Source organism: Carcharhinus amblyrhynchos, chromosome 29, assembly GCF_965287045.1.
Source record: "Carcharhinus amblyrhynchos chromosome 29, sCarAmb.v2.hapA, whole genome shotgun sequence".
In the NCBI taxonomy this organism is placed as follows: domain Eukaryota; kingdom Metazoa; phylum Chordata; class Chondrichthyes; order Carcharhiniformes; family Carcharhinidae; genus Carcharhinus; species Carcharhinus amblyrhynchos.
The window spans coordinates 24,134,814-24,278,992 of NC_137352.1; the positions used below are offsets into that span (position 1 = coordinate 24,134,814).

At 43.7% G+C, this 144,179-nt stretch overlaps 1 protein-coding gene across 6 annotated transcripts; it reads right to left on the bottom strand.

The window, feature by feature from the left end:
- Nucleotides 1-25,761: 25,761 nt before the first annotated feature.
- LOC145359851 (uncharacterized) lies at nt 25,762-95,022 on the bottom strand. Of its 6 annotated transcripts, none has more exons than XM_080214650.1 (6): nt 94,700-95,022; nt 52,168-52,362; nt 47,500-47,592; nt 43,201-43,506; nt 31,865-31,912; nt 25,762-29,814 (listed from the first exon to the last, which is right to left on the bottom strand). In XM_080214650.1, the coding sequence occupies exons 3-6, from the start codon at nt 47,567-47,569 to the stop codon at nt 29,750-29,752; spliced, it is 489 nt and encodes a 162-aa protein (XP_080070776.1). In that variant the 5' UTR covers nt 47,570-47,592; nt 52,168-52,362; nt 94,700-95,022; the 3' UTR covers nt 25,762-29,749. The 6 variants fall into 6 exon arrangements, with proteins under 6 accessions (XP_080070776.1, XP_080070778.1, XP_080070777.1 ...); XM_080214652.1 differs by lacking the exon at nt 94,700-95,022 and adding an exon at nt 93,140-93,327; XM_080214651.1 differs by lacking the exon at nt 94,700-95,022 and adding an exon at nt 93,113-93,327.
- Between the last annotated feature and the right edge of the window lie 49,157 nt (nt 95,023-144,179).

The window sequence follows — 144,179 nt, forward strand, 5'->3', positions numbered from 1 at the left end:
CTATCAAAACCAATCTTCCAATGTCAACTCTATCAAGCTGTTTCTGAATCATGTGTTTCAGTGAGGTTGCCTCTCATTCCTCTGAACGCCAGGGAATGTAGGCCCAATTCACTCACTCAATCTCTCAACGTAGGGCAACCCTTCCATCCTCATGATTAATTTAGTGAATCTTCACTGCACTGTCCCCATTGCAAATATATTCTTCCATAAAGATGGAGGCTAAAACTGCACGCATATTCCAGATGTGATTTCACAGTCTTTCACAACCAAAACAGGATGCCTTTAATTTTGTGCTCCAATCCACTTGTAGTAAAGGCCAATGTGCCAATTGTCTTCCTAACTGCTTGTTGTGCATGCTTGCTAATTTTCTTGTTCCTTGTTATTTATTACAAATGGGCTTACATTAACACTGCAATGAAGTTACTGTGAAAATCCCCTAATTGCCACACTCCAGTGCCTGTTTGGGTACACTGAGGGAGAATTTAGCATAGCCACTGCACCTAACCAGCATGTCTTTTGGATTGTGGGAAGAAAGCGGAGCATCTGGAGGAAAGCCACGCAGACATGCGAAGAACAAGCAGAGTCTGCACAGTGTCAAATTTGGGAGTCAAACCCAGTGCCTGGTGCTGTGAGGTTGCAGTGCTAATCATTGTGTCACTTTGCTGTTCCATGGCCAATCCACCTAACCTGCGCATTTTTAGACTGTGGGAAGAAACTGGAGCATGCAGAGGAAGCCCACAGAGACACAAGGCAAATGTACAAATTCCACGCTGTCACCCGAGTCTCAGGCACTCTGCTCACCATCGTGCCACCCCAGGTTGGATTGATCAATAGAGTGTTCTACATTTGTGATAATTGAACCTCACTGGGAGATTGCACTCTTTATTACTGGATATATACATGTAGCTTCTTAGAAGGTGTCAGATTTAATCACAATTATTTCATTTATTTTACTTGTGTAAACATAATAGACATATAATTACCTGGAGGATATGGCTGTATAGTTGTATTGGCACTGGACTAATAATTCAGAGACCCAGGCCAAGATCTGAGGACACACCACGACAAATGGTGAAATTTGAATCCAATATAAATTAGAAGTCTAATGTGATCATGAAACAATTGTTGATTGGCATAAAAACCCATTTGGTTCACAGATGGCCTCTAGCAAAAGAAATCTGCCATTCTTATTTGATCAGGCCTCCCTATGACTCTAGAGCTGAGGCGATGTGGCTGAGTAAGCTACTCAGTTCAAGGGCAATTAGGGATGGGCAATAAATGCCAGCCCAGCCAGTGACACACACATTACAATAAGAAGCAATTTATGGAGAATAATTTAATTTAAAGTCTTGCAGAGAGATCCAACATAAAGGAATGAGATAAATGGGGAGAGGCAGAGCGGACACAAAATAATAGTTTCCCTTGGCAGAGAATTCTCAGACCAGCAGACAGACAGATTCAAGTTAAGTGGCAAAATGTGTAGAGGGGAAATGAGGAAGAATTTTTTTACGCAGCGGGTGGTGGGTGTCTGAAATTCGCTGTTGAGTTGGTATGGAGGCAGAGACCTTAAAGTGTTTGAAAAAGTGCATCTACACCTTACATGCTGTAAGCTACAGGGCTATGGGCCGTGTACTGTAAAGTGTGGTTAGAAAGGACACCTGGCTGTCCTCGGGCTGACATAGGGGTCAAATGGTCTCGTTCTGTGCCATAACCTTTTTACGGTTATATGGGTATATAATTTAAAATTGAGTGACAATTTTGAGGCACTGTACCAAAAAGTCCATCTTAAAGAGACAACAGCAATCCAGCAGTATCACTGCAGAATAAAGAGAATATAGATACAGATGACACATTGATTACAACTGGAATGATCCACAGCACAAAAAGAGATGAGGTATTGATTGCATCTGATAAATTTTGGGCTTAATGATGGGAAATCCCTAAATTCCAAATAAAAATATTGGGTGTCATGCAAAATTTGACATTTTAGTCAATAACCTCAATGAATAATTGAAATCCCATTCTCATCACTGAAGCTTTACTGTGACTTTACTACTCAATGGGTTAAATGATCTTCGATGATTGAGATACAGATGCTATCCTCTGAGTATCCCCTGTAAAATTTGTTGAAATTAAGTTTTGTCCTGCCTTGCTGGGGGATTTAATCTTCAAAATATCCTACAAATTAGAATATGTAACCATAGAATCTAATGCTAATTTTTAATTGGGCTTTAATGTACTTGGGGTAGCACAGTGGTTTGCACTGCAGCCTCATAGCACCAGGGATCCAAGTTCAATTCTGGCCATGGCTGACAATCTGAGTGGATATTTATGTGTTCTCCCCCTGTCTGCATGGATTTCCTCCAGGTGTTCTGGTTTCCTCCCACACTCCAAAGATGTGCAGGATAGGCAGTTTGTCCATGCTACATTGCCCCTTAGTGACCAAAGTTGTGTAGAAAAGGTGGATTTTCTATGATAAATGCATGGGATTACGAGGACAGAATGGGAGGTGAGCTTGGGTAAGATGTTCTTTCAGAGAGTTGGTGCGGACTCAATGGACCAAATGCTCACCTCCTACACCGTTGGTTGAGATTCTATGGTTACATATTCTAATTTGTAGGATTACAGGGGAAAAAGATGGTCTGAGGGATTTGGACAGCTCTTTGTGAGAAGTGGCACAGGCCTGATGGACCAAATGGCCTCCTTCTGTGCTGTAAGTCTCATAATACTTACAATTTTGTTAATGAGAATGATAAATCTGATCTATGCAATCCGTAGTGAATGTTTCAGATAACAAGAGATTCAGGTTAAAAAATAGGAAAATAGGGATTAAAAAAAAGTCAAGAACATTTTCAACTTCAGGGTTTACATTTATGTAATAAAATACAAGTATTATTTTTAACATAAATGATCCCAATAACCTTTTTCAAGACACATAGATTGAGAGAAATGTTGAGAAGGTAGATTTTCTGCCCTAAAAAAGGGATTTTGGTGCTTTTTCCTGACTGTAAAAAAATCTGGTCAAAAACTTACTAACTCCCTGGGTGACAGCCATAGGATGCTTCACATACTTTTGACCTCAACAACATGATCAGGAGTTATAGGTAAAATAATACCTCTGAGACCAGTTGTGACTCCAAAGTATAGCAGGTTTATTCAAAAGCTTTTAGGAGACACACCTGACACCAAACAATGGTTCCCCAGGCTTCTCTCCAAACACAAATTAAGAACACATATTTATAGCCTCCACCCCTGCCAGCACGTACGCACTTTCCCATACTCAGCAGGCGCCCAAGGCTGTGGGTTGTCCTCCATTGTGTGAACGTGGCTGCCTCGGCAGTTTCTTTATGGTTATCTCAAGGCCGCAGTTGTGCCACATCTCAACACTTGTGTGATTAGCTATTAGTTAACATACAGGCCAGCAAAAACAAGTTAACTGGCATACAAGGTAACGGGACGGGTATAACAATTTTACGTTCGTAGGTACCTGTATAGCATATAATACATCAGTATGTAATACATAAATAGTACATAAATATATATGAAGGCATGCATGTAAGCTCCACTATGTAAGACAGAAGTCCATAATATTAAAGACACAAAAATAGATATGAGCTGGGTCAGCTACATTCCTGAACACAATCAGCTGGGAAAATCATAAACTTGTGTACAACAGCAGGGACAGCTGCTTTCTTATCCGTCTGGAATACACAAAAACAAGTCTTACACTATCTTTCTCACAAATCTCCAAAGTTCATTAACCCAATCCCTACTTCAGCTCCACCAGAAGGAAAGGAGGGGAAGTTGGAGAAAGCCGGATTTTCATCCTTGAGGTGGAGTTTTGGGAGTCAAGAAAATTCCTGGCTTGGTCTGCCCTCCTATGGCAAAAGTGTCAACAAAGGCAGGATTTTCACATTGTAGGTCTCGGGGAGTGGGGGGTGGTGTTGGGCTAGCCGAGCTTGTGGGATCTTGGGGGCACCCACAGGGGCTGCCATGTGCAGAGATGGGCTGTTTAAATAACTTAATGCTGTTGTGGAAATGTTGGACTGGGGCAGGCACAGTAAGAAGTCTCACAACGCCAGGTTAAAGTCCAACAGGTTTATTTGGAATCATAAACTTGCGGAGTGCCACTTCTTTCTCAAGTGAGTCAAGTGGACTCCATATAAACCTGTTGGATTTTAACTGGTGTTGTGAGATTTCTTACTGTGGGAAATTGACACAGTTAAAAGAAAAGCAGGAAGGTTCCCCAGCCCTACCTCTCACACTTTAAAGGGTCTGGATGTTTAAAGCTTTTATTGCCTCACAGTAAAAGAAGATTTTTAAGAAAGTCAGATGAATGAATGTTCTTTGAAACTTATTTTACACATCCTGTGGTCACTAAGAGGTTAACTGCTCTATACAGTGTTTAGTGGGTGAATGGACATGGAAGTGTCATAGCTTGGACTGGGATACATGGGGGGGCCGTAAGGATTGATTGAGCTAGAACTCTTTGAAAACCTGGCTTGATTCCATGAAAATTCAAAGAATGAAGGGATCCTTAACCAATGGAGCCAGCCAGGCCAGTGGTGCAGGATGGGGACTTTTGAGGCAAACCAGCTCTTTTAAAGACCTTGAGGAAAAGCGGAACCCCCGAAAATGGAGTCGGAAGAACCCAGAATTGGGACCCAGCTGCCATTTTAAAAGGCCTCCCCAGTCTTCCTGGCTGGGTGAAAATCTAGGCCCAAGTCAATCTTTGTTATTCTTGCATATTTTCAGTTACTTGTTTGAAAGTATATCAAGTTGACAGTGGCTATTAGCCTCTCTTTATGTTAAGAATACACATCAAAGGAATGTGAATAAAATCCCATTCAACAACCAACCATCTCAAAAGTCTAATTAAGAAGAACAATTCTGCCAGTACTTCCTTTAAAAATAGTTTTGTGACCTTGAATAAATATTACAATGCAAGATATATATTCACACAGAAAGAATGTACCTTATAACTTTTAATTCTGGTCAGTCTTGTCAAGTCCAATTGAATCTGACTTTATGACTAATTACTCTCCATTTCCAGTGTCCCGATTCAGATGGTCCAAAACTTATCATACATTACAGGATTTCTGACTCAGGTGTGTTCCATCCACTGCTCAAAAACTTCATTTATGTTAAGTACCAGTCATTTCTTGAACTGAACTGTACAGCAGACAGTAACCCAGCATCCACCATTATCTGGTTGAAGAAATCTTGGACGCGGAATGGGTGCATACGATTGGTCACTGGAGTAAGCAATTCGATCCTTAAGAAAATAAGTGTTGATGATTCAGACAATGGTGACTACATCTGCTGAGCACACAATGAATATGATTTAAGGGAATCCACTGTAAAGATATACCTCGTATCTGATTTAAGAACTAAGTGTCAAAGGGAATTCTTTTTTCCTTTATGGATTATTGGTGCAGAACAAACTAAGGCAAGAGTAATTTATTATAAACATCAAGCATGAACTCTTTTACCTTTTAGCTTTCCAATTCCTCTTCATGTGTCAAACCAAGATGATTTAATTCCCTGCAATTCTGCTTGTGAAGTAAAATAAGCCAATGATCAATAAGCCTAGCAATGTATATTATCTAAGAAAAGTGAATTCTTCCCTTAATTCCACATCATAAAACTATCTAGTGATCTTTCCATCCATTTAGAGATCAGTAAATAGATTTTCCTCACTTGAGCCATCAAATGCTACTTTTTTTATTCATTCATAGGACATGGGCATCACTGGCTGGCAAGAATTTGTTGCCCCATCCCTAGTTGCCCTTGAAGGGCAGTTGAGAGTCAACTACGTTGTTGTGGCTCTGGAGTCATCACATGTAGGCCAGGTAAGGACGGCAGATTTCCTTCCCTAAAGGGCATTAGTGAACCAGATGGGTTTTTCTGACAATAGTTTCATAGTGACTAGCAGATTCTTAATTTTTTTTTATTATTGAGTTCAAATTCCGTCATCTCCCATGGCGGGATTCAAACCCGGGTCCCCAGAACATTAGCTGAGTTTCTGGATGAATAATCTAGCGATTATAGCACTAGGCCATCGCCTCCCCTCAGTCTGAAGAATATTAATATTAATGCAACCAACCATCTGTCAAAGGACCAGTAGACTTCTGAGAGATGGAATTAACTCCAAAGAAGAAGTCATGCAATCAAATCGTGAACTAAAGTTTCATAATGAGCATACATATAAGAATACAATTAGCAGCATTTTAAATATTAAATATTAAACATTTGAATTATACAAGGTTTTTGAGTAGATGTTATTAACTGACAATTAGCATCTGAGATTACTATAGCCATTTGAATGGATCACAGTAAAATGCTATAAGTTTTGTTCTACTTATTAGAAGTTGATATACTTCTGGTTAATTCTATGCATTGCTGAGAGGCTCAAGGTTTAATATCCTCTTATAATGTTTCTAGACCTTATACAATGCTGCTCTTGAAAATTAACATGGGCCAGACTTTGGGCCTCTCTCACTGGCTGGCCTTTAAAGCCAATGAGGGCATAAAATTGAAAGCATGGAATTCCCTCTGGGTTTCTGCCCACTCAGACCACACTGTAATTTTACACTGGGGTGGACAAGGATGGGAAGCTCACCCTTACTCCAACTGAAACCCTTGTTAGCTATTTAAGGCCTGTTTCCCAACCAGACTCAATTCATTGGCTGGTGGTAAGATTAAATGTCCATGGGTATAGCTCTAAAAAGAACAGAGTTAGATCCTGGGTGAGGAAGGGTTGGGTGGTGGAGGTGGGGCAGGGAAACTTCCATCAGAAGACCCTTTTCTGAAGTCTGATATATAGGTGCAGTAGCCTCTGGACCTCCCTCCCCCACCAGCATCTCTCACAAGACCACGATTGCCCCCTGTGCACTCCCCTTTGCCTTCAATGCCCTCCCTGTACTGAGACTCCTTGAACTTACCTTGGCCTCCAGTGCTTGGCCTGGGCTCCAATATCCTCCTGCATTTCTTTTTCTGTCCACTGCAGCGCTGTTGCAGCAGGAACTGAAGGGCTGCCAGTCAGTTCCACCCATAGCCACTCATTTAAATGTGAAGTGGCTGTGGGACACTTGGACCCAGGAGGGATGTGCCCCCCACCAACTCTTTGGATGGCAGGATGCGAGATACAACCATCTGTAAAATTCAGGCCATTGGGCTGGATAAAAGGAAAGGGAGGGGGTGGGCAAGCCCCCCACAATCCCAATGGCTGCCCTGCAGCAATTTAATCCCGAGGGCAAAATTAATTGCTTTAAGGTAAGACTTTTACCTCTTCCTGATCTGGAGTCCTACCTTAGAGGAATGCCACTGTTGGGTCTACAGGTGGTCCCTGATGCTAAGCAGCCCAGGTTAGTGTGTGATGGTGGATCTTGGTGATGTGTTGATGAAGTGGAGCGATTTGGACCAGTTTCAAGATGCTGGGAACAAGGTTAAAGACAGGGGATGATTTTCTTAGGGTTGGAGGTGTAAGTGCCCACAATGGGCCCAGGGACATTCATTAACCACTTGAGGGCCTCCCATAACATGTTCGATGAGGCCAAGGAAGATGGGGAGGGGACTGGAAGGGTCACTACTGGATTTTAGGTGCCTTCGTCCTTCAAACATGCACATGAGGGTACATAAATCCAGTTGATAGAGTGAGTGTCCTCACTTCTCTTTGTACTGCTTGTGCTGGTCTCACAGATATCAATATAATTAATCTCAGCCATTCATCACATTTCCACTCCTTTCTCAAGGGCATTATCCGGGCATTTGTTCTCAAAACTTAATTTAAGTACAAGTTAACTCTCAAGCTCAAAATCCCTGGCAAAGTGAGGGGCATCAGCTCATCTTGATGCATAGGTTGTGATCAGACTGCAAAACCCAGCAATGTCTGTTCGGAGTACAGATATTGTGGAGCCTTTTTTCATTTGTGGTTTAAAAAATATCCAGTTGCGTCTCAGGCTTTTGAAGCAGATTGAGGGATTTAGGCAAAGACAACTCTAGGTAAATTTAATTGTCATAACGTGAAACGTAATTTTTATTTTTTTAATTTCCGTATAACGTAACATTGGATGTCAGCGAAAATAGAGCAGATATAAATGTATTTTTAAAGTATTTTGAATTATTTGATTGGTTCTTAACACATTCTTAATGGCAAATTATTTATCTTTAGTTGAAGGGTCCTAGAGTCACAGGGGTCGAGTTTGAGCCTGTCCGTCCGCAGGATCAGCAGCTCAAGATCCAGTGAAACCCGGAAATCAAAAAACTCGTTGGTAAGATCGCGATTCCGGATTTTTCTACCCCTTCGCCACAACGTAATTATGTCCAACCCCAGAACCTGATTTTAATACATTTAAATAAATTTTAATATAATTATCATAGAATCACTACAGTGCAGATGATGGCCACTTGGCCCATCGAATTTGCACCAGCAACAATCCCACCCCGGCTCTCTCCCCATAACTCCAAGCATTTACCCTGTTAATCCCCCTGACACTAAGAGACAATTTAGCATGGCCAACCTAACCCACACATCTTTGGAAAGTGGGAGGAAACCACAGGAAACCCACACAGACATGGGGAGAATGTGCAACATTCCACACAGACAGTCACCTGAGACTGGAATAGAATCCGAGTTCCTGGCACTGTGAGGCAGCAGTGCTAACCAATTTGCCACCATGACGCCCCAAATTATGCATCTCCCTCACCATATGTACCGCCTTCACTAAATTTTCGTAACTTGCCGACGCGACGTGATGTCACAACTCATCCACTCAGATGTGAACCTGTCGTAAAGGTAAGTACAGCCCCTGGGGTAGAAGAACATAGTCGGATAGTGCCCTGAAATTGCCCCTGGCACAGGCTGGCACTACCAACTCAGCAATTCCAACCTGGCAGTGCCAACCTGGACCAGATGGCAGTGCCAGGAGGGCGTCCTATGGGGAGTCTCCTGCGCATTGATTCATTTATTTGTAGCGGTGAGGGAAGCAGGTGTGGGAGGTGCGGGGATTATGACATGCTGGCGATGGCTGTTTGGTGCGGGCAGGCTGGGGATGGGGAGAGGGTGGAGAATGGGGCCTATGTCTGTGACGTTTGGGTGGAAGTGAGGAGGATGCCGGCGGTGACTGTTGGGGGGAAGGAGTTCAATGCCGACAATGTTCGCGGGTGGGGAGGATGCCGGCGATGACTGTTTGGCGGGGGTGCAGCGGAAGCCCCAGAGACATTCGTGGTGGGGCAGAGGGGAGATTAACTCTTGGTCTGATTGGGTCACTGTTTTCAATCAGATCCTGACAGCCTGCCATTTTCTGGCATGATTCCACCCATAGAATTTCACAGCACTGGAAGAGCCTCTTTGGCCCATCATGTCCATACCAGCCATTAAGTACCTATCTATTCCAATCCCATTTTCCAACACATGGTCCAGGGTCTTAGAAATAGAAATACAGTGCAGAAAGTGGCCAATTGGCCCATTGAGTCTGCACCGACCACAATTCCACTCAGACCCCACCCCCATATCCCCACACATTTACCTGCTAACCCCTCTAATCTATGCATTTCAGGACACTAAGGGGCAATTTTAGCATGGCCAATCAACCTAATCTGCACATCTTTGGACTGTGGCAGGAAACCGGACCACCCAGAGGAAACCCAAGCAGACATAAGGAGAATGTGCAAACTCCACAGAGACAGTGACCCAAGCCGCGAATCGGACCCAGGTCCCAGGAGCTGTGAAGCAGCAGTGCTAACGACTGTGCTACCGTGCCGCCCCATTAATACAAAGCAACTTCACAACAGGTAGGTTAATAGTGTTGGTGAGGATATCTCAGCCCTGAATGCTGTGGAGCATCAAGTGGAAATCTAACTCATCTAAACTTTTGCCATTACACTTGTTGGCTTCCATTCTAAATACTTCCCATGGATTTTGAGGGTTAAATGCTGTTATTCAAAATGTGATTCAGTATCTCCACACATGACCCAAGATTCTGTAATGTGGATATAAGTATGCCATAAATCACCAGGCACACACATCACAAGGATTAAACTTAACATTTAACCTGATTAATCATTTCTGCTGAGAAATATATTGCTTAGTTTTATTTTTTTTTAAGTGTTACAAATAGGCTTACATTAACACTGCAATGAAATTACTGTGAAAATCCCCTTGTCACCACACTCCAGCCCATGTTCGGGTACACTGAGGGAGAATTTAATGTAGTTTGGAGGTGAAGAAGTGATATGTTTATTTTTAATTAAAGTGTTAAATTTCATCAGCACTGTAAAATCAAGTGATGACTTAGAAGGATGTGGTGACATTGAAATGTGATGCTCCAGTCACACAGGCCAGCGGACTTGTCCTTGTGTGCAGAGGTCCTGGTCTGGGTGATTACATATTTACTCAGGCCCCCTTGTGAATCATAGTCAGTAAGAATGGACAGGTGCTTGAGGTACTGAACCTGCAGCTCCTGTGATCCCAAGTACAAGAGCGAACTAAATAGCTCCAGTGAAATGATGCCTGCTTTCCGATTCTAAATCTGGAGGTACCATGGGAATTTCGAAAGGGAATTCCCATGGCTAACCATGCTAGCAGCAGCCAGCAGGAGTGTGGCGGGCAATGGATTCAGTAGCAATCGTGCTAAAAGCAATAAATGCATGGAGACATTGCAGAAGCAGATAGGCAGAAAGGAGAGCTTTCAACACAATATTAATCAAATAGAGCTTGAAGAAATAGCATTCCAAATGTCGCAGGAACAAAAGGAATGACTAGATAACCCCAATCACAGAGTATTCCTAATCGTGCACAGTTCCATTCATTTTACAGGTCAATGCTGCCCTTGCATGTGTTGGTAAGTCACAAGCTTGCCTCTCACTTACTGCAAATAAGTTGGAATAAACAGCGGTTTGAGATCATTTGCAGCAAATAGCGTGCACATTTACAATACTGGGCACAGGCATTAACCATTGCAGCATACCATTCAGGAAGTTCAAAACCTCAGACTCTGACACAGCAGAGTTTGGACGAGTTTAAGTTTCCAGAGGGTAAAGAATGGAATGCCAGCCAGGAGAGTGTGACAATGGTCAGTCAGTTTGCACACACACATTCACACGCAGTTTGAACGCATACACACACTCACACACATACATCAATGCACACACACATACATACATACGCATACTCTGAACACAGACACACATACACAGTTTGAATACCCACTTACTCAGTTAATGGTTGGGTGTTGGGGAGAGTCACAGAACAAAGAGATCTAGGGGTACATGTTCATAACTCCTTGAATGTGAAGTCACAGGTGGACACAGTGATGACAGCATGCTTGTTTTCATTGGTCAGAAAATTGAATACAGGAGTTGGGACGTCTTGTTGAAGTTGCACGGGACATTGGTAAGGCTATGCTTGGAATATTGTGTGCAATTCTGGTCACCCTATTATAAGAACATAAGAACATAAGAAATAGGAGCAGAAGTAGGCCATCTAGCCCTTCGAGTCTGCCCCGCCATTCAATAAGATCATGGCTGATCTGTCGCTGCTCAGTTCCACTTTCCCGCTTTCTCCCCATAACCCTTAATCCCCTCTCTTATCAAAAACCCATCAACCCGCGTCTATTATTAAACTAGAAAGACTGCAGAAAAGATTTACTAGGATGGTACTGGGGCTTGATGGATTGAGTTATAAGGAGAGGCTGAATAGACTGGGACTTTTTTGTCTGGAGCATAGGAGGCTGAGGGGTGATCTTATGGAGGTCTTTAAAATAATGAGGGATAATCAGCTAGATAGTCAATATCTTTTCCCAAAGGTATGGAAGTCTAAAACTAGAGGGCATAGGTTTAACGTGAGAGAGGAGAGATACAAAAGTTTCCAGACGGGCAATTTTTTTCACACAGAAGGTGGTGAGTGTCTGGAACAAGCTGCCAGAGGTAGTAGTTGAGACGAGTACAATTTTGTCTTTTAAAAAGCATTTAAATAGTTACGTGGGTATGATGGGTATAGAGGGATATGGGCCAAATGCGGGCAATTGGGATTGCTTAGGGGTTTACAAAAAAAAGGCAGCATGGACAAGTTGGGCCAAAGGGCCCATTTCTATGCTGTAACCTCTATGACTCGATAACATACACACACACACCGACACACACACATACAACTTTTGAACACACATACATGTATACCTACACAGTAAAAAGGTCAGTTGAGGTTATCAGATCGTTATTTGAAAAGGGAAAGAAAGATATTACAGGAGAAATAGTTTCGTCAGAAGATCACCATCGAGACAGCAGGCTGAATGGCCTCCTCTGTGTTTTAACTATTCTATAATTCTATGATTCTGTTCACAGCACCACGCACCGCCCCCCCGTGCCCCAACTCCCCTTTCCAACTGCTGAGCTCAGTTAAAATCCTGCCCAAAGGTGCAGCCCTGCTTGCCCTGGAGGCAGAGCTCTGACAACACTGAGGCAATGGAGGGGTCAAGACAGATAGTGGGGAGATAGAAAGGTGCATCATCAGTGTACTTGAGGAAGTTGAATACATGTCTTCAATGAGGTGATATTAGGAAGAAGATGTGGTAAAGGATAGGTTCTTGAATGTTTCTGGAAGAGTTTAAGGGGCTGGGAGGAAGCTGGAGATGCTTTGTCTAAGATTGGGCAGGGAAGAGTGGGAGCGAGCAAGGACAGTCTCATGGAGCTAAATAACATAGTAGAGACATCAGAAGAGGATAAGATGATTAGTCATGACAGAGGTGCCAGAGAAATTAAAGGCTTGAAATGTAGTCATGCACCATGGTAACAGATGCCCTTTTATGTTGATTGGGGCTGTTTCTGTGCTATGGCAGTATTAGAAACTGTTTAGACCAGACTGAAACAGAAAGTTAGCGGAAAGCTAGACATTGACTTGGCAGATGGAAACGTTTTCAAAGAGATTGGCAGGAAAGGGAAGGTTGGATTTCAGGAAGAACTTTGTGAGGATAGAGAAAAAAATGTCATTTTGTTTTTGAGGAGAGGCTAATGGCACCAATTTTAAATCAGAGAGAGCATGGACTTGGGAAGATGAAGCTACTTACAATGTCAGCAAACTAGGGGATCAAGCAAGAAATTGGACGGTGGATAATTTAGCGTAATCAGTGTCAAAGTAGAAAATGTAGGTCTCATTTATTATTATTATTGTCACAAGTAGGCTTACATTAACACTGCAATGAAGTTACTGTGAAAATCCCCTTGTCGCCACACTTTGATGCCTGTTTGGGTACACTGAGGCAGAACTTAGCATTGCCAATACACCAAACCAGCAGGTCTTTTGGACTGTGGGAGGAAACTGGAGCACCAGGAGGAAACCCACACAGACACAGGAAGAACATGGAGACTCTGTGCAGACAGTGACTCAAACCGGGAATCAAACCCAGGTCCCTGGTGCTGTGAGGCAGCAATGCTAACCACTGTGTCACCATGCCACTCTATGGATGAGATGAACTTAATGTAGATATAATGGCAGGAGTTGGCTATAAACGGACGGTGCTTTATTACAAAATAAAGTAAAACCATCAGCCTGTAGTGAACACAGCATGAGCAAAATGAAAAGAATAATAGACCCACTCAGGGCTCTGCTTTATACAAGGCTTGGTGTACAGATTAGTTAATTATCAGTCCGCAGGGAGCTCGTATTCAATGAGTACCACAGGGAAGTCAATCAGTGATTCCCCATGCGTCTTGGAGCTTATCACAGTAGAGATGACAGAAGATTGGGAGAGAAACTGGAAAAATGTGGGGGATTGAGAGCAGAGTTAGCCTGGGATCTTTAGCTGGTAAGCAAGGGGAAGCGAAGTAGCAAAAGCAGCTAAATGAGTGATCTCAAAATTTGTGACAAAGAAGTCCATGAGGCCCTTACACTTGGAAGGTAATGGTAAATGTCCAACAGGAGATACAGATTGAAGAATTTTTTGGAAATAGAGAAGGGAAGAGTGAAATGGATATCAGGACTATGGACTGAAACAGTGAATACAAGATTGTACCTAGCACGCATAAATAAAAAATTTGGAATGTGACTCCTTACAGTAGTAAAGAACTTCACACTAATAAAGCAAAATGCAAAGTGAAAGGAAGAACTGAATGACAGTATCACTGTCGCATGAGGCACAAAAATTTCAAGCCATTATCTCCTCTCAAATACACCACCGCAAATAACATTCATTGGGTTTGACTCTGAGCATAGTTCAGTTTCATTTATAGTGCAGAAGTCAGCACCATAGCTTCAGAAGCGATAAGTCTTTCTCTAATCTACCAGACTTCTGTGGTGATTTAATAATGGAAGCACAGGACAATAACTTGACTGAATAGTTACAATGGCTTTTTTTCAGCTCATCTCAATCCTTTTTTTAATCAAAATGTGGACAATTCAAAAAGGTAATTAATCATCTTCTGACACAAAAGCTTGAGTTACCTCCTGAAGAGTATGAGTAGCTAATCATGGCTTATCATGACCTCAGTAATAATTCAATGGATCAAGTGGAATCAATGGTAGAGTATGTTATGCCATGTCTATGAAGGAAGCTGGTTTTTATGAATGAGCAGCATGGTGGCACGATGGTTAGCACTGCTGCCTCACAGTGCCAGGGGCCCGTGTTCAATTCCGGCCTCGGGTGACTGTCTGTGCGGAATTTGCACATTCTCTCTGTCTCTGCGGAATTTGCACATTCTCTCTGTCTCTGCGTGTGTTTCCTCTGGCTTTTCTCTCACAGTTCAAAGATGTGCGGGTTCAGTGAATTGGCCATGATAAATTGACCATTAGTGGCAGGGGGATTAGCAGGGTAAAGAAGTGGGGTTATACAGATAGATCCTGGGTGGGATTGTTGCTGGTGCAGACTCGATGGGCCAAATGGCCTCTTTCTGCACTATAGGGATGCTATGATTTGATAGAATAGATTATCTAGCAGATTCTATGCTTTATTTTCTTCGGGAAATCTTAAATGAGATTCATGCATTAACATTTTTTTCTCATTCGGAATTCAAAACAACATGATCAGCGAGGAAGTTTGGGTGAACATGACACAGCCAAAGATGCTGATGTCCAGAAGGAAACAACAACATCCAAATTATGAATGTCTGGGGGTCCTGATCCTCAATCACTTAATCTATTTTTTTTAAAACAACATATCACTTCATCTGGAGGTTTGTTCATTTTGAATCTTTTTTGCTGACTCATGGCCCATATGAAACTTATCTTTCCTGAAGTAAACAATATTTATCTAAGCGGCAAGAAGCAGAGGTTGTTTTAAGCGGTATATGTTTGTAATATTGGAAGTTGGAAACAAGGTGTAGATGTTACAGCATATTTCATATCATGTTTCTGTACAAGGAAGTGGAACTGTCCAGTCAGATTCACGTTAAAGGTAATTGCTTGTATGAATATTTCTGGCTTCAGTTCAAACCGTGCTGAGAGAGTTTATGGTGTGTAAATAAAAGCTCAGAAAAAGAATGAGATGATGCTGTGCAACCAAGGACCACTTTTAGGGGAAGAGACCTTGTTGCAATTTTAGTTTAACTGAACCATAGCAGAAGGAGTTTAGCAATGAGAGGGAAAACATCTCTCATAGTTTTTTCTAGAAGAAAAGCCATACAATGGAGTAAGGGGCAAGGAAGCCAGTGTCAGAAATCTAAAGAACAGCTAATCAAGTAGACTCGAATGAAGATAAGTCTGGAAACCTGATATTATCTGATACTAGGAAGTCTGATGTTAAAGGGTTGGGAGAAACTGGAACAGGGTACTACTGTTCATTGAGGTTACAGACAAAGCTGAGTTGGCTGGTGAGAAACTAGGAGAGATATCTGAAGTAAATCTAAGATTTGTGATAACTTACTGCAGCCTGTGAAGTGATAGTTGAAGCAATCGTGAAGCAATTAGCAGCTGCATCTCTGAGATTGTTTTGAACGTTTTCAAGCTTTCACACAAAGGAATATTGAAAGGAGAGTTGTAAAATCTGAAAGCGGATCTGGGAACAACTGAGGGGAAGCATTGTTTGACAGAAGATTCTAAGGTGTGTTTTCTTGAGAGTTTGGAAGCTGGAATCCAGTGATATAAATTAGGTCATGTTGTAACAATCAGCTGGGAGGATCTAAGGGGAAATCCACAGAAGGTTACTTGGGTAACATCTGGCACTTGGTTTCAGAGTGGAGTGTGGCTGACTACAGCCAACCTGTGGGTTTAAGGGGATTGTGTGTTTGCGGAGATGATTATAGCTTAAGATATATTTTGTAACCTGTATTACATTTGCAACCAGTGTACATTTGTGCAGATAAGTTGGAGTGAAGGAGTATTGGAGTACAATCAAACTTTTCTGCTTTGGTAATTTTTTTTTGTTGTTAAAAGCCAACTGGTAGCCCTGTGACTCTGTTCATTCATGTTCTCCAAAAACAAAGTAAAGGTTAAGATATTTTGAGCCAAGATTCCATTCTGGGATTTTCCAGTCCAGTGGTAACATCAGCTGGGATCATAACAATAAGGAACAAGAGCATTTTGTTTTCTGGTACAGTCTAACTTATTGCATTCAATATTTCGAAAAGATGAACTTTCCCCCAACAGCTGCAGTTATTCTTCTGCATGAAAGTAACATCCCCAATGATAAGCAACGGTTCTTCCTGGCAATTTGGTTAGCTTTATTTTCGCTTATTTCCAATGCCAAAATATTGATTGATTTTGAGAGAGGTTAATATATTTAAGAGACCCTAAACCAACTTCAAATGTCCCTGAAGAGTTGCTCCACCCAATACAGGGTCAGATATTAGCATCTGAAATTGATTTTATTCCACACTTCCTTAGTTTTCAGGCAAGATGCCAAGTGGATATTAAGAGAAATTCCTCTTCCATGTTAAGATTTAAAAAGAAACACAAGAAATAGAAGCAGGAGTAGAATAAACAGGGATTTTCTCCCTGGAAAGATGGAGGCTGATCTGATAGAAATTTATAAAATTATGAGAGGTATAGATAGGGTTGACAGTTGGAAGCTTTATCCCAGGGCAGAAATGACAAGTACAAGGGAGAATAAGTTCAAGGAGCGGAACGCTTCCATGGAGATGTGCAGGGGAAGGTTTTACACAGAGGGTGGTAAGGGCCTGGAATGCACTCCAAATGAGGTGGTTTAGGTACTTACATTCACCACATTTAAAACTTACCTTGATAGGCAAATGAAGAAACAAGGAATAGAGGGATAAAAGTGATTGGTCAAGATAGGACATTGTGATCGGCACAGGCTCGGAGGGCTGAAAGGCCCATTGCTGTGCTGTACCGTTTTTTGTTCTTTATAAGACCCATAAGATGGGCCTGCTCCACCATTCAATACAATCATGTCTGATCCAGAGCTTCACTTCACTGCACTTCTCCACTCCCTCTCCACATCCCTTGATTTCCTGAGAAACCAAAAGTGGGCTTATGTTGAAGGGGAGGGGAGGGAGGTAAGCACAATGATGGGTGTGGGGAGGGGGTACTTATGCAGGGAGAGTTTTGCAAGAATGGGTCAACAGCTGAGGGGGTGGGGGCACATGCAAAGGGGGAGTTATGCAAGGGTCTGATCAGGAGGGTCCTGATGTCCAATTCCAATGACCAGTGTTGGTGTGGGGGGTGGATAATGTGGGCAAAATTTGGGGCAGGAATGGTTGGGCGGAGGGGGGCAGTGTTCAATGTCCATGAAGGGGGCGGGGAGGTGTTGGGAGAAGATCACCCAGTTCTGTAGGAGATCAGGCTGGCCTACTCAATGGCACCTCAGTGCTCTGCAGCCACCACCCCCATCCCTGTGCCCACGCCCCCCCCCGCCATCCTTCCACCACCACCCCCCCACACCCCCCACACTTACCAGTGCAAAGCTCCCAGCTGTGAGAAAAACTGACAGTGTCGAAAAATTACCCAAAAGACCAGCACGGAGGTCTCCAGTATTCACGTTTCAATGACACTTTTTAGAATTTTTAATGAGTAATAATTAGAATGAAGTCATTCATTGTCATAAGCAGAATAAGCAACAAATACAACATAGGATTGATTGGCATTCATGAAACTCCTCCACAACACTACTAAAGTACAATCATTTTAGCACATTGTCTGAAGAGGCAATGTGGGGCACGGTTGTTCAAGATCCCTTGAAACAAACTCCAGGAATACGCTCCATTAGAGTGGCAACCCCTAGCTGCAACCAAACGTGGAAAAGTTTAGAGACACAAGCATGGGCCTAGCAGGTCAATGAGGCCCTTCTGTTGGATTTAAAAAAGCCAAATGAACTTGGGTTCGAAAAACTTTCTATATTGCTCTAACTTCCTCTAAGTCATTCTTTATAACACACCGAGTTACTGTAAACCACAGAATCCCAGGAGGCCAAAAATACACTTCCTACCAAAAATGACCCTCATTCCTAGAATTGCAGAGAATCCTCATGCATGAAGTTAGTTAAAGTTATGAGGCGGATGGGGAGGGGGGGTGTTCATAGCCTCAGATAGAATGCCAGGTAAAATCAGGATAGAAAACTTGTCACATTTGTGTGAAAAAAAGCACAATTATTTTATCTAACTTTATCCTGAACAGATGGTGCAAATTTCCAAGCAGCTGTCAGTCTACAGACTAACTTTGTCAGCAGCTGTTACCTCATTGGCCTTGTCTTTACTTAGGCTTTACTGACATTTTCAAACAGGCTTTGTGAAGTTACAACTTTACTTACATGTTGTGGCCTTCACGAAGCTGTGAATGGTGCTGCATAGACGCTAAATTTTAATTTTCTTTCACCCTCAGCCAGCTTGTCTCTATACATATCACACAAGACCATCTGAGGAGACTTTAACTCGTAGAGAAGATGTTTGGTGACGGTGGTGGGGAAATGATATCTTTTGAGTTTACAAAGCAATACTGGATCAATTAAAACAATGCGGATACTTATTTTAACTGCAATATATTGTCATGGACCTGGCTGATGTTATCTGCAAGAGTATCCCATCTGTGGTGGTCTATAGTTTTGTTTACAGCAATGGTATTAGGAGCACATGCAAGTCCCAGTGACAGCAGTAACCAGCCCAGTCATACTATAACACTTATGGGCGGGTTTTTCCGGCCCTGTTCACTCTAAAACCCGTAAATCCCACCCAAGGTCAACGGACCTTTCCACGGTCTGCCCTCGCCCACTACGATTCCCGCGGTGGGCGGAACAGGAAAATTTGCTCCCATTTAATACAATATGAACAAACAGGACTATAATGAACCAAGATAGTTACATATAAGAACTTCTAAACACACCCACACAGTTTCAGTAGAAATTACCCTTTTGACACAAAGTACATTTACAAGATCTGAACTATTTCAGGACTTCCCTCTTCTCAAACAACTTCCAATTCAATAAGACCAGCTTATAGTCAGCACACTGTACAGAAGTGAATAGTTATTCTGGGAAAGGTCTCTTCCTGGTTCACCAAAGATATGGTTTTAACTGCCTCAACAAAAGTTTCTGCACTCTTGCTTCTGGTCTACTCGCTGGAACTGGTTTACGGACTGCTAAGTGGAATCTGCCCCTCAAACTGCTGGATGAAAACTGCCTCTTCGCTTCCATGAAAAGGATGCCAATTATTCTATTATTTCCCTTTGATGTTTCTCTCTGTGTCTGTGCCATCTTGTCCCTCAATTGCTGTAGTTCTGAGCAATTAACATATGTTTGCCTTCCCTGGATAGTGCGATTGTCTACCTGTTAGCGAGACAATGTATTCTTCGGGTCTGTCTACAACTGCTAATCTTATTACTGGGATTCACGTTGTGTGAAATACCTTTTGAAATGCTGGTGGCTTTTAACCTGCAAGCACATTTATCACAATATAAATGAAGGGAATCCAACAGTACGAATCATAAATAAAAGATTGTTCACAACAAAGAGGAAGAACTATTTATTCGAAAGAGCATTAAAATGTGGAACTTGATGTCACAAGGCATGACTGCGTTGAATAAGATGGATAGTTTTGAGGGGAAGCTAACTACAAGGGGGAATAAATAGAAAATATGTTGAAGGGATGAGTTGAAATAGCGTTAAGAGATGGAGCCTTGTAAAGGGCAAAAATGGCCTAGTCCGGTAGGCTGTGACTTGTTTCTGAGATCTCAATTTTACGTAATGTTAAACAAACTTTTGTTTTGACTTAATCCCAACCAATGTGAAATCAAAGGCCACACTAGGAATACTGTGCACAATTGTGGTCATCCGATTATAGAAAGGACATTATTAAACTAGAAAAAGCGCAAAAAAGATTTACTAGGATGCTACCGGGCCTTGATAGTTTGCGTTATAAGGAGAGGCTGGATAGATTGGGACTTATTTCCCTGGAGTGTTGGAGGCTTATAGGTGATCTTATAGAGGTCTATAAAATAATGAGAGGCATAGATCAGCTCAATAGTCAATATCTTTTTCCAAAGGTAGGGGAGCCTAAAACTAAAGGGTTTAAAGTGAGAAAGGAAAGATACAAAAGGGTCCAGAGGGGTAATTTTTTTTACACAAGTGTCTGGGACATGCTGCCAGAGGTAGTAGTAGAGACGGGTACAATTCTGTCATTGAAAAAGAGTTTAAACAGTTACATGGTTAAGATGGGTATAGAGAGATATGGGCCAAACGCGAACAATTGGGGCTAGCTTAGGCGTTTAAAAAAGGGGCGGCATGGACAAGTTAGGCCAAAGGGCCTTTTCCATGCTGTAAAACTCTATGACTCTAAAGTAACTGCTGTTGACATCTTGTTCATTCTGAAAGAATGAAAATTATTCCAGAATTAACTAGATTCCAGTTCATATCATAGCAGTTGTTTAGCTCTTGGTGCAACATAACCAGACGAGCAACACTGCATTTAAAAAAATCTTTCAAAATTTATGGGCATCACAGGCTCAGCCAGTATTGATTGCCCATTCCTAATTACCCTAGCAAGGTGGTAGTAAGCTGCCATTTTAAACCACTGCTGGTCATATGATGCAAGGCCATACCTAGGGGGAGTTTTATGACCTCATTGTGCCCATTTAGGGGTGGGAAATATAATTATGGAGACCAGAACTGCACATGATGCTCCAAGACTGGACAAACTGAGGTTCAATACAATTTTAATGGAATTCAAAAGCAGGGAAGTGATTTTTTTCATTAGAAATGAACCCCATTTCTCTTTTTATGCAATCATTTGCTTACTTGTATTGATTTGTATATCTGTATCCCATCTCACTTTCTCATCCACCCCATCCAGACTCATGTGTTCCAAGCAGTATGTGGCTTCCTTGTTCCCTCTACCATGTAAATTTATCTTTAGTGGAAGTAATTTGGCAATTAGCATGGTCTACTTTTCCTTATTACTTACGTTTATTGAATACTTTACTGTTTTAATACTTTCTCTTCTTTTCCTATCTTCTTCATGTTCCATTTATGATCCCTTCCTTTCTTCATGCAGTTATTTCAACAAACAAAGAACTAAAGTAAAACGTAATCTTACTTGTCATCCACAGTACAATTACTGTTGGATGATGGAGAAAGCTTATAACGGGATATCTAATGGGATGTCTATTATATCCAATCATTTGATGGCCCTCTCAGGTGTCAAGTAGAGAATTCTGTCCCACAACAGAACTTCATGGAAGGGTTCATGTGAGATGCTCCCAATTGTGTTTCAAGTCAACCTCATCTTCCACTTATGGAGCAATTGGCCACAACATCTGTGATCTGTGCAAAATCAGTTGAATGTTGTCCGCTGTCTTCAAGCGAAGTCAATCAGAGACCTCTACCATTGGGTATTGGATCAGTAATGAGGTATTGGTTCTTGGCCCACAGGTCCTTCTTTTGGACAATGGGTCAATGCCAGTAGCAGACATATTAGCTGCTTATCCAGAATGGCTGGCATGATTTCAAATCCTTGTTGGATTTTTAAAATCTTGGTGAATGGGTTGAATGATATTATTCATAACTATTTTCATCTCACAAGTCATGATGTGATTGTGGTATTTGACAGGTAGGGCAATGTGGGGCAGCAATGAGAACCACTTGAGCATCCCTGACACAGTCTTTGTGGCAGTGTTTAATGCACTTCCATGATCTTTGTGTGACAGCTACAAGACCATGAAGTAGTGCCCAGATGAGTGTGGCTAAAACAATACTAAAGAAAATTATCATCCAGGACAAAGCAACCTGCAATGTTGGCACCTTAAACATTCTCTCCCTCCACCACCAATGCACATTACTAGCAGCATATATATAACATGCATAACACAGACAAAATACACTATAGCAACTTATCAAGGCTCCTTCAACAGCACCTTCCAAACATCAACCCCTATCCATTTATAAGGACAAGCGTGGCAGAAGTGGGGGATGACCACCACACACCTCCCAAACCACACCCACACACCATCCTGATTTGCCACCATATCACTATTCCTGCACTGTTGTGAGGTTAAATTCCTGGATAGCACTGTGGATGTGCCTGCACTAGATGGACTGCAACGATTCAAAGAGGTAGCTCACTGCCACCTTCTCAAAGGCAACTAGGGACAGGCAGTAAGTGCTGGCCACGAATGAATAAAAGGCAGAACAGTGTTCAGCAGCAGAGGAGACTAGGGCCACAGTGTAGTGTGTTCTGGCAGTGCTTTCCCACGATATTCCAATGAATTTCTGGACAATGTTTACTTTGACTTTACTTGTTTGGCTAGTCTTGATAAGATGAGGTGAATAGGCAAGAATGCTATCCAGGCTGATTTTGTGTAAGAGTCATGAATAAATCACTTTCCACAGCAAGGCATCTTAAAAGTTGATTTATTAGTGGCACAAGTAGGCTTATGTTAAAATCCCCCAGTGGCCACACTCCAGCGCCTGTTCAGGTACATAGAGGGAGAATTTAGCATGGACAATGCACCTAACCAGCACATCTTTTGGACTTAATTAATTTCCTGGTTAGACTTTTTCTCAGATGGGATAGTGACTCAACTGTCTTCTGGTAAATTGGGATAGATGTATCATAGCTAAAAGTTGCTCCAGTATTGATATTTCTGGTAACACTATTTCTCAGATGGGATATTGACTCAACTGTCTTCTGGTAGTTTGGGATAGATGTGTCAAAACTGAAAGTAGCTATGTGTCACAGCTGAGGAACTCAGTATGAAATGGCAGTGGGCTTGGTGGGAGGCAGGAATGGCAGGAATGAATTACATGCCAATTCTCAGAATGGCCTTGCCATTCTGTAAAATTTTGCCCATTGAAACTTAGGAAATAGGAGCAGGCCACTCAGCCCATCGAGTCTGCTCCCCCATTCAATGCGATCATAGCTGATCCTCTGTCTCAATGCCATACTCCCACTCTCTTCCCATACCTCTTGAGGCCTTTAGTGTGTAGAAATCTGTCTATTTCCTTCTTTATTTCCTGTCCCATACCCTGACCATGTGACCTCTTGTTGTAGACCCTCCTTTCATACATCCAATCTGTCCAGCCCTGTTAGGATTTTATCATTTCAATCACATCACCTCTCATTCTTCTAAACTCCATTGAATACAGGCCTTATCCATCCAATCTCTTCTACATGACAATCCTGCCTTCCCAGGAATCAGTCTGGTTATCCTTTGCTGCACTCCCTCCATGCCAAGTATATCTTTTACAGAGGGCAGCATTTTATGGGCCCTCTCGGGCGAGGCCGGAAATTCCCACCCAAAGTCAACAGAGATTTCCATTGTCAGACCCTTGCCCGCTCCGATTCCATGGCAGGAATTCCGGCCAGAATGTCTACATTGCAAAAGGAGGCTATTCAGCCCCTCGGGTCTGTACCAACTCTCTGAAACAGCAACCTTCTCAGGCTCACCCCCCCCACCTTATACCTGCAACCTTGTGCATTAACCCTGTTAATCCCCCGAACTTACACATCTTGGGACACTAAGGGGCAATTTAGCAATCCATCTCATGCATCTTTGGACTGTGGGAGGACACCAGAGCACCCAAACTCCACACAGACAAGGGGAGAATTTGCAAACTGCACACAGTCACCCAAGGCCAGAATCAAACCGTGGGACTTCATCACATGCTTTCTAAAAGTTTAAATTAGTGGAGTTACATTTGCCACCCTCCAATCTGCTGTGATTATGCTAGAATCCACAAAATTTTGGAAGATGACGCCAGATGCATCCATTACTTCCACAGCCGATTCCTTTAGTGACCAATCCAATTAATTTCTCCAGCCCTATCTTTTTTACTAATACTAATTTCCTTCAATTTTCCTTCTTGCTCGACCCTTGGTTCCTTAGCATTTCTGAGAAGTTATTTGTGTCTTCTTCTGTAAAGACAGAATGAGTTGTTTAATTGCTTCACCTTTTCTTGCCCGCACTGTTTCAGACATTCAAACACGGTCTTATTTCACAGCCTGGTCAAGCATTTTTTTAATAGAATGAATCAAATTAAGAATGTTACTTCATGAAATAGTCATTGAATATTACTAGAACATTAGTACTACCTTCCCACAAGTCCTCCATTACAGGGCGATTATTACCAAAGATACATGCAGACACAGTTAAAAATAACATCTTTCAGCCCTTTCACCTTGCTGTTGTTAATCTTGTATCCGGAGATGTTACCATGTCAACATCACAATCATGTTCTCCCTGTTCATTTTATCTCTTGTGGTGCCATTATTTCAGTTTTCCTATGATAACAACTGGGACCAGGAAGAGAGTGAGAGAAAGCTATTTTCTGCACATGTACATATTGTTGTGACATCACTATAGTTCTCCAGGGGCGTTGGCGCAGCGATCCAGAGAACCAGGGTAATCCTCTGGTGACTTGGGTTCAAATCTCACCATGGCAGTTTGTGAAATTTTAATTCAAGTCTGTAATTAAATGTCTAATTATCACTGTGATATATGTATGTTGGGAATTTGGGGTGTGTGCTCCTCCTTTAAGTGTGCAGACAATGTTTCGGTTTAGCTTACTTATTATTGTCGCAAGTATGCTTGCAATCACACAGCGATGAAGTTAGTGAAAATTCTCCAGCCGCCACACTCCAGCACCTGTTTGGATACAATGAGGGAGAATTTAGCATGGCCAATGCACCTAACTAGCATGTCTTTGAGACCCTATGGCCCATGGGGTTAGCTCCCGGCACTGTGGAGCCTGCTTAAGCAATCTAGGATTTGACTGTGGACAGTGCACACCCGTAATAAAGGGCAGAACTTTCCTCTCCTGCCTGTCATGGGAATCATAGCGAGAGGGGGACAGACCAGGCAAACGTCTGTTGACCTCGGGTGGGATCTTGGGGCGAGCGTGGCCAGAAAATCCCACCCAAAGAGATCCCAGTCTTTAAGTCATGAGGCCTACTTCATAGTTCTTCTTGCAGAACCCTTGGCGAAAGACATTCATAACAAGGACCATTGCAGATTGTTGTAAATTACATCTGGTTCACTAATGTCCTTTAAGGAAGGAAATCTGCCATCTTTACCTGGTCTGGTCTGCATATGATTCTCCACCCACAGCAATGTGGTCTACTGTCAAACGCCCTCTGAAATGGCCTACCAATCCACTCAGTTCAAGGGTGGTAAATGAGCAATAAATGCTGGGCCGGCCATTGATGACCACTTACCATGCAAATTTTTTTAAAAAACTGAAGCTTTTGATTGGACAAAACACAAAAGTTGTGGTCACTTAAGAGGACCAGAAACCAAGCCAACACGTGCTTTCAAACAGCTTCTTCTGAAGCAGCTAGAATCAGGCCCTTTGTGAATATTATGGACATTGGGAGAAACGACTAATGCCATCTTCTATAGTCATTTAATGTAAAAACACCTTTTCTTGTACAAAGCCTTTGAAACTCAACTTTTTATTCTCTGTAATGTTATTTCAATAATTATGTCCCTTGGGAAAAATTATTAATGAACATCTACCGAGTTGGAACATTCGTTGGCCAACGTACTCTGAACAGATACCAAAAGGAGTCAGAAATCCCAAGGTTAATCAGATAATAGAGTTTCCAAAACAGCTGAAGAATAACATGTCACACATGGAATTTTTCATACATTAAGTAAGGCACAATTTAAATCTTGATCATCGCAAAATGCTCAGGCAGCATGCAGATGTACAAAATGATTCACAAAATAGAACTGTTTCAAGAAGATCTTTAGAGTAAGACAGATGGATTATTTTCCGTTCCTTGCAAGCACCGCCCAGTCTTTGGTTAGATAATGCTGTCTGATAATTTCTTCATATTATTTCCTGTTCAAATGTAGTGTGTATAAATAGCTGCTGGCATTGTCTTTGAAGGGAAAGTAATGGAACTATGCAAAAGAATGAATCCGATGGGAAGTGCAGTTGCCTCAAACGTCACAGTTCAACAGGATGTTGGAAAAGAACATAAATGGCTACTTGTATCGTAGAATATGTAGCACTCGCACGAGCTTATTCGATTAAACTGGAGCCAGCAGCTCAGTATTATAATTCCATCTGTTGACATTAAACCACAGACAGCTGGCAGATGTGACTGCCTGAACAATTTTCACAGCTGTTGACTAACATCACCCCACCTTATGTCAACGAATGCGAGAGACGTGACCATCACACTTGCATTGATCATTAAACCTCGCTGATATAGTCAGTACAGATCACAACAGCAAAGAGTAGAAGTCATGAAGCCCAGTTTAAAAATGCAATTTCATTATTATATTCAGATGCTTTTCTCGGTAACATCTAATCTGACAGGAAGATGATTCAACGGAAGCCATTTTGGTCTGTTCTTTTCCTCACTATTCTTTAAATAATCAATGGGAAACTAATAACCTGATGGGGAGGTGGTAGCACAGTGGTGTTGTCGCTAGACTAACAATCCAAAGATCCAGGGTAATGTTCCGCTGACTCGAGTTTGAATCCGACTGTGTGTGGCAGATGGTGAATTTTAATTCAATAAAAGTCTAATAATGACCATGTCGATTCTTGCAAAAACTCATCTTACCAGGTCTGGCCTACAAGTGACTTCAAACCAACAGCAACGTGGTTGACTCTTAAAATGCCCTCTGAAATGGCCTAGCAAACAACTCAGTTCAAAGGCAATTAGATATACAATAAATGTTGGCCTTGCCAGGAATACCCAGATCCCACGAGTAGAACAAAGAAAAGTGCAGCGCAGGAACAGGCCCTTTGCCTGTACAGATCATGATGCCCTAATTAAATTAAAAAGAAACCTTCTGCCCTTACTCGGTCTGTATCTCTCTATTCCCTCCCTATTCATGTACCCATTCAGCTGCCTCTTAAATGTTACTAATGTGCCTGCTTCCATCACCTCCCTCTGGCAGCACGTTTCAGGCACCCACCGCTCACTGTGTGAAAAACATCCCCCGCACATCTCCCTTAAACTTTTCCCCCTCTCACCTTGAACCTGTGCCCCCTTGTAATTGACATTTCCACCCTGGGAAAAAGCCTCTGTATATCCACCCTCTCTATGCCTCTCATAATTTTGTAGACCTCCATTGGGTCTCCCCTCAACCTCTGTCTTTCCGGTGAAAGCAATCCTAGTTTATTCAATCATTCCTCATAGCCAAAAAAAACCCCTCATCCATTATACTCTCCCGTTCCTCCCTTCTACCACAACATAACTCTCGTCTTCACTCCCTTTCTCCAGTTCACTTAGCCTGTTGATTTGGATAGGTTCAATTTACCCTTCAATCTAATACACACTCCAATTGTGAATCTGATCGTATCATAAATCTAATGCAGTTCCCATCCTCCACAAACCAACCTGTCGATGTGATTGATTCTCAGTGGCATCTTCAAGCTTTTCCTTCTGTGTGTTTCTTAATTAAAAGGAGATAGCCTTTTCCAGCAATAATGCACCGACTGCTTTTAGATCAGAAGTTGTAAAATGAATAAATCTTTTCCATTAGAGGGAACTGACTAGAAAAGAACGGCAGAGCCCAAAGAGAGATAAAAGGAAACAAAATACACATTGCATTCCATGGAAACCATTCCACTTTCTCTTCAAATCATTCAGAAACCTTACAAGAAATTCAGTCTCCAAAATCGTAATTTCACATTTCAACACAGAGGCAACACAAAGAAATCATTAGATTTACATAACGCTCTTCACAACCTCAGGGAATCACCACTTTAAAGCCAATTATTTAAAGCTGTTTGAATCAGAAGTATTTTCAGTGGGTGTCTCACTTGTTGCTTGAACCAGCTGTGAGTCAACTACGCTGACACTTAGGAGGGGGTACCACTGCATCTTCTGTCCATCGGGCAGTTAAGTGGACAGCAGCAAGCCTTCATCCAGGCCAAGGGCCTTGGAAGGTGACTTCCTGCCCGCCAAGAGCTGCCAGCCACTCCGACTCAGCGGTGCTACACAAGAAGCCACGGCTGCAGCCGGAACAAAATCCCCTGGACTCCCAGAATTGTGCAGTCCACATGGAAAGGTAGGTGCCTTTGGGGGTGGGAGCAAGGGTAGTCTTGCGGGTGAGAGGATGACAGCAGGGGCGGGGGAGTGGCTGCCATGATCATGCTCGATCGGGCAGATATTAATGCAGATCGAGGAACACACATTCAGTTGTGCAGGTCACATGTTGGCAGAGCTGAGAGGATTGTAAAAGCGTGCAGGTGAGGTTGACTGGACATGCTAAATTGACCCTTAGTGTCAGAAGGACTAGCAGGGTAAATATGTGGGCTTATGGGGATAGGGCCTGGGTGGGATTGTTGTTGGTTCAGGCTCAAAGGGCTAAATGGCCTCTTTCTGCACTGTAGGAATTCTATGATTGCAGCAGAGGCAGGAAGAGGGCCTTAAGCTGTCATAATTGACCACTTAATGGACTTCAGTGGGCAGGGGAAGTTCAACCATTGGCTTTCATGCCCAGGACTCACTTCCAGTGGAGTTGGGAAGGCATCAGATTTGAGTCCTGAAGCCAATCCACAAATTCTCAGCTATATCTGCCCCTTCCTTCACTTCATAGAATTCCTTGGTGCAGAAGGCGGCCATTCCGCTCATCGAGCCTACACTGACTCTGTCAGAGTACCTTACTCCCATTCTATCACTGTAATCCTCCACATGGCTAATCCATCCAACCTACACATCTTGGGACACTAAGGGGGGAATTTTGCATGGTGAACCCACCTAACCTGCTATCGTTGAAACTGCATGCCCAGTCTCCAGAGCACCCAGAGATAATCCACGCAGACACGGGAGAATGTGCAAACAAGGTCGGAATTGAATCTGGGTCCTTGGCACTGTGAGGCAGCAGTGCTAACCACTGTGCCTCCCTAACTGCAGAAGCAGAATGTTCTGGTCCTACTTACTTTTATGCAGGAAACATTTCAAAGATATTAATGTGTGAAAACATCTCAGGGCACTTCACAGGAATGGAATCAGATAAAAGCTTCAACATACAAAGCTAAGTAGAATTTCTCGTCATGGTGTTTAAGTTCGGAAACAGAACCATTGCATATCTCAATTCACAATATTGTTGGAATACACTAAATTCAGCAGGTTAAATAGATGATAAGATTCCCTTTCAAGTCCAATATATGCGCCAATGCATCCTGTTTTCAATATTTAACGTGTGACACTTCAACCAGACAGTAGGTAGCAGAAATAAATGCCAGTCTTCCCAAGCCTCTTTTGGTTTATTTGAATTTATATTAAATCTCCTGCTCAGTTTCTAAATATTGTATCCTGAATGTCATTTGAAACTACTGAAATTTCTCTCAATGAATTGTATATTTTCAATGCTCTCTCAGAAAAAAAAATTCAGGCAACTCTTGCTGTCCTATAATGAAATGAATTGAAAATTCCAAACGGCCACAGCAAGCAGATTTAACAGAAATGTCGAACCTAAAACAAAAAAAAGAATAAATACTAAACATTAAAATATAAATGGTTTGTTTTTTTAAAAAATGGAAACTACGTAACCAACAGATGTGATAATTAGTACTGCAATTCTGTGTGGGTTTCCTCCGGGTGCTCCTGGTTTAAAGATGTGCGGGTTTAGGTGGATTGGCCATGCTAAATTGTCAGGGGGACTCGCTGGAGTGAGTGCATGGGGTAATGGGGATAGGACCTGGGTAGGATTGTGATCAGTGCAGACTCAATGGGCTGAATGGCCTCCATCTGCACTGTATGATTCTCTGATCCTAATTCTTTACAAACCTTTCCTAGTCCTAACTGAGATATCAGATCAAGTTGACATAAAAGTCTTTCCAGAGATTGGGTTGACAAATCAACCGAGTTTATTCTCAGGCCGATTAAGTGATCAATTGGCAAAGGGGATCTTTTTTAAAAAAGTTTATTTATTATTGTCACAAATCGGGTTACATTAACACTGCAACGGAGGTACTGTGAAAACCCCCTGATCATTACACTCTGGCATCTGTTCGGGGTACACTGAGGGAGAATTCAGCATGGCCAATGCACCTAACCAGGATGTCTTTCGAACTGTGGGAGGAAACCGGAGCACCCGAAGGAAACCAATACAGACACGGGAGAACGTGCAGACTCCTCACAGACAGTGACCCCCAAGCCGGAAATCAAACCTGGGTCCCTGACATGGTGAGGCAGCGGTGCCACCCCTCAATAAGGGAACAACACAAGTGAGAGAGGATCACTTTGAAAAGGTTAAACATCAATGGAAAATATGTGCAAATGGATTAACATACTAACTGTGTAATAAATAACCATTTTTGGTTTGACATCATCTACTGGAGCGTATTTCGAACTTTCTAACCCAAGATTCTGCATTCTGTCACCATAATGAGAGACAAGCTCAGGGTGGGACTTACCATCCTTCCCGTGGTGGGCTTTATAGCAGCGGAGGTGGCTCAACACTGGCAAGAGGTGGGACCTTCCAGTCCCACCAACATAAATGACGGTTTGCGTTGTTTGCTGGCCATGCTATGGGGGTTGGGGGGTGGGGTTGGTGCACAATTGGGACTGGATCATCCCGCCTGCGGAAAAGACCGGAAAATTCAGTCCTCCGATTCTAGGGCTGCATGATATTTCTGTCAAAATTCCATGGTTCTTCAATGGAGCAAAATAGTTTACCTGGTGGGTACATGAAATTGGAACTCGCAAAAGGGGCCCTTCAGACCTGAGTAAGTGGTGTATTGTTGAGCACAAATCAAACACTGATCACTCGCGGTCGGAGCGACCAAACTGTAATTTCAGGTTGTTCAATTGTAAATCAACAATGTGGAAATCATCGACTGTTAGTACTGACCAATGAAAAAAAAAACAAAAAAGGTATAAAAGTGAAATGTTAAGGCTGTTGGAAACGGGGAATCCTCAGCGTACCAAGCAGCAAAGTGCAGAGACAGAAACAAAATTTACATTACCCCCCAAATGGCCAACTGTCAACACTGTTGGCCTGAAACATTGGCTGGAATTCTTCAGCCAATCGTGCCAGCGGGAATCTCCGGTCCTGCCAGCCGCCCACCCCCGTTTGCCGGTTTCATGGCAGCCTGGGGTGACATCAGTGGGAAATCCCATTGATTGCAATGGGTCCAGAAAATCCAACCACTAGCAAACCGGACATTGCCTTCCACAGGTGGGAAACAGAAGGCTGGGGGAGGTCGGGGTGGCAGAGAATCTCTCCCATTAACTGTCTTTCCCTTCCCACAAATTCTGTCTGATCAGAGGGATGGCTACTTCCTCAATTTGGGATCATGAGGGGAATATCTGGGGAAGCATGAGGAACTTTGGATCCGCCCATATTTCAGGCTCCCTGCTTCAGTATTCTGAACATCCCATCATGCCACCAAATTGGACTATCCTCTGCTTAGATATTCTTATGTTTCAAGGCCTGTGGTTACAAATTAAGCAGTTGCTCAGTTACTGAAGACTGCATATTTCCTATGTGAAAAAATCCTACTCCGGCTGATATGCTTACCTGCGTTTAACTTAATTGCATTTGACAGCGTCCTTACTTTCTTATAATCTGGAATAAAGAGAATGAGCACGTTAGGAAGGATTAATCAGAAAAAATCTATCTGAATTGCTCAAATAGCAGCTCAAGCTTTATAAAGGAACTCTTAAAATGAAGTACAATATCAACACAGAAATAGTCTGCATTAACGAATGAATGAACTTTTCCAAAAAGCTTCCATTTGTTTAAACAACATGTGCCGGATATTTCTGAGGAATATTTCCCCTTGGATGATCTGGGGGGCAACTGTGACTAATACTGCAGCAATTTTGACATCATCTTCTTTCCTTTAAGTCTCTCAAGGGCAAACTAATTTGCCAGTGTAAAATCAGGTGATGTTTAGAAGTTTGTTTTTTCAATTTTGTTATTGGCTTGATAGATTTAAGAGTCCGAACTTGGTACCATTTGCTTAATAGAGCTAAAAAAGGACTTATCGCGGAAAATAAACATTTTAATACAGGTGGCACAGTGGTTAGCACTGCTGCCTCACAGCACCAGGGACCCAGGTTCAATTCTGCCCTTGAGTGACTGCGTGAGGTTTGCACGTTCTTTCTGTGACTGCATGGGTTTCCTCCGGGTGCTCCACTTTCCTCCCACAATCCAAAGATGTGCGGGTTAGGTTGATTGGCCATGTTAAATTTCCCCTTAGTGTCGGGCGATTAGTAAGGAAAATACATGGGGTTAAGGGCATAGGGCCTGGGTGGCATCGTTGTCAGTGCAGATTCGATGGGCTGAATGGTCTCCTTCTGCATTGTAGGGATTCTATGGTTATCAGAGGATCACGCAAAGGACTTCGGGTGGGATTTCCCGTCTTGGGGTGAGCTGGAAAATTCCAACCAGAGTGTTCAATGCAGCAGTGCCTGTAACCAGATATTCAAATGTCTGAATATGACTGAAAATTATGCAGAACCATTGCTAATTGCATTAGTGTACAGTAATCAGTTGAGTAAATTTAAGAAAAAAGGTGTTCAAAAGCTTTCAAAATGTGCCTATTAGTGAGGAAGATGAGAGCAATACACCCACCTCCTAAAATTCAGCTCTGTGCGACTGTTTTACAGAACCTATACCCATCGCCAAGTCTGAGTTGGTTAATATCAAAATATAAGCCTATCCCTACATAAAAGGAACAGCACTATTTGAGTTTGTACACTACCAAACGCTTGGCCCCACACCCCCTCCCCAGCACTTCCAACCCTTGAGCAGGCTCCCCCCCACCACTGATGGCCAGCCCCGATCGCTGGCATCCCTTCCTCTGTCACTCAACCCCAGAGTTTGAGTGGCAGAGAGATGCCCCCCACAGATCGCTCCCACCCCCCCTGCCAGAGACCCTCCCTCATTAGGTCATGCCCCCTTGGCACTGCCCCATGCCTGAGCATTGGCACTCTGCTCTTTGGGCTGTGCCTGGGGCACAGGCTGGCACTGCAAAGGCGCCAATGCCCAGGTGGCATCCACCCCCAACGCCCGAATCTCTGGAGGGCCCCAATTTCCTCCCCTTCAACACAGCGGGGTCAGGCTCCCCAAAAGTGGGGAGCCACTGCAAAACCGCTGGAGTGAAATACTCATGGCGGGGATGGGGGGAGCGGGCCTGGAGATTTTAGTCCCGGCCTCACTAATAGCACTTAAATCAGATTTAAATTGTCATTAACATAAATTAAGAAGCTCTGCTCCGATTTCTGGTGTAGAGCTGATGGTGCCAGAAATCCGGCACTGGGAGACGCACTCGGGGCCAGGCACCCAGCGCGGATCCCGTACGGCCTAAACCTCCCAGCCCACCGCACTAAAAAATTAACCCCCCTCCCACCTTTCCATCTTTTCCCGCCTCTTGATTAATCCTATTAAATCTCAAACTTTATGCCGTTCTGATGATAGGCCATCAACTTCAGCGTACTGGAAAAGCACTGACCTCGTCTGCAGCTGGGATTCTCCGGTACCACAGCAGTGAGCGGAGTTTTGTCTAAGTGCCAAATTCTCCATTCTCACTGGCAGCGGGGCAGGATCAGAGAATCCTGCTTTTATCTTGGTGGCTCCCCTGCCTCCCAGAGTTGCTGCCTGACCTGCTGAATAGTTACTACGTTTTCTGCTTTCTGTTTTGGAAACTTATCTTGGGGGTGGCACGGTGACACTGTGGTTAGCACTGCTGCCTCACAGCGCCAGGGACCTGGGTTCGATCCCCGGCTCGGGTCACTGTCTGTGTCGAGTTTGCACGTTCTCCCCGTGTCTGCGCGAGTTTCCTCCGGGTGCTCTGGTTTCCTCCACTCTCCAAAAATGCGCGGGTTCGGTGGATCGGCTATGCTAAATTGCCCCTTAGTGGTGGGGGGAACTAGCTAAGGTAAATGCACTGAGTTGTGGGGATAGGCCCTGGTGGGATTGTAGTCGATGCTGAATTGATGGGCCGAATGGCCTTCTTCTGCACTGCAGGATTCTATGATTCTAGCTGGTGCTTAGGTAGCTGAATTTTATTTTTAAAAAAACGTGGGGTTCATCCATTGTAAGTTAAACCCATTAAACTGTGCTGCTTTGATGAGGCAAGATTTTTATCCCATTCTGCAGCACATTTCACGGCAGGAGGAGGCACTGTGCACTTCCTCGAGCCCGGATTTTATGATTCCGACGTTGTCAACAGGGTTTCCCACCGAATGCATCCACTGAAGTAAGGAAACTTGTCACCGTCAGCGAGGGCGAAATATCCCGCTGGCGTGAACGGTAGTAAAATTTTGCCAATGGCTTCTGCCTTAAACAGCCATTGCACCACCTCAAGCTGCTTTTGAAAGGAGGATGTGCCATTGTGGGAACAGGTCTCTGTTGAAGGAACTAACTTGTGATCCATGGGAAATAAATATGAAAATAAGTAAAAATGATCACATGGAGCGTTTAGTCATCTGGGTTCACATGAATAGCAGCTGATTCCCATAGAAAGAAATTGCTGACAGCTTTATGCAAACCAGAGTTCTATTCCTCACATTTAACCCTTCAACGATGAGAGGACTTTAATGTTGGTGGACAATAAACATTGAGCGAATACAACTGTGATCAGATACACACATGCGCACGCGCAAACTCACTCAATGGGACCCTTTGACAACATTTGAAGAGCACCAGATTCAAAGAAAGTTTCATACAGACAACATGAGGGGTCAGGTTTACTTATTCTCACCCCACGGGGGCGATTGTCCCAAAAAAAGTTCTAAGTGCTGGATTCGGGGAAAAACTGATGTAAATAAACCATGATTGTTCCTTTTCAGTGGGAGTTCAGACTCAAATCTCGCACACTCTGTGCAATGCGGGGTTAGAATCATGAAAATCATTAAAAGCTCGGGGGGGCGGGGCCTATTCTTGTCAGAGTCTGACAGTTCCAGAATTCTGCGCACGCGCAGAGGCCCCACTCGGTCAGCCTGCACTTTGTTGGCCAGTTCGATCGCTGGCCAACCCGAGGCCCTCACAGTGCTGCACCCCCGCCCCCAGTGGCCCAATCGTGGCTCCCAGGAGCATTCCCAGCCCAGCCCCGAGTGTCCCTCCCCCCACCCGATCTCCAGTTCCCTTTCTCCCCCCCAGCAGTGAAAATCCCCCCACTAACTCCCCACCCCGGCAGACTCCCCTCCCCACAGGAGGCAGACCCCGCATCCCGCCCCGATGATGGATTCTCACCAGCCCCGCTCGGTCCCCGAGCAGAGTGGCAGTGAGACACCCCACCCTCACCGATCGCCCCCCAAGCTCACTAGGCTCCTCCCCCTGGGCCCCACCTCCTTGGCACTGCCCAGTGGACAGTGTCAAGGTGCCCCCCGGGCATGAGCAGTCTGCCATGATGCCCACGCCCCTGATTGTCTCCTCCTCCACTCCAGTGGGGTCTCCCACTCATTCCTCAGAAGTGGGGAGCTACGATATACCCCGCCAGCGTGAAATTGTATTGGCGGGGGTGAGAGATGCTATCAAGCCCGGAGTATTCAGTCCTGAGCCCGATAATGACATTCAAATAACATCAAAATAAAATTAAAATGACTTAACTACTGGTCCCACCAGTTTCCAGTCGGATCCCGACTGTGCCGATATCCGGTGCTCAGAGATGTGTGCGTGTCAGGAATGCATGTGCGAATCCTGCAAATCAGTCCACAGGCGATTCTCCCAGCCCAACGCGCTAATTCTTTGGGATGGGAGAATCACACCCATCCCTCCCACATTCCTGTTGTTTTCCAGCACCCATTGGGCTGCTTTGTTTTTTTCCACGGCTAGCTGATTTCCCCTTAAATGTCACAACTATTTCACCCGGCACATACTTGCAACAATATGTTTCACATCCTAATAGCTATTGTGAAAACAGCTGTCATGGGCACCTACGTTAATGTTAAAATGCTGACGTTAAGTAAGTTAACGATGGGAATATTCTTTCACAAGTGACTGTCAAACCTTCTCCTGCCCCAAACTACAACGGGTCGTGAATGTAGCGCAGTTCATCACACAAACCAGCCTCCCATCCATTGACTCTTACACACTTGGTGCTGTCTCAGCAAAGCAGCCAACATAATTAAGGACCCCCCGCACCCCGACATTCTGGGCTCTATTTTACTGTTTTGATTTTAAGTGCAGGGCGGACTTGAAACTGGGAGTGTTTCAGGTTCAACTTTTAGACCGTTTTCAGACACTCTGCCTGAAAAAAATATCAGTGATTCCTAATCATGCTGCACAAGTCTGTGGACGCACCCAAAATCCTGCAGCTCTGATCAGTGTCTCAAACTGCGCATTCGCAAGAAAACAATTAATAGAATGCGGTTCCCCTGACACATCGCTCCCGGGCCGAATAATGCCTCCTCCTGGCCTCCACAGATATTGCCCCATTCCCCCAAAGATATTGTCCCCACCCCTCCAACATTATTGACCCCTTTATCTTCCCACCCCCTCTGCCATCCAGACAGACTGCGGGCCCCTCCCCCTCCTTCCCCTTCCCCCTGATCTCGGGCAGAGTGGCAGCGGAGCCCCCCTTCCCCTCACTGATCACAAGCAGAGACCCTTCGGACCCCACCCCTCCCCAATCTCAAGCAGAGCGCCATCAGACGTTCGATACTTACCTCCTCACTAGAGCTACCGAACCGGACTTCTGTAGAGCATGCCTGTTTGGAATCTGGATGGGCGAATGGGTGGTAAAGGGGGAAGTGCCAGTAAGATTGGGTGTGCATCCCATTAAGTCAACTTAAATGCATGCAAATGCATTTAAATGGCCGTCGCGCCCATTTCGGGTGCCCTCCCGATTGCAGCCATTCTCGGGCCTTGGTAAAAGGAGAGCTGGCATGGAAGCAGGTGCGGATTGCTCTACTTGCCTCACACCCAACTTTACCAAGTTCTTGATGATAAAATCAGGCCCATTCTCTTCCATCTTCTTCCGTTGGGATACAGATACACAAGTCTGAGATCATGTACCAACCGACTTAAGAACAGCTTCTTCCCTGCTGCCATCAGACTTTTGAACTGACCAACCTTGCATTAAGTTGATCTTTCTCTACACCCTAGCTGTGACTGGAACACTACATCCTGCACCTTCTCCTTCCCTTCTCCATGAACGGTGTGCTTTGTCAGTGTAGCGCGCAACAAACAATACTAATATGTGACAATAATAAATCAAATCAAACCTCGTCAGGTTTAATTGATCAAAAGAAGACTTTTAATAAGTATACAGTATCATTTGCAAGTCATATTGAGGTAGTCAGTTTCTTAGTGAAATTAAACATAGGTGCTACCCCCAAGCTGTTAAAAGTTCACTTATTAGGGTCGTTGAATTTGAATGATCCAACTTAATTTTAAAGCCACTCTGGAGGACTGCAAACAATTTGTAAAAACTTCGAATGGTGATTAATCCCATCAGGGAGTGGCCAGCTTTTTGCGAAGGGAGGGTTGGCTAATGCAAAGAAATTACAGACACCAATTTGATGATAAAAGTTTATCCAATCTCTTGCACTGGTAATTCTGATATCATGCAAATTTTGGTGAATAAATCTGTGCAGCAGGGAAAAAAACGCTGGGCACTCATTAAAGAGTGAAATTGGAAAACTATTGTCATGGGAAACCAGTTCAGGATGAAGCATCAGCAGATAGGTAAGGACCCATCTTCGTACACAGAAATGAATAAACGCATTTTCAGAGAAAAAGGTAGCAGGAATCAAAAATTCTCGTCACCAAAAGCCCATGAATGTCGGATTATCCTTTGTTCAAATACTCATGACTGGAAAGGTCCAGGTTGACAAAAGCAGGTCAGATACAGATAAGCCCTGGTTGTTGTTCCCTGAGATTCCACACCGATATTTCACTCAGCCATGGTGTAGTGATTTTATCATTGGACTGCACACAATTGGTTCAAATCCTACCACAGCAGTTGGTGGAATTCAAGCTCAGCTAATAAATTTGAATATGAAGTTAAACTCGGTAACTGAGACCATCATAATCATCATCGAATGTTGTAAAAACCCATCTGATTCACTGATGTGCTTTGGGGAGGAAATCTGCCGTCCTTACCCGATCAGGCCTCCATGTGATTCCAGGCCCACAGTAAGGTGGTTGCCTCAAAGTAAAGTAAAAGTAAAATTTATTTATTAGTCACAAATAGTCTTACATTAACACTGCAATGTAGTTACTGTGAAAATCCTCTAGTTGCCACACTCTGGCGCCTGTTCGGATAAACCGAGGGAGAATTTTGCATGGCCAATCCACCTAACCTCCACATCTTTCGGACTGTGGGAGAAAACCAGAGTACCCGGAGGAAACCCACGAAGACATGGGAAGAATGTGCAGCCTCCACACAGACAGTGACCCAATTCCGGAATCGAACTCGGGTCCCTGGCGCTGTGAGGCAGCAGTGCTAACCACTCTGCCAGCGTGCCGGCTCTTCAATGCCTTTAGAAATGGCCGAACAAACAGCTAAGTAATTCAATATGGGTAGCAATTGCTGGCTTTGCCAGCTCCCATGAAATTTGAGGTCCTTTTTCACCTTGAGTCAAACCCAGACTGCCGAAAATAAATTGAACAATAAGAGATAAAGTCTTTATGATTTACGTAGGAATTAAATGAAACCAGAGCACCCTGTGGACATTATAAAGCACTGTCCCATTGTTCTCTGGTTAGAACAGGTTTAATAAAATTGCAGTATTATATTATTAGCCATAATGATGCTACGAACTCCAGGCATCAGGTACAATGAAGAGAAACAAATCTTAATCGGCAGTAAAGCCTCTTTCAGTCAATCACAGTGACACCAGAAATCAAATTAACCACGAACAGAACACAGCAGACACAATACCAGTTCACACCCCATTTCAATATCGTTGAAGTGTTGTCAAATTTTAAGTTTTACACTTTGTAGTTTCATAAGCAGGCTTACATTAACACAGCAATGAAGTTACTGTGAACATCCCCTAGTCGCCACACTCCGGTGCCTGTTCCAGTAGACTGAGGGAGACTTTGCACAGCCAATCCATCAACCAGTACAGCTTTCGGACTGAGGAGAAGAAAGCGAAGCACCCAGAGGAAACCCATGCAGGCACAGGGAGAACGTGCAGACTCCACACAGTCAGTGATCCAAGCCACGAACTGATCCCAGATCCCTGGAGATGTGAGGCGGCAGTGCTAACCACTGTGCCACCATACCACCCCTTTTCATCTGGTCCCAATTCATGGTTTTAAAAACTGTAATTTCTGGAACGATGTCCAACTTCATTCTGTTGTGTAATAAGTCTAACAGCTTCTGGAGAGCAATGAATGCCATCATTTGAAGGAGAACAAAGAAAAGATTTTTTAGGACTCGAACATTATAAAGAGACATTTAAAAAATTAAAGTGACTTCCACCGCAGAAAAAATGATTTAGAACAGAAGTGGTTCAGTTTAAACATTGCATAATCTAAAGCAAACAAAAGAAAAATGGATAGCCTAATTTTATTGGACTGCAAGCAGAAGATTAAGTGCTGAGTTCAAGTGGTAGATACTTGGAAAAGGATCTCAAATGACACAAGTAATTCCAAATTAACATATGGACGTACAAATTCAGAGCAGGCCTCCTCAGGCCTCCTCCACAGTTCGGTTAAATATTGTCTGATCTGATCGTAACTTCAACCACACATTCAAAGAACAAAGAAAATTACAGCACAGGAACAGGCCCTTCGGCCCTCCAAGCTTGCACCCACCATGCTGCCCGACTGAATTAAAACCTCTACCCTTCCAGGGACCATATCCCTCTATTCCCATCCTATTCATGCATTTGTCAAGACACCCCTTAAAAGTCACAATTGTACCTGCCCCCACCACCTCCCCCGGCAGCGAGTTCCGGGCACCCACCACCCTCTATATAAAAAAACTTGCCTCGTACATCCCCTTTAAACCTTGCCCCTCACACCGTAAACTTGTACCTCCTAGTAATTGACTCTTCCACCCCGAGAAAAAGCTTCTGACTATCCACTCTGTCCATGCCACTCATAATCTTGTAAACTTCTATCAGGTCGCCCCTCAACCTTCATCGTTCTAGTGAGAACAAACTAAGATTCTCCCGCTGCTCCTCATAGTTAATGCCCTCCATACCAGGAAACATCCTGGTAAATCTTTTCTGTACCCTGGTTAAAGCCTCCGCATCCTTATGGTAGTGTGGCAACCAGAATTGAACACTATATTCCAAGTGCGGCCAAACTAATGTTCTATAAAGCTGCAACATGACTTGCCAATTTTTAAACTCAATGCCCTGGCCTATGAAGGCAAGCATGTCATATGGCTTCTTGACTATCTCCTCCACCTGCGTTGTACTTTCAGTGACCTGTGTCCCTGTACACCCAGATCCCTCTGCCTATCAATACTCTTAAGTGTTCTGCCATTCAATGTATATTTCCAACCTGTATTAGACCTTCATAATTGTCCGGATTAAACTCCATCTGCCATCTCTTTGCCCAAGTTTCCAACCGATCTATATCTTGCTGTATCCTCTGATGGTCCTCATCACTACCCGCAAATCTACCAATCTTTGCATCATCCGCAAACTTACTAATCAAACCAGTTATATTTTCCTTAACAGCAAAGATCCCAGCATTGACCTTTGAGGAACATCACTTGTCACAGCCCTCCATTCAGAAGTGCTGAAATTCCTGCCTACGCTGATAAGCTTTCATCCCCTTGTTAACCAAAAAGCTATCTAACTCTGTCTTAACACTGCTTCCACCACTTCTTGGAGAAGATTTTGAGAGACTCACAACCCTCTGAGGGAAAATATTGCTCCTCATCTCGTTCTTAAATGAGTGACCCCTTATATTTATACAGTGGCTCCTCATTCTAGATTCTCCCGCATCCTCTCTAATCCAGAAGCAAAGACCTCTTATGCTTTTAAAGGTTTCGATCAAGTCACTTCTCACTCTTCTAAACTCCAGTAGATATAAGCTTAACCTGTCTGACCTTTCCTCATAAGCCCATTCCTGGTATTATATTCCTGAGAAAAAAAATTCTGCTGAGCAAATATTTGGAAAATGGGATTGACAGTCACAATGAAGTCCAAACATTGGTGCTAAAGTGCTGCATACTGCAAAAGAGAAGGTTTCTAAATCTCGGTAGTTGAGAAGTGTCAAGGCAGCAGTAGACCAAGATTACAAACTGCAGGATCAAATCTAACTTTTTTTGTTCAATCATGGGATATGGGTGTTGCTAGAAAGGCCAGCATTTAATTATATTTATTCTCCATCCCTACTTGCCATCAAGGTATAACATACTCCACAGCCTGTGCACACCCTAATGACATCACCACCAAATCATGTGATCAGCTCTTACAGCAATCTGCAACCACTTAAATATATACAATCAAAGTACACTTAGAATAGAATGGACTAAAAACAATTATTACAATTAGAAACTTCTAATATGTTACATACTCTCAATTGCTAAGTACATCTTAACTGATAGAGAAAAATAATACAAGTTGCAAATATAAATATATGGAGGTATTTGCTTTACAACGTTAATGAAAATAGTTATTGACCACAGAGAACCTGGGTTAAATGGGATTAGTTGCTTTCTTTTGAGATTCTCCTGATCACTCAATAGGTGTGATCTTACCTGCCGTTCACGCTGCACTCCTGCTGCAGCAAGTTTGGAGAATTTGGTGGCCAGTCAAATCTCCATTCACTGCGTCGGGATGGGAAAGTCCCGGCAGTGTGAACAGTGGTAAGATTTCAGCCAATCAGTAAATGCACTACCCGATTGTGCTAGTGGGCCAGGAAAAAAAATAAAATCCTTGTACTGGTAATAGAATAAGAAGTCCCTGTATTTGACCTAGGTCCATGCAGTATTAGTCAACTGAACCTGGGCAGAATATGAAACATTTGGTGACAGTGTTTGGGGTTAGAAGGAGAAAGTTGGTGACAGTTGAATACTCAAAGCAGGAACTGAGCTGTGCTATAGAACCCAACATGGATTGATGTCCAGAAGAACATGGTAGAAGTCGTCAAGAGCTTCAAGTTTCTAGGTGTCCAGATCACCAACAAGCTATCCACGCCAACACTATAGTTAAGAAAGCCCACCAACCCCTCTACTTTCTCATAAGACTAAGGAAATTTGGCATGTCCGCTACGACTCTCACCAACTTTTACAGGTGCGCCATAGAAAACATTCTTTCTGGTTATATCACAGCTTGGTATGGCTCCTGCTCTGCCCAAGACTGCAAGGAACTACAAAAGGTCATGAACGTAGCCCAATCCACCGAGCAAACTAGCCTCTCATCCATTGATACTGTCTACACTTCCTGCTGCCCCCGAAAAACAGCCAGCAAAATCAAAGACTCCACGCACCCCCGATATACTCCCACCTTCTTCCGTCAGGAAAAAGACAAAAATTCTGAGATCACATCCCAACTGACTCAAGAACAGCTTCTTCCCTGCTGTCATCAGACTTTTGAATGGACTTACCTTGCATTAAGTTGATCTTTTTCTATACCCTAGTAACACAACATACTGCACTCTCTTCTTTCCTTCTCTATGAACAGTACACTTTGTCTGTATAGCGCACAAGAATCAATATTTTTCACTGTATGCTAATACATGTGACAATGATAAATCAAATCAAACAGTATTGCTAAATATTCAAGAGGTCACCATGCAAGACAGCAAGAAAATCCCAGAATTGTGTTATTTAAAAGCCAAACAATTTTAACATCCGGTATTGGAACGATACTGTTCCAATATTCATTAATCCATTAAATGGAGTCCTGGCTTGAATTGAGCTGCCATATGAGCCAAATTGCCTGAAATATATACCTTCAGACTATAATACAATATATATTAAAAAAAGAACCTACCAGCATGCACAAGCAGATCAATGGCGCATTCATGGGTCGTGTTTTCAGTGAACCCGCTGTAAGTGTATCGTCCACTAGCTGATGAATTTACTTTTAGGATAGTTAAAATACTTTGTCCATCAAAGACATCAATTTGATATCCCTGGCAATTGGGTGCTTCGCAATTTGGCATAAAGCAAACATAGCAAATAAGTTTGTTGTCCTTTTTCCAATACCCAACCACTTTCTCCTTACTGATGACTGGCTGGTCACACGTCAGCACTTTGTTATGGCCAGCTGTAGCATTCTGTCTTACAGGGTGAATATCTGTTTAAAATGAAAATAAATAAAGAGTACGTTAAGTGCTTGAAAACAATCCCACTTCATTCGGATTGTTCTGGTCTTATCAAGATGTGCATGAAGACGAAGGTATCAGAATTACCTCTGTTATTACATCTCAATAATTTGGAAGTGGGAACTGAATGCATTATCTCTGGATTTGCAGATGATACAAAGTTGGATGAGAGGGTGAGCTGTGAGGAGGACATAGAGATGCTTCAGCGTGATTTGGACAGGCTGAGTGAGTGGGCACATGCAGCATAATATGGACAAATGTGAGGTTATCCACTTTTGTAGCAAAAATAGGAAACCAAACTGTTATTTGAATGGATGTAAATTGAGAAAGGTGGATACTCAACGAGACATTGGTATCCTCGTGCATCATTCGCAGAAGGTAAGTGCGTAGGTACAGCAGGCAGTAACAAAGGTAAATAGTATGTTGGCCTTCATAGCAAGAGAATTGGCCTTCATAACAAGAGGGATAGGAGATTGTGTGGGACATTGGTGAGGTCACACCTGGAATATTGTATGCCGGTTTGGTGTCTTTACCTGAGGAAGGATGTCCTTGCTATCGGGGAAATGCAGTGAAGGTTTGCTGATTCCTGGGACGACAGCTCTGTCATCTGAGGAGGGCTAAGTCGGTCAGAATTATATTAATTGGAATTTAGATAAGCGAGAGGGGATCTCGTAGAAACTTATAAAATTCTAACAGCATTAAACAGAGTAGATTCAGAAAGAAAGTTTCCGATGGTGGGGGAGTCCTGAACAAGGCGGTGGGGGGGGTGGGGGGGGGTCATAGTTTAAGGGTAGTTTTAGGACAGAGGTGAGGGGAAATTTCTACACCCAGAGGGTGGTGAATTTGTGGAATTGACTACCACAGAAAGTAGTGAGGCCAAGAAGAAATTAGATCTAGCCAATTGCGGAGCAAGCTCGAAGGGACAAATGTCCTACTCCTGCTTCTATTTTCTATGTTTCTATTTTTCTATTACTCATAGCGTATGTATATTAGGGAAGTTGAGTTAGATGAGTGTCTAATGGCAAATCTTACAACATGTGCTAACCCAGAGAATCCAAAGCTGGTTCTGAGCATGAGTGACTCCGCTGATGCATGTTCAGCACAAGTGCACACACACTCTAACAAGTTAACTCAACATTCCCCAAATGAATTTGGTTCTGCAGCTCTCTTCTTGCTTTGTATCGCCTCTTAATGATTTCCTATTACTAACTTAAAAGCTACTTGCTGTAATGACATCATGTCTCCTGTATGTTATATCACTGGATGGAACATAGCTAGATAGATAGAATCACTACATTGCAGAAGGAAACAAGTCAGCCCATCATAGGAAATATCTATTACGAGGGAGGAAGTGCTAGGGCTTTTAGGTAGCGTAAGGACGGATAAAGCTCCGGGGCCTGATGGTATTTATCCCAGGCTGCTTAGGGAGGTGAAAGATGAAATTGCTGGGCCTCTGGCGCAAATCTTTGTCTCTTCTTTGGACACAGGTGAGGTCCCAGAGGACTGGAGGGTAGCAAATGTGGTACCGCTGTTCAAAAAAGGTAGTAGGGATAACCCTGGAAATTACAGACTGGTGAGTTTGACATCGGTGGTAGGGAAATTAATGGAAAAAATACTTAGGGGTAGGATGTATGAGCATTTGGAGCGTTGCGATCTGATTAGGGATACGCAACATGGCTTTGTTAGAGGGAGGTCTTGCCTTACGAATCTGGTGGAATTCTTTGAGGACGTGACAAAAACGGTTGACGATGGGAGAGCCGTTGATGTCATCTATATGGATTTCAGTAAGGCGTTTGACAAAGTCCCTCATGGTAGGCTGGTAGAAGAGGTTAAGGCGCATGGGATACGAGGTCAGGTAGCTAGGTGGATTGAGAACTGGCTGGGTAATAGGAGACAGAGGGTAGTTGTGGAGGGGACCTTGTCGGGCTGGAGGCCAGTGACCAGTGGTGTGCCGCAGGGCTCAGTACTGGGACCTCTCCTCTTTGTAGTATACATAAATGACTTGGAAGAGAGCGTAGGTGGTGTGATCAGCAAGTTTGCTGATGACACCAAGATGGCAGGGTTGGCGGGTACTGAACTGGATTGTCAGGTGATACAACAGGATATAGATAGGTTGGTGCATTGGGCAGATAGGTGGCAGATGGAATTTAATCCTGACAAATGCGAGGTGATGCATTTTGGAAGGAATAATGCAGAGAGGAGCTATGTGATAAAAGGTAGACAGATTAGGAGTATAGAAATACAGAGGGACCTGGGAGTGCAGGTTCACAAATCCATGAAGGTTGCGTCACAAGTGGAGAAGGTTGTTAGGAAGGCTTATGGAATGTTAGCCTTTATAGGAAGGGGTATAGAGTATAAAAGCTGCCGTCTAGTGCTTCAGTTGTATAGAACGTTGGTTAGACCGCATTTGGAGTACTGCGTCCAGTTCTGGTCACCTTACTACCGGAAGGACGTGGAATCTCTGGAAAGGGTGCAGAGGATGTTTACCAGGATGTTGCCTGGCATGGAGGGGCTGGGTTACGAGGAAAGGTTGGAGAAACTGGGACTATTCTCCTTGGAAAGACGGAGATTGAGGGGGGAAATGATAGAGGTATATAAGATACTGAAGGGAATAGATAAGAGTTAGTAGTGAGAGACTGCTCCCTAGACTGGGTACAAATACGAGAGGTCATGATTTAAGGGTGAGGGGGGAGAGGTATAATTTGGAAGTGAGAGGAAGGTTCTTTACGCAGAGAGTTGTAGGGGTATGGAACGCGCTACCGAGTAGGGTGGTGGAGGCAGGAACGTTGGACTCGTTTAAGGTTCAGTTAGATAGACATATGAGTGAAACGAGGATGGAGGGTTATGGTAGGGGCTATTAAATAAGGTTAGAACCTCGGGAGACACCGGAAAAGCAGACTTGTAAGATTAACGTTTTTGTCTTTTTATTCCGCAGGTGGAGGTCCACCTCGTGTCAAACGAGGGGCATGCACACGGTGGGTCGCGCGTGGGCTGCTCTTGGAGGTTCCGGGAGTGGCCTAGTACTTTGTGTCGGTGTGTGTGCTTGATCCTGGACCGGTAGACGAGCGCCGCAACAGCTCGGTGACTAGCACTGCTGGCTGTGCAGATACATGGATTTGGGCCTGTGTCTGTGGGAGTTTGTGCATTCTCCCTGTGGTTGTGTGGGTTTCCTCCGGGCGCTCCGGTTTCCTCCCACACCCCAAAGATGTGCTCTTAGGCTGATTGGTTTTACCAAGTTGACACTATTCTCCCCTGAATCTGGCTAAGTTAGGGGTTCCATTCGTAGCCACGCAGGGTAGAATAGGTGTAGGGTGATGCGGCGGCGCGGGCTCGTTGGTTCGAAGGGCCTGTTTCCCGTGCTGGGTTGTTCTTTGTATCAACCTGCACTGACAGCAATCCCTCCCAGACCCTACTCACGTGACCCCATTTATCTTCCCTGCTAATCCCCCTGACGCTAAGGGGCAACTTAGCGTGGCCAACCCACCTAACCTGCACATCTTTGGACTGTAGGAGGCAACCGGAGCACCCGGAGGAAACCCCCAAGCAGACATAGGGAGAGTGTGCAAACTTCACACAAACAGTGACCTAAGGCTGGAATCAAACCTGGGTCCCTGGCGCTGTAAGGCAGCAGTGCTAACTACTGTGCCACCGTGCCAACTGTGATGAGTTCTAGCTCCTAAGATTTTTTTACGAAATTCCAATCTATCTTGACTTCTCCTCAGGGAACATTCTAAATTTATTCTGCACTTTAAAAGAAAAGACTTCAGGAAGGATGTGAATATTTTTGACTTGGTATTGAAGAGATTTACCAGAATGTTTCTACAAATGAGGGATTTTAGCTCTAACGCATGGTAAGGGAAACTCTTTTGGAGAAAATGAGTTTGAAAAAAGGTTAGGTAGCATTTGAAAAGCTTATTGTTTCTTCACCCATCATGATGCAGCAGTTGCATCAAGTCAATACTTACTTTCAGTATTTCCTTTCAACCCAAGTGTTAAGAAAATCACCACGTAAATGATGCCAGTAGTTGTAACCATGGTTGCAGATCGGGTAGTAAATTCTGTAAAGAAGGGCATATTTAAACGTGGATCAGAGAGACTTAGATTTCCATTCTATGTTTTTGCAGTAACAGCGATCTCTCTTCCACCTCCTTCCATCGGGAGAAAGATTCTGAAGTCTGAGGTCACGTTCCAGCCGACTCAAGAACAGCTTCTTTCCCTGCTATCATCAGACTTTTGAATGGACCTATCTTGCATTGCTTTGATCTTTCTCTACCCTCTAACAATGATTATAACACTGCATTCTGTGCTCCCTCGTTTCCTTCTCTATGAATGGTATGGTCTGTCTGTATAGCATTCAAGAAACAATACTTTTCACTGTATGCTAATACATGTGACAATAATAAATCAATTTTAAAAATACCACAAAGGTTTCACCGACTTTACAGCATGAGGTTTGCTCCAATCTGGTGTCTGATCTAGAATTCCGACAGTGCAGAAGGAGGCCATTTGGCCCACTGAGTCTGCACCAATTCTCTGACAGAGCATCTTAGTTATCCCCTAACCGTGCACACTGCACCTTCTATCTGTGAACTAAACAAGAAACAGCGCCACTCTTCAACCAACCAGATTGCTCAATGAGACATTGAGGGCTGGATTTCCAGCCATTACCTGTGCTGCGATCGAAGGCAGTCACCAGCTAAAAGCAGCCCTTCCGCTAGTTTCACATCTACCTCGTTCCAGATCATGCTCGGCCATTTTTGATTTGGGTAATCAATCAGAATCATACACACCATAATTGAGGCCAACTAAAGGAGACCAAATGGAATTTTCTAATTGGTTTCCATGCTCGCTCAGAGGCTCAGTTTTGCTGCCTGGAGCCAGGTTTCTGGTGACAGGTGTGGGACATGGGGTGGGTGGGGGGCAATGGTTCTGGCAGGCCTATAGCCTCTCCTTGCCTGTCTTAGTGCGGGCAGTCATGGGTTACCCTGTTTGGAGATTATTCCCTATTCCCTCGCAGGTCTCAATTCCCTTTCTCTCTTTACAACTATCACTCCCCCTACTCCCCACCTCGTTCTCTGTTGGGGTTTCAGCATGATGTCCCTCGGAACTAATGAACAAATTAAAGCTTATCGCATGTACATAGATAATAACCACAGAGGAATGGGAGTTGGCCATTTAGCCCCTCAAATCAGTTCACCATTGATGGGATCATGGCTAATCTGTCTTTTCCTTTTGTATTCTTTCATCAGATGTGGGTGTTGCTGTCTGGACCAGCATTTATTGCCCATCCCTAATTGCCTTGGAACAGAGCGGATTGCTAGGCCATTTCAGAGGGCATGTAAGAGATAATAACCACATCGTTGTGCAAATATGGCAGACTTCCTTCCCTAAAGGACATCAGTGACCCAGGTGGGTTTTTACAACAATCCATGACCCCTGCTTACCTTCTAAGAAATGAAACTCCACAAATGAGACTCCACATTCATTAATGCCTGAATGTACAAGCCCAAACATTTTTTGTCTTGTTTAGGGGTTAAGCACCCCAACCTCATGCCATTGCAGGTCTTTCAATGGCAAGGCTGTCGCCATAGTTCTGTTATAGTGCAACCTGTGGAGGAACATGGTTAACTTAAACTGTTGATCGATGAGTTCCGACGCGCCACAGCGAAAAACCGCACTAATCTCTTCAGAAGACAAACACGGGACATGGTGGACAGAGTACCCTTCATCATCCAGTACCTCCCCAGAGCGGAGAAGCTATGACATCATTTTCGGAGCCTTCAACATGTCATCGATGAAGACAAACATCTCGCCAAGGCCATCCCCATGCCCCCGCTTCTTGCCTTCAAACAACCGCACAGCCTCAAACAGACCACTGTCCACACCAAATTACTCAGCCTTCAGGAGAACAGTGACCACGACACCACACAACCCTGCCACAGTAACCTCTGCAAGACGTGCCAGATAATCAACACGGATGCCATCATTTCACATCAGAGCACCACCCAATACGTACACGGTACATACTCTTGCAACTCGGCCAACATTATCTCCCTGATACCCAACAGGGAAGGATGTCCCAAGGCATGGTACATTGGGGAGACCATGCAGACACTATGACAATGGATGAATGAACACCACTCGACAATCACCAGGCAAGAATGTTCTCTTCCTGTTGGGGAACACTTCAGCGGTCACGGGCATTCGGCCTTTGACCTTTGTGTAAGTGTTCTCCAAGATGGCCTTCACGACATACGACAGCACAGAGGTCGCTGAACAGAGGCTGATAGCCAAGTTCCGCACACATGAGGATGGCCTCAACTGGGATTTTGGGTTCATATCACACTATCTGTAACTCCCATGACTTGCCAAATCTCACTAACTGTCCTGGCTGGAGATTGTACACATTTCTTTAACCTGTGGTTAACCCTCTCGCCACTCACATTGCCTGTACCTTTAAAACTTGATTATCTGTAAAGACTCGCATTCCAACCATTATTTTGCAAATTTAGTTTGTGTCTTTATATGCCCTGTTTGCCAACAGAACTCCCATTTACCTGACAAAGGAGCAGCACTCCGAAAGCAAGTGGCTTTTGCTACCAAATAAACCTGTTGAACTTTAACCTGGTGTTGTGAGGCTTCTTACAACATTTATTACCCATCCCTTGTTGCCTTTGGGGGCAGTTGAGAGTCAACCACACTGCTGTGGCTCTGGAGTCACATGTAAGCCAGGTCGGGTAAGGACAGCAGATTTCCTTCCCTAAAGGACATCAGTGAACCAGATATTATTTTTTCCGACAATCGACAATGGTTTCATGGTCATCACTGGACAGTTAATTCCTGGTATTTTTTATTGAATTCAAATTCCACCATCTGTCGTGGCAGGATTTGAACCCGTGTCCCTAGGACATTAGCTGAGTTTTTGAATTAATAATCTGGTGATAATAACACTAAGCCATCACCCCCCCCCTACAAGCCAGAACCAATCTCTGAGCTCAGCTTCACAGTTTGACCAGACAGGAAGGTAATACCGCCATTTCTGTCAGCTCCCTGCATACACACCTGCCTCCCAGGTTCACCACTCCTGCCCCCTGCCTACATCCCCAACCACCTCCTCACTCCATGTTTGAAAGTAGGTTAAGTAGTGTGGATACTATGACATTTATAGTTTGTTCAATGGACACCTGTGGTGAGATTCCTATGATAATCAAATAACTGTAAGGGAAACATACATACCAGGAATTTAACACCTGCCAGCTGCTACTTTACATATAAAGATAATGCACAAAGGGCTTAAATCAGGTGCCAGCTAGGATAATGGATAAAAAATGAACATGAGAATTACAGGTGCCAGAAACCAGGTAATGAGGAAAAACTTTATAGGCAACCAGTTAGTGTACCAGAGGCTAAAAGTGCGTGCTCTAGACTGCACTAGAATGTTCTGCAGTGTACTTTAAATCCTTCTGCAAGGAAAGCGAGATGTAGTCTCTGTCCTCCATGCATTGGTGCATATGTTGGGGTGAAAATTCATCTCGTGAGGTGGCACAGATTCAAGGTGGTACCAGGGCTTGGCAACCTCTTGCGAGCTGTCCCCAGCAAACCCTTCAATTCTACGTTTTGATATTCTGTACCCTCTCCTATCCTTCTCCCAAATGTATCCTATCAATGGTATGCTTTGGCTGTATAGCGCACAAGAAACAATGCTTTTCACTGTATCCCAATACATGTGACAGTAAGAAATTAAACGAAACAAAAATTATTACTGGAGCCAACAACTATGTGTAAATTATGAGAATCTCTGAATAAAGCAGAACAGAAAGACAAAACGCAGGCTGTGAGGAGGAAAAGGAAAACTCGGGAAATGGTTACCTCGTTCAGGAACGCAAGCTCATAAATTCATTCTCTGTGAGAAGTACAGTTGAGGTTCGAGGTAGGGAGGGCAGAAAAAGCAACAGAGCGTTAAACAGGATCCAAGTTGGTTTAGCAGGGAAGAAAAGCATCAACTTGGATTCAAAAGAGGGATGAAACTTAATATGTGATCAATGGCAGCTTTGTTTTCATAAAGAAGCACCATTTGTGGTGTAAAATTGGCACTAATCATAGAACCCTACAGTGCAGAAAGAGGCCCTTCGGCCCCTCGAGTCTGCACCAAACACAACCCCACCCAGGCCCTACCCCCATATCCCTACATATTATACCCACTAATCCCTCTAACCTACACATCCCTGGACACTAAAGGCAATTTTAGCACAGCCAATCAACCTAACCCGCACATCTTTGGACTGTGGGAGGAAACCGGAGCACCCGGAGGAAACCCACGCAGACACGAGGAGAATGTGCAAACTCCACACAGAATCCACACTAAATCAATCTTCACTCGGTAACCAAAAAGCAAACCTACATAAAAGTGGGCAAAATATGAACACTCAACACATAGTGAAGGTGATAAATAGTTTTAAAAAAAAATTAAAAACAAACTGATTACTCCCTCACGTTTTGGAAGAGGATAACTGAGACTTTATCTCTATTTTATATACAAGCCACATCATCACGCATGTTTTCTCTACTCAATGGAGTATACAACTTGTAGGCATTTGGGTTAAGAATCAGTACATGCTAAGATAACAACTTACTCAGAGGAGCAATCTAAAGGTTGAGCTTATGGCAGCACAGATAGAAATGGGAGCCTCAAGTCAGGAAACGATTCATCAGCTGGTTGGATCTAATATATCAATAACGTAGTGCAGCTCACAACTGAAATTCTGTTCTCAGCAGACATCCTTCACTTCCCACAATCACCAATGGGCTCCAGATGAGACCAGCAACACCTAGGGAAAGAAAGTTGGACATTTGTTTGACTCCATCAAAAAAGTTTATTTATTAGTCACAAGTAAGGCTTACATTAACACTGCAATGAATTCCCCCAGTCATCATAGTCCGGCACCTGTTCAGCTCAATGCACCCTAACCAGCATGTCTTTCAGAATGGGGTGGCACGCTAGCACAGTGGTTAGCACTGTTTCTTCACAGCTTCAGGGACCTGGTTTTGATTCCCAGCTAGGGTCACTGTCTGTGTGGAGTTTGCACATTCTCCTCGTGTTTGCGTGGGTTTCCTCCGAGGGTTCCGGTTTCCTCCCACAGTCCAAAGATGTACAGGTTGGGTTGATTGGCCATGCTAAAAATTACCCTTAGTGTCCTGAGATGCGTAGGTTAGCGGGATTAGTGGGTAAATATGTAGGGATATGGGGATAAGGCCCAGATGGGATTGTGGTCAGTGCAGACTTGATGGGCAAATGGCCTCTTTCTGTACTGTAGAGATTCTATGATTCTATGTAGGAGGAAACCGAAGCACCTTGAGGAAGCCCATGCAGGCACGGGGAGAATGTGCAAGCTCCACACAGACAGTGAGCCAAGCCAGGAATCGAACCTGGGTCCCTATCACTGTGAAGCATTAGTGCGAATCACTGTGTTACCTTGCCGCCCATCACATCATTCTTTGACTAACATATTTCTTCTCTGGTGCAAGAGCTCAAATCCAATCTTCTCAGTACTAAGTAGAAGGGCTTGGGGTTTTGCCTATGAGTGCAACTTCAAATTTACATCCAAAATATTGTGCCCATTTTGTCAATGTATAGTGACAGCCAAATATCCTCTGATCTTCACTAGGTTATTCCTAAATGTAGAATGGAAGTAAATCAACAAACACAATTTGGCACCCATGGAAGACACTGAACCCTCATTAAGGACGCCATGCACACCGGACATTCTCTCTTCCGCCTTCTTCCTTTGGGAAGAAGATACAAAAGTCTGAAGTCACGTACCAACCAACTCAAAGAACAGCTTCTCCCTTGCTGCCATCAGGGCTTTGAATGTACTTACCTTGCATTAAGTTGATCTTTCTCTATACCCTAGCTATTGACTGTAACACTACATTCTGCACTCTCTCGTTTCCATCTCTATGTACAATTTGCTTTGTCTGTACAGTGCTCAAGATACAATACTTTTTATGTGACAATAATAAATCAAATCAAAAGATTTCTTCTTAAACTCTGGTATTTAACTCTGATAAGTTGCTAACTGTGAGGTAATGCATTTTGGAAGAAGAAACGAGATGAGGGAGTGTTTAATGAATAGCAGGACATTGGGTAGCTCAGAAGAACAGAGGGATCTTGGAGTAATTACTCACAGATCCCTGAAGGCAGCAGAACATGCAAATAGGATAGTTAAGGCGGCATATGGGACACTTGCTTTCATTAGTCGTGGTATAGAGTATAAGAGTAAGGAGGTAATGTTGGAATTGTACAGAGCATTGGTTAGGCCACAGCCAGAGTATTGTGTGCAGTTCTAGTCACAGCACCATAGGAAAGATGTGACGTTACGAGAGAGGCTATAGAGGAGGTTCACAAGGATGTTGCCTGGGATGGAGCATTTGAGCTATGAGAGGCTGGATAGGCTTGTATTGTTTACTTCAAAACAGAGAAGGCTAAGAGGGGGACATTATGGTGGCGTATAAGATTATGAGGGCTATGGTCAGAGCGGGTAGGGAGCAGCTGTTCTCCTTGGTTGAGAGGTCAATCACAAGGGGGCATAGCTTTAGGCTCAGGGTCAGGAGATTCAGAGGATCATAGAGTCAGAGAGGTTTACAGCATGGAACCAGGCCTTTTGGTCCAACTTGTCCATGCCGCCCCCTTTTTTAACCCCTAAACTAGTCCCAACTGCCTGTGTGGGCCCATATCCATGTGTCTGTCTAAACGCTTTTTAAAAGACAAAATTGTACCAGCCTCTACTATGACCTCTGACAGCTTGTTCCAGACACTCACCACCCTCTGTGTGAAAAATTGCCCCTTTGGACTCTTTTGTAGCTCTCCCTTCTCACCTTAAACCTATGCCCTCTAGTTTTAGACTCCCCTACCTTTGGGAAAAAGTATTGATTATCTATCACCCCAAAGCCTTCTAGATTTCAGAGAAAGAAGTCCCAGCCTATCCAGCCTCTCTTTAGAACTAAAAGTCCTGGTAGCATTCTAGTAAATCTTTTCTGTTTATTAATATCCTTTCTACAATAGGGTGACCAGAACAGTACACATTATTCTAAGTGTGACCTTACCAATGTCTTGAACAACCTCAACAAGACGTGCCAACTTCTGTATTCAATTTGACTAGGTGATTTGAGAAAAAGCTTTTTCACCCAGAGGGTAGTGGGAATGTGGAATGAACTGCCTGAGAAGGTGATGGAGGCCGGAAACATTACAACCTTTTAAAAGTATTTGGATAAGCGCTTGAAATACAATAAATATTCATCAATATGAGACAAGTGCAGGACAATGGGATTAGCACACCTTTAGTGGTAGTTATTGTCGGTGCAGACTCGATGGGCTGAAGGGCCTTTCCTGTGCTATATGACTGTATATAGAAAATGTAATTTTCAACTCAATGAAACAGAATTCTTTGAACAGCATGCATAAGAGCCTAAAGTTGGGGTGGCTTTCAATGTTTAATGAGATATTGCACAGTTACACTCCCACAGTCCAAAGATGTGCGGGTTAGGTTGATTGGCCATGCTAAATTAACCCTAGTGTCAGGGGGTTAGCAGGGTAAATATGTGGGGTCGTGGGAATAAGGCCTGGGTGGGATTGTGGTCAGAGATGAACAGAGCGCTGGTTGGGCCACAGCCAGAGTATTGTGTGCAGTTCTGACACCTCACTATAGGGAGGATGTGATAGTACTAAAGGGGATACAGAGGAGGTTCACCAGGATGTTGCCTGGGATGGACCAACTGAGCTAGAAGGAGAGACTGGATAGGCTTGGATTGTTTTCTTCAAAGCAGAGAAGGCTAAGGTGGGGGGTGGTGGGGGGAGAGAACAAATGGCCTGTTTCTGCACTGTAGGGTTTCTATATTCTTTATATGCATGAAACAACATTCAGAGCAAATCTGAGAGGATAATTAAACAAAAACATTCAAGAATTGTAATGAAGAATAAGCATTGCTTCCACTCAATGTTCTGTATTATTTGAAGGCTGGCAGCTGGTTTTCCCTGAGAAATGGAGGAAGCTGCACATCATCGCATTTATAATAATGGCTGACCCAGGCAACAGCATGACAAGTTTCAAGATCATCAATACATGTTGGTGTAACTATTTACTCACTATGTTTGCACAAAACCTAGCATCAGGAAAGAGAAGTCACGCAGAGTTTGTTCTCCGTGTTCATAAAATGCTCTTAAACATTTTGTAGACTTCTGCACTGAAACTGCGTCACATTAAATATCTGTTCCAAAGCGTACAATTTCAAATGCTAAATGTCAATATTAGGTAAGTTTACGCTGTCAGATTGCAATTTTGATGCTACTAATTTTTTGGATTCTGTATCATTTTGAAGTCACATGTTAGGGTTTTTGCCTTCGCTCTCAAATAGTCAGGATTGAATTTCTGTCCGTTAAATAAGAAAGTTAAATATCTAAAAACAGGTCACAGACCGTTACAGCAGCTGTTCAGCTGTCTGCCTGGTTCAAAACAAGCCCTCTGTATACACAGGTTCTGCTCAGATGAGGAGGATCACGCAGACACCTCCAGACGCTGAAAGATGCCCTCATAAGAACATGATACGGCGCTCGACTCATCGATCAACAGTTCTGACGTGCCACAGCAAAAAACCGCACCGACCTCCTCAAAACACAAACACGGGACACGGCAGACAGAATACCCTTCATCGTCCAGTACTTCCCCAGAGCAGAGAAGCTACGCCATCTTTTCCGGAGCCTTCAACATGTCATCAATGAAGACGAACATCTTGCCAAGGCCATTCTCCCACACCCACTTCTTGCCTTCAAACAACCGCACAACCTCAAACAGACCACTGTCCACAGCAAACTACCCAGCCTTCAGGAGAACAGTGTCCACGACACACCACAGTAACCTCTGCAAGACATGCCAGATCATTGACACAGATGCCATCATCTCAGGTGAGAACACCATCCACCAGGTGCACAGTACATACTCTTGCAACTCGGCCAACAATGTCTACCTGATATGCTGCAAGAAAAGATGTCCCGAGGCAGGGTACACTGGGGAGACCATGCTACGACAACAGATGGATGAACACCACTCAACAATCACCAGGTAGTAGTGTTCTCTCCCTGTTGGACAACACTTCAGCAGTCACGAACATTCAGCCTCTGATTTTCGGGTAAGCGTTCTCCAAGGCGGCCTTCATGACAATGCAGAATTGCTGAGCAGAACCTGATAGCCAAGTTCTGCACACATGGAGATGGCCTCAACCTGGATTGTGGGTTCATGTCACACTATCTGTAACCCTCACAACTTGCCTGGGCTTATAAAATCTCACTAAATGTCCTGGCTGGAAACAATACACATCTCTTTAACCTGTGCGCTTAACCCTCTCTCCACTCACATTGTCTGTACCTTTAAGACTTGATTGCCTGTAAAGACTCGCATTTTAACTATTATTTTGTAAATTGAGTCTGTGTCTGTATATGCCCTGTTTGTGAACACATCTCCCACTCACCTGATGAAGGGGCAGTGTTCCGAAAGCTTCTGGCTTGTGCTACCAAATAAACCTGTTGGACTTTAATGTGGTGTTGTGAGATTTCCTACTGATTCAAAACAGCCAGAACTTTCCTTTTCATTACAAATTCCAAGTATATCAGCTTTAAAGAAAGGTCTGAACTCAGCAGTGTGACTTTAGTATTACAATTGAGAAGAGGCATCAGAATAATATTTGCTAATGCCACGTTAGGTCGAGCAAAATATCCATATTTTAAAAATAAATTCTCTCCTGAGATGCCAGGAATGACTACTAACATCTGTTCTTAATTGTTTTAGTATCCATAGTTTAGCATGTCTACACAAATTGTTTATTTACAAGTGAGATGAGGAGAAATGTCTTCTCACAAAGGGTGCTGAACTTGTGGAATTCTCTACCATGTAAGACTCTCAAGACCAAATCACTGAAGATAGTTAAGAAGGAAGTAGCGTTTTTTAATTCATTCGAGGGACATGGGCATGCTGGCTGGCCAGCATTTATTGCCCTTCCTTAGTTGCCTTTGAGAAGGTGGTGGTGAGCCTTCTTGACACTAAAGATGTTCAGAGGTATGGGTTGAATGCTGGAGTATTTTGTTGAGATAGAGGATTAGCCATGGTCATATTGAAAGATAGGGCAGGCTCGAAGAGCCAAACAGCCTATTCCTGCTCTGATTATCTATGTTCCTATGTTTGCAATAGGTTATATTATTGATAGAATGATGCAACATTATTTGAAGCTTTTCTGTATCCACAAGTATGTGTCATTGTTCAAAATGATATTTACAAGGATGTATCATTTATTCATAATATCTATAAGAATGCGTCATTTGTTCACAATGATATCTACAAGGATGTATCATTTGTTCACAATGATCTGTACAAGGATGTATCATTTGTTCACAATGGTATGTAACTCCTGGAACTGAAAGGAAGTAAGCAAAGAACATTCATCTCAGTTTACATGGCTCTAGTTACAGAGGTGGGGTGACACTAGCCCCATCTATAGCCAGTGAAAAAGTTTAACTCAGTCTATCCTGTAATAAGGAATGAGACAGTCAGAATTTGGAATAAAAGTTGATATAGTTTCATCATCGTTTCTGTGATATAATTCTTCTGCGACAGGATGCAAGATTACTTCAGAAGGAGAAGAAGAAAGACACTGGGGGTGATCTTACCGGCTCGTCACGCTGGTAGAATGGCGTGGTGAGCCAGTAAGATCGCGGGAAGGGTGAAAAATCGGGTTCGTGCTCAGTTTCACACTTCTCACGAAATTACAGGCCCCAATCTGCTGGTATAATTATGATTTAAATATGTATAACCTGATTTTAATATTATTAGTGAATCCTCGATGTTACCATTCTGGCTCATTTGCCTTAATTGCCTTGCTGGTGAAGGTCCTCGCCGGTGAGGATCACATATGGTCACCAGCAAAGGGGACAAGACACAATGACATCGCCGGTGGAACGAGAAGCCATTGAGGCTCCCCAGTTGGTCTGGAGTAGGGGCAGGCAGTGTTCCTTTGGGCGGTGCCAGCCTGCCATCCTGGCACTGCAAACCTGGCACCCTAGCACTATGAAATTGGGAGCCTTTGGTTGATTGCTGCAAGTATACTTTAAGTGCCCTCAGCACTATGCAAAATTAGGGGCAGTAAATGGGGGGGGGGGGGGGGGGGGGAGGGGGACAGTGGGGGGAGTTGATCAGGGGTCGGGGGGGGGGGTGCTGCGATTAGTAGATGATTGGGTAGGGTGTTGGATGTGATGTTTGTGGGGGAGTGAATGTTAATCTCCCAATTCACTATGTACTCTTGACACAGTACACTGGGAGATCAAAACACATGCACAGTCCAGCAGTCTTGAGCCGTCTTGCCAGTGTGAATTGATCCCGCCCACTCCCCCTACTGGCGAGAATCACTCATTGCCTCTTTTTTTCCCAAAGCATCATAACATTTTTTTTCCTCACCAAAAATGAGTCTGAAACTCTTATGTTCAACACTTGCTGGTAAGATCGCAACCATTACCTTAGCTGACAGCATTCAAGTAATCCTAAGGTTTTGAGGAATTAGAAAAAAACTATTGGACAGCCTTCAATGCTTTTGATAAGCTATAACATCTTGCTTTGAAGATTCTACTTGATTCACATGTACTGGTTGTTTGTATTTTCTTAGGTTAAGCACAATTAGGATCGCTTGTCATGAATTAAGATTAAAAAGGTTTTATATCTCAACCCCTAAAGCCCACAAGGTGAGCTTTGTCCTGTGAGTCATTGATTGCTGCAGGTATATTTGATTCAAGTGGCTCCAGCACGATGCGAAAGTCAGCAATCTTCCTGTTTTAACTCAAACATCAAGTTTCAGCAAGTTCTTTAACCATCATATATGCTGAATCACGCCCTTACCCTATGCATATACACATACCAGATAATAATCAGAAGCACGAGGAGCCCTGGCTAATTTATCCTACAATCACAAAGGCGACTACAACATGTCTGGTCAAGGCCAGCTAACTCAGCACAGACTGCAGAACAAACTGGAAAACACTGTGCCCCATACAGCTCAGTTCCCCAGTTCATTTAACAATCAGAAGGTGCCCTTGTCTGAGCAAGCTCAGCATTCAACTTAGTGCCAACTCACTGCAGACATCATTTTCTCCGGAGCTCCTGGCTCTGCAGGAGTGTTACAATTTGCCTGCTTGGGGGCATTGGATTAACCAACCAATATCTGCAGTGCAAAATTTGATCAGGCCATGACAGCCTACTTGAAAAAGTTGAGTCACAAACGATTTAGTTCAAATACTTAAAGCAATTTATTGAGAAACAACAGTTTAAAAAAAAACAGAATAAGAATAATTACAGTAGACATAAGACAGACATGATGGACTGGGGTCATAGTGCCTATCATGCTCAAAAATAGTAAATGCTGGAAAATTTCAACATAGAATCATAGAAGTTTACAGCAAGGAAACAGGCCCGTCAGCCCAACTTGTCCATGCCACCACTTTTTTAACAACTAAGCCAGTCCCAATTGCCTGGATTTGGCCCAGATATCTCGATAGTTATTTTACCCATGCAATTGTCTAAATTATTTTTAAAATAAAAAATTGTACCCGCCTCTACTACTACCTCTGGCACTTGTTCCAGACACTCACTACCTTCTGTGTGAAGAAATTGTCTGTCTGAACCCTTCTGCATCTCTTTCCTCTCAACTTAAACCTATGCCCTCTAGTTTTAGGCTCCCCTATCTTTGGGAAAAGATGTTAACTATCTCGCTGATTTATGCACCGCATTATTTTATAGACCTCTATAAGATCACCCCGAAGGCTCCTACACTCCAGAGAAAAAAGTCCCAGTCTATCTAGCCTCTCCTTACAACTCAAACCATCAAGTCCCAGTAGCATCCCAGTAAATCTTTTCTGCACTCTTTCTAGTTTGGTAATAGCCTTTCTATAATAGGGTGATCAGAATTCCAAGTATGGCCTTACCAATGTCTTGTACAACTTCAACAAGACATCCCAAGTCCTGTATTCAATGTTCTGACCAATGATACCAAGCATGCCAAATGCCTTCCTCACCACTCTGTCCACTCATGACTCCACTTTCAAGAAGATATGAACTTGTACCCCTAAATTTCTTTTGGGGTTCTATAATTCTCCCCAATGCTCTACCATTAACTGAGTAAGTCCTGGTTCAATCTATCAAAATGCATCAGCTAACATTTATTTAAATTAAACTCCATCTGCCATTCGTCAACCCACTGGCCCAATTGATCAAGATCCCATTACAATCCTAGATAACCTTCTTCACTGTCCACTATGCCACCAATCTTGATGTTATCTGCAAACTTATTAACCATGTCTCCTATATTCTCATCCAAATCATTAATACAAATGACAAATAACAGTGGAACCAGCACTGATACCTGAGGCACTCAGCTGGTTCCAGGCCTCCAGTTTGAAAACCAACCCTTTACAACCACCCCTTACAACCACCCTCTGGCTTCTGCTATCAAGCCAGTTTTGTATCCATTTGGCTACTTTAATCCGGATCCCATGAGATTCAACCTTCTGCAACAACCGACTGTGCGGTACTTGTCAAAGGCCTTGCTAAAGTCCATGTAGGCAACATCAACTGCACTGCCCTTACCTACCTTATGGGTTACTCCGTCAGAATGCTCAATCAAATTTGCAAGAGATGATTTTCCACTCACAAAGCCATGCTGACTGTCCCTAATCACATTTTGAGTCTGGATGCCCCTTCACTGAGCTCTGACGAACAGTCATCCAGACTTGAAACATTGAGGAGAGAATAGAGCCACAGATGCTGTCAAATCTGCTGGGACTCTCCAGCATTTTCTGTTTTTGGTTCAGATGCCAGCATTGGCAGTAATTTGCTTTTATGGATATCATGCTTGCCCATTACGGCTGTTGGAGCTGGGGACAGGCTGGTGCTTGGGAGAAAAACATTTTTATTTACCCTTCCAATAACTAACTATGTGGACATTTTCTGGTTGCCATCAATTGAAAGTAATATTGAACTTGCAGTAATTCATTAACAGAGTGTCGACATAAAATTCTAGTCACTTTCGTCATCTGCCCTGACGTACGTGATTTTGCCACATCGTATTATTATCTTAGCCATAGACCATTGATTCGCTACAAAGCAGAGAAGGCCGTTTGGCCCATCAGGTCTGCACAGACTCTCCAATAGATCACACCTAGGCCCTTTTCCGTAACTCCAAATATTTACGTCGCTAATCCCCCTAACCTCCACTTCTTAGGATAGTAAGGGGCAATTTAGTGTGGCCAATCCACCTAACCGGCACATCTTTGGACTGTACTTTGGAGTAAACTGGAGCACCTAGAGGAAACCCACGCAGACCCGAGAAGAATGTCTTTAAGGCTATTTATTAGTGTCACAAGTAGGCTCACATTAACACTGCATGAAGTTACTGTGAAAATCCCACGCCCTGGCACTTGTTTGGATACACTGAGGGAAAATTTAGCATGGCCAATGTACCTAACCAGCATGTCTTACAGGTTGCGAGAGGAAACTGGAGCACCTGGAGGAAACCCACACAGACATGGGGAGAATGTGCAGACTTCACACAGACAGTCACCCAAGGCTGGAATCAATCCTAAGTCCCTGGCACAGTGCTAACCACTGTGTCACTTTGCTGCCCTTGATATCTTTAAATATTCATTATTTTCTGAGATCTTCTTTAAATTTGCTGCTTTAATTAAGTGTAAAATTGTGTCGCATTTGCAACTGTAGCTCAAGCATTGTTTTAGCTGGTGTTGTGACCAGTGGAGCACAGAAACCAGATTGATGGTAACTCCATAGGCAATGGTGCAAGAGTTGAATAGGAATTGAGTACCGACAATGGTGCTGAGAATCTTACAGAAAAAAGGAGACTGAAGAGGATAGAAGAGACAAGGTAAGGGTTTCTAAAGGAGCAAGGCACAAAGGTCGGGAAAGAAGGAAATAAAGGTTAGGAAGTAATTAATGTGTTTGAGCATCAGGCTGAGACAAGAATGGTTTGGAATTGGGAAGTGGGTGATGACTTACAGAGGAGATAGGCCTGAATGGGCTGATATGGAGATGAGGGATGGAGTGGCTACAAATACTGGGATGGAGTGGTGAGTACAGAGAAAGCCTGAGGTGGCCAAATGCAAACTTATGCCGGCAAAAGATTGTAAACTCTTTGAACTCCGTGTTAGAGGTGAGACTAGAATGAGCCAAATGGGGCAAGGGAGGTCCTATCTTTACTGTGCAGAGTGGCCAGAGAATGATATGGTTTTGACACAGAAAAGGAAGTGGCATTGTTTAGCAGCTGCTCTGTATGTCACCATATGTTAAACCTAAAGTACTAAAGGCACTAAGGGACTTCCTTAAATCTTGAAGGAGCTGTGAGAGGAAATGAACACATCTTTCTTGCACTGTCCAGACAAGAAACACATGGGAACACATCTGTTGGGCCATCCAGTTTCCAGCTACTCTTAGAAAGTCTACAAACGTTTCTAGGGTAAAGCTGTAAATAGCAAGAACCCCTATTTGCAAATGAACTAAGATTTTGTTAGGTGACTTGAGTTGTCATAACATGGCCAGCTAGAGCTTCAATAATGGAGGTAAAATTGGAAAGTGAGTCGGGAATGTGATTTGTGGAATTTACCCCGCTGGAGAGAATGGTATGTCCACTAGAGAAGGAGAACGAAGTATCTTCCTGCAGTCTTTATGACAGAGTGACCAAACTCGAAAGTTCCCCGCACACCACAGCTTTCGTAAGTGTATGCACTGTTGCTACATCACATCATCCTGAATTCATTGTGACAGGATGAACCATGGTGTGGAGGGAGATAATACAGTATCACAGAATGATGGAATCCCTACAGCACAGAAGGAGGCCACTCGGCCCATTGAGCCTATTCAGTAATCCCAGATCCCCAAGTCCGTAACCCCATGTATTTACCCTGCTAGCTCCCTGACACAAAATGGACAATTTTGCAAGCCCAATCAACCTGACTTGCACATGTTTGGACTGTGGGAGGAAACTGGAGCACCCGGGGAGAACCCACACAGACACGGGGAGAATGTGCAAACTCTACACAGACAGTTGCCTGAGGCCAGTAATAAACTCAGGTCCCTAGCACTGTGAGGCAGCAATGCTAACCACTGTGCCACCATGCCACCCTAAAAAGCAGATGCATTCCACCAGTTAGAGAAAGAAACAAAAGAGAACCAGGCAGAGTGACTCAACCGAAAGAGCGACCACAGCAAAAAAAAGTCCATATTTAGCTTACCAAGAACTACCAAGTAAATTGCAGGAACTCTTACTTTTACTTTTAAGTTGGAATCTCACGCAGATACAAGAGTGCCAGCTACAATCGAGAATAAGAACCCAAAGCAGCAGTAGATTTCAGGGAAGGAGGAGTCAAAAAGAACATGGATGACTAAATGGTTTATCTGAAATAACCGTCTCAGATCTTTCCTATTCATTCCATGACACTGGTGAGATGACGGAGTTAAACTTTCATCTTTAGCAACCAGACAACAGAACTCTGCACATTGGAAAGCTGTAGCTTGAATACAAGCTCAGTTACTGCCAGTTTAAAGTGCTCAAATCACAGCACTTAGTTACCAATGCAATCATGAAGCACAAAATTCTGCACTGAAAGCACTGGAATCAGTAAATCTGACCCTTACTGCGATAACCGGCACATCTATAAGCAAGTTTTGGAAATTCTCTACTTCTTTCTGACCTGGCAATTAAACTATGATTAACAGCTACAGAATAACAATAACCCAGGCAGACACTACACCCATTCTAACATGTTGCAATCTTCACTTTATTAACTAAACTTCATTACAAGCATCACACAAACTATTAGAGCTACATAGATCTATGGTGAAGAGGAAAATCAGAAGTTGTGCTGTTTTGTTAGCAATATTCAATTTGGATGAAGGAATTTAGAAACAAACAGCATGTTGGGTTAGTTTATTCGAACTATTTGTAATTACGTTAAACTACTTTCTCATATAACTCTCTGGATTTGTATAAAAAGTTGCACTTAGAATCACACAATACCTACAGTGCAGGAGGAGGCATTCTGCCCATCGGACCTGCACTGACTCAGCATCTTACCCTAGCCCACACACTTTCACCCCATCAGATTTTCGCAACGCCCTAATCCCCCTCACCTACTCATCTTTGGACACGGAGGGGCAATTTAGCATGTCCACTCCTTCGAACCTGCACATCTTTGGCATGTGGGAGGAAGCCTGAGCACCCAGAGGTAACACATGCAGACGTGGAGAATATGCAAACTCCACACAGACAGTCACCCAAGGCCGGAATTGAACCTGGGTTCGTGATGCTGTGAGGCAGCAGTGCTAACCACTGTGCCACCGCTCCGCCAGTTGTTATGAGAGTTTGAGGAAATATTTCATGTTTTAATTGATATGCCTATTAAAAATAGCTTCAGGAAGCTACATTTTGTGCAAATAATGCCAAAAGTTTATGTTTAACCTCAAGATTGCTACCGATGCAGACACCACAACCTAAATACAAGGCTAAATATGCCTTGGTTAGGCCACAGCGTAACTGACATTAATTCAGATGCAGCTGCTTTCATCATTTAGATACAGACAAAAAAAGAGTTTTGCTTTTTATCCACCCACCTGTGCACTTCTTGTGACTTATAGTAGTACTGCAATTTGCTGTTTTTAAAGTGACATTTTGTACATATTAATTGCAAGGTCCAAGTTAACAAGATGGACAGCTGATTAATCTCTATTGTTGAGGAACAATGTTGGCCAAGGGAATATGATTCCCACTTCTGCAAATAGTGATTTGAATTACATTCCAACCAGGCACATACCTGGGCAGAACTGGCCCTCCTGTCCAATTAAGACTCCAGCTCAGGCAGAAATCCTGTCCCCAAGTGGACACAGCTACAAGATAGAGTCAGTCATTTAAAACCGAGGGGCGTAGAAATTTCTTTTCCAACAGGATGGTGAACCTCTGGAATTCTCTGCCCGAAGGGAGGCTGGATCGTTATAAGTATTTAAAGTGGAGGTGGATAAATATTTGATAGATCGAGGAACAGAGGGCTATGGGGAAATGCCACAGAAAAAGAGCAGAGGCCGGCACAAATCAGCCATGGTCGTAGTGAAGAGTGGAGCCGGCTTAAAGAGTCTGATGGCCATCTCCTACTTCTATTTCTTGTGTTCTTGTGTTGAGAGCTGTTGTCCAATCAGAGGCTGGCAGCTCTCCAATGACAGCAGCGCCACCAGGCGTGGTGGCCATTGCTTGTTACGGCATCACATTGACCAGGGATCGCTGATGGATCCCTGTAGAGAGGCAGGTAGGGTTGCCAACTCTCCAGGTTGGCCTGGAGTCCATCGGTGGCAATTTTGAGGTTAAACGTAAGCTTTTGACATCATTTGCACAAAATGTAGAAGCTATTTTTAATAGGCATATCAATTAGAAGATGAAATATTTCCTCAAGTTCTCATAACAACTGGCGGAACGGTGGCACAGTGGTTAGCACTGCTGTCTCACAGCACTGGGGACCCAGGTTTACTTCCGGCCTTGGGTGACTGTCTGTGTGGAGTTTGCACATTCTCCCCGTGTCTGCGTGGAGTCCAGAGGAATTGAAAGTCAATCTCCAGGGAACTACCGCGTGCAACCCTGCTGACAAATCATCTGCGAATTGAAAACTTGTTTATTTTTTCTGGTCATTTCCTTGAAAATTTTTCTTTATCAGATAAAAGAATATTGAAAATAGAGGGGAAAAATACTCTTTGGCTTCCAGTCAAGCATCATTCAATTCGGTACTGAGTCTTATGGTTTTCTGACTGTTGTAGGAAGACAATGGATCACAAAGGTTGATGAGACAGCTGACTAAATACAAGACTATGAGGGCAAGTCATGTGATGAAATGTCCAGGTAATAATTCAATCACAGTTGGCAACCCTAAAGGTGAGTGCAGATGGGCTTCAGGTTGTTTATGAGAGAGGAGAGGGTGGATGAGGGTAGGGGAGTGGTTTTCTACTGGGTCCTGCCTCTCACAATGCTGGGTATCTCAATCGGGCACAAAGATCCCCCGAATGAGGGGCTCTCCCCGTGACAAACATGGACAAGGTTTGATGGGCAATTTCCCTAGAGTCACTTACCTGCCCCTGGATGAATGCCAGTGACGTTACGATGAGTTGGCCTCCATGCGGGAAGGCCGCCCACGAGCTTTCCTGCCCCAGATTTGATCGGAGGGACATGAAAGAGTGGCAACAGCTGCGTCCATTCCCATGAGATCACACACCTTCATACCCGCTTTCAAGCTCACTCATGTGGGTCACGTCTAATGAGCAATGCAACAGTCCCACAGCTTCAACTGGTGAAGCTTATTTAGGTTGAGTAATCAAATCATAGAGTACTACTGAAACTCACAACTTGCTGTGACTGCGTAACCAACTGACCCAAACCTACAAGGATGTACTCAAAATTAGATTTCTAAAGTAGGTTTTCCAAAGCATTGGAGAGTGCATGAAGAAAGCCCCATGACAATTCACGAACACGTATAGCTGTGAATGCTCGCACGACCATTCTGTAATTTCCAAATCTGTAACTGCCGAGAAATCCATGCTTCTATTTGTTTTTGTCATCCTAGTGACTTACAATACAGTTCAAGTCATGACACATCTCTGACTTGTTTCACTTTCACTACTACTTTTCGCATGTTAACACATATTCAGGGCTGGATTTCAATCTGCCCACTTTTCTGGGAATTCTGTCAGCTCTCGCTAGTTTTCGAATGAGACATCTGTGGAAGGAAAGCAATGGGTCAAGGACAGGGAAATGGGAAGTGAATGGATACAAAAGGACAATAGAGTTCAATTCAAGAGCACACCAAAATGTGCACATAATGGCATAAGGAAGTCTCAAACAAACAGGGACCCAAGTTATTAAGTAGCCAGGAAGGAGACAGCCATGGTCTGCGTAAGGTCGGAAGCCTTCTTTGATACACCTGCAGGCACTGGTCCAGTTAGCTTCAGATTAGCTTAGTTTAGGTTTTTTAGGGTGGTATGGTGGCACAGCGGTTAGCGCTGCTGCCTCACAGTGCCAGGGACCCGGGTTCAATTCTGGCCTCGGGTCATCATTGCCTGTGTGGAGTTTGTACACTCTTCATGTATCTCCATGGGTTTCCTCTGGGTGCTCCGGTTTCCTCCCACAGTTCAAAGATGTGTGGGTTAGGTTGATTGGCCATGCTAAAATGACCCTAGTGTAGGGGGATTAGCTGGGTAAACATGTGGGGTTATATGGATAGGGCCTGGATGGGATTATGGTTGGTGAAGACTCAATGGATCGAATGGCCTCCTTCTGCACTGTAAGAATTCTATGATTCTAGATTGATGGTGGCAGAACAAAAGGGAAAATGTATAATTATAATAACTCTCGGAAGCAGCTGTAACAGTGCTTTATTAAGAAGAAAGTAAACCAAAACCACAATCTGCTGGTGAACACAAACAGACCCCAACCTGGACAATACAATAATGGACCAACTCAGGAGCCTGCTTTATGCAGGGTTCTCACAACACCAGGTTAAAGTCCAACAGGTTTATTTCATAATAAACACCACTAGCTTTCACAGCGCTGCTCCTTCATCAGGTGAATGGGGAGCTCTGATCACAAACAGGGCATAGCAAGGCACACACTCAGTTTACAGAATACTGATTAGAACGCGAGTCTTTACAGCTAGTCAAGTCTTAAAGGTGCAGACAATGTGAGTGGAGATAGCATTAAGCACTCACATTGTCTGTATCTTTGAGACTTTACTAGCTGTAAAGACTCACAATCTAGTATTCTGTAAACTGGGTGTATGCCTTTATGTGCACTGTTTGTGATCAAAACTCCTCACTCACCTGAAGAAGGAGCAGCACTCTGAAAGTTAGTGGTGTTTGTTACCAAATAAACCAGTTGGATTTTAACCTGGCGTCGTGAGACTTCTTACTGTGTTTACTCCAGTCCAACGCTGGCATCTCCACATCATGCAGGGTTCCACAGGGTAAAGTCATTACCAATCATCAGGGAGCTTGTCTTCTTCATGGAGGTCAATCAGCAATTCCCCATGCAAGTCCTGGCAGTTGTCACAATAATAGATCTGAAATACTTCCTTTATTTTGCATTCAGACAGTAGCTTTCCACAATTCATCAAGGTACATCTTGCGTTCCTTCACTTGTCCCAGTGCCACTCCCTTTGGCCTTGCAACATCACTTCTTCTTTCATTTAATGCCTTCCACCCAATCTCAGATCCTCCCCTTTCTTCTTCTCCTTCACACGTTATTTCCTCCTTTGACTGATTGGAAAACCTATTACATTTCGAACCTTTCACTCCAGGCTCGGATGGAGGGCCCCAGAACTGGAACATCAACTCCTTCTCTCTGCAGTTGTTGCCAGACCCACTGAGGTGGTATCCCCAACATTGTGTGTGTTTATTTCAGAGTTCCAACATCCGCAGAGATCCCAAGGACAAGGATCGATTTCGGCAGGACTGAAAAGTCTTTTAGAATCCCTATAGTGCAGAAGGAGGTCATTTGGCCAATTAAGTCTGCACCGACTCTCTGACAGAATATTTTACATTTTACCCAGATACACCACACCCACCACTGTTAATCCAATTAATCTATATATCTTGGGACAGTAAGAGGAAATTTAGTATGGCCAATCTGCCTAACCCACACATCTTTGGACTGTGGGAGGAAACCAGAGCACCCACAGGAAACCCGCACAGACATGGGGAGAATGTGCAAACTCTACATGGACAAACACCCATAGCTGGGATTGAACCTGGGTCCCTGGCGCTGAGAGGCAGCTGTGCTAACCACTGTGCCACTACTGATGGGAAAGGCTGGATATTCCACCCCAAGTCTTACTCTCTGACTTGCATCAGCTCCCTACTAGCTCATGAAAGGTCGACTGAATCTGCGTCAACCACCTACAGGTAATACATCCTAATTCAATGCAAGAAAATGTTGATCCTCAAGTCACCTCTTCTTTGGACAATTACCTTAAAGCTACGTTCTCTAGTTATTAACTTATAAGGCAATGAATAGGTTCTCTCCTTGTTTATCCATGCACTCTTTGAGTTTGGCTCTGGCTGGAGCAGAGTCAAAAAATATGTTCCCAACAACTTTAGCACAGACATTTTATTGATTCAGCAACATTGCACTTTTTTTTTAGATGAGTTATTGTTCTATTTTTTTCACTTTATGCGAGTTAACCCTTTGCATGGGCATTGTTTCAATTGCACAGAATAAATCCAATTCAACAGGATGACATGGTGACACAGTGGATAGAATCACAATGCCAGGGACCCGAGTTTGATTCCAGCCTTGGGTACCTGTGTGGAGTTTGCATACTCTCTCTGCGTGTATGTTTCCTTTGGGGGCTCCGGTTTCTTCCCACAGTCCAAAGATGTGCGGGTTGGGTGGATTGACCAAGCTAGATTCCTCCTTAGGGTCCAAAGGTATGTAGGTTAGGTGATTGGCAAAGTAAATATGTGGGGTTACGGAGATAGGGCTGGGAAGGGGGCCACGTAAGATGCTCTGTCAGAGTGTTGGTGCAGAGTCAATGGGTTTCATGACCTTCAGCAGGTAGGGATTCTATGATTCAAAAACTGAGGTTGAAGTGCTATTCTGCTAATGTAGTAGTTACTTTGAGTACTGAGTATATACCACTCATTTCATCCTACCATCTTCTGATTAATATGTCCCTGCGGGCGAGTAGGACATACAGATAAACAGACAGAAGGTTTAACTGGAAGTCACCCTGTGAGTCATCTCAGATGGATAAAGTTCACCATAAAAATACCTGCAGAATGTCCACAAACTGCAAATGGCTGAGTGGATTTCCATAAGCAGACGTTGGTAAAGAAAATTTGAAAAAAAAGAATGCAATCTATGTAACAGTGCCAAAAGCAAAACATAATAATTGAGGGTGACTTCAAGTGGGCGGCACAGCGGTTAGCACTGCTGCTTCACAGCTCCAGGGACCTGGGTTCGATTCCCGGCTTGGGTCACTGTCTGTGTGGAGTTCGCGCATTCTCCTCGTGTGTGCATGGGTTTCCTCCAGGTGCTCCAATTTCTTCCCACAGCCCAAAGATGCATGGGTTAGGTTGATTGGCCATGCTAAAAATTGCCCCTTAGAGTTGTGAGATGTGTAAGTTAGAAGGATTAGCGGGTAAATATGTAGGGACACGGAGGTAGAGCCTGGGAGGGTTTATGGTCGGTGCAGACTCGATGGGCCGAATGGCCTCCTTCTGCACTGTAGGGTTTCTATGCTTTCTCAGTTAAGAAGGGTTTATTACTAACGATAATGTATAAATATATTTAAGCAATGGTCAAACAGAACTAAAGACATGAATACACTCTCCGTTCCCCAGCTCCAACTGAGATTTCGCCGGGGTCCTGGACGAACAGCCAATTGGCTCAGCTTCCTGCACTCACTCTTCGTATTGTTTGGCCCAATGACGTGGTCCTCAGGGTCGCTCCCTAAAAGGGGCCATGCTACCACAGTCAACTAGATTATTTTAACCACAATTCTGCCATAATTTAAGAAGGTGCTAAAATATAATGCTTAAGCGTGTGAAGATTAGGTTTCACTCTTATTACGAACACATGAAAATATTAAGTAATGGAATACTCTCCATTTGTCTGGATGACTACAGCTGCAACAGCATTCAAGATGCTTGACAACATCCAGGACAAAGCAGTCTTCTTGATTGCTATCCCTTCCGCAAACATACAATCACCTCCACCATCGACAAACAGTGGCAGCCACCTGTACCATCTACAAGACGCAATGCAAGGACTCACCAGAATTCCTTAAGCAGCAACTTCTGACTTCCGCTGAGGACAAGAGCAGCAGCAGATCGCTCTCTGCTTGGTGGGGAGGGAGGAGGGAGGCCCGATCATTCTCTTGCGGGGGCGAGGCCCGATCATTCTCTGGTGGGGGTGGGGGAGGAGGAGACCAGATAGATCTCTGGTCGGGGGTGGGGAAAATCGCTGCCACTCTGCGGGTGATCGGTGGGGGGGGGGGGGATGTGGGGCAGAGGGTCACAATCGTTCTGGGTAGCGGTGGGGGGGGGATAGGGGGGACAGTTAGGTTGTGGGGACAGGGCGATGTCTGTCGGGGCCATCGCTCCCACTGCTCACTCCCGGGCCGCTTAATCTGCTTATTGCGGGCTGGGAGCCATGTGATAGGGGCACATTTTTCAAACTTTTTTTCTCACTGCGCATGCACAATTGAAGGCTCCAATCAGAACTGCAGCATTTCGGGTGCGATACCCGCAGCACGATTCAGACTCACGATTTTTTATCCAGGCTGAGAGTGTATTGGGGGGTTGGGGAGTTGAGGGGGGGGGGGTTGGTGGGCACCTGAGAACAGATTTCCAAGTCGGATCTGAATTGCGCTCAGATTCAGCGCTTAGAATTAAAATGGTAAAATCAGGCCCAAAGTGTGGTGGCAACAGGGGCTGTGGCAGCACCTTTCCTGGTGGCCAGAATGAGATTCCACCACGCCAGATTCTGAGCTTGGAACCTTATTAATTGGGCACAGGAGTGTTCCCCTCGGACTCTCCTTGTGGACTGGCAACCTATTTGTTGTCAGCCATAAGCTGGTGGGTTACATGGTCCCAGCGCCATATCTAGACACCAGTGCAGCACACCTGCATCACTCTCTCCAGCTCACCTGCCTTCAGGACATCAACAATCTGGAGGGGAAAGGCTAGCAGTCTCAAGAAAGAATGCTGTTCCTTTATTCAAATTCCCTCAATCGAAGCCTTTCGCCTGTCAAGCGTCCAAGCCCCACATGGACCTCTACTCACTGCACCCATGCATCCCGTGTAGCTGATCATTCAACAACATCAAAGCCAGGAATAAAACTGGGAATTTTCTGTTCAATGATCTGCATTTTTTAAATGAACGGGAGAATATTGTTTGCACTTTTAAAGGCAGCAGATGCCTATGGGTAAGCCAGAGGGAGAGACCAGTATAATTAAGCTATAATCTAGAGTACTCAATGGAGTTGCCACTGCTCTAATAACTTAATATCCTTGGCTGTGGGTCGAATCAGAACAGAATCAGATAAAACAGCTTTCTAAAAATCCTGGCATGCATTATGTAATAGGGTTAAGGCAAACATGTCCTTTCAGATGAGGCGACATTGGGATAAGGAAATTCAGTCATCCATCTCTCTGGGAGATGCTAAACTGATTGTGTTTATAATAACACAACAATGGGAAGAGTTTGTGAAATCAATATGACCATTGCAAAAGAGATTGAAAGGAGTTAAGTATTTTTTACTGACTCCGTGTTGATGTTCTGCCCTCACTGCTGTTTATTTAATACTCACTGGCAATAGCATCTCTGAATCCCCCATTATCAGTATCCACTGACCAGAAACTGAACCGGACCGGCATTATAAATACTATGGATAAAAGAGCAAGTGGGATATTAGGAGGAGCTTACCTCCTGAGTCTCCAAAGGCTGTCCACCATCTACAAGACATAAGTCAGGAATCTGAACCACTTGCCAGGATGAGTGCAACACATGAACGCCAACAGTTTAAGAAGGCAGCATACCATGACCTTCTCAATGGCAAAGAGAGATGGGCAATAAATGCTGGTCTGACCAGTGATACCAACAATCCACAAATGAATAAATAAAAGAAGTAGTGTGCACGAAAGGCAGAGATCAAAGGTAGAATTCAAAGAACAAAGAATTCGTAGAAATGCCACATGTACCACTATTATGTAATGCCTATACTGGGTTCATGGGGTGACAACATAAGACAGTACCCGGAGAAATTCCTGCACCTCCAACAACCATAATCATCTTACTTCATGCTCTGTACGGTTCCAACTGGTGCAGTGTTCCCCCGATTCTTGCTTTAAGAAGCTGCAAAAAACTTACCTCTTCCATCAAACGTTTGATGATCATTCCCAAAATCTCCTTACGTGACTCATAGATACATTTGGTCTGAAAATGTTGGTGTCGAGTGCCTTGGGCTGTTTTAATACATTAAATATTCTATGTAAATATATTTCATCATTGCTATGTTTTGGACTGATGATTTTCAAAATCACCTCAACAAATATGGCTAGTGTATAAATACGGGTTGACTCTATATGGAGAAAAACTTGCTGTGTTTCTGAGCGTGGAAAATGTTTGATTGTTGTAGTATAGGACCCCAGTCATTATTTGAAATATCACAGTGTGGGTGTTTGAAGCAATTCCACTGCAGTTTTATCTGTTCCATCTATACCTGTGGGCATAGACTTAAGTTTCATTGACTTTAATTTCACTCGGGCTCCCTGTGCCACACTTGGCATCATGCAGACCAGTGAACACACACACGCACACGTGCACTTGCACATCTTTCATAAGGCACCCCACAGGTATAGATGAAACAGATAAAACTGCAGTGGAATTGCTTCAAACACCCACACTGTGATATTTCAAATAATGACTGGGGTCCTATACTGCAACAATCAAACATTTTCCACGCTCAGAAACACAGGAAGTTTTTCTCCATATAGAGTCAACCTGTATTTATACACTGGCCATATTTGTTGAGATGATTTTGAAAATCATCAGTCCAAAACATAGCAACGATGAAACATACATACATAGAGTCTTGAACGTATTAAAACAGCCCAAGGAACTCGACAACAACATTTTCAAACCAAATGTATCCATGAGTCACAGAAGGAGATTGTGAGAATGATCAAGCGTTTGATGGAAGAGGTAAGTTTTAAGCAGCTTCTTAAAGAAAGAATAAAGAAAAAGAAGATGATTAAGTGCACCCAAAGCTTAGAACCTGGATAGTTGAAACTGGGGACAGACATGACGCCAGAGTTAGAGGAACGGAGATATCTCAGCAAGTTGCAGTGCTCGAGGAGGCTGTTGCGATACGGAGGGGAGAGGTCATAGAGGGATGTAAAAAAACAAGGGTGAGAACTTAAAAATCAAGGTGTTGTTTAACCAGGAGTCACTGTAGCTCAGCAAGCATAGGGGTGACTGATGAATGGGAAATGAGCAGCAGGGTGTTAGGTACACTCACATTTCTGGAAACGGAAGACTGTCAGAACAATCCCAAAGGAATGGGCGAAGGTTTCAACAACAGATTAAATAAAATTGAGGTGGAGTAAGGTGATATATGGTGGAAGAAATAAATGGCTCAAGTATAAAAGTGACAGTTGAGTTGTTATTACAATGCAGTATATATATCAATAAACTTGGGGTAGTGTAACAAATCCACGGAGGTGAAGGTCCCGTCACCAAAAGTTCCTTTATTTACAAGATATACTACACAAGAAAGTGCTCCTGTGTGCTCCCTGCTTCAGCAGGCAGAGAGACTGACGCACTTGCTTTAAATAGGGAACATGAGGCTCCCTGATTGAGTCCCACTTCACGGCCCAATCAGGGAACTCTTTTTGTCCAAACAAATAAAGGACTCAATCAGGGAGTTCATACTCCAGCAGGCCAATCTCATTTGTCTGACTGAAGTCATCACAGGTAGATGCAAGGGACATAATGGGAAACTTGTCCATCTCCAGAACCCTCATGGTCAACAGTGGTTGTTCACAGCCTGTGTAAACATGGCAGAGGTAAAGGAAATGCAATTCCTGGTAGGGCAGGGAGGTGATGTGCTGTTGAGCTCACTGATCAAATCAAAGAGGTGATGTGTGTATTACAATAATAAGTCATTAGTGGCTATTTATCAAGACCTGGCAATTTTAGCAGCTGTTAATGAGATCTATCAGTAATATCTTCGAATCACAGAATCCCTACAGTGCAGAAAGCCATTTGGCCCATTGAGCCTGCACCATCAACAATCTCACCCAGGCCCTATCCCCATAATCTCACGTATTTACCGTGCTAATCCCCTTGACACTAAAGGTCAATTTAGCATGGCCAATCAAACTAACCCACACATTCTTGGAAGTAAGAATCATAAATAGCTGTTGCAAACTGAAAAATTAAGGAATCCCATTTGGAAGGCCAGGCACGCTCAAATATTATTATTTTTTACTGACTTGAACCTCTTAGATTGCAATACAACACTAGTGAAGGAATCAAAGGTCAGACATTAACCTCAAAATCAGATACGACAATAAGGTTACAAACAGTCTGGTTTAGCATCTCCAGGTCGGTATGAGGAGTAAAGGAGTTCATGGTTAGGACACACGGAGAGCGGCAAGGATAGAAGACAACGGCTTTGGCTTTCCCACTATCTATGCTCATCCAGCTGTGAACGTCAGACAAGCAGTTGGAAAACTGGGGAGACTGGGGAAGAGATGGTGGTCAGTTAAAAACTGCTGTCGCCAGTGTACAGACGAAATCTGATTTTGCGTTCTTAGATGATGTTGTTGCTGATGGGCAGGAGGTAGATAAGAAATAGGAGTAGTAAAGGATAGGCCATTGAGAGATTCTACGTGGAAGGACGCAGGAGAGATTAGAATAGACATTACCAGGGATTCCCTCCTATGGCCGGGAAGCTAGGAATTGAACCAAATATGAGAATCCCACTCGCCTGGATTAGAGGGGAGGCCTTTGAGGAGAGTAGTGTGGTCAACTGGGCCAAAGGCTGCAAACAGGTAGAGAAGGTCAAGTAAGGATAGTCCACCACAGTCAGTCAGATAGGATTTAATTTCTGACCAATGATAGGAGCCATTCTGGCTTCTGCAGCAGAGGTGGAAAGCAGATTGGAGCGATTCGATCATGGATTCCTGAAAAATACGCAGGCATCTTGGAGGGGACAACACACCCAAGGACTTTGAAGTGGAACAGGAAGTAAGAGATGACACAGCAGTTGCAAGGACAAATGAGTCAAGCTCGTTATTTTGCACAGACTTTACGATGGCAGGTCTGAATTGAAAAAGGATAGTGCCAACGAGGAGAACAAGAGAAACAAAATGGTGGTCAGGGAGGATCATAGAATCCCGACAGCACAGAAGGAAGCCATTCATCCCACTGAGTCTGCACTGAATGTCTCTGACAGACACAGTAAGAAGTCTGACAACACCAGGTTAAAGCCCAACACATTTATTTGCAATCACAAACTTTTGGAGCGCTGCCACTCATCTGATGAAGGAGCAGCACTCTGAGAGCCGTGATTCCAAATAATTGGACTTTAACCTGATATTGTGAGACTTCTTACTGCGCATCTCCACATCACGGCTGCCATTTCTCTGTTGAGTAAATTACGCAGGCCCTTTCCCCCATCCTATCCCCATAACCCCACACATTTACCATGGCTCATCCATCTAGCCTACACAGTTTGGGACACTAAGGGAAAATGTAGCATGGTCAATCCGCCTAACCGGCACATCTTTGGAGTGTGGGAGGGAAACCGGAGCACCCGGAGGAAACCCACAGAGACACGGAGAGAATGTGCAGTCTCCACAGAGGCAGTCACCGGCATTGATTCTGGGTCCCTGGTGCTGTGAGGCAACAGTGCAAAACACTGTGCCACCGTGCCATTGACGTGTCAGCGGTTTGCAGAATATGTGACAAATTCATACAGAAATCACGGTCACCACACATTAGAAGCTAAAGACTTTGGAGATGGTGCATTGGAGATTTATTTGAATAATAGTACTACGGGAATGAGAGACCTCAGTTGTGTATCGTGTCTAAAGCAGCTGAGAATGTGTGATTCAATCCACGGATTAATGAATGAGCAGTGCAGTTTGTTTTAAATAATCTGGACTACTGTTGGAGTTGCTTTCACTCTCTTGCTCGTACTAATGAAGTGATCCCATTGATCAGGGCTTCCACGGACTGTTTTTTGGATGCAAGATCAATTGTCTTCATTACCGTGATTCAGAAATTTCTAAGTAAAAATTATAATTCTTCCAAACTTCCTTCAGGAAAAGAAAAGCTCTATCTCGAAAGTTGGAAATAGTTCAAAACAGGAAGGCGGCTAAACTAAATGCACACAGTTGCCCGATAGTGTGGAAAGTCCCTTCACATGCTCATTTCCACCCACCAAACATCACAGTCAGCATCTATTTTTAGCTGAAATGGAGACCCCGTTACCTTATCTGCCTTTTAAAGAGTAATCACTGAACTGGATGAGGCATTGAAAGCTTCACTTTCAAACCGACAGAGCATATTTGTTTGGAACAAATTACGCAGATTACAATTGCGGCATTTTTCCGTGGGTACACTGCTTACCCAAGTGGTTTCTGACACTTCACACAATCAATCATTGAAACCTGATGCCTCACGTCAACGAACCCAAAGGTCCACGCAGAACCCAAATGTGCGGTGTCACTCACCTTGCACTGCTTCGGGGACAATGCAGAACTGACTGTCTCCACTTCCCGCTGCCTCGGCAAAGCGCCAGCATGCACCCCAGGTACACTGGCGGGAATTCTACCACCACGCCCACCACAGAGCCAGAGTGGGCGAGGAACCATCAACGGAAATGTCCATTGACCTCGGGTGGGAATTTCCAGTCTCACTCAAGCAAGGCCACTCTCTTCCACCTTCTTCTGTCATGAAAAAGATACTGAGGACACGTACCAACCAACACAAGAACAGCTTCTTCCCCGCTACCATCAGACTTTTGAATGGACCGACCTTATATTAAGTTGATTTTTCTTGACATCCTAGCTATCACTGTAGCACTACACCCTCTCCTTTCCTTCTCTAGGAACAGTATGCTTTTTCTGTATTGCGCGCTAAAAACAATACTTTTCACTGCACACTAATACGTGACAATAATAAATCAGAAAATAATGAAAACATACAATGTTATACAGTAGACAAATGAAAATATAATTGCTTCCAAATGCCAATTCTTGTCATCAGTTTATAAGAGTTAAAAAGAATAATGGCAAAAAAAATTGAATGGGTTGGTTTTCAATCACAATTGCCCCACAGTTGAGACATGCAACATGCAAAGTTTGTGCTCTCTCCTCATCCAAATGATTTCAGGGTGCAGGAAAGCACAGCTGGCATGCCAGATAATGACAGCTTAATCCTCTCAAAGGAAAGCAGCATTTGTGCAGCAGGAACGGCTGAAACTATTGCTTCCAGTTCATGTCTAGAAGGGAAAGCACAGCAAAGGGTGGCACGATGGCACAGTGGTTAGCACTGCTGCCTCAGGGTGCCAAGGACCTGGGTTCGATTCCAGCTTTGGCTGCAGAGTGTGCATGCTCTCCCTGTGCCTGTGTGGGTTTCCTCCGCATGCTTTGGTTTCCTCCCACAGTCTAACGATATGCACGTTAGCCATGATAAATTGCCTCTTAGCATCCAAAAGATCTGTAGATTAGATGGATTAGCTATGGGAAGTGTGTGGAATTACAGGGGTAGGTTTGGGGAGAAGGTCTGGGTCAGATAATCAGTGCAGATTCAATGAAATAAATCAACACGGAAGGGAGAGAGCCTCCAGCCTTTTCCGAGGTGATGTTGGAATCTTTAGCAATGGAAGTGGGGATGAAAAAAGATGCTGTGTTCTTGTAGGCGGCTGGAGGTCCACTTAATACACGCTGAGAAGGCAAAGGGATAGGTGGTCACAGACTTGGTTCCCAGAGACTGACTCAATACGACTGGACTGCAGCATTGGTAAACGCTCAATGTGGGTGGTCAAGGCCAATTAATTGGTACTTATCTGACATTCCAATACTCTTCCACCTTAGCACCCCACCCTCCCCTACACACATCATGGTATCAGATTTACACCCAACTCTCATTGCTTCCATACAGGGTGTACATCGCTAAACACATTACAGTACACCCACTGATATTTTGTCCTCCGTCTTACAAGATAACTCATCCCACAACCATAGAGAGCAGCAGAGAACCAGCAGGGAACAACTGGACCTACATCTCAGCCTATTTGTTGGAGACTGAACTGTGTACCATTAAGCTGGCTGGGACTGAGACCCTTGCATTCAGCATCGCTGAGAAATTCAGTGTGCTGGTACGTTACGCATTTTCTCAAACCTCACCACATCCCAATCCTGCTATTCATAATATGCAAGCGGCAGATGGTGTGATAGCGGATCTCTTCTTTCCAATCAGTTCCTTTCCTTTCCTCACCTCAAATGTCTCCCTCTGCACTACATCTTCTGAACTTTGGGATAGGCAGTGGCATTTTGATATTGTCACTGGACTCATAACCCAGAGGTCCAGGCTAATATTCCGGGGACACCATTTGAACGGCCATTACCTGGCACTTGCGTGGTGTGAATGTTACTTGCTCAGGCCTAAGTGTTGTCCCGGTCTTGCTGCCTTTTGAGACGGAATGCTTCACGACCTGAAGAGTCACGAATGGTGCTAAACATTGTACAATCATCAACAATCATCCCCAATTCTGACCTCGTGATGGCGGGACGGTCATTGGTAAAGTATCTCAAGATATTTAGTATTAGGATTGGGCCTAGGACACTACTCTGAGAAACTCCTGCAGCAATCTCCAGAGTTTGAGATGATTGACCTCCAACAATTACAACAATCTTCTTTTGTGCTCCGTATAATTCCAGCCAGTGGAAGAGTTTTCCCTCTGATTCCCATTGAATTCAGTTTGCCCGAGCAAACTCCTTGGTACCAAACTCAGTCAAATGTTGTCAAGTGCAGTCAAGTCATTCTCAACTCATGTCTTGAGTTCAGCTCTTTTGTCCATGTTTGGACCAAGGCTGGAGTGAGGTCAGGAGCTGAGGAGTGGTCCTGGAGGAAACCAAACTGAGCATCAGTGAGCAGGTTGTTTGACTAATTGACTTTATTGGTGGCACTGTCGTCAACAGCTTCCACCCTTTTGCTGCTGACCGAGACTAAACTGACGATTGACCCAACATCAATTGGTATTTGCAGAAAAGAGCTTCAAAGTTCTACCCTGTCCAGGTAGAAAGAGTCCTAATTTCATTCCTGACAGTTCTGCCTCTTATTTTTAAACAATACTCTCTCATTTTAGACTCCCCAAGCAACGAGAATTTATTTCTATCAGTCCCAATATGTTCTCCGTAACATCTTGCAAACTCAAACAAAAAAACCCTTCAACTTTGAAAATTCCAACAAAAATAAGTCCAAGTGTTTTTTTTGGTTAATCTTGGCTGCATTCCCTCCAATAGTGGCAAACCTCCAAAACACTAAATCCAGAGTCAAGACAGGAGTGAATCCCATATGGAAGTTGGTGGCTAACCATCTGAGGCAGCAATGCCAACACGATATGCATTGCTTTATTTGCCCTGGGCTACCCAACCTGGCTCAGGAGCTGCCACACAAACATGGCAGTTGTCCACCTCTGGAGAGTCATGAGAATTACTTCTGAAATATTGAGACCAACACAGCTTGAGTGGGTTCCAGTGAACCTACCGAAACTCCGAAAAGAACACCGAGTGACAGTAAATAATGCAATCCCATTGACACATGACCTCAGAAAAATCCCCATGCGTTTGTCTGAGATGTTATAGCCCCGACAGAACCACACTCCATTCTCCGCAAATCGATGGCAGCCCAACTTCTTGATGGCTAACTTACTACCGTGTGGACTGCAAACATCACCAACCCCACCCTAGCAACTGACCGAGTGGTGTGGTCCCAGATTTCTATGTCCCACAGAACAAAGTGGACAACCCTCAACCGCTTGAGGTCATAGAATCATAGTATTCTGATGGTATAGGAGGAGGCCATTTGGCCCATTGAGTTTGCACCAATCCTCTCCCCCACTCTGTCCCATAACCCCACATATTTTACCATAATTAATCCATCTAACCTACACATCTTTGGACACTAAGGGGCAATTTAGCATGGCCAATCCACCTAACCCCTACATCTTTGGACTGGGAGGAAACTGGAGCATCCGGAGAAAACCAATGACAGAACTTGCAAACACCGCACAGGCAGTCACCCAAGGCCGGAACTGAACCCATGTCCCTGGCTCTGTGAGACAGCAGTGCTAACCACTAGACCACTCTGCCACTCAGGGAAGGTCTGGCCACCTGTACCACAAATGAAACGAGGAATTTCTCTGACTATCGCTCATATGCTGAACATTCGCCCTCAGAGTCATGGGCCAGAATTTTACCGTCCCACCCATCACAGGAATCGGAGCGGGCAAAGGACGAACCACGGAAAGGTCCGATGACCTCAGGCAGGATTTTATGATTTCGGGATGAGCGAGGTTGTAAAATCCTGCCCCTGGTGTCATCACAACCATTTCCAATGTGGCGGCTGAAGCCATTGAATTGATTGTTAATCCTGACATTGAACAACTACTGCTCGCGCAGCCTTACAAATTAGATATATACTCCCTCCAAGACCAAAGTGTCTTTCCTCATGTGTGATGTTAAGAACTGTCCAGAGCATTTCAGGTCTTGCCAAGGCTTTGTAAAGTTTCTATCTCTTTCTATTCTAGTTCACTAGATATAAAGATGAGAATGTGTTTTGGACTATTTTGTGTGTCTGCGCATGGCCTTTCAACAATCAGTGTGCCTGGACACTCCCAGATTTCTTTGGAACGCCACAGTTTTTAGGTTTTTATTTAGAATGTATTCTGCTCTTTTCACTAAGCTGGATGGTTGGTTCATGATACAGAACGACATCGACAGAACTGTTGCTTTTAGAGTGATCTGCCCATTATCCTACTCTCTGTCCCCTGCCAATCAACTAATTTCCTCACCAGTTCAATAAGTTACCTTCAGTTCCATGAGCAGTAACTTTATCTCATAATTGCTCAACAGGTACTTGATCAAGTTCTTTCCGGGAGTCCATTTCAACACTCCCCTACTGCTCAGCACAACTATTTCAATCACCTCTTCAAAAAATTCAGTCAGATTTGTCAGGCGTCATCTGCCCTTTGCAAATCCACCCTGGCTCTCTGATCCTCTGAAAATGTCAAAGTTTTCAAGTTAATTGTAGACTCGAATCATTTCCCTGACAACAGGTATTGGGCTAACTGATCCATAATCATTGAAATAGAGTCATAGAAACTCAACAGTGCAGAAGGAGGCCATTTGACCCATCAAGTCTGCACCGACAACAATCTCACCCAGGCCCTATCCCCGCTATGTTATTCTGCTAATTCCTCCAACCTATCACATCCTGGAACGTAAAGAGTTAATTTAGCATGAACAATCAACCTAACCTGCACATCTTTGGAGCGTGGGAGGAAACCGGAGCACTCGGAAGAAACCCACGCAGACATGGGGAGAACACGCAGACTCCACACAGACAGTGCTCCAAATCGAGAATCAAACCCAGATCCCTGGAGCTGCGAGGCTGCAGTGCTAACCACCATGCTACCCCTGTACCACCATGCCTTGTTCTAGTTTCACCATGTTCTAATTTTAGCAGTCAGTTAGATTGCTGCTATTTGCCTCAAGCCAATGTCGTCCAAAGCCAAGACCAAAGCTTTTTGAGGTTTTCCTGCAAAGCCAACTACAACTCACAGCCAGGCCGCTGAACGTCAACCAGTTCTCCCAGACACTGTGGTAGCACCAAATTAGTGCACCAGTGTTGTTGAAGACACCTGATTTTGTTTGACTTATTATTGTCACATATATTGGTAGGCAGTGTAAAGTATTGTTTCTTGTGCACTATACCCTAGATAAAACATGCCGTTCATGAAGTACATAGGGGAGAAGGAAAAGGATAGTATTGCAGCTAGAATAAGGTGAAGAGAAAGATCAGCTTAATATGTGATCTGACCATTCAAAAGTCTGATGACAACAGAGAAGAAGCTGTTCTTGAGTCAGTTGGTACCTGTAGGATTGGCAACAAAATAGTGCAAATGTTGTTGGATGAAGGACTAATGGAACTTTTTCTCTCAACAGATTTTTACTCCAGCATTTTGACCAAAAGAACTCTGTGATGGTCCATATTGCAGATGGATTGAATTGAATTGAACTGAGGAGCAACTGTGATGTGGGGGTGGCATTTCAGAGGAACTGGAGCGTGGGTATCTGCTTGCGGACAACTCTTATGAAATGAAGGATTTTTGGATGCTTCTCAGTTCCTTCCAAGGCAGCCTCAGCATATCTCTGGTGGCAAGGATTGTGCTTCCTTGAGAGCAAGGTTACAGATTGCACAACAGAACACCACAAGCTTGGAAAGGTACTCCAGAAAAGATGGGAAAAACCGCCCACCCCAGGCAGTCTAAGCAGTGGTATCATTGCTTCAGCAGACCAATGACTTGCAACACAACATTCCTGATTGTTACTGTGGCTCTAATTATAGGTGCGCTGCTCTTGTGTGGAGGAGGAGAGTTATTAGCCAGGTGTGGATGGTGTATATCACGTTACCCAACCTCTGATAACTACTGATTGGGCAAAGATCGTGGGTGTAACTGACTGGCACAGGATGAAATCGTCAGTTGCTGCTGTGAAGGTAGGATCATAGAATCCCGACTATACACAAGGAGGCCACTCAGCCTATCGAGCCTGCATGGACAACAATCCCTTCTGGCCCCTTCCCTGCTAATCCCCCTGACATGGCCAATCAAACTAACCCACATATCTTTGCTCTGTAGGAGGAAACCCATGCAGACACCGGGGGAATGCGAAAATTCCACACAGTCACCCGAGGTGGGAATTGAACCCGGATACCCTGGCACTGTGAGGCAGCAGTGCTAACCACCGTGCCACCCTAGATTTTAAGAAAGTATTTGACAAAGCACCACATAAGGTACTAGTTAACAAACTTGAGGCTCATGGGTAGGAGGGTCGCTGTTAGTTTTGGTAAAATATCGGTTTAGGAACAGTAGTGGTTAATGGTTTCTTTACAGAGAGGAAGATAATAGGCAGTGGTATTCCCCAAGATTCAGTGCAATGATCACTGCTCCTTGGTGACATGTATATAAATGATCTGGATGTTGAAATAGAGTAAATCCACAAAATTTGCCGAGGATATCAAAACAGATAACATTTGCCTACAATATCAAAATGGACATATGGCAAACAACAAGTCTGATACAAAGGAATTTAACAGGATATAGATCAGCTAAAAGGATGGGAAAACATGTGGCAAATAGCAAGTTTAATTCGGGGAAGTATGAGGTAATGTATTTTGACAGAAGAGATAGGAAGAGGTTACACAGACTTAACAACGCGGTTGCCTGTGAAGGTCAGAAAATGAGTTAAAGATGTTTATATCATTATATTGGCTGTCTGATGACACTGCTGCCTCACAGCGCCAGGGATCCAGGTTCAATTCTGGCCTTGGGTGACCGTGTGGAGGTTTCAAGTTCTCCTCCTGTCTGCGTGGGTTTCCTCTGGGTGCTCTGATTTCCTCCCACAGTCTAAAGATTTGCAGATTAGGCTGATTGACCATGCTAAATTGCCCCTTAGTCATCAGGGAGATTAGCAGAGTTAATACATGGTTTTACAGGGAAATGGCCTGGTTGGGATTGTTGTTGATGCAGACTCGACGGGCTGAATGGCCTCATTCTGCACTGTAATTTAAATTTTATTGATTAGTGTCACAAGTAGGCTTACACTGCAATGAAGTTACTGTGAAAATTCCTCAGTTGCCACACTCCGGCGCCTGTTCAAGTACACTGAGGGAGAATTTAGCATGGCCAATGTACCTCACCAGCACACCTTACGGACTGTGAGAGGAAACCCACGCAGACACAGGGAGAACATGCAGATTCCACACAGACCGTGACCCAAGCCGGGAATTAAACCTGGGTTCTTGGCGCTGTGAGGCAGCAGCGCTAACCACTGTGTCACCGTGCCACCCCACTGGGATTTTATATCCTATCCTAGATTAGTGGTTTAAGCTCAAGAAAACATGTAAGGCTGAGCTATTTGCAATCAGCACATAAATGTTTAAGTCCAGATGCTGAATGAATAACTTCATCTTTCTCAATGAGAAAAAACCCTGTTACAAACAAATCGAGGAATGGAACAATTGCAGCATGCTGCTGTGCAGAGGGACCTGGGTGTCCTTGTGCAAGGATCACAAGGAGTTGGTTTGCAGGTGCAGCGGGTAATTAAAAAGGCAAATGGAATTTTGTCCTTCATTGCTAGAGGGATGGAGTTTAAAAACAGCGAGGTTATGTTGCAGCTGTATAAGGTGCTGATGAGGCCATACCTGGAGTGCTGTTTACAGTTCTGGTCTCCTTACTTGAGAAAGGATATACTGTCTCTGGAGAGGGTGCAGAGGAGGTTCACTAGGTTGATTCCGGAGTTGAGATGGTTGATTTATGAGGAGAGACTGAGTAGACTAGGGGCTATACTCACTGGAATTCAGAAGAACAAGGGGAGATCTTATAGAAACATATAAGATTATGAAGGGAATACATAAGATAGAAGCAGGGAAATTGTTTCCACCGGTGGGTGAAACTAGAACTAGGGGGCATGGCCTCAAAATAAGGGGGAGCAGATTTGGGACTGAGTTGAGGAGGAACTTCTTCACACAAAGGGTTGTGAATCTGTGGAATTCCCTGTCCAGTGAGGCAGTTGAGGCTACCTCATTGAATGTTTTTAAGGCAAGGACAGATACATTTTTGAACAGTAAAGGAATTAAGGGTGATGGTGAGTGGGTGGGTAAGTGGAGTTGAGGCAACGAAAAGATCAGCCATGATCTTATTGAATGGCGGAGCAAACTTGAGGGGCCTATTTCTGTTCCTCATTCTTATGAAAGAAAGGTCAAGTCCTGAAATGTTTCCTCACCAGTTATAATAGCAGGGACAGAGGGACCTGGGAGTATTTTTGCGTAAGTCTTTGAAATTGGGAGAACATTTGATAGATCAGCCACTAAAGCACTGCATATACTTCTTCAAGGGCAATTAGGTATCGGCAATAAATGCTGGTCTAACCAGTGTCGGCCACATCTCAGGAATGAAAAAAAAATCTTGTGCTTCATAAGTAGAAATTTTGAGCAAAAAAATCAGAGATGTTATGTGGAACCTATAAAAGCTCTCATTAAACCACAATTAGAGTATTGCAGTCCATTCGGGTCATCATACTTCAGCAACAAGGTGAGATTTCTTGAGTGCGTGTTGCGGAAATTTACCAGCATGGTTCTGGCAACGAGGGAAACACAGCCACGATGTTAGATCGGTGAAGTCAGTGCTGTTCTCCTTGGAGTTTGAGGGGAGAATTGATAGATTTATTTATGATAGTAACGCAACTCACCAGCCATAAGGCTGGTGGAAGTGAAGACGATCAATGTTTTCAAAAGGAAATTGGTTGGGCACTTGTGGTGAATAAATGTGCAGCACTATGAAATTAAAGTGGGATTGACTGGATTACTCCACAGAGAGCCAGCAGGGACTTAATGGGCTGAATGGCTTCCTCCTATTCCCTGATGACTAAACATGCTGATCCACAGGTCAGTACTGGAGAGGGATACACGGCTTGGATGGGGAGGAGGAGGGTGAGATTCACACCAGTACACTTGGAAATGAACAGATTCTGTAGGGGAAACTGAAAGGAATAAGGTGATCAGGAGAGACAAGGTTTTGATTTAGCATTGGGCCTAGCGCACCAGAAGGTTGTGGCAAGCAAACGGAGACATAGCCACCAACAGTGGAGAAGAAGGGATCAACTTAACTCTATCCTTCTGATGTTTGGACTGGTAAAATCTGGCTAAAACCCTGAGAAAAGATTCGATATTTTGTACAAAAACAGAGATTTCTGGAAAATCTCAGAAGTCTGACAGAATCTTTGGGGGGAGAATAGAGCCAACGTTTCAAGTCTGGATGTCTCTTCGTTTTGTTTCAGATTCCAGCATTTGCAGTATTCTTCGTTTAGTCTTGCAAGATACTTCCCTACTTGGCTATAGCTGTGGTACAATCCTTATAAAGACATAACTTTCACAAACAGACCCAAAATCTCACCATCCAAGGGGAGGGAATAGAGCCAATGTTTCGAGTCAACATGAGCAGTAACTGGCAATAAGCCAATTCTCCCTAGTTTGACGAGTCCTTTTGCTGAAGTGCTGACTCTGACTCCATCTGACACAGCAAAGCCAATGTTTCTCACAAACAGGAGATGACACGCTGAAATGTGGGCCACGATTCCCCCAAAAGTGCTGAATTGATGGGAAAACTATTCTAGATCCTGACTGTTTCATCAGTTGAGCTTCTCACCCTAATCTCCGCACTGTGTGCACTGCAGAGGTCCAAATAATGAATATCATTAAAAACCCGGGGGGGGGCAGCCTATTTGCGCCAGAGTCTGACAGTTCTGGAACTCTGCGCGTGTGCAGTGGCCCCGATCTGTCAGTCTCCCAGTTTGATGGCCAACCCAATCAGTGGCCTGACTGGGACCCCCACAGTGTTGCCCTTTCAGCCTACGCTACCCCCGCCCCCCCCACCCACCTCCATGGCCCGATCACAGCCCCCATAACAATTCCCGGGCCAGCCTTGACCTGCCCTCCGTCCCAGAGCTCCCCAACGTCCAGCCCCCCGTACCCAGCAGTGGTGATTCCACCCCCCACCTCACCCCAGCAAACCATCTCTGCTGAACCCCCCACCCCCCGGGGTCAGACACCCCTCCTTGGAGGCAGGCTTTCTCCCCCACTGGCAGGCCATCCCTTAAGCTCAGCCAGAATAGGTCCTGCTCCCTTGGCACTGGTTGATGCCCAATGTACAGTGACAAAGTGCTGCCTGGGCATGGGCACTTTGCCCCTTGGGCAGTGCAGGGTAGCACAGGCTGGCACTGCCAGGGTACCCATGCCCAGGAGGCACCACCCTCCACCGTCTGACCCCCTGGGATGCCTCAATTGCCCCCCCCCCTTCATTCTGGAGAGGTCTCCTGCTATTCCCCAAATATAGAGAGCTCTTGTATACCCCACCAGAATTAAGTACCCCTGGTGGGGTGGAAGATTCAATTGGGACCTGAAAATTCCTGATCATTAGATTTTAAATACATTTAAAATACATTTAAAAAAGATTTGAATGACTTATCTGCCTCCTGCCAGTTTCCAGTGTGGTCTGACTGGTGACTGTTCTGAGAGACGCGCATGCGTCCCAGTGCATTCCCAAATCCCAGAGCAAGGCCAGCAATGCGCATCTCCCAATGTGACCTGCCAGAAAAGCTGCGGATCGTAATGGAAGAATCACAGCCGTGGTTTCACAGCTCCCTCGTCTAAAATAGTCTCTCTGCATATAAAAGGCTCAACAGCAAATGCTGGTGGGCTGCACAACTACAAGACTTGGCAATGGAGCCAGGGTGCTCTATTGCCAACGATCCACACGTGGCCAAGTCCTGATAGCAGTCAATGGACAATGGCCAAACCCTGGCTGGTTTGCACAACACCCACCCCAATTCAGGCCCCAAAAACATCAACAGCACGACCAGTGCCCGACTGAATGTATTCAAGGCAAGAAATAAAACACGGCACCATTCTGGTTATATCACAGAATGTCACATCAGTTAAGAACTTCTCACTTCAATGACTGTTAACAAAACTATAGCACCTTGCACTTATCAGGGCCTTGCTAAAAGTACATCAGGCACTGGATTAGAAACGCAGCATGGGAATATGTGAAATACAATTCCGCTGGTCAGCCCCAGAAATATGAACGTGAAAACTCTTTGATTGTTAGGAAAACCCACTGGTTCTGCAATGTCCCTTCCAGAAACATGTCACATCTACACAACCTGACCTACAAGTGACACTTTTACTACAGCCTACAGCTGACTCTTAATGGCCGCACATGGCTGCTGCTTGTAGCTACACCCCAGGAAATATGCTGTCGAGCTAAGTCACACTTCTCTGTCTTGTGCAATCCTCACACATCCATAACCGCTCTGTGACCTCTACCATCCAAGTACGCTTAGGCCAGCCCCTCTTTCTAATGCCCTCCATTTTGCCCTCCCAAAAGAGATCCCTGTAGCTTTTCAGCTCTGACCAAATGGTGGAAATACTGACATTCTCTTTTCTGAATGTCACTGTTCAGGGTTTGTTTTTGCCATTGCAAATTCAAGGACCTTTTTATTTATTTTAGTCTGTATGAAATTTTTAGTTTACATCTTGGCATTCACATTTCAACAAAAAAAACCCACATGTATGGGCAAGTTACTCTTATCGGCATTTTCAATTTAACTGCAAAGCTGAGGCCTCAGGGCATGTCAATGACATCAGAAGGAGACTGATGTGTGAACTGTGCCTGAGCCAATTTAAGGACTTGCTAACCCGCCTTTCTGAGGCGCCATTTGTTAAGAGCTTGAATTGAAAGGCATACCTTGCCAAAAGCCAATCTGTGAGAAGCAATCAGACAAACATCCTTTACAAATTGAAAATGTGACCAAAATTTACAAAGAAAACTGTCTGGCAGTGCCAATTTAGTAAGAAGTCTCACAACACCAGGTTTAAGTCCAACCGATTTATTTGATGGTAAACCCGCAAGCTCACTGAGTTTACCATCAAATAAATCGGTTGGACTTAAACCTGGTGTTGTGAGACTTCTTACTGTGTTTACCCCAGTCCAACATCAGCATCTCCACATCAGTGCCAATTTAAACAGGTATCAACAAAACAGTATATTAATATACAACATTGGCTGCAGGCCGTCAGCATGCTACTGATATACCCAAAAACAAGTCTGTCCACAGACTCCAAGATGGCGCCGGAGGTGACAACTTCTTGTAAGCTGTATCCAGCATACCCTCCAATGCTATTTTGTTCTACGGTACTAAAACTACATTCTAACTCTTTTAAACTCCCTAACAATGATCTTCCTCTACATCCTTCCTATGACTACATTTCGTACTCTCTCCTTTCCTTCTCTACGCACGGTATGCTTTGTCTGTATAGGGTGCAAGAAATAATACTTTCCACTGTCTATTAATATATGTGACAACAATGAATCAAATCAAATCAAGACTCCTTTGCAATGTAGGTCTAGAATAAGACGCATTATTTTATGTTGAACCTTATCCTGTGTAGCTCTGTAATACAGTACATTCTCTGTTGTCTAGAGAATGCAAGCCTATGTCAACTGCTGCTGACAAATCATTAATTCGGTAAAAGAAACTGAAACCTGCTGGCCTTTCAATGCGGAGTAATTCTGAGAACTGCAGACTGGAACATTTCAAGTTGTAGGGCTCCATGCTCCGGGATGCTCTAAAACTTGGGGCAGGCACTGCATAAAAAAAGCTCAACGGGGGAAGTGTCTCCCATGAAAGTACGCAGAGTGGTTGGAACCCTTTTTTTTGCAAAACTATAACTCTACTTTTTGGCAAAAATATAAAAGAACATTTCAAAATGCCCTTCACAGAAAGTGCAATGAAATACAAATTTGCTACACAGTTCATGCAGCAGTTTAAGACGTTCCATCACAATTGTGACATGCAGTATTCGCTGTATACATTCGGTGTGAGTCAAGCAGCCTGAAGGATTCCATACAATTTCCAGATCCTTGCTCGATTGCTGCACGTTTGGTGGAAGGTTTTAGACAGCAACCTTTCCCCATTGCACCTCTGTGGCGGCAGTCCCAAGCTTGAGCGCGTCCCTCAGCACATAGTCCTGGACCTTGGATTGGGGCAGTCTGCAACACCTGATCGGGGACAATTCTTTGTACTGGAAGACCTGGACCCAGGGGCAGAAACTGGGTGAAAATCCTGCAGGATGCATGTTCGACACAGCTGGAACATTCCAGCCAGAATCCATAATGATATTAATGAGCCTAGAGAGGGACATCAGAGTGCCACGTAGGAGACTGCAAACTTGAACTGCCGTGTAACCTTGACAAATTTGATTAATGAGGTATATACCCGGGGTGGGGGGGAGCAAAGGGAGAAGTGGAGGGGGGGAAAGGGCAGGGGGGGAAAAGGGCAGGGGGGAAAAGGAGAGAGGGGAGAATGGGAAAGGGGAGGAGGGGGAAAATGGGAGAAGGGAGGAGGGGGAAAATGGGAGAAGGGAGGAGGGGGAAATGGGAGGAGGGAGAGAGTGGGAGGGGAGGAAAAGAGGGGGAGGGGAGGAGGAGAAGGGGGGAGGGGAGGAGGAGAAGGGGGGAGGGGAGAAGGGGAAGGAAAAAGGGGAGAAGGGGATTGGGCAAGGGAACAGGGAGGAGATCAGAGAGGAGAGGGGGAGAAGGGGAGAAGAAGGAGGAGAGTAAGAGTGAGAGTGAGAGGGGTTCCCTCCCCCAAGCGATTTCACCGGGGGTTCCACCTGTCAGTTTCACATACTCTGCTTTGTGCAGTCATCAACAGGGAAACGGCTAAAAGGGAGGACGAAAGGGGTTCATAATTTAATATGAAGAATGGAGAGAGAAAATTAACCGGAGGGCGGAGAGGGGGGAGGGTAGCACTCACCGATCTCCAACCGCTTGCAAAACGAGTCAGCAGCAGCTTTTCGAGGTCCCCATTCAAAACTTGCAGCAACTTTTCGGGCTTGTCATCAGTGTACCCAGGCTTATTGAAGAAACGCATTGAGAAACATTTTCACCCCTTGGTATTTCAATCCCTTTTCTGACTCACTCCGAATGGTCGGAACAATGCGAGTGATTGAGCGAAAGGAAAAGAGGCGGTTTCAGTCCAGTCTCAAACTGTCCCTTCTCCGCACAGATTCTGCTCCACGTTTTGTTCCCAAATCAGTGTAAACACAGCCGTGCTATCAAATGACCAACTTCCTCCGCACGCCCACTGGCTAAGTGAACGACTGCAAAAAATTGCATTGTAAACTGTGGTCTCATTTTAATTCGGGGTGGATGTTGAGTTAGTTATAATCTCGCCCAGAATGGATTTTTCAAAGGTGAAGGGGGCTTGTTCCTTGGATCAGCTGGTCACAAGCTGAAACCCTTTCTTTTTTCATTGAGACACCCCATAATATTCCCAGCAACTGAATTTTTTATTTGTGTTCTGCAAAAGTAGGTAGCCATGGACACGCTTGAGTGGGATTTTCCGGCCACGCTCACCCCAGTCTGGAAAATCCTTCCCGAGGTCAACTGATCTTTGCATAGTCCATATCCCGCCCGCCACAATTCCTGTGGCAGGCAGGATGGGAAAATTCTGCCCAAGGAATTTATATATATATATATGCACAAGATGTGTAGGTTAGATGGATTAGCCATGGCAGATATGTGAGGTTACGGGGATAGGGTAGAGGAAAGTGTATGGGTAAAATATTCTATCAGAGAGAGTCGCTGTAGGTTCAATGGACTGAGTGCTGTTACCATCTCTGAATCCCCCACTGGCAACAACCTTGGAATTACCTTTGACCAGAAACTCAACTGGACTCACTATATAAACACAGTGGCTACAACAGCAGGTCAAATACTGTGACAAGTAACTCACCACCTCACTCCCCACCTACAAGGCACAAGTTAGGAGCGTGATGGAATACCTCCCATTTGCCGGGATGGGTGCAGCTCCAACAACACCCAAGAAGCTTGACACCATCCAGGACAAAGCAGCCTGCTTGATTGGCACCACATCTACAAACATCCACTCCTTCCATCATTGCCACTCAGTGACAGCAGTGTGGACTATCCACAAGATGCATTGCAGCAATTCACCAAAGATCCTTCCAAACCCATGACAACTTCCATCTAGAAGGACAAGAGCAATAGATATATGGAAACACCATTACCTGCAGGTTCCCGTCCAAGCCACTCACCATCCTGATTTGGAAATAGTTTGCTATTTCTTTGCAATCACTGGGTAAACATCCTGGAATCACCTTCCGAAAGGCATTGTGGGTCAACCCACAGCACGTGGACTGCAGCATTTCAAGAAGGCAGCTCACCACTATCTTCTCAAGGGCAGCTAGGGGTGGGCAATAAAGGCTGGCCAACCAGTGACACCCATATTCCAAGAATGAATATTTGCCTTCCCAATTATTTGCTATACCTGCTTGCTGACTTTTTGTGATTCATCTACTAGATTTCCCTATACCGCAATATTTTGCAATCTCTCCATTTAAATATTATCCTGACATTTTGCCATATTATAGTCCTGCTGCCAATTTTCTATGCATTCACTTCACCTAGCCTGGATATTCCTTTGTATCCTCCTATGTCTCTTCATATCATCTTTAAATTTGACTACAGTACAATCTGTTCCTTCATTCATGTAGATTATAAATAATTAATACCCCATTAGTTATGGTTTGCCAACCTGAAAATGACCCACTTATCCAAATTCCCTGTTACCTGTTGTTCTCTATCCTCGCTGTTCTGTTACCCCCAACACCATGAGCTCTTACCGCCTATGGTGCACCTTATTTGAATACCTTTTGAAATTCCAAATATTACATCTACTGGCTTCCCTTTATCCATCCTGCTTACAACATCTTCAAATAAATCTAATAAATTCTCCTTTCATAAAGTAATGTTGACTCTGCTGGACTGCATTGTGATTTTCTAAATGTCCTGTTTTTATTACCTCCTAAATAATTGATTCCAGCATTTTCCCAATGACAAATGTTCTGTTAACTTGTTTGGTAATAGTTTGCTGCTTCCTGTCCCCCTCCAAATCTGAATGGTGAATTGACGCTGGACAGGAGATTTTCAGATGCTACAGACATTGCAGCAATCCTGCTCCTATTTCTTATGTTCTTAATTTTCCTGTAGGTCTACTGAAAATAGTGTCAGGTTCTGTCCTGTGAAGCATCAAGTACGCATCAAGCTATGGTAATTTTATCATTGCCAGTACAAGTGAGGTATTGTTTTACTGTATGCTTCTGCTCACATTAAGGAGCAAATTACAATCTATGTGTTAATCCCATCTAATGATGCAATGCTGCTTTGGAAGGGCTATATTCCACGTTGCAACACGCAACGTTGTTTTTTTTCTATTTTGCAGACAATCCATTCTGAGCCTGTAATTAGGGTCTTTGGTGTCTTGGCATTCCCCCTGCAACTCATGATTGATTTTCAAAGCAGAGTCTCAAATTATGAAAACTGGCTGAAACCACATCTGGAATCAGCATGCAGTGGGTGTGACTGTGACGTAGGGAAAAGCTGAATGCATTTTGTACCTGAAGGGAAAGGGTTAATGGATTTTGCACCTAGGATATGTTACAAACATAACCCTTCATCATCACTGATCTTCTCAAGCTTATACTGCTCCTGGCAGTAATATAAATTGTTTGTTCATGTTTCACATACTTTAACTCTTGTTTTGTAAAGCTGATAGTTAAATGTGACTATTATTTTGTAGACTTTGCAAATCTTACCCGTTTTAGTAGGACATCGTTACACAGATGGTAGTTTACGACACCGGCGTTTAACAGCTGCTGACGGCAGATCACGATACTGGCTTTTAACAGGAAAAATCCTGCTGGGACACCCACGATCACACAAGTAACTTCAAGGAAAGGATGCCGGTACTGTGGCAGAAGAGATTTCTTGTGTCCTGACGGCAGGACTGTAATTCCTGATTAACTCTGGGCCTGCATCACAACCCAGGAAGGAAGAACTGAAGGTCTGGCAGGAATTGGAGCTTTTGAATCGTGATTCCTGCTGGAGCTCATAATGTGTAAACGCCCATTTGTGTTTGTGTTCTAGGAGAAGTCTGGTAAGCCTTAATTGGAGCCAGTTTCTCCCCAAAGCTTTGGAATAAAAACCACTGTATTTTGACTCTCTAACAGTCTTCAAGGTATTATTTTACCTACAACAACTGTTCCAGAGCTATGAGTTAAAATTTCACCACGGTAGCTGGGCGAATTTACATTCAATTAATAGATAAGCCAAGAAAAAAATTGGTAGTTCCATTACTAATGATCACAAAAATAGTGCTTTGCCATTAAAAAACAATCTTTTTTTTATTCATTCACGGGACATGGACATTGCTGGCTGGACCAGCATTTATTGCTAATCCCTAGTTACCCTTGTTCAGAGGACAGTTGGGAGTCAACCACATTGCTGTGGCTCTACAGTGACATGTAGGCCAGATCAGCTAAGGACAGCAGATTTCCTTCCCTGAAGGACATTAGTGAGCCAGCTAGGTTTTTCTGACAATTGACAATGTTTAAAGTTTAATTATTTATTAGTCACAAGTGAGGCTTACATTAACATTACAACGAAGTTACTGTGAAATTCCCCTAGTCGCCACACTCTGGCATCTGTTCGGGTCAATTCACCTAACCCGCACCTCTTTCAGACAGTGGGAGAAAACCAGAGCACCCGGAGGAAACCCACGCAGACACGGTGAGAACATGCAAATTCCCCAGAGGCAGTGACCCAAGCCAGGAATCAAACTTGGCTCCCTGGCACTGTGAGGTAGCAGTGCTCACCACTGTGCCACCATGCCGCCCACATAACTCAAATCAATTCTGGCAGTGGTGGGATTCAAACCCACACCTCTGCAACAACCGGAGTGTTAACCCAGTGCCTTAGACTGTTCAGCTACGCTACCACATTCTTGGTTTCATGGTCATCAGTAGATCCTTAATTTCAGATATTTTTTATTGATCATCTGCTATTACCATCTGCTGTGGTAGGATTGAACTGGGTCCGAAGAACATTAGTTGAGTTTATGGATTAATAGTCTAATGAGAATACCATTAGGCCATCACCTCCCTTCCTGGCTCACTAATGTCCTCCATGGGAGGAAGACACTAGATGTTGCAAAGGCTCAGGGTCGGACAACATCCTGGCTGCAGTAATGAAGACTTCTGCTCTTGAACTATCTGTGCCATAGCTAAGCCTGGTCCAGCGCAGCGACAACACTAGTATTTACCTGATAATGTGGAACATTGTCCCAATATGTCCTGTCCTGTAAACCAAAAATGTACAATCACACGAGTCTATCTTCAATTAAAAGTAAAACAATTAGAGACGTACTTAACGGTGACTCAGGGAAAACCTGTTCACTGATGCTAAGTTTAAGTTTTGGCAGGTCCACTCAGCTCTTCTTGACAACCTTAATTCAAAATGGGCAAAAGAGCTGAATTTCAGAGGGAAGGTGAAACTGTCCGTCCTGGACATCAAGACAGAATTTGACCTCAACAAACTTGAGAAAAATTGAAGTGAGTGGGAAACGGGGAAAACTCTCCACTAGAGTTGAAGTCATACCGAGCGCAAAGGAAGATGGTTATGGTTGCTGGAGGTCAAGAAGGACATCACTGCAGAAGGTCCTCAGGGTAATGCCTGAGGAGCAACCATCTTCAGCTGCTTCATCATTGACCTTCCCTCCACCACAAGGTCAGAAGTGAGGATGTTTGTTGATGATTGTACAATGTTCGACACTATTCATCTCTCCTCAGATACTGAAGCAGTCCATGTCTGCATTCAGACCTCAGCTGAGAAGTGGAAAGTTAACATTCGCATCACACAAGTGCCAGGCAATGACCATTTCCAACATAGATTGCCCCTTCAAATCCAATGTGGATCTCTCTCCTACCCACTGCGCTAATTTCCTAGCACAGCGTGGTGGGAGAATCTCACATCCAGGCATGGATGGGGGGCTGCGATCGGGCCATGGGGAGAGGGAGGGGGTTGTGGGGGGCAGCACTGTGGGGACCCTGGGTTGGCCAGCGATTAAGCTGGCCAGCAAACAAGAGGCTGACAACATTCGGGGCCACTGCACATGTGCAGAAGCCTGCTGGCTTCAGCTTCCCTTAAATCTAATGATATTCAGACTGGTGGCCTTTGCAATACACAGAGTGTGAGAGATCCTAGTGTGAATTCCTACTGAAAAAACAGCATAAATTACTCCAGTTTTCATGCGATTTTTGGCACTTAGAACTTTTTTGGGAGAATTCCACCCAATTCTGTTACCTTTGCTGAATTCTCCACCATGAACATCCTGAGATGTTCCTATTGACCAGAACTAAACTGGATAAACAATATAATTACTATGGCTACAACGGCAGGTTTGAGGCTGGATATTCTGCAACAAATAACCTACCCCCTGTCTCCCCAAAACCATTTACAAGGCAAAAGTCAGACATGTGATGGAATGCCCTCCATTTGCCTGGATGAGCAATTCTAACAATACCCACATGCTCAGCACAATCCAGAACAAAGCTAGCTGCTTGATCAATGTCCATCCATCACCGTAAAATGTTCACTCTCTCTACCATTGGTGCACAGTGGCAGCAGAGTTACTAGCTTCAGGACACAGTGCAGTAACTAGCCAAGGCTCCATCAATACTAAGAGCCCGCCACATAGAAGAACAAGGGGTACAGTGGCATTGTAGAGATTCTATGATTCTCTGAAGAAGGAGAACAACCACCAACAGCTGGATTCCCTCCAATTCACTCGCCATTCTGACTTGAAGCCATACTGGAATCCTCTTATTGCTGTTGTGTTAAAATTCTGGAACTCCGTCTGTGAAAGCATTGCTAACGTACCTACACCACAAAGAATGCAACCGTTCAAGAAGAAAATCACCACCATCTGCTCAAGAGCAATAAGGATGGGTAATAAACACTGGCCTTGACAGCAGTGTTCATATTGAAGAGCAAGTAAAAAGAAAAAAACATTGTTACGAAAATAATCGTGAAAAATGGATATCAGGAAATTGTCAATTGGAAAAACAGAGGATCTTCAAAAGTGTCAAAGGCTCTGTCAGCAATCTTGATGCATCGGGAGCACCCTGGGTTTTGGTGGGAGCTGTCAAGAGACAGCTTGCAAACAGGAAAGTTTCAGGAGATCTGGGAGACACAAGTGGGACACCTAGGCCTGTTATCTGCTGCAGCAGACTGGAGACAGATAGATACATTAGTAGGGATGGGCAATAAACGCTGGCCATCCAGCAATGTCCATGTCCCACGAATGAATAAGTAAAAAGTGTGCAGTACAGAAGGAGACTGGAAAGTGAATGGATGGCATGGAAGTGCAGAATTGGATACATTGGAGGCAAACATGAGAACTGGAAGCATGAAGCAGATTTGAAGCACTGACGGACGGAGAAATGCTCTGAAGGGAAAAAGAGGAGAATTCAGTGGGCAGGTGAGACCTGGGAGCACTGAGAGAAAAGTGGGGTTTGGAGTTATAGGCCATCCATGATATGATCAGGTTCCAAAACTAGGCTCTGGTCCCATGCAGTGGCCTCGGTTTGAGGGACGCACAGGAAAGGAGCATGGGCTGAAGCTCAAAACTGCCCACAGTTCATGTCAAATTGATAGTCTCACTCACAGGGCATTTATTTGCTTGGGACAAGGTGAAATGTATCTTAGCGCAGCAAGAAGGTTGGGTTTAAACTGTCATTGCTACCATCAACACCGCAAACTACCGGCTTCAAGTGGAGACCATCTCCAAGAAGATTGTGCAAATCGACACAGACATCAAGTTTCTACAAAGATGCAAGAAAGCAGGCAAGATACCAAAAGGACTGCAGATCATTATCTTGTAAATTGAGTTTGTACGTGTGCGTGCCCTGTTTGTGAACACAAGTCTTCACTCACCAGATGAAGGAGCAGCGCTCTGAAAGCTTGTGCTGCCAAATTAACCTATTGAACTTTAATCTGATATTGTGAGACTTCTTCCTGTGCTTACTCCAGTCCAATGCCGGCATCTCTACATCATTTAAACTGTTCACCATGAATTTCCTCAAGGGTTCTCCAAATCACCTTGGTAGATCAGGAAATCCCCAGCACTTGTCTGCACTGAGTAATGAAAGATGTGCCCTGAATTTGCCATGACATAACTCAGAAGAATATTTAATTGCAAACACGATCCAATTCAGCAAAAGTGTAAAAAGTAATGGGAAATGCTATTTGCATTTTAGATACTAATAGTCAGCCACCGAAGCAGAGAAACCCAAAAGGCAGATGCAAAGGTTTACAAGGCAAGGCTCATTTGAATGCAAAAATATTCAAAATATAATATAAAAAGCAGTTAAGATTTGCAGTGCTCTTAAATACTTAACATCAACTTAGCATATCAGAATACCATGTACATTCAAATAAAAACAAGTATGTCCAGTTAGTGTACCTAAACATCCACTTGTGCAATGTACCGCCTCATTTCAGTGCAAAGTAGGTCCATTGCAAAAGATACGCTTCAACATTAGTGCAAACAAGTGCTGCAAACCCAGTTCAAACTTTAAGGTAAAAATATGCTCTTTCTACGTCAAGTTTTACACAAAGTGCTGTATTTGAACATATAACTAGAGATTAGCATCTCCAGTCTCACAAAATCTCTGAGGTTATCAAATAATTTTAAAAACATTTTTTGGTATAAAAACATTGTTTTCATTCAGAGGTTTTAACAGTAGCATCTAATACCACCACCCACATGATTCTTGGAAGTGGTAATTCAGCAATCTTCATTGATATGTAAATACAGGTGGTTTGGCTTACATAACCTGAGCCATTTCTATATTTGAACCATGATCTGTAAATTAAGATTATTGTGTTCCACCATCTTTTCTTTAAAAAGCCCCAAGCTGACAATCTCATAGCTCTTTTGCTCTGCCCCATCCATCTATCCCACTTACCTTTTCCCTTCTCACCCATATATCCCATTAGGTTGCCCCTACTTCATCTCTTCCTCCATCTAACCCATCCGTACCTTCTTATTTGAGCTCTCTTCCTTTCCTTTTCTTTTCTCTTCCTCTTGCTAGCTATAGCCCATTTATTGCTCCACCATCTGACCCCATTTGACCTGAAAACTGGACTTCATTTTGCCTCCGGAAATGCAATGTTGTGTGAGATCGGCTGCAACAATAAAGAAACATGATTCATCCTAAACTCCTGAATCCTGTTTAGCTGCAAATTTATAAAATGACTGTTTAGACCAGGCAATAAAGCATAAATAAAACATGCTAGATAACTTCATGGAGACTAATTTTCTATGTAAACATGCATTAGTGGAGGGCAACTTCTTTGTCTTGTTCCATGCTTGATAGGGAGTGGCTCTCTAAGTTGTTTCTCTCTGATGTGGACATGCCAGCATTGGAGTGGGATAGGTACAGTAAGAAGTCTCACCATACCAGGTTAAAGTCCAACAGGTTTATTTGGAAGCATGAACTTTCAGAGCACTGCCCCTTCATCAGGTGAATGCCCTCACTGGGAAAGTTCCACATTGAGTCAGTGATCTGAGCCAAGTTAGCCAACCCTGGAGAGAGCTTTCGCTCATACCAAAGTTAATGAGGATAAATTGAATCTCTGTCACCTATGATTTTCATCTTGTGAGCCACATTATTACTGTGACAATGTTTAACCTGGAGTGCATTAAGGAACAACTGATCATTTCTTTAAAATATCTGTAAAATCTGCAATAGAACAATGAAAAGTACGGAACAGGAACAGGGCCTATGGCCATCCAAGCCCACGCCGATCATGATGCCCGAACTAAACTAAAGAAAACCTTCTGCCCTTACTCAGTCTGTAGCCCTCTATTCCCTCCCGATTCATGTATCCATCCAGATGCCTCTTAAATGTTGTGAATGCACCTGCTTCCACTACTGCATCTGGCAGCAGATTCCAAACACCCACCAGTCACTGCATAAAAAATTTCCCCTGCACATCTCCCTTAGACTTTTCACCTGTCACCTTGAACCTGTGCCCCCTTGTAATTGACGCTTCCATCCAGGGAAAAAGCCTCTGACTGTCTCATAATTTTGTGAACCCTTAATCAGTTCTCCCCTCAGCCTCTGTCTTTCCAATGAAAATAATCTTAGTTTATTCAAACTCTCCTCATAGCCAACATCCTCAAGACCAGGCAACATCCTGGTGAACCTTATTTGCACTCTCTCCAAAGCTTCCACATCTTTCTGGTAATGTGGTGACCAGAACTGCATGCAGTACTCCAAATGCAGCCTAAACAAGGTTTCATACAGCTGCTACATGATTTCCCAACTCTTGTACTCAGTGCTCCAGCTGATGAAGGCAAGCATGCTATATGCCTTCTTAATCACCTTGCCAACCTATGTTGCCAGTTTTTGGGAACTGTGGACCAGCACGCCCAGATCCCTCTGTATATCAATGTTCCCAAGTGTTCTGCCATTTACAGTGTATTTCACACCTAAATTTGATCCTCTAGAATGCATTACTTTGCACTTATTAGGATTAAACTCCATCTGTCATTTCTGTGCCCAAGTCTCCAATCTATATCTGTTGTATCATCTGATGATCCTTTTCTGAAAAGTTTGAAAATGACTTTTCAGCATTTGCATCAATCTTTAGAGGTTCAACATTTTCTTGGATAATTAATACTGGTTTCTGTGACTGGGTGACCCTTGGTAAGAGTTTGAAAATATGAGGTTTTGGTCGGAATCAAAGTTTAAGGATTTTATCTTAACCACATTTTTTAAACAGTTAAGTTTGAATTCCTGCTTGTGGGATCATTTAAGGCTTGGAACATTATGGCTACTGGCGTTCATGGATTCTATGTCTGGAATATTATGGCCGTTCATGTCAACAGGATTTTCCCATCTTGCCTCCGTGATTGGAGGTTTGACTGGCTGTCAAACTCTCTGATCTCGCTACTGTGTGAATGGCCAATGAGATCACACCTTATGACTTTAAAGATTCCTTAGGGCCTGGGTTCAAGAAATTGTATGCTGTTTTACCTGTGTGCAGGGTCTTTTCAGAGACCAAGTGATGCCAAAACATCAGTTAATACAAAGACTCACAAAGCCAGTATCCCAGTTAAAGGCATAACTTTATTTGACTCATAATTAATGGAAGAATGAGCATCGGGCAGTTTGGACAGAGAAAGAATGGGTACAACAATGACTTAACAACAATATTGGCAATGGTGGCTTTAAAATGGTTATTCTGGCTGAGAGTGAAGCATGCTGGGAATTTTGATCAACTTATAGATTAAAACCAGATGCAGGTCGTAAAGAGGTCTGGTCTGGGAGCTGTGATCTGAAGCTTCCTGTGTTGGTCAGATCAGGGAAGTTGCTTACATTAACTGAAACATTGTGTCTCCGATTCTTATGGTTGCTATGTATGGAACATGTAAAATGAACTAAGCGCCATGGCTCCTTTCAAGAGTAATTTCGCTGGGTGTTCCAGCCATGTGATCGGTTTCTGGTGACACAGTTGGCTGGATGACAGAGAATCTTCTGGAAGAAAGTGGAGAATTGTGGACAAAAGACGTGTGAGTTCTTTGTTTGGCAGAGATAACTCGGAAGAGACCAACCATCGTGACAAAGCCTGAAGAGGCTTCAGAGAGAAGACTGATTCTACAGCAAGGATATTTCTTGGCCAAGGTTTTCCTAACTCAGTTGCATTTATTTTCAGTTAAATAATTAAACTTGATGTTCAGTTAGAGTTAAAATGCAGTTTAAGAGTGAAAGTTCAGTTGAAAGTTGATGTTCAGTTAGTGTTAAAGTTCAGAAAAGAGTTAATGAATTGCAACTGTTTATGTTCGAATTGGTACTAGAAGCGTTAAATAAAGAAATAATTGAGTTATTGTCCTTGTTGGTCTCTATGAAGTGGGATGCTCGAAAAGTGTTTAAATTAAAGATGTGTAACAGCAGTCCAATACATAAGTGAAAGAGCAATTCCAATACCACTCTCAGGTTACAATACACCCAACAAAATAATTACATATTTCTTGAATTTGCTTTTCCCTTCCATCCAGTAGTCATGAAGCTGTCATTATTAGTACTAGTTAATCACTGTTAACAATTGTCCCAAACTTTAACCAATTGCAATCTACCTTCTGACTTTGTGGGAATTCATTGGTCAGTAGAATTTGGACGCTTCTTCCTCGTGTCGCATAGCAACCCCAGATGTTTAGCTACAAAGGTCAAAGTTACTATTCCCACCAATTCTTATTTGTATCAATGGCTGAACCAAACAGCTGACATTCTCATGTTTGCGAAGAACTGTCTTATCAGGACAACTTGAACGGCCCTATTCATAAAATGGCTTTGGGAACTACGTTAGCAACTTTTTTTGATAAAAATATACACATTCTGTGGTTTCTTTGTTCTAAAGAATGTGGTTTGTCTGTGAAGTCTTCATCCCATGATGCCTTGCAGCAGCCTGCCTTTGGCTAAAGTATACAATTACTTTAAAAATACATTTTAAAATCTAAATCACATGTTTAAATCAGAAATGCTTGTTCAAATCCCATATGTCTTTAAATCTCTTACTGTGTGCATACTGTTTTCATGTAAGCAGTTCCCAGTTACACTGTGAGTCTGATCTGAGGTCATTTCACTCAGTGCTGGTGGTGTCTCAAATCCCTGATTATTTGAAATTTCTCTAACTTACTATGAATTTCTCCAACAACGTGCAATTAAGAGCCTCTGTCGGTTTTGAAGAAATGGCAGAAGGCTAGCTTGAACTCAGGATGGCCCTTGACCTTAAAGCAAGACCATATATTGGTTTAATTGATTAACCAAACCTGTGGGGCAGAATATCCATATCGGAGGAAAACATTTCTTTCTAGACAAGTGGTAGCATATGTTGTGATCATTTGTTCTCAACAGCTTTAGTATCCATATGATTTAGCTTAAAATATTTGGATATGAGTTTTTACAGTGGGTTGTAGAGTTGGGAAGATTCCCAACTCTGCAAATCGCCTGGTAGAAAATTCCTTGGATCTTCATATTTTCAGGGAAGAAGGTAACCACAGCAGATGTTGTGGGTCAGACTTATGAAAGAATTTAGTGACAGCCGCAAGAGCTAGCAGGTGCCAAGGCAGGCTGTGTAAAATTTCCATCTGATATTCTGGAACTTCATCTCAGCTGTAGTAAGTATAATAAATTCAAAATAAAAAGCCCTCTGGTGCTCACTTCTCACACCTTACATAGTCTCCAACATATCATCCATGCCAATTCATTCCCCTGTTCTTATCTCCTATAAATTGTCATGCCCTCCAAGCCCAGCTATACCCCTGTGCTCACCCCATGGTCCCTCAAAACCCCCATGTCAACTAATGTCCCTCCACCTATCTCCATGGCCCATCATATCCTCAATGCCAGCTTATGCCCCTCCAATTAACCCCCCCATCCTCCTCATACTTTTCATATCTACCTAGTACTAATTCATGCATATCCATGCCTCTCACCATTCCTTCCCCCAAACTAACTCATCCAGAATCCATGATGTACAGATCTCAGGAGCCATCCTGTGCAGAATATAAATCTCTCAGTGTCTTTGATAACTTTACTATTAAAAATGCAATTGTTTTGATAAAATCCATGCAATACATCTGCATTCCTTAAAATGCTCATTCCCTGACGACAAAAGACATTTGAATTCATTGTCACACATCAAAAACTTAAAGCCATTGATCAACCTGTGAATTGACAATCACCACTCCCAACCCCACAGTGATACTGATGGGTCGTGCAGTCCTTATCCTGTAACGACAGTGTCAGAGTGAAAATTCAAGTGTTGATCTACTAGTTATGCACATTCATGTCCAGTTTTACCTGTGTCAAAGTGTACTCAAACTCTTCTAAAGTGCACCCTATCTCTTTCAAAGAGGTGTCTGGACATTTCTAAAACAGCTTTGTTCCAATTTGTTAATTTGGTCTGTAGAATAAAAGAAATGGAGATAAATGAAGAAAGGGAAACATTTTTTAAAAATCAATTTAAATCGTTCAGCAAAGATACATGCCATTGAAAAAAAACAAAAACTCTGTGGCTCATTCTGGAAGTTAAGTGTAGTATTAGATTGAAACAAAAGGTTTACAATGTTACAAAAAAGCAGTAGCGACTCTGAGCATTGGGTGTATTTTAGAACCTAACAGTGAACCACCAAAAACTTAATGCACAGGGGGAAAAATAATGTGAGAGTAAATGAGCCAAAATATTACAACAGATCGGAATAACCTTTATAAATATATAAAAAGGAAGCACATATATAAATTGCAAAACGTTGAGCCCCCAGCACTGATCCCTGTGGCACACTTCTCATCACTTCCTGCTGGCCAAAAAAGGCCTGATTTATGCCAACTCTTAGCCAAATTAGAGTTGTTTTAAATTAATCCCTTCCTGTATTGAACACAAGAAATGTTGACTTTAATTGCAAGGGATTGAAGTACAAAAATAAAGAAGGCTTACTGCAATTGTTTTACTCCAGGGATTTGGGGTGACCACATTTGGAATACTGCATGCAGTTGGTCTCCACACTTAAGGATAGACTTGCATTGGAGCTGGCACAGCAAATGTTCACTAAATTGATCCCTAGGATGAGGATTGTCTTATGATGAGAGGCTGAGTAAATTGGGCTTATATTCTCTGACGTTTAGAAAGATGAGAGGCAATCTCATTAGAACGTACAAAATTCTGAAGGGGCAGATTTTCTAAATAGATCCTGTTGCACTCTAAGGTGCTCTAATACAGTCAAAGGTACATTACAAGATTTTCAAAATGGTCATAACAAATGATGCAATGGGATTTAAGTTGCCTGAATCGATCAGGTTTCACTTCAGGGCGTTTCCATACAATTGTGATACACTGACCGGGATTTTCAAGCTACAATCACCCTAATGCCGGAAAATCCCACCCAAGGTCAATGGACTTTTGCATGATCCATGGCACATGGGATGGGAAAATTCCACCCATTGTTTTTTTTTAATTATATTCCTTTCTCAGAGTTACAAAGCCAATGTATTTGATTTGATTGATTTGATTTGATTTATTATTGTCGCATGTATTATCATATAGTGAAAAGTATTGTTTCTTACATGCTATACAGAAAAAACATACCATTCATAGAGAAGGAAACAAGAAAGTGCAGAATGTAGTGTTACAGACATTGCTAGGGTGTAGAGAAAGATCAGCTTAATGCAAGGTAATGTGCATAGTGGACAGGGAAAGCCACTAATCCACCTCCTTGCTGGCTCCAAAAACTAATACAAATTGAATCCAATTCATGGTCCCCACAAAAGGGACACGCTAGATCCGAGCTGAACAAAAACACGCATTACATGTGATCTCAGGTTTGATCCTAAATTTAATCTTATACATTGTTATCCACCCTACTCATTGGCTGCACACCTGTTTGGTTAATGAACATCGGACATCTCCGACTCCAAGTCATTAAGCACCTTTTATAGAGAGGTAAGCTTTGAACAGTAATTGGAAGGACTGATACAAATATATCAAAATTAAAGTGCAGCTGCCTCAGAAAGGCCGCCAGTATGATCAAAGACCCCATGCACCCTGGACATACTCTCTTCCAACTTCTTCCGTCACAGAAAATATACAAAAGTCTGAGATCATGTATCTACCGACTGCTTCTTCCCTGCTGCCATTAGACTTTTGAATGGACATAGAACAGTACAGCACAGCACAGGCCCTTTGGCCTTCAATGTTGGGACAGCAATATCCGAACCCAAAATCAAGCGATCCCACTCCCTATCATTCTGGTAATATGTATACCAGACATTAGCTGATCTTTGTCTACACCCTGGCTACGACTGTAACACTATGTTCTGCATCTTCTCCCCTATGTACTCTACGAACGGCATGCTTTGTCTGTATAGCACACAAGAAACAACACTTTTCACTGTATCCAAATAGATGTGACAATAATAAATCAAATCAAATCAAATTAAAACTACCAGGGAATTTTCTGTTAACTCGCTTCAATTCCTTTTCGGCAAACTTTCAAATAACGCAAGAGTTGAATTTTGTCATCAACACTGATGGTAAAATTTAAATAAATCTTAAAGTTCATAGTGGAAGACTAAAACAGTGAGATCAAAAAATGTCTAATCCTGATGTTGATTTTTAAACCACTTGCATTCCTCCCAGAACTTTGGACATTATTTCCATATTATTAAACTTCACTGCTTTAACTTTACTGGAATGTTTTCCATAAATTTTTGCCAAAAATTAAATAGGTTGCATATGCTGGTTGCAGGATTGAGTGCAGCTGTTGTTTTCACATTTAGACTCCAAACTTATATTGATGTGACTTAAATCTCTAAAGTGAAACCAAAACTGCAGTTAAATTCACCAGACAAAAAGTGCATGTTATTGCCATTTAAATACTTGTTGGGACTCTGAATTGGCTTTAATTTGACTTGATTGGATTGGAATAAAGTAAACAAAAATAAAATAAAAAAATGTTTGAGAAACAATACAACCTGAATGTTTTCACCAGATGTAACTTATTTTGCTCCTTTACGTTGACTCATTTCATGAGATCTTACTATCCCCACCGAACCACCCACACTGGGAGGCATTGAGAGTGGCGATATGATACTTTCACTTCTTTTATTGCTTTGCTGCTTGTGACCCTTCTAGTTTTCCAAGTAATGAAAAACTCTTTATCAAAGTTTAAACCTTATTTATGTGTCACAAGAAGGCTTACATTAGCATTGCAATGAAGTTACTGTGAAAATCCCCTGGTTGCCACATTCCGGCACCTGTTCGGAGGGAGAATTTAGCGTGGCCATTGCACCTAACCACCACATCTTTTGGACTGTGGGAGGAAACCGGAGCACCTGGAGGAAACCCACATACAGAACATTCAGAGTCCACACAGACAGAATGTCAAGCTGGTTAAATCGAACCCTAGTCTCTAGCTCTGTGAGGCAGCAGTGCTAACCACTGTGTCACCCACATGTGATGTTACACGTCCTGACATGTACCCTGTGGCAACAGAGCAATGTTAAGTCCAACAAGCTGCGATTGTGCGGGCGGACCCAATGACTAATCAACGCATCAAGTGCAAACTGTTAAAAATACCCAATGGGACTGATGGAATCTGAAAAAGAAAGTACAAGTACAGGGCAGAATCGAAGTGAATAAGAGAGGCAATGCTTTTCCAACCTTTCCTGTCAGAGGATATACCCAATATTGTGCTTCACAATGGTCACTAAGTCAATAGCAAAGTAAATTGCAGGAGAGCAGGTGAGCAATGCTGTTCTTGGATGGTTTCTGGAAAGGGTGGACAGGTCGGTTTAATAAGTCTGGAGAACGCCTCCTGTCCTCGAATATCCTTTTCCTGCATGTGGGGTTCTCCATTTCTGAACATTGTTATTAGGTTAATCAAATTCAGATGGCATCACAGCCAGGTCTGACATTTAACGTCACACACTTTTCCATTCATAGAATCCTACAGTGCAGAAGGAGGCCATTTGGCTCATTGAGTCTGCACTGGTCATAATCCCAACCAGAACCCATCTCACAACCCCATACATTTACCCTGGCTAGTACCCCTGACACTGAGGAGCAATTTAGCATGGCCAATCCATCTAACCCACACATCTTTGGATTGTGGGGGGAAACCAGAGCACCTGGAGGAAAACTCACACTGACACAGGGAGAATGTGCAAACTCCACACAGTCACCCAAGGCATGAATCAAACCTGGGTTCCTGATGCTGTGAGGCAGCAGTGCGAACCACCATGCTGTCGCTGAGCAATGACCAAAATTAGAACCTTGCTCAACTTCTTCCTTTAAGACACCGAAGCCAATTATAATCCCCTGTCTACTGATCAGGCTGACTGAAGCAAACTCACATCAGGCTGATGGATTTTCTGTACAATGGCAATAATATACAGGAGAGTATTTGAAAAATGATAGCATTAGATAACAGCTCAGTGACTTTTGGTGCATTATTAATGAGTGAAAACACCTAGCTTTGAAAGCGTTGTCACTTAGCTCTCAAATTTATTTCCTCACAATTCCATAACCATAGCCTCCTTGCAGTGCAGAAGGAAGCCATTTGACCCATCATGCCTGCACCGATAATCCCATCCAGGCCCTATCCCCGTAACCCCACGTATTTATCCTGCTAATCCTCCTGACACTGAAGGACAATGTAGCACGGCCAATCAACCTAACCTGCACATCTTTTGGACAGTGGGAGGAAACTGCAGCATCCAGAGGAAACCCATGCAGATATGGAGAGAATGTGCAAACTCCACACAGACAGTGACCCAAGGCTGTAACTGGACCCGGGTCCCTGGTGATGCTAACCACTGTGCCACTATGCCACCTGCTATTGAGCACGTGGATAAATAATGAGTGGAAACACCCAGGCTTTCAAGGACAATGTCTCTCTTTTGAATTCCTTCCCAAAAAGATGAAATATGTTTGCTATTGAGCACACCTGGAACTGAGGTCTCAAAGCATTAGTAGGGTGTGAGGGCGGTGGGGAATATGTTACAAGTGGAATTAAAAATCACAGTTATCAAGGAGTTCTTTAACTGGTCTGTTCATTTCTCTTTGGAATTTTGAAAGTACGATTCAGTAAACCTGAACAGTCTGATGCTGGTTAGTGCAGAGCTGCTGGGTTCACAATGGTGTCACTAAGAGCCTTCTCCTCAGTGATTTATAACCAGGTTTCCCTAACTCTCCTTGTTCCAGCTCCATAATCTGACCTGCCAGCCCTCCACGCAGCTGGTTGAATGACCAAACTCACCTCCTGGATAATTAGGCCATTTACATTTGAACACATTGTCACAGGATCCATGCAGCACAGACACCAAGCCAGAACTAGGGGTCCATCTGGGTGTGAGATTTCTGCCTCTGCTTTGAAAATCTGGCCCCTAAAAGCTGCAAAGCTCATCACTTTGACTTATTCACCAGTGGATGTTTTGGTAAAGGGAATATTTTGGGACATGCTGTTGCTTACTCATGAGCGAAAGTAAAACTGTAGTATGTGCATTTTAAAGAGGAACTGGGTGAAGGAACATTTTAATTCCATTTACACTTCCATCCCTGTGAAGTACATCTATACTCTTGTCATACTGTGTCTCACAGGTCAGGATAATTCTGGCCTCATTCTCACAGTTTGATGACAGGATGTTACAATTGACATTGGCCCACGAGACAGAGAGTAGATCAAATATTAGTCAGGATTTACTGCTTCCGATTTTTATCTTGTCAATATGACTGGAAACGGAATGTGGGTGGTTGAATCAGATAAGGATATAGACTTGACCGTGATGGCCACAATGTTCCGACTTTTTAGCTGCACTGGCACACTTCTACTTACGCAAGGATATTTTGGCCTTGGAGGGAGTGCAGAGGAGGTTTACTAGGCTGATACCGGAGTTGAGGGGGTTGAGCTATGAGGAGAGGCTGAATAAACTAGGCTTGTACTCGTTAGAGTTTAGAAGAATGAGGGGAGATCTCATTGAGACGTATAAGATGATGAATGGGATGGATAGGATAGAGGTGGAGAGACTCTTCCCGCTCAAAAAAGACAGTAGGACTAGGGGGCACAGCCTCAAGATAAAGGGGGGCGGTTTAGAATGGAGTTGAGGAGGAACTTCTTCACTCAAAGGGTGGTGAATCTCTGGAATTCTCTGCCCGTTGAAGTGGTGGAGGCTGCCTCGCTAAATATTTTTAAGACGCGGGTTGATGGGTTTTTGATAAGAGAGGGGATTAAGGGTTATGGGGAGAGGGCGGGAAGGTGGAACTGAGCCACGACAGATCAGCCATGATCTTATTGAATGGCGGGGCAGGCTCGAAGGGCTAGATGGCCTACTCCTGCTCCTATTTCTTATGTTCTTATGTTCTTATACCATGATAATGTGTTCAGGCATGCCTCCAATATTCTCTGTCTGCTTTTCTTCCTGGGAAGTTTGTTTTTCAGTTCTCCCTGCCTTCTCACCTGTTTTTCTTTTAACCTCTCCCTGCCCCTCTCGCTTCTCCAGGGTTTTTGAGTCCTTTCAGAGTTTTCACAGGCACCTGGGACCTTTGTCTCAAGTTCCAAGTCGCGTTGGTCATGAGCATAGACCTGACCAATGTAAAAGATCTAAACCACCAATATGCGGCTCTTTCCTAGCTGGTGCAAGATTCATCAGGTCCTGGAGACGCCAACCATAAAGCTGAAGGCAAAGGTTTAGTTTAATTAAATTATTTTAAAATCATTTTTAATCTTTTTCTCGCAGCACATCAGGGGGGGTTTTCATGGCACACCAGTATTGGGAACCACTGCATGTGCACTGTTGAAAGAGGTATTTGACCAAGGCAGCATGAGATAGAGTCATAGTCATAGAGGTTTATAGCAGAGAAATAGGCCTTTCAGCCCATCAAGTCTGTGCTGGTCAAAACAAAGCATCCAACTATCCTAATCCCATTTGCTACATTTTTATTTACATTCGATCCTATCGAGGCACTGGTGGGGTTGGGAGGTGGGGTAGTGTGAAGAAAGGACACAGGGGAGAAAATTGAAAAAGGAATTTGTGATTTTCTTATATTTGATAACAAAATAAAATCGGACTGAATACTGACATCGCCACCAGCCCTGAGATGTGCATATGAGTAGGGCTGCTCAGTCATTCAGGTTCAGCCCCAGTGTTGGTAATGTTTTAACATAGGTGAGTTCTTCACTTTGCCATGTAGAGACCTTTAATAGGCAACTTCACAGCAGCGTTGTCAGTCTACAACCCGACTGCATCAATGAACAATATTTCATTCGTTGTATTGGCAGTGTAATTGAATTAATTGATATCCCATAGAACTGCAAAGGAACAGTTCCAGAGTTTGGCGGGGGGGGGGGGGTTGTTCCATTCTGTGGTGCGGACTGCATCAAATTATGCATTCAAAGCGAAACACGGGGTGATTATTGTCCTCTCAGCTCCTGCCAGTGCAATTATAAGTAGAGTGCGTGACATCGAGTTTGTGTGTGTTTATTTTAAAGCCTGTGTGTCTGCTCCTTCATCCCAATGAACTAAAAACACAAGTTTGCCTTGAATCATTGCAGCCCCTCCCATTCTCACTGTCTCCAGTCCACTTCAAACTATTGGAGACAGGTCGCAGCAAAGCTTAGGATTGAAAAAGAGTTTCTGTGGTTAATCTTGTGGAAATATTTTGTGGAATTTCTCTTTTTAAATAATTGCTTTCATTTCCCCCTCAGGGAAAGGAATGCCAGTGAGCAAATCCAAATTCAGTATTTAGTCATTAATTCTAATTTTTTCTCATCTCATTACTGCTGTCAGTCGCCTTCCTCCAATATTAACTTCCCAGAAACTTTCTCAAACACAAGGTTGGTTTGATTTCCAAGATTGAATTTGACTGGTGTCACTTCTTATCTTTCAAAGTTTATTTACCAGTGTCAAAAGTAGGCTTACAATAACAGTGCTATGAAGCTGCTGTGAAAATCCCCTTGTCGTCACATTCTGGCGCCTGTTCGAGTACACTAAGGGAGAATTTAGCATGGCCAATGAACCCTACCAGCACGTCTTTTGGACAGTGGGGGGAAACCGGAGCACCCGGAGGAAGCCCAGGGAGAACATGCAAACTCCGCACAGACAGTGATCCAGGCAGGGAGTGGACTGGGGTACCTAGTGCTGTGAGGTAGCAATACTAACCACTGTGCCACCAGGACAGCAGAGAGGGGAAGAGACCTTGCATTAAATTCTTATCTGCTGCTCTCCCACTTATAGATGCGTCTACATCGCAATAGATACAAAAGTGGCACCAAGTAGCTATGATGTAGAGATGCTGACGTTGGACTGGGGTAAACACAGTAAGAAGTCTCAGAACACCAGGTTAGAGTCCAACCAGTTTATTTGATAGTAATCTTACAAGCTTTCGGAAACGGTGTTCCTTTGTCAGGTGTTTGGAAGGTTCTGATCAAAGGAGGGCATATAAAGTCACATACAGTTTACAGAATACTGATTAGAATGTAGCTACACTGCCCCACAATTTGCTATTCTTTACTCTCACATGGTAGACTGGGAATCTTAATGGACAACAGTTTTCACCTTTAAGCTTTACAGGTATGATTATTATCTAAAGGCACACTTGTACAAACCCCCTTTCCTTCAGGTCACTGCAGTCCTGATCATGTCACTTATCAACGTTCTAGTTCAACAAACGTCCAATAACTCTCCAGCTCAAGGTTTTGTCACTTAATTAATGGAGTTTAATTTAGATAAATGAGAGGTGATGCATTATGGTCGATCGAACCCAGGGCAGGATTTACTCAGTTAATTGTAGGGCATAATGGAGAGTTACAGAACAAAGAGATCTAGGGGTACATGTTCACAGCTCTGTGAAATTGGAGTCACAGTGGACAGAGTGGTGAAGAAGGCATTCAGCATGCTTGGTTTCATTGGTCAGAACATTGAATACAGGAGTTGGGACATCTTGTTGAAGTTGTACAAGACATTTGTAAGGCCACACTTGGAATACTGTGTACGATTCTGGTCACCCTATTATAGAAAGGATAGTATTAAATTCGAAAGAATGCAGAAAAGATTTACTAGGTTGCTATCGGGTCTTGATGGTTTGAGTTATAAGGAGTTGTACGGAAATAGACTGGGATTTTTTCTCTGGAGCGTAGGAGGCTGAGGGGTGAGCTTATAGAGGTCTATAAAATAATGAGGGGCATAGATCAACTAGATAGTCAATATCTTTTCCCAGAGGTAGGGGAGTCTAAAACTAGAGGGCATAGATTTAAGGTGAGAGGGGAGAGATACAAAAGGGTTCAGAGGAGCAATTTTTTTCACACAGAGGATGGTGAGTGTTTGGAATGAACGGCCAGAGGTAGTAGTAAAGGTGGGTACAATTGTGTCTTTTAAAAAACGTTTGGACAGTTTCATGGGTAAGCTGGATATAGAGGGTTATGGGCCAAACACGGGCAACTGGGACTGGCTTAGGGCTTTAAAAAAAAAGGGTGGCATAGACAGATTGGGCCGAAGGGCCTCCTTCCACTCTGTAAACCTCTATGACTCAACTGTATGATTTCTGGGAATACATCCAGCACTTTAGCATCTCTGAGATAGTCTCAGTTTTCCAGGTTTTAGACTCATTTAGCCGGCTTACATAGAACATTCAAGAGCTCCTGTCTCCTTCTCTGCCAAACAGAAAAAACTGATCTCTTCCTGAGTGTGACTTGTTTCTTCTCCTTGCAAGAATTCTCCGGGTTCCCCTTTTTGTTGCCCTGACTGCTTTCCCTTTGGCCTGAATCTTTGCAGTGACAGAAGGAGTCTCTCTTAGCACCAAACATGACACTGGATCCCAGCTCCTGGAAGTCTCACCCCCGTTCCCACTATTTCTGAGAGGACAAGGGGGATTGGGGTGGTGGGAGGTGGGGGGCGGGTAGCACCTTGCACATCCACGGTTCTCAAAGACAGCTGTACATATAAAAAGTGTGGCCACTTTCAAAGAGATCCGATTTTCACGCTTGGGATGTGAAAAAGCATGGAGTCATTTGGAGAGGTTGGGTACGACTTTGGAGAGTTAAGAGTTCACAACAACAAAGTAAATTGTAGCAGGAGTGTATCATTTGGCTCCTTGAGCCTGTTCCACCGTTCAGCTTGATCATGGCTTCAATTCCATTTTCCTGTCTGCTTCCCACATTGCTTAATTCCCCAAGAAGTCAAAAATCTGTATGTCCCAGCCTTAAATGGTTTCAGTGTTGGAGCATCCACAAACATCTGGTGTAAGGAATTCTAAACCTTTCAGTGAAATAATTTCTCCTCATCTATGTCCCAAATGATTGTCCTCTCAATCTAAGTTTGCTCTCTGTACTTTCCCGGACCAACAGAAACAGACTCTCAACATCTACAATGGCTGATCACTGTCTGACCACCCTACTATTCCCCGACTACCCTTCCAACCCTACTGCCCCAACACTCCCGATTCCACACACCACTTTCCGACTATCCTTCCAAATTCTCCAATAGCCCCCAGCTACCCTCCTAACTGCCCAGCTTCCCTCCCAACCATCCTATTCCCCTCCCTACAACACTCTCCCTCGCTCACCCCACAACGATTACCCTTCCCATGCCCTCCCCCCACCCCCAATTATGGGATCTTGCTGCACTGCGCTTTCTGGAGAAGCTGGCTCTGAAGGCCACGCACAAAATGTACTGCTCCTGTGCAACTGAAAAGCAGCAGATTGGCAATTTGACTGTGAGTGCCACTCTTCACAAGTTCTGATCCTGAAATGTACACTTCCACTTTGATTTCTGTTGCTGGCCTTATCACTGATCACAGTGCGCTTCAGATACACTCAGATATTTTGGGTCTGCGAGATTGTCAGTACCATTTCTGTGACCTCTCGTAAACAAGAAATATACCAAAATTTCTTTCATACTTGAGTCATGATAACAAGTTGAGACAATTCATAGAATTCCTACAGTGCAGAAGGAGGCCATTCAATGTATCAAGCCTGCACCGACAACAATCCTACCCAGATCCTGTTCCTGCAACCCCACGTATTTATCTTGCTAGTCCTCCTGACACTAAGGGGCAATTTAGCATGGCCAATGAACCTAACCCCAGGCAGACAAGGGAAGAATATGCAAACTCAACACAGACAGTCACCTGAGGTTGGAATTGAACCAGAGACCCTGACACTTTGAGGCAGCAGTGCTAACAACTGTGCCACTGAGCTACCCATATTGGCTGAGAACAGTTAATTCAACACAAAGCCGAAACTTCAAGTGCTTGAAGAGTTGTATATTATGTGCTACCTAGGACAACATCAACCGGCACATGGAAAAGTCATGTCTGTTTTTGAAATTGATTGAATTTCTATGGGTGGGATTTTCCGGCCACGCTCGCCCTGAAACCGGAAAATCTCGCCTGGGGTCAAAAGACCCTCGCTTGTTACGATTCCCAACATGAGCAGAATGGGAAAATTCCCCCCACGAGTCTTGGGTGGCCAAGTACTTTTTGCTGACTGGGGAATTTCAACATCTACTTTCCAAATGACTGCCTTCATTTCTCTTTCTTCCATTATTTACATTAGGACCGAAGCAGGCAAAATAAATTTACTTGGATTAAATGTGCAGAAATTTATCTGTGCTCGGATACGAGAAAGGTGTCTGCACAGCAAAGGTATTCGTATTTCTATTTAATCAATAAATCGACAAAGAGATTGCATATCTCAAGTGTTCAATATTGTAACACAGTTCTCACATTTCTATATGGATCAGAAAGTGCTTTTGATATCAACCTATAACTTCCCATCTCCAGAGTGGGGAATTGTACCTTGGAGGTACCCCAGAAGATGGACTGGGAGATCCCCCAGAATTCCCATCACAAGGATTGCACAGGAAGTTGAAACTTTTGATGGGTAATTATTCTGCATTGGCTCCCACCCAAGTCTGATTTGAATCACAGACTTTGGATGGGTTCTGACTTCTTAGCAGAGTAGTTACCTAGGGAAAGTTAGAGCAGTTAAAACCTCTAAATTTTGGGTAGCTATGGTGCTAACACCCTCAACCCCGACTGGACACACAAACCGCCTGCACACCTGATCCCTTTGACTACATCTCCAGGTCTCTACTATTGCACAACTTCCCTCCCAATGCTGTGAATAACCCCCACCTCTGCCACGTCTAACCACCCTACTACTCCCCGACTATCCTTTCAACCCTACTGCCCCGAATCCTCCTGACTACATCCACACCCCTTTCCAACTACCCTTCTAAATTCCCCAATAGCCCCTGGCTACCCTCCTAACAGCCAGCATACTCGCCCGACCATCCTATTACCATCCCCAAAGCACTCTCCCTCATTCAACCCTCAACACCCACCGCAGCCCACCCCACACCATGCACTTCATCACTCTCACCCCAATCCCTGCCAGATTATGGAATATTGCTGCACTGCGCTTTCTGGGTAGCTTGAGTCTGAAGACCACACACAAAATGTACTGCTCCTGTGCAACTGAAAAGTAGCAGAGTGGCAATTCGACTGTGAGTGCCACTCTTCACAAGTTCTGATCCTGAAATGTACACTTCCACTTTGATTTCTGTTGCTGGCCTTATCACCGATCACAGTGCGCTTCAGATACACTCAGATATTTTGGGTCTGCGAGATTGTCAATGCTACTTCTGTGACCTCTGGTAAACAAAACTAAACCACAATTTCTATAAGAGGGTTTTGGTATCAATTAACCCAATAACCTGGCTATATTTGGCTGGCGATTTCCAGTACATATTTTCTTCTACGTGTGCATATTTTTGATTAGTCGATAATTGTTTGGCAAGGTTTTTGGAGTATTTTGTTTCAGTAAATCAGCTGGATGTCTACTTTTTAATAAAAATTCATTTACTGGATAATGGGTGTCACTGGCTCAGCCAGGGTTTATTGCCCATCTCCCAATTGTCCTTGGATTGGGGATGGGCAATAAAGGCAGTAGTGAGCGCTTCCATCTTGAGCCACTACAGTCGATGTGGTGTAGGTATTCCCACAGTGCTGTTAGGGAGGAAGTTCAGGGATTCTATTCCAGCGACGGTGAAGGAATGATGATATAATTGCAAGTCAGGATGGTGAATGACTTGGAGGGGAACTTCCAGGCAGTAGTGTTCCCAGGTGTCTACTGCCCTTGACCTGCTAGATGCTTGCAGGTCATGGCTTGGAAGGTGCTGTCTAAAGAGCTTTGGTGAGTGCCTGTAGTGTATCTTGTAGATGGTTCATATTTCTGCCACTGTTCATCAGTGGTGGAGAGAGTGAATATTTGTGGAAGGGATGCTAAATAAGTGGGCTGCTTTGTTCTGGATGGTGTCAAGCTTCTTGAGTGTCGTTGGAGCCGCACTCATCCAGGTAAGTGGAGAGCATTCCATCACACTTGTGCATTGTAGATGCTGGGGAGTCAGTAGCTAAGTTACCTGCCACAGGGCTCCTAGATTGTGACTTGCTGTTGTAGCCACAATATTTACATGGTTGATCCAGTTCAGTTTCGGTCAGTGGTAACCCCCAGGATGTTGATGGTGGAATTAATGACAGTAATGCCATTGAATATCAAGGGGCAATGGTTAGATTGTTAGAGGTGGTCATTGTTGGCACATGTGTGGCATCAATGATACTTGGCACTTATCAGCCCAAGCTTAAATATTGTTCAGGTCTTGCTGCATTTGGACATGGACTGCTTCAGTATCTGAGGAGTCACAAACAGTGCTGAACGTTGTGCAATCATTGGCAAACATCCCCGCTTCTGACTTTACAATGATGGAAGTTGATTGATGAAGCAAAATCGATCAATCTTTGCTTTAAACATAGCTAATGACTGAGCTTCCACAGCTCTCTGGGGTAAAGAATTCCAAAGATTTACAATTCTCTGAGTAAAGAAATTTCTCTTCATCTTCATTCTAAGTGGCTTCCCCCATATTTTGAAACTGTGCCCCTGGTTCTAGACTACCCAACGAAGGAAAATATGTTACCTGATATATTTGTCTATTCCTCTATGTTTTGTAGCTACTTAAAGAGCGGAGCTTTTTGAATGATGTTAATTTTTAATTATTACAAACGTCACAGCTGCATTTTCAGTTTGTTTAAATACAGATGTAAGTTTAGCAGAGACGACACCAAGCTTTTTTACACTTGGCAGTTTTGTTTCGAAGAGCAGATAACTCTCCTTAATGGGAGACTTGTGATCTTATGGCTAAAGAGACAGTTTATCTTCATATGAATTAATTATTGTGCAACCTGGAGTTGATTCATCTGCTGAAGAGTTCATATGATCGGCAGATTAAACATTCATTCCAAACAAGCAAAGGGCTGAGTGCGGATTTCATTTGCCTAGTTTGCAATTGTGTGGGGATTTTGCATTCCACTTTATGAAATAAGGCTATAATCATGTAAGCTCAAAGGCATTCTAATGGATAACTCCCTCTGACACAACAGACCTTTCAAATGTATTCATTTTTAGGATGCTGGTATTGCTCAAAAGGCCAGCATTTAACCATGAGATAGAAAACAGAAGCAGGGTTAGGCCACTTGGCCCTTCAAGCCTGCTTTGCCATTCACTTTGGTCATGGCTGATCATCAAATTCAAAACCCTGATCCTGCCTTCTCCCCATATCCTTTGATTCATTTAGCTCCAAGAGCAATATCTAATTCCCTCTTGAAATCACACAATGTTTAGGCCTCAACTATAGGAACAATGAAATAGGAATTCTGATCATTTTTTTCCCAGTCAGTAATCACTCTGGCAAACTGATTAACAAAGAATAAACAGCTTTAGATCACTGTCACTGTGAGTAGGGTGAGAACCGGTGTGGGGAAACCCAATTGGATTTCAAGTTCAATGCCTTAACCACTCAGCTATCGCAGCTACAAAGGTGCCATTAAGATAACCCAACTGGGCGGCACGGTGGCACAGTGGTTAGCACTGCTGCTCACAGTGTCGGGTTCAATTCCGACCTTGGGTCCCTATCTGTGTGGAGTTTGCTCTTTCTCCCCGTGTCTGCTTGGGTTTCCTCCGGGTGCTCCAGTTTCCTTCTGCAGTCCAAAGATGTGTGGGTTAGGTTGTCTGGCCGTGCTAGATTGCTCCTTAACGTCAAGGGGACAAGCTAGGGTAAAGGCATGGGGTCATAGGGATGGAGCCTGGATGGAATTGTGACTCGATGGGCCAAATCCTTCTGTAATGTAGTGATTCTACAAAACCTTTTATCCTGAACTGCGAAAGTGCTGTGCATTGAAGCTCTCTTACCGCGCTGTTCGGTATTGAATTCCTTCGTGATGACAAAGGTGCAGAAAGGTTGATGAAAATCTCCATCATCATTCATGGTTGGGATTCTCCAGTGCTGCTGAAAGTGAATGGAGTTTTGCTGGAATGCCAAATTCTTGCAGTGGGGTGGGAAAGGACAGGACTGGAGAATTCCTATGATTGATCTCTGTGTAAATGTCAGGAACATTGTTCCATCAGTGCTTTTACTTTCCTGGATCCAGAGGTTCTGGTGGATAATCCTTTTTTTATTTAAGTAATTGTCCCAAATGAATTGCATGGTCCTAACAAAATCAATTGATTTTTTTTCCCCCTACACAAGTTCCAGAAGATGGCGCAGAGGAGCAATGTTCAGATGCTGGAGCATATTGAACTGAGATGTTTTTATAAAATCTCAAAAATAAACTTGACGTATTGCTGGTCAACCATGCATTGAAAATATGGAAGTGCTTTCAGGTAATTTCCCACAGCTCACCCAATCTACAGAGAATGCTGCACAGCATGCAGCACCAGAACAGGTTATTTTATTCAACCAGACCTTGCCAGTAATTATGCTCCAGTCAAACCACTTCTCACCCTTCCTGATCTAACTCAGCATCAACAGACATTTCTTTTCCCTTGTGCACATGTTTATCTAACTTCCCCTTAAAAACATCCATGTAATTTGTTTGTGGTGGTGAGTTCCACATTCTCAGGGTGACATTTCTTCTGCATTTAACATTTGATTTCTTGACTTCATATGTTGCTGGCCTTTAGTTTGGGTGTTCCTGAGAAATGTTTCCCCCTTATCTTTCATCACTTTCAGAGGCTTCGAATAGCTGACTGTTCAGCCTCCTTTTTCCAATAGAAAAGAGACCCAGCCTATCATTTCCCAGTGGGTGGCATAGTGGCACAGTGGTTAGCACTGCTGCCTCACGGTGCCAGGGATCCGGGTTTGATTCCCAGCTTGGGACACTCTGCGGAATTTGCACGTTCTTCCCACGTCTGCGTGGATTTCCTCAGGATACTCTGGTTTCCTCCCGCAGTCCAAAGATATGCAGATTAGGTGGATTGGCCATGCTAAATTGCCTTTGGTGATTAGTAGGGTAAATATGTGAGGTTATGGGGATAGGGCCTATTTGGGATTGTTGTTGGTGCAGACTCAATGAGCTGAATGGCCTCTTTCTGCACTGTAGGGGTTCTACAACCTCACAGTTTTAGTATCACCTTTGTAAAACTTTTTTGTGCTCTGTACTTAACATGGTGCTCCAAGTTTGGTCCAATCAAAATGTCTTGTACACCGAAGACATGCCATTTTCATAACTTCACCCGTGGATTGAGCTCATATGGAAACTTCTGGAACTTGTTCTCTTCAAAATAAACACCGATGAACTGTGCAGGTGGCTGTCAAGGGTGGTCAGGTCACCATTGTCTATTCAATACTAAGAAGACTATCAAGCTTCTAGAAAGTTCTGAATTGAAAAACCCTGGGTACAGTGGACTGCTAGATGATCCTTAAGTGTGAAAGATCTTCATCTATCTCCTACTGTATATCAATGTCCTCTTAGCTTCAAGTCATTTTGAATGGCCATTGACCGTATGACTGAAACTCTGTTTTGATAGATTTATTATCCCTAGGCCCAGAAGAGATTTGGACCGACTGTAAAAGGATACCAATAAGATAGCAGCTGCAGAGAAAGGCTTTGCATTTTAAGAACAACCAGTTATCAGACATTCTAAGAGCCAAACTCTGAAACTAGCTACAATTTATCAAGCAACAAAAGTACTTAATTTGTTCCAGCTTTAACGTTTACCCAAGAACTAATCTACATACGTAACCACAAGAAACCTCACAACATGCTCCGGTTGCTTCATATTGTGTGCATGTGCATTTAAGGACTTTGGGTCTGTCATGTGTACACATTTTACTGATCAGAGTATTTGTGATGTTATGAGCTATCAAATTTTACTTACTCAGCAACAACACTGCTCAGTTCGGCTTCTGTCAGCTGCATTCGCCTGATGACCTTGTCTCTAGACTCTGTCCAAACATGGACAAAAAAGTTAAACTCAAGAGATGAGATGAGAATGACTACCCTTGACATCAAATCTTTGGACACTAAGGGGCAATTTGGCTTGGCCAATCCACCTAACCTGCACATCTTTGCACTCTGGGAGAAAACCGGAGCACCCGGAGGAAACCCACACAGACACGGATGGAATGTACAAACTCCACACAGGCAGTCACCCAAGGCCGGAATTGAACCCAGATCCCTGGCGCTGTGAGGCAGCAGTGCCAATCAATGTGCCACCCTGCTGCCCTATTCATGGTGTGTATCTTTTTTCAATGCTTAACAACAAAACAATTCTCTCAGGAATTTTCAACATTACTAATGTGGTGTTACGGTTTATATTTCCGTAACTGTGTGGTTTTGTTGATGTTGGCTTCCCCATCATTCTCTGAGAACGTTCCTCATCAGTAAAAACATGAATGTAAAACTCAACTAGCAACAGAAGCACCAACAAGTCAGAATACTTCCTGAAGGGAAAAATACTTTCACTTTTAAGCATGATTTCTACCAGTGGATGGTGATGTTGCACTGTGAACAGTGGCAGAATTGTCCCCTTTGCTATAACTCTGCCATCTACTGGTTAGAAAGGAACATTTCTACAGGAGCACCCCTCCATACTCAGCAGGCAGGCAAAACATTCTGGCAGGACTTTTCTAGCTGTTCATGCCAGGGGGATTCCCTGATCCCGTTAGGGGTGAAATTCTCCGACTTCGCTTCCAGCGGCGGTGGGCCACGAACGGCCAGAAAATTCCGGCTTCTGTCTTTCTCCTGTTGCTTCCATCTCGGAGATACATTTTTTTCCGAGCATTCCCTGCGTTTCAGTCATCCCTGCCGCAAGTGCCTGAAGGTGAAGTTGCTTCATTCAAACGTTTCAGGGGAAGTTCGGAGCAGTGCTTCAAATCAACTCATTGTGCCACCTGAGGTGCCACCTAAATGCGGGAAAATTTTGCCAGCTTTTTCATCCCTTGCTTTTTGTATTTAACGTTACGTTAATAAAAATAGAAAATAAGGAACTAAAAGTTATTGCTCAACGAGTTAAAGACTCTGGGCGTGTTTCCCCTGGCCCACTGCACTGCTCAAATAGCACAGTGGGGGTGGGAAATGTCAGTGAAAGGTCTGTAGCAGGACTCGTGATGGGCGCCAGACCAATTGCGATTTTCCCAGGCACTTTATTTAAGCGTAGTCAGCCTCATGCCAGAGATCAGTGCGAGCCTGATAACCAAATGCAAATCGGCATTTCTATATCATTAGCGTGCCTGAGACGGTGCCGTCTGGACCCGCTCATGTTTTCTACCTTGCTGGGAGAGGCTCCCACTATTGGGGATCATGTCTGGTCCCCATAAATAGGTGTGATCACCCCACTGGTGGGGACAGAAGCTATTCAGGCTCTTCCTTGAGGTCAGGGGCAGTGGGGTGCCTCTTAGGCAGTGCCAAGGGAGTGGGGCCTGAGAGGTGGGGTCTACTGGCAGCACGGGGCTGATGGGTGGTGGTGGTGGCGGTGGCGTTGGGGGTGGGGGGGGTGGTACAAGGCACTGGCTGTACAACTGTATTAGGGATTGGTGGGAAAGGGAGGAAAGAGGGTGAATGGGGCTGGGCGTAGGCTGGGTGGTCAGGCTGGCCATGGGGTGGGGAGATTGGAGCTGCTCAATGTGGGGATGGGGGTCACGGAGGCTGGCAATCAGTGGAGGGGTGGGGGAGGTCATGGAGGTTGCCAATCAGGTGATGAAGAGGCCAGTGAACATGTACTGATCTCCCCAGTGACAGATTGGCACATGCGCTGTGGCCTTGCTCAGCACGCTGATACCATCCTCTGGGGTGGGAATCGGTCCCGCACTCCCTTATTGCTGAGATTTCCCCCCTGTGGCACTCTGTTATGCACAGAGTGCCAGAAATCTATCCCACTAAGTTCTTGCTAAAAAAAAGGTGGGAATATCTCCCATTTTCCCGCCAACTGGGCACTTAGATTTTTTTGGGAGAATCACCACCTCTATATATGCTGACTTACAACAGTGTTACTCTTTATTTCTATGACTTTATAAGCAAATCTGTTATTTACTCATTGACAGCCTCAGTATTTGTAACCATTTGGTTGAATTTGCAATTGATTTTGTGCTACAGAATGGCACAAGTTGCTGCCACAGTCATCACAAACTGTATAAAAAAAAGTTAATTGGAAATTAATCCTTCAGGGGCTTTTTTCTGTTGAATAGTGAGACATTTAACATAGCAATTTTCTTGATGACGATTCGAGTGTGATTGAGCTTAATTAATACAGACATTTGAAAAGGTGTAGTTGTTGTCACACTGCAGTTAAACTGAGCAATGTCACTGGTAATTAAATGTCACACCTCATGAGCAGAAAGAGATCGACTTGTCCCGATTCATTTTATCTCTTTCAGATACTGACTGACTTATTGTGCATTTCCCCAATTTCCTATTGTTTTAGATTTCCAGCTGTTTCTTTCCAATTGTCAATTTGAGTCATGCTAAATTTCATTCATCATCCTTAGTTGCTTGGATTGACTGGTGATGGACCCCCTTTTTGAACAGCCTCAGAGTTTAGTGACGATTTCACTTCTATTAAGGACCAATTCAGAAATCCTAATGTATCTTATGAAGTTAGCGTAGACACCCAACGATTTTTGATTTTGGCATTCGTGTGAGATTAAGGTGTTTTACTCCAGGTGTGACTCTATTGACCTAGTCAGAAGCTTTAATCAAAACAAACTTTATTATTAACAATACAGTTTCAACACAATGAACAGATTAGCTTACTTTGAACAATTGAAACATGACAAGATATAATTCTTAACTGCTAACCTATCCCGATTAGTTCCAATTTAAACAATATCCCTCCTAGACTTAAACTCTTCTTCAAAATCAGTTAGCACTTTATATAGGCTTACGTGCTTTTTTACTTGGTACTCCTCCTTAAGTCTTTGAACAGTTTTTCACAGTAACTTCTTTGCAGTGTTAGTGTAAGCCTACTTGTGACAATAATAAATAAACTTTAAAACCCTGGACAGAGATATAGAGAGAGAGAGACAGAGAGAGACACTACAGAGACATTCTTAGCAGCCTCCAGAGAAAGATCAGTCTTCAAACAGCAGAACTCCAGAAAGAGAGAGAAAGAGACACCTTTTGCCTATTGCAGACCTCAGCAGACAACCACCTGCTTGTCTCTCTGTAAGCTTAGCCCACCCATTCAAATAACTCTCTCATGTCAATCAACACAATTAAAACCTACACTGAAATCCCTGGGGAAATGCCAAAAATAAACAAAAATGCACAAACTCAGATTAAAATACCCTGTTATCTCGGATCAGTTACGCCTTTGTGTTTTCAGCATGTGGGATGCTGGTTGCAGACAAGTTGGCACTGCAATCAGAGCTGAAATTTAAAACATACCCTTCACAAGAAACATGATATAAATAAATTTCTTAAAGGCACAGTGTCATCACACTTTACAGCATGTTAAGACTGGGGCGTCATGCACAGTGCAAAATGTATAGGGACGGCAGGTTTCTCTGACCCAGAGGATTTTAGGGAAAATTGACCGTGATTGTTACAAAACCTCAGAGGAAACCCACACCGACACGAGGAGAATATGTAAACTCCACACGGTCAGTGACCCAAGGCCAGAATTGAACTCAGGTCCATGTGGCATTGTAAGGCAGCAGTGCTAGCCACCCTTGATATGCAGGTTAGGTGGTTTGACCATTTAAATTGCCTCTTTGTGTCCCAGGAAGTGTAAGTTAGGGGAATTAGAGGGTGAGTATGGGGGTTAAGGCGATGGAGCCTGCGTAAGATGCTGTTTTGGAGAGTTGATATAAACTCGATAGGCCAAATGGCCTCCGTCTGCACTGTTGGGATTCTAAGGATTCTAAGAAAATACCATGAATATAGGTGTTAAAAAGATCACTTTAACTTAGAAACTCTGTTGAAACATTCTGATTGGTTTAAAGTAAATCGGCTGATTGTGGATATTGTTATAATAGAAATATTCAATATTTATATTTAGAAATATGTGTTTCTTATATTTCACCTGTGGCTAGAGCCACTTTCCGTCAATTTAATTCCATAAATTTCCAGAGTGAGATTAGAATGCCCAACCTGCGCATCCAGTCCTATGATGGCCACACTGCTTTAATCCATCTTGAAATATTTGGTCAATTCAGCCTCCACAAAGGCTAACGTGTGGAGGGATATTATCAGCTTCTATCACAGGTGGCACTGTAATCATTCCAGTGTAAAAAGGCAACGCTGAGGGTAGAATCACCTTTTAATTTCTTTATTTTCCCCTTCCAATTTACTCACCAGGTTATAATCCGGAGAGTTTCTCATGCTGAACATCAATGTGCCACAGTGTGCTCAGATTTATTGTTCCTTTCGGCAGCGCAACTTATTCATTGGACCAATTTATTGGCTGTTGTAACTTTATGGCCAATCGTAAAACGGAACAGAGCTCAAAATTGTTCAGTAAAACGAAAATAACATCCCGCAATGGCCCTGAAATAGCAGGGGGAATGATAAACTATTGCAAATGGGAGGCTAGGGCACAGTGGTAGCATCTTTACCTCTGGGCCAGCAGTTCTGGGTTCAAGTCCCACTTCAGGGCTTGATGGCCATTGACGGTGGGTTCATGAAGTGGCCAAGCAAGTCCTTTAGCCTATAAATCCTTCCAATAAATCTGATGAGAGGCAATAAAAGTGCTAGTGTTTCCTAGTCAGCCACACTGCAGAAGTCAAATGCTAAGCCATTGCAGTACTTTGTCAAGCATAATCATGGACCAATCCAGCAGATGTCCAGGATTGCCAATGCTGTCTTAGCTCATGGTATCTGAAGGAGGAGGAAGATTGCAAATGGAGTCTCGCAGGATATTTGGCCTTAGCTTAGTCAAAATGGCCGTCTTGGACTCCAACTTGGACAGTTTTCCCACTGTACAGCATTTAGCACTTATATTTTTACATATAAATATTGAATATTTCTATTATAAGAATATCCACCATCAGTCGATTTATTTTAAACCAATCAGAATGTTTCAACAAGCTTTCTAAGTTAAAGTGATCTTTTTAACACCTATATTCATAGTATTTTCTTAGAATCTTTAGAATCCCAACAGTGCAGAAGGAAGCCATTCAATCTATCGAGTCTGTACCAACTCTTCAAAACAGCATCTTACCCAGGCTCCATCGCCTTAACCCACATACTTACCCCTCTAATTCCCCTAACTTACACTTCTTGGGACACAAAGAGGCAATTTGGTATGGTCAAGCCACCACCTAACTGCACATCAAGGCTGGCATGATGGTTAGCACTGCTGCCTTACAACGCCAGGGATCTGGGTTCAATTCTGGCCTCGGGTCACTGACCGTATGGGGTTTGCACATTCTCCTTGTGTCTGCGTGGGTTTCCTCTGGGTGCTCTGCTTTCTTCCTACATTCCAAAGATGTGCAGGTTAGGTTGATTGGTCATGCTAAATTGACCCAAATGTCAGGGGGAATAGCTGGGCATATATATATGGAGTTATGTGAATAGGGCCTGGGTGGAATTGTGGTTGGTGCAGACTTGGTGGGCCGAGTGGTCTCTTCTGTATTGTAGGGATTCAATGATTCTTCTATGATTTTATCTTTGGACTGCGGGAGGAAATCAGAGCACCCGGAGCAAAAACATACAAACTCCACACAGACAGTCGCCCAAGCCCGGAATCGAACCTGGGTCCCTTGTTTGATTTAATCTTCAAAACAATCTTTTGGTTCTATAATGTCAGTGCAAAGGTGAATTAGCCATTGTAGATTTAAGTGCTCCCCAACTCAATTTTCTCCAGATTTCTGGGCCTGCAAATATCCATTAAAGAGTGGCCTATGTGTATTTGAGACCCTTGGGTGTCAGTTTGCAAAGAACATTAAGTTTAACTTGTCGTGATTGTTCCCTTTGAGAGCCTTCTGACACTGGAAATCAGGAACCAGCTTGGAGGTTCACCCCAGTGAGCAAGGGTTTTTATTCCAGAACCATCCCGAGAGTTGGCTGCAGCCATGAGCCATGCAAGTCTCTGTACAGCCCTTACCTGAGAACAAACATGTAGTTAGTTACCTTTCCTTTGACTGGTGAGTGAGAATTATTACAGAACTATAACGTGCGACCCCCTTCTCCTATAATCCAAAACTCAAACTAATAAGAAATACGAATTATTCAGTATCTTTGAACCCATATACATTTAGTTGGGCCTGAATGAGTTGTTGCACGCTGTTTTTGAATTCTTTTGTTTTGGGCAGTAATTTTTGTTGAACAAGGATCTTAGCGATGATGTTGGGGCAGGAATGTAGAATACAGTACAGATCCACCATAATTTTATTGGATGGTGTAAAACAGTCTTAAGGGACAGAATAGCCTCAAGTTGCTCCAAATTCTTGTGGAGATGGAAGAGCTCTTTTGAAGCTATGAGGCAACCTTTTTAAGGTCAGCGTGTATCACAGCTATCTGGTTTAAGGGGATCAGTTCATTCCAAACTGATTACAAAAAGAAACATATTCCTTGATTTTTGTTCGAATCATGGAATCCTACAGTGCAGAAGACCATTCTGCCCATTGAGTCTGCACCGACCACAATCCCACCCACCCTTATCCCCACAATCCCATGTATTTACCCCAGCTAGTCACTTTGACACTAAGGGGCAATTTATCACGGCCAGTCAACATAACCTGCACATCTTTGGACTGTGGGAAGAAACCGGAGCACCCGGAGGAAACCGTGCAAACTCTACATTGACAGTGAGCCAAGCCAGGAATCAAACCCACGTCCCTGGTGCTGTGAGGCAGCAGTGCTAATCACTGTGTCATCATGCCACTCCCAAGTTGGAGTCACTTTGCTCACATCACAACTTTTTTTTCAATACATGATACTTGTATTTATAGACGGCCTATGCAACAGATCAAAAATATCATATTACGCAGACAATGGTTAGCACTGCTGCCTCACAGTACCAGGGACTTGGGTTCAATACTGTCCTCCAAATGCTGTCTATGTGGAGTTTGCATGTTCTCCCTGTGTCTGTGTTAGTTTCCTCCGGGTGCTTCGGTTTCCTCCCACACTTCAGGGTTGTGCAGGTTAGGTTGATTGGCCATGATAAATTTACCCCTTAGTGTCAGGGATTTAGCATGGGGATAAATACATGGGGTTAAGGGATAGACCCTGGTTGGGATTGTTGTTGGTGCAGTCTTGATGGGCCGGATAAGACCATAAGACCATAAAACTTCGGTGTAGAATTAGCCAATCGAGTCTGCTCCACCATTCATTCATAGCTGATATTTTTTTCATCCCCATTCTCCTGCCTTTTCCTCATAATACCTGATCCCCTTATTAATCAAGAACCTATCTATCTCTGTCTTAAAGGCACTCAATGACCTGGTCTCCACAGCCTTCTGTGGCAAAGGATTCCACAGATTCACCACCAGCTGAAGAAATTCCTCATCCCTGTTTTAAAGGATCATCCCTTTATTCAGAGGTTGTGCCCTCTGGTTCCAATTTTTCCTACTACTGGAAACATCCTCTCCATGTCCACTCTATCCAGGCCTCGCAGTATCCTGTAAGTTTCAACAAGATCCCCCTCATCCTCCTAAACTCCAAAAAGTACAGACCCAGAATACTCAACTGTTCCTCACATGACAAGCTCTTCATTCCAGGCATCATTCTTGTGAACCTCCTCTGGACCCTTTCCAAGGCTAGCATGTCCTTCCTTAGATATGGGGCCCAAAACTGCTCACAATATTCCAAATGGGGTCTGACCAAAGCCTTATACAGCCTCAGAAATACATCCTTGCTCTTGTATTCTAGCCCTCTCAACATGAATGCTAACATCACGCTTGCCTTCCTAACTGCTGACTGAACGTGCATGTTAACCTTAAGAGAATCTTAAACAATGACTCCCAAGTCCCTTTGTGTTTCTTATTTCCTAAGCATTTCCCCTTTTGAAAACAGTCTATGCCTCCATTCCTCCTTCCAAAAATGCATACCCTCACGCCTTTCCACATTTTATTCCAGTTGCCACTTCTTTGTCCACTTAACTAACCTGTCCAAGTCCTTCTGCAGGCCCCCTGCTTCCTCAATACTACCTACTACCTCAATACTAGCTAAGAGTAGTGGGCGAGAAGAGGATTGGGAGAGGTTTAAATGTCAACAAAGATTGACAAAGAAGTTGATAAAGAAGGGTAGGAGAAACTATGAAGCTGGGCTAGCGCTTAATATGAAAAAGGATAGCAAGAGTTTTTATAAATATATAAAAAGGAAGAGGCTGGCTAGGGTGAACGTTGGCCCCTTAGAGGAGGAGAGGGGGGACTTAGTGGTAGGGGATGGGGAAATGGCTGAGGTCTTGAATAACGTTTTTGTTTCGGTCTTCACGGAGGAGGACGTGAATAATTTGCTGGGTGTTAGCGATGGAGAGGTGGTAGGACTGGAGGGTCTCAATGACATTATTATTATTAGAGAGGCGGTGCTCGACAGACTGGAGGGACTGATTGTGGACAAGTCCCCAGGACCGGATGGAATGCATCCGAAGGTTCTGAAAGAAATGGCGGAGGTGATAGTGGATGCCTTGGTGGTTATTTTCCAAACATCGCGGGATTCCGGGGAAGTGCCGGAAGATTGGAAAACGGCTAATGTTACGCCATTATTTAAGAAGGGTGGCAGGCAAAAGGCAGGGAATTATAGGCCGGTTAGTTTAACGTCTGCTGTAGGTAAAATGTTAGAATCCGTCATCAAGGAGGAAATAGCGAGGCATCTTGAGGGGAATTGCTTGATAGAGCAGATGCAGCACGGTTTCGTTAAGGGGAAGTCATGTCTGACAAATTTACTGGAGTTCTGTGAGGATGTGTCTAGGGCGGTGGATAGAGGCGAGCCGGTGGATGTGGTCTTTCTTGATTTTCAGAAGGCGTTTGACAAGGTACCTGACAAGAGGTTATTGCAGAAGGTAAGGGGGCATGGAGTTGGGGGTAGGGTGTTAGCGTGGATAGAGGATTGGTTGTCAAATAGGAGGCAGAGAGTGGGGGTTAATGGGTGCTATTCGGATTGGTGGTTGGTGGCTAGTGGAGTGCCCCAGGGGTCGGTGCTGGGGCCTCAGCTATTTACCATTTATATAGATGATCTGGAGGAGGGAACCGAGTGTATGGTGTCGAAATTTGCTGATGACACCAAGATTGGGGGAACGGCAAATTGTGCGGAGGGTGTGGAGAGTCTGCAGAAGGATCTAGATAGGCTGGGCGAATGGGCCAGGAAATGGCAAATGGAATTTAATGTTGGCAAGTGCGAGGTGGTCCACTTTGGTAGGAATAATGGTAGGAAGGACTATTACTTACGTGGCGAAAAACTGCAGCAGGCAACGGTGCAGAGGGCCCTCGGGGTCCTTGTGCATGAGTCACAAAAACCCAGCCTGCAGGTGCAGCAGGTGGTCAGGAAGGCGAATGGGATGCTGGCCTTCATAGCGAGGGGGATTGAATATAAAAGTAGGGAGGTCTTGCTGCAGCTATATAGAGCATTGGTGAGGCTGCAGCTGGAGTACTGTGTGCAGTTTTGGTCGCCGCACTTACGCAAGGGTATTTTGGACTTGGAGGGAGTGCAGAGGAGGTTTACTAGGCTGATACCGGAGTTGAGGGGGTTGAGCTATGAGGAGAGGCTGAATAAACTAGGCTTGTACTCGTTAGAGTTTAGAAGAATGAGGGGAGATCTCATTGAGACATATAAGATGATGAATGGGATGGATAGGATAGAGGTGGAGAGACTCTTCCCGCTCTGAAAGGACAGTAGGACGAGGGGGCACAGCCTCAAGATAAAGGGGGGGTGGTTTAGAACGGAGTTGAGGAGGAACTTCTTCACTCAAAGGGTGGTGAATCTCTGGAATTCTCTGCCCGTTGAAGTGGTGGAGGCTGCCTCGCTAAATATTTTTAAGACGCGGGTTGATGGGCTTTTGATAAGCGAGGGGATTAAGGGTTATGGGGAGAGGGCGGGAATGTGGAACTGAGCCACGACAGATCAGCCATGATCTTATTGAATGGCGGGGCAGGCTCGAAGGGCGAGATGGCCTACTCCTGCTCCTATTTCTTATATTCTTATATTATGTTCTTATGTTCTTATATCTTTGTATCATCTGCAAACTTAGTAACAGTGCCTTCAGTTCCTTTTTCCAAATTGTTAATATATATTATGAAAAGTTGTGGCTCCAGCACCGACCCCTGAGGCACACCACTAGTCACTGGCTGCCACCCTGAAAAGGATCCCTTTATCCCCACTCTCTGCCTTCTGCCTGTCAGCCAATCCCTTATCCATGCCAGAATTTTACCTTTAACACCTTGCACCCTGAACTTATTTAACAGTTTTCTATGCGGCACCTTGTCAAAGGGTTTTTGGAAATCCAAATAAATCACATCCACTGGTTCTTCTTTATTTAACTTCCTTGTTATCTCCTCAAAGAACTCTAACAGATTTTTCAGACATTACCTCCCCATGCTGACTCAGTCCTATTTTATCACGAATTTCCAAGTACTCCGTGATCTCATCTTTAACAATAGACTTTAAAATCTTGCCAATGACTGAAGTCAAGCTCACCAGCCTATAATTTCCCATCTGCTGCCTCCTTAATCAGCGGTTTCCAGTTCCCAGGGACCCTCCCTCTCTCCAGTGATTCCTGAAAGATCACTGCCAATGTCTCCACACTATTTTCTCAGCTATCTCTTTTAGAATCCTGGTGTGTAGTCCATCCGGTATAGGCGATGGCCTCCTTCTGTACAGTAGGGATTCACCAACTTTTATAGATGTACCATAAAAAACATTCTTTCTGGTTGTACCAGAGCTTGGTATGACTCCTGCTCTGCTCAAGATCGCAATGAACTACAAAAGGTTGTGAATGTAGCCCAATCCATCACACAATCCAACTTCCCATTCATTGACTTTGTCTACATTTCCTGCTGCCTCGGCAAAGCAGCCAGCATAATTAAGGACCCCATGCACTCCAGACATTCTCTCTTCCACCTTCTTCCATCAAGAAAAAAAGATGAAAGACTGAGCTCACGTACCAACTGACTCAAGAGCAGCTTCTTCCCTGCTGTTCTTAAGTCGGTGGTCTTAGCTTGCATTAATTTGATCTTTCTCTATGTCCAAGCTATGACTGTAACACTCACATTCTGCAGTCTCTCATTTCCTTCTGTATGAATGGTATGCTTTGTCTGTATAGCGTACGAGAAGCAATACTTTTCACTGCATGTTAATATATGTGACAATAATAAATCAAATCAAAAGAAATCAATGATCTGGTCATATCACCTGAGTTCTGATGTAAGATCATGCAGACTCAAAACATTGGCTCTATTCTTTTTCCACAGATGCTGTCAGATCTGCTGAGATTTTCCAGCATTTAAATATTTTGCCAGTATCATATTTTCCTTTTTTGAGGCAAATGAGTTGAAGCTAAGAACCACTACAGGAATAAATGCAAAATACCTTTTCTTCTCATGTTGTTGCTTGTGCATCATATACAAGGGAATCCATTCTTTTCACAAGACCATGGTCTCTGCATTTCATTCCTTTAGCTTAATTTCCAACATGACTCCTTTCCATTCAGCCAAGAGCTCACCAAATCAGAGAATGGTCATGTTATCATCCAGAGCAAAGCTCCCTCTGCTGGGCATGTGTGTCATTACAATGTATACAGTCCTGAATAAGACAAGGGGCTGTGTTTTACAGAGGGCAGGGATTGGAGCCCTGGAAGGAAAGTTGGCTTTCCCTGTGCCAGCCTGCCCAGTAGCCAAAAGATTGATTAACAGTGTGACTTTCACCCCTCACTGGAAGGACGTCCTAAACTTAGGTGCTGCTGGCCAAGCTGATTGGTTGGTAACTCCAGCAGTCACAGCTGTGCCATGAGCGTGTTAGTGGGCACTGCCTGGGACTGTAACCAGCCCCAGGAAAAAGGCTCATAGTGTCCTGGAGTGAGGTATATCTGGAGTAGCGATAGAGGGGCCTGGGCCAGCTTAGGGAAGTGAGGATTGGGACTGGTGTGTACTGGAGAGCAGGCAGATGGGGAGAAAGTGCGGTACTATCTTAGGGAGCAAAGGACACCCCTGAAGCTTGTAACCTCCCAGTCCTTCCTGTCCTTATAAAATACTTTTTACATGGGCAACATATTACCAGGGTCAATTTGACTTGCTAACAACTTCAGTTGACTCGTTTTTATTTATTTACATTTGATGGAAGAGCTGCTGATTTTGGCACCCACCCACATACCATATTATGGGGATGAGCGCTGGGGTGGGCACCCAGGTGGTAGCCTGGGCACCCACCTGTATTTATGCGCCCCCACCGAAAACATCCCTGGCAGGGCACATATCATAAGAAGTCTCACGACACCAGGTTAAAGTCCAACAGACCATTGTGTTTACCTCAATCCAATGCTGGCATCTCCACAGAAGAGCACATATAATCCAGCCCATGGCAAATTTTCCAGATGTGCCCATATGGGGGGGTGGGGGGAAGAGGGAGGGAGAGTTTTCCCATCCTGCCCACCATGGGAATTGGACAAGCAGGGGGCAGACATCCACTGATCCCGGGTGGGATTCTCTGATTTTGGGCAAATGAATCAATTCCGGCCTTCCAGATTGCCTGGATCCAATACAGTTTGTCTATTGCCGCAAGACATCCCACCCGTGGCCTTGAGCTCGACCACCTTTGCGGTGTGTATATCTGGAAAATCGCATGCGCGCAGAATCTATCAAATGCATTCATATAATTTTTCAAGCAAACACTTATAATCCCACAGCTGAAAAATTATGAACTGGATTCCCCTTTTGTAAAATGCTGTTTTTGAAGCCCATATAAACAAGGCAGTGGTTAACCACCTCAACACAGTACACAACATAGCCACCTTTTGAAATTCTTTTAAAATTCCACCAATTGTTATTGCCAGACACAGTGAGCCCGCACGTTGATGAGGGTAAACAAACCCGGCCAAACTGCCTCCACAAATTCCCATGAAAAATGTTCATTGCCCAAGAGGTACGCACAAACAGTGGTGTGGTGGATAGTGCATATGGTGATCTCTGCTCAAATTACTGCTGCTTTTCTTAACAACCCCAGGACAATAAATTTTACTCTCTCCAACCTACGAGCTTCACAAAACAGTTCTGCTGTTACTTGAAGTGAGTTCTGGAGATTTTGTGATTTTTGAATGGCAAGATGGATTGCCCATTGGGTAGCCCACCCTTTCTGTGTTAAGAAGAGGGGAAGGAGATGGAAATGTAAAAGTCTAGACTGGAGAGGTGTAATATCCTCACTCTGTTAGGGATTGTGAGTTTGAAACAAAATGGAAGTCTGATGTAGATTCTAACTATCAACAGCAAGGCTTAGTGAAAGGGATTTTCTCTGCACTGCACAGAGGACAAAACTCAAAGTAAAACAGCAGCCTCTGCAAACACCCCAACAACATCAACATCAAATCATGTGATCTGAAAGAAACCAAATGACCGTTTTAAATGTGTAACAAGAAGATTGGCAAAGATATCAGATAAGACATGGGGCATGATCTTACTGACCATTTAGTCATGGCACAATTCAATTCCAGCCTCCGGATTATCTGGATCCAATACAGTTTGTCCACTGCCACAACAGGTTCACAGCAGATGCCATCTCCCTGGCCCTGCACTCAACCCTGGAACATCGAGATAACAAGGACACCTTTGTCAGACTCCTATTTATTGACTATAGTTCAATCTTCAACACCATTATTCCTTTGAATCTCATCTTCAAACTTCATGGCCTGCGCCTCAGCTCCTCTCTTTTGGACTGGATCCTGAATTTCCTAACACACAGACCACAATCAGCAAAGATAGACAACAACACCTCCTCCACGATCATCCTCAACATTGGTGCCCCACCAGGCTTTGTCCTCAACCCCCTATGATACTCCTTCTACATCTATGACTGAGTGGCCCAGTTCCCTTCTGACTTGATTTTCAAATTTGCTGATGACACGACCCCAGTGGGTCAGATCTCAAACAATGATGAGGCAGAGTTCAGGAAAGAGATAGAGAGTCTGGTGAACTGGTGGGATGACAATAATCTCTCCCGCAATGTCAACAAAATGAAGGAGATAGTCATCAACTTCAGGAAGTGTTGTGGAGGACACACTTTTGTCCACATCAATGGGGACAAAGTAGAAAAGGTTGAGAGCTTCAGGTTTTTAGGTGTCCAGATCACCAACAACCTGTACTGGTCCTTCCATGCTGACACTACAGTTGAGAAAGCTCATCCACTAAGACTCTCACCAACTTTTACAGATGCACCATAGAAAACACTCTTTCTGGTTGTATCACAGCTTGGTATGGCCCTTGGTCTGTCCAGGACCGCAAAAAACTATAAAGATCGTGAATGAAGCCCAGTCCATCACTCAAACCAATCTCCCACTCATTGACTCTGTCTACACTTCCTGCTGCCTCAAAAAAGCAGCCAGTATTATTAAGGACCCCACACACATACTTTGGACATTGTCTCTTCCATCAGGATAAAGATACAAAAGTCTGAGGACATCAACTCAACTGACTCAAGAACAGCTCCTTCCCTGCTGCCATCAGACTTTTGAATGGAACGACCTCATTTTAAGTTGATCTTTCCCTACACCCTAGCTTTGACTGTCACACTACATTCTGCACTCACGCCTTCCCTTCTCTATTAATGGTATGCTTCATCTGTATAGCGCGCAAGAAACAATACTTTTCACTGCAGACGAATACATGTGAGAATAATAATAAAACAATCAAATCAAATTATTCATGCCATGTTCCTGCTGCAGTGAAGTTGGAGAATTTGGCAGCTAGCCAAATCTCCATTCATTGCAGTGGGATGGGAAAATCCCACCAACGTGAACGATGGTAAGATCTCTCCGATTGGTCTTTGGTACATAGATGCCCATTATATAGAGTTTCGAGACCAGTGGTCTTACTCAACCTCCTTCATCCCTCAATTCCTCCATAGGTTGTTCTTCCCCAAGAGGTTATCTGAGGGCATTGGACAATCTGCTGATTAAAAATGTGCAGTTTGCTTGAATGAGGAGCTCAGCACTTGCTGTACTAACAAAAATGACTTTGCTTTGACTTTTTATGCCCCTAGATCTTTCCAAGCAGCATCATGTGACTTTATCATATTGGTCCGACAGCAAACCACCACTCTACAAAAAAAAACTACTGATGCCATATGAACGCCACAGTTCATTATCTCCCTTATAGAGTCCGCAAAACCAGGAGTGCAATTCTGAGATAATACACAATAAATAAACTCTCCTCAGGGACACCAATCAATTGTTGGAACAGTTGTGGCTTTGAATAGTGATAATTTATCAATGGAAAGGATTTTACTCCATGAACAGTTAGCTATTATGTTACACCAATCTTGCACCTCAAAGTCCATAGTCCTGCAAGAAATCACTGCAGAAATCTGTCAAAGTTGAAACCGTGAAGCAGGTAGATTGCTTCATGATCGGAGATGTGCTATGAATGGCTAATGACTTCAATGTGGTATCCAGAGACAACAGTGAAGAAGAAATACAATAAATTCCAGCAGTGCTGACCATAGAACAGCACGGTGGCACGGTGGTTAGCACTGCTGCCTCACAGCACCAGAGACTCACGTTCAGTTCCAGTGTTGGGTGACAGTCTGTGGAGTTTGTATGCTCTCCTTGTGTCTGCATGTCCAGTTGCTCTGGTTTCCTCTCGCACTCCAAAGATGTGAGGGTTAGATGGATTGGCCGTGCTGAATTGCCCTTAGTGTCAGGAGATTAGCAGGGTAAATATGTGGGGTGGGAGATCGAGTATGGATGGGATTGTTTCAGGGTAATCTCAATGGGCCAAATGGCCTCCTTCGGCACTGTAGGGATTCTATGTAATCCCTTTGAATTAAATGGCTTTGTAATCAGCGACAATGTTTTCAAAGATCAACATAGCTCAAGTTCCCAGCCTGCCAGTGGCAGTAAGTCAATGCCCCGTGGTTTTATTGCTGAAGACTTGCCCTGTATACATAACAACAAGAGGTCCACAAAAAAGCACTCATTTGGCAGCATTGTAAAATGGCTGAGCAGAGCTCCTGTTCCAGCATTAACTCTCTTATCAGAGGAAAGTCTGGTCCCAGAAGTTAACATAGAATAACTTGTATTTGCAAGTTATTAAAGGTTTTTGCATTTCGAGGCTGTTTAGAAAAGGTTCAGCAGGTTGATTTGATGATGCTGTCTTTTGAGGACAAGTTGAGTAGGTTTAACCTATACTCATTAGAGTTAAGAGAGAATGAAAGATGATGCTATTGAACATATAAGATTCTGAGAGAATCGGACAGGCTAGGTGCTGCAAGAATGTTTCCACACAAAGGAAAACCTAGAACGAAGGGGCATAGTTTCAAAATAAGGGGTCTCCCATTGAAGATGAAGATAAGGATGAATTTCTTCTCGCAGAGAGTGGTTGATTTTTGGAATTCATTACCCAAAAGAGGGGAGTGGAGAATGGATCATTGAATATATTCGCAATGGAATTAGATAGGATTTTGGGTCAACAAAAGTGTCGAGGTTTACCGATGGGGATAGCGAGTAAAGTGGTGTAAAGATCCCAATCGGACCAAACATGATCTTACTGAATTGTGCAACAGGCTCAAGGGATTATGTGGTCTAATCCTGCTCCTATTTCTTGGATTCTTTTGTTCTTAAACATTTGTGATAAAGTGAAATGTTTTCAATTTTTCAGCAAATTAAGCCACGTAGTATAATTCAGGTGTAGAATCATATAATCCCTACAGTGCATAAGAGACCATTCTGCCCATCTGGTAGACACCAACTCTCTGTCATGGAATCTTATCCAGGCTCTGTCCCCCTGTCCCTGTAACCCTGCAGGTTCACCATGGCTAATCCATTTAACCTATGCATCCTGGGGCTACTTAGCATGACCGATCTGTCTAATGCACATATCTTCGGACCGTGGGAGGAAACTGGAGCACCTGGAAGAAACTCATGCAAACACAGGGAGAATGTGCAAACTCCACACAGTCACCCAAGGCCAGACTTGAACCTGGGTCCTTGGAGCTGTGAGGCAGAAATGCTAACCATTGTGCCGCCCCATTAATGAATGTGGAACAATGATGCATGACTACCTTTGTGAGCTGAAGATGGTTGGGAAGAAAACCTTTCCAATTTACCAGTGATCAGCTAGAATGAACAGAACCTTAAACTGGGAGAGGTGGAGAAAAAGACCATTTTAGCATTACAAAAAGGATTGAATGCGTGAATGTTTTAAATGCTATCAGTACTCTTATCCTTAATTTATCGCCCCGTAGGATAAACAGTGAGTAACAGACATGTAGCTAAATAACCCCACAAAAAGTGACTTGTCCTATTCCAAACAGCGAGCATCTTTCATTTGAAATATAGCTGTAGTCATCCCACCTATAACACAGCACAAATCAGCAAGGAGACCCAGATAAACAGAAGGGAAAAGCATGTTAAACATTCAATTAATCTGAAAGCAGAGTAGAATGAGGCAGCGTATTAATGACCAAGAAGAAAAAGTAATGTTACCAGCTCAATTGCTTTACAGCTAAGGGAACAAATTAAATGCAAATGAAACTGTGATTGCATTAGCTGGAATCGACTGTGGTGTGTTTTAAAGTGTTGCCTGAATCTATATTCTGAGGAATGAGCAATGATGGGTGTCTCCTGCTGTCTACTCTGGGCTATTACTGAACCAACCTCAAAAAATTGCTACCTCAGAGTAATCCAGGCAAGAGGCACACCATCATTACCAACTGACAACGTAGCCCTTTTAATCACCAATCCAAATTATTTATGAAAGCACATTTTCAAGAACAGGTTAAAAACACTCACGTCAAACTTCAATAGGCTGGTGGAAATGAAATGCCTCGTCAGAAAGACAGAATCCGTTAAACCACCATCCAAGCTGATTGTTTGGCTTCCTGGGTTTAACATCGCCTGGAGGGCAGACTCAATTGGGCTGAAGGCTCAGACAGAGGTGTGGCAAGCCTGAGAAATCATTGAAGTTTTTAATTACCTTCATTTCAGGCTGGAATTTGACAGCAGAGAGGGATACTAACAGCAGCAGTAATTGCGCTCAAATCCCAAACCGTGCTGATTAAAGAAACATTAGTGAAATCTTTGTGGTCTGATAGCCACACCATCGGCACCATTGTGCTTATACCCTTCATCTGTCTCATTTCAGTGCAGCCACGTCCGCAAGCCAACCCTCCACCGGGGAGCTAGTTTCTGTAACTGCACAGGCTTCTCTTTTTACACAGAATACAAACATATGGGGCCGGATCCCTTCATTTGTGTTATTATAGCCAGCTTTCATTATCCCAATGGCAAAATATTTCCACAGGCCCAAAGATGTGATTAATGGCTGGAACTGGGGTTTTTTTCCCAGTGGTTAGCGACAAATCTTTTTGTGCCGTCTGTGTATGTACCATCCCCAAGGCCACCTCATCTTGCACCATAGCTGAGCATGGCCAAAGCCTGAGGCTGGACCACATTTCCTCCCCTGCCCCACCATCTCTTTGCTTTGTGTTTTTTTTTAATTTTTAAAAAATTTTTTCAGGCAGAACCCCAAAAGCTAGTGGTGTTTGCTACCAAATAAACCTGTTGGACTTTAACCTGGCATTGTGAGATTTCTTACTGTGTTTACCCCAGTCCAATGCCGGCATCTCCACATTTTTTTTTGGTCAGCAACTTAAGAGAGAATGGAAGATCAACAGGGCAGCACAGTAACACAGTAATTAGCACTGCTGCCTCATAGCACAAGGGACCAGGTTCAATTCTGGCTTCGGGTCACTGTCGGTGTGGAGTTTGCACTATCTCCCCATGTCCGCATGGGTTTCCTCTGGGTGTTCCGGTTTCCTCCCACATCCAAAGATGCTCGGGTTAGGTTGATTGGCCGTGTTGAATTGACCTTCGTGTCAGGGGGATTAGCAGGATAAATATGTGGGGTTAAGGGAATAGGGCCTGGGTGGGCTTGTGGTCAGTGCAGACATGATGGACTGAATGGCCTCCTTCTGCACTATAGGGAATTCTATAATTGTATGATTCTATACTTGGAACTCTGGGGAAAAGTTTTGGAACTCTGGTAGGGACTTGTCGAGGAAAACTTGAGTAATGAAGATCAGGAATTCCGGGGAAGGGGGTAGGAACACAAAGTAGAAACAATGAGGAAAGGCCTCAACTGATTGCTCACAAATCTGAAAGTGTTTCCCCTGCACAGCTGGACTATTACTTTGTTTTAAAGTTAAAATATCAAATGACAGTTCCGATTATCAATTAAAGAAGATTCTAAATTTAACCTTGTCATGACAGTGGAGGAAAAAAACTGTGGAATCAGGCACAAAAATATTATACTTCAAGGAGACATAAGTTTTATATTCTGAAATGAACACAAAACTCAAGGATGGTGGAGAATGTGGATGTGAGACGCTGACAGGAATGACTACAGGGTGTTTCTCTGAAGGGCAATGAAACCCCCCTTCTGTTTTCAGACAAAGTATTTCTAAAAGCATCCAAAGATCCAGATAAAGGGGGCAATCTCACCGACTCATCCCATCAATTGTGGCAAGCACTAAGATTGGCTGAGAGGCAAAAAATCAGATTTGCCCAAAATTTTTCGCCTCTTGTGATGTTACCAGCCCTGTTTTGCTAGTGAAATTGGCTTTGTACTGTTTGTGATTGCAAAGCCAATTTTGCGATGCGCTAGTTAATTTAAATATCATTAGTCAGTGTCAGACTCTGTTGTCCTTGCCCCCTTATACTCACCTGCTCCCCGGGGGGTGGTCCTCAATGGTAAGGATCACATATGGTCCCCAACAATGGAGACCAGCCATGATGGCCTCACCAGTGGGAATAGAGACCAATAAAGCCCCCCCTGGGTGGTTGGGGACAGAGCCAGGCAGTGCCAGCTTTGCACCCTGGTAGTACCCGCTGGGTACCCCAGTATTGTCCAACGGGATCCCATTACCTGGTGGGATATCCTGCTCCAAATTCAGAGATCTGTGGAATAAAAATTGGCCTGGTCAGTCAGATGAAAATCTACGGCGGAAACTTGTGGCCACATCACCTTGCACTTAAGGGGCAGCTGGAGACTATGAATTGGGTAAAATAAATAAAAGGAACAATAAACCTGCAGTGAGAGCTTGCCAGGTGTATCAGCCACCATGCACTCTGTTTGTGGGAGCCTGTAGACAATTTTAGGCCACTTACACCCAGTCAATCCATCGCCTATACTTCTGAATCCCGGAGCTGTCTGTCCTGATCGAGTGCATGGTGGTGCGTGGGGCAGGAGGAGGGGCACGGAGGGTAACAGTTGAACATGCATTGGTGCTCGGCAGAGTTTCAATGGAAGGCTGCGAGAGAGTTTGCTGTCCTCTGAGGCAGCTGGCTCGAAGGCAACCATGTTCATTTGGCAATGCAGAAGGGCTGCCGCCCGTGTGTCCACTACAGCAAGTGCAAATTTGGTCTCCGCAATCCCTAACTAAGGGAAAATAAATGATTGCAATCCTTCACCTTGTCACCCTGAGAAAATTAAAGGACACAGAATGTGGGTTCACTCATATAGTCCCAATGGCCGAACCGTTGGTTAAGATTCACTATCCTGACTCTGTGATGGACAACAACCATATAGCAAGGTGACCATCACTCATACAAAAGTGGCCAAGTCACTCTCGTCAAAGAAAGTTAAGGTTTATTTATTAGTATCACAAATAGGCTTACATTAACATTGCAGTGAAGTTACAGTGAAAATCCCCTAGTCGCCACACTCTGGCACCTGTTTGGGTACACTGAGGGAGAATTTAGCAAGACCAAGCTACCTAACCAGCACATCTTTCGGATTGTGGGAGGAAACTGGAGCATCCGGAGGAAACCCATGCAGACATGGGGAGTACTTGCAAACCCCGCACAGTGACCAAAGTCTGGAATCGGACCCAGGTATAGTGCTAACCACCGTGCCCGCCAGAGTACAAAATTTTATACCCAAAGGACAACCCTGAAGTGCAGGAATGAATTCCACAAAACGGTCGATATTCCACAAGGAACATCATCTTCGCAAAATTTAAGCCTCATACCAATAATGTAAATAGAAATTTCTAGCTCTGCAATCATATGAGTCCCACGCAGAGTGAAGTGGGGAATCATGGACAGTGGGGAGAGATGGAGAACAAGTATTTCACTGCAGAATGGTGCTTATGTTGCATATGTTCACAACAGTTATTCGAAGGTTTAGATTAGGCTGCTGTGAGATCACTCCAGGCTGTGGGTTATTTATAGCATCCATTGTTTTAGTTTTTATGTTGTAAGATTTATTCTGCTTTCTGGCCAGCTTGGTGTGCAGAGAGGCCACACCTGCACTGCCCCCTGCCCCTCGTGTGTAAAGCCATCTCCACTGCAGGATTACTGATTATAATGCCATGATGACACACCTAGTGAGGAATTGTCTGCAGAAAATCACTGGGAAATTGGGTAGCTGGGAGGCTGTTTATAATAATACAGTATCTTAACCGATCATGTCTCTCTGCAGGCTCTGTTTGCATCGCATTCTGAGAGATGCAAGAGTAAGGAGCTGATTTAGAATTCTCATCTGTACCAAAAATACAGCCCCAACTTTTGTTGCTCATTTGATTGATGGTTGGATAGTGATTTGTAAAGATGGTGATATGTACATTAATAGACTCTTTACAGGAGAATAAAGAGAAGAAATACATTGTGACTGAAGCCCGTGAGATCATAGGATGTTCTATTTTGACAGCTAATTAAGCTATTTAATGCATTTTAGTTTATTCTACTGCTGTATTGTAACCTGTTATCGTCTATTTTATTGCAACCCACCATGGACAAAGCTTTTTTTTTGCTGTTTAACTAGGTCCATCTATCAATGGCATCTGTACTCTTAAGTTAATTGGATGTAGATGAGCATTGAGCTTTCGGTGCTAGTGAGTGACTATTTTGCTTAGTTTTCATGGCAACTGGTTGAGTCTCTGTACAGATCTTGTGAAATAAAATAGTGGTTCCTCGCTTGTTAATGCCTGAGGTCTGAATTACTCTTTGGGATATTCACATACTCTATTATTCACTCTTTGGTATGGACTGCTGTTTAATTTCCTATAAATTAAAGAGCTGTTATTCTTTCTACAATATTTAAGAGCTGCATTATTCTCCCAATTAGGCATATTATGAGATGGATGGCACAATGGCACAGTGGTTAGCACTCCAGCCTCACAGCGCCAGGGACCCAGGTATGAATCCCAGCTTGGGTCACTATCTGTGCGGAGTCTGCACGTTCTCCCCGTGTCTGTGTGGGTTTC

Coding starts and splice junctions, on each gene's coding strand:
- LOC145359851 (XM_080214650.1), bottom strand. CDS start 47,569: ATGGTTACAACTACTGGCATCATTTACGTGGTGATTTTCTTAACACTT. Junction 43,507..47,499: donor GTTGAAAGGAAATACTGAAA/GTAAGTATTGAC, acceptor CATTTTAAACAG/ATATTCACCCTGTAAGACAG. Junction 31,913..43,200: donor TGATCTGCTTGTGCATGCTG/GTAGGTTCTTTT, acceptor TCTTTATTCCAG/ATTATAAGAAAGTAAGGACG.